At 36.6% G+C, this 135907-nt stretch overlaps 18 protein-coding genes and 2 non-coding genes across 37 annotated transcripts in view; 10 read left to right on the forward strand and 10 right to left on the reverse strand.

Annotated features, from left to right (window-relative positions):
- Positions 1-577: 577 nt before the first annotated feature.
- LOC111780017 (tRNA (adenine(58)-N(1))-methyltransferase catalytic subunit TRMT61A) lies at positions 578-5246 on the reverse strand. 4 transcript variants are annotated; one of them, XM_023660261.1, is made up of 5 exons: positions 5094-5246; positions 4261-4716; positions 3925-4169; positions 3604-3826; positions 578-661 (listed from the first exon to the last, which is right to left on the reverse strand). In XM_023660261.1, the coding sequence occupies exons 2-5, from the start codon at positions 4707-4709 to the stop codon at positions 610-612; spliced, it is 969 nt and encodes a 322-aa protein (XP_023516029.1). In that variant the 5' UTR covers positions 4710-4716; positions 5094-5246; the 3' UTR covers positions 578-609. The 4 variants fall into 4 exon arrangements, with proteins under 4 accessions (XP_023516029.1, XP_023516028.1, XP_023516030.1 ...); XM_023660260.1 differs by having other exon boundaries at positions 4261-4752; positions 5094-5245; XM_023660262.1 differs by lacking the exon at positions 578-661 and adding an exon at positions 1029-1359 and having other exon boundaries at positions 4261-4752; positions 5094-5245.
- On the forward strand, positions 1442-3391 carry LOC111780015. Of its 2 annotated transcripts, none has more exons than XM_023660259.1 (4): positions 1442-1642; positions 1726-2477; positions 2589-2800; positions 3021-3113. In XM_023660259.1, exons 1-4 carry the CDS (start codon positions 1614-1616, stop codon positions 3027-3029), a joined length of 1002 nt encoding a protein of 333 aa, XP_023516027.1. In that variant the 5' UTR covers positions 1442-1613; the 3' UTR covers positions 3030-3113. The 2 variants fall into 2 exon arrangements, with proteins under 2 accessions (XP_023516027.1, XP_023516026.1); XM_023660258.1 differs by having other exon boundaries at positions 1443-1642; positions 3011-3391.
- Positions 5247-25986: 20740 nt separating the features above from the next.
- On the forward strand, positions 25987-29242 carry LOC111780527 (aluminum-activated malate transporter 2-like). Its single transcript, XM_023660953.1, has 5 exons — positions 25987-26263; positions 26501-26641; positions 27068-27340; positions 28543-28652; positions 28739-29242. The coding sequence occupies exons 1-5, from the start codon at positions 25987-25989 to the stop codon at positions 29240-29242; spliced, it is 1305 nt and encodes a 434-aa protein (XP_023516721.1).
- Positions 29243-30481: 1239 nt separating this feature from the next.
- On the forward strand, positions 30482-32149 carry LOC111779640 (putative xyloglucan endotransglucosylase/hydrolase protein 1). Its single transcript, XM_023659733.1, has 4 exons — positions 30482-30698; positions 31036-31100; positions 31474-31676; positions 31783-32149. Exons 1-4 carry the CDS (start codon positions 30482-30484, stop codon positions 32147-32149), a joined length of 852 nt encoding a protein of 283 aa, XP_023515501.1.
- Positions 32150-33189: 1040 nt separating this feature from the next.
- On the reverse strand, positions 33190-41598 carry LOC111780301 (pumilio homolog 12-like). 9 transcript variants are annotated; one of them, XM_023660666.1, is made up of 7 exons: positions 41355-41598; positions 39833-40988; positions 36525-36998; positions 36291-36453; positions 35679-35842; positions 34973-35231; positions 33190-33772 (listed from the first exon to the last, which is right to left on the reverse strand). In XM_023660666.1, exons 2-7 carry the CDS (start codon positions 40843-40845, stop codon positions 33665-33667), a joined length of 2181 nt encoding a protein of 726 aa, XP_023516434.1. In that variant the 5' UTR covers positions 40846-40988; positions 41355-41598; the 3' UTR covers positions 33190-33664. The 9 variants fall into 9 exon arrangements, with proteins under 9 accessions (XP_023516434.1, XP_023516442.1, XP_023516440.1 ...); XM_023660674.1 differs by lacking the exons at positions 39833-40988; positions 41355-41598 and adding exons at positions 37499-38154; positions 38521-38763 and having other exon boundaries at positions 36525-37411; XM_023660672.1 differs by lacking the exons at positions 39833-40988; positions 41355-41598 and adding an exon at positions 38813-38888 and having other exon boundaries at positions 33665-33772; positions 36525-38083.
- Positions 41599-45386: 3788 nt separating this feature from the next.
- LOC111779775 (putative pumilio homolog 8, chloroplastic) lies at positions 45387-49062 on the reverse strand. Its single transcript, XM_023659913.1, has 6 exons — positions 48794-49062; positions 46903-48380; positions 46673-46835; positions 46436-46599; positions 46087-46366; positions 45387-45988 (listed from the first exon to the last, which is right to left on the reverse strand). Exons 2-6 carry the CDS (start codon positions 48351-48353, stop codon positions 45881-45883), a joined length of 2166 nt encoding a protein of 721 aa, XP_023515681.1. The 5' UTR covers positions 48354-48380; positions 48794-49062; the 3' UTR covers positions 45387-45880.
- A 1727-nt stretch (positions 49063-50789) lies between these two features.
- On the reverse strand, positions 50790-56367 carry LOC111779776 (ruBisCO large subunit-binding protein subunit beta, chloroplastic-like). Of its 2 annotated transcripts, none has more exons than XM_023659916.1 (14): positions 56216-56367; positions 55214-55468; positions 54990-55115; positions 54572-54709; positions 54400-54495; positions 54071-54313; positions 53747-53981; positions 53481-53650; positions 53297-53374; positions 53141-53212; positions 52893-52997; positions 52669-52761; positions 52482-52574; positions 50790-51148 (listed from the first exon to the last, which is right to left on the reverse strand). In XM_023659916.1, the coding sequence occupies exons 2-14, from the start codon at positions 55451-55453 to the stop codon at positions 51011-51013; spliced, it is 1827 nt and encodes a 608-aa protein (XP_023515684.1). In that variant the 5' UTR covers positions 55454-55468; positions 56216-56367; the 3' UTR covers positions 50790-51010. The 2 variants fall into 2 exon arrangements, with proteins under 2 accessions (XP_023515684.1, XP_023515683.1); XM_023659915.1 differs by having other exon boundaries at positions 55214-55458; positions 56216-56365.
- A 584-nt stretch (positions 56368-56951) lies between these two features.
- LOC111779617 (probable serine/threonine-protein kinase PBL16) lies at positions 56952-59875 on the reverse strand. Of its 2 annotated transcripts, none has more exons than XM_023659701.1 (6): positions 59185-59875; positions 58412-58719; positions 58183-58330; positions 57818-57954; positions 57581-57704; positions 56952-57478 (listed from the first exon to the last, which is right to left on the reverse strand). In XM_023659701.1, exons 1-6 carry the CDS (start codon positions 59246-59248, stop codon positions 57111-57113), a joined length of 1149 nt encoding a protein of 382 aa, XP_023515469.1. In that variant the 5' UTR covers positions 59249-59875; the 3' UTR covers positions 56952-57110. The 2 variants fall into 2 exon arrangements, with proteins under 2 accessions (XP_023515469.1, XP_023515470.1); XM_023659702.1 differs by having other exon boundaries at positions 58195-58330; positions 59185-59869.
- Positions 59876-65680: 5805 nt separating this feature from the next.
- LOC111779643 lies at positions 65681-69475 on the forward strand. Its single transcript, XM_023659735.1, has 9 exons — positions 65681-66007; positions 66566-66639; positions 66814-66964; positions 67070-67143; positions 67229-67828; positions 67914-68504; positions 68595-68807; positions 68886-69032; positions 69110-69475. Exons 1-9 carry the CDS (start codon positions 65974-65976, stop codon positions 69323-69325), a joined length of 2100 nt encoding a protein of 699 aa, XP_023515503.1. The 5' UTR covers positions 65681-65973; the 3' UTR covers positions 69326-69475.
- Positions 69476-71617: 2142 nt separating this feature from the next.
- Positions 71618-77071, forward strand: LOC111779935 (2-oxoisovalerate dehydrogenase subunit beta 1, mitochondrial). Of its 2 annotated transcripts, none has more exons than XM_023660137.1 (13): positions 71618-71984; positions 72656-72767; positions 72906-72941; positions 73040-73099; positions 73180-73237; positions 73335-73432; positions 74161-74250; positions 74331-74399; positions 74498-74584; positions 75262-75357; positions 75459-75536; positions 76652-76738; positions 76828-77071. In XM_023660137.1, the coding sequence occupies exons 1-13, from the start codon at positions 71821-71823 to the stop codon at positions 76861-76863; spliced, it is 1071 nt and encodes a 356-aa protein (XP_023515905.1). In that variant the 5' UTR covers positions 71618-71820; the 3' UTR covers positions 76864-77071. The 2 variants fall into 2 exon arrangements, with proteins under 2 accessions (XP_023515905.1, XP_023515907.1); XM_023660139.1 differs by having other exon boundaries at positions 71845-71984; positions 73048-73099.
- An 844-nt stretch (positions 77072-77915) lies between these two features.
- LOC111779936 (TATA-box-binding protein) lies at positions 77916-84088 on the reverse strand. Its single transcript, XM_023660140.1, has 10 exons — positions 83840-84088; positions 83258-83350; positions 81782-81869; positions 81529-81600; positions 80859-80909; positions 80179-80223; positions 79697-79789; positions 79260-79361; positions 78487-78560; positions 77916-78314 (listed from the first exon to the last, which is right to left on the reverse strand). Coding segments are annotated over exons 2-10 (603 nt in total). The 5' UTR covers positions 83335-83350; positions 83840-84088; the 3' UTR covers positions 77916-78313.
- Positions 84089-84917: 829 nt separating this feature from the next.
- On the forward strand, positions 84918-92151 carry LOC111780615. The gene is made up of 8 exons (XM_023661056.1): positions 84918-85249; positions 86417-86483; positions 87331-87408; positions 88982-89034; positions 89197-89333; positions 89413-89477; positions 91425-91483; positions 91789-92151. The coding sequence occupies exons 1-8, from the start codon at positions 85073-85075 to the stop codon at positions 91876-91878; spliced, it is 726 nt and encodes a 241-aa protein (XP_023516824.1). The 5' UTR covers positions 84918-85072; the 3' UTR covers positions 91879-92151.
- Positions 92152-93809: 1658 nt separating this feature from the next.
- Positions 93810-93894, reverse strand: LOC111780750. Its single transcript, XR_002812892.1, has one exon. It is a non-coding gene; the product is annotated as a small nucleolar RNA SNORD24 (small nucleolar RNA).
- A 105-nt stretch (positions 93895-93999) lies between these two features.
- Positions 94000-94074, reverse strand: LOC111780751. Its single transcript, XR_002812893.1, has one exon. It is a non-coding gene; the product is annotated as a small nucleolar RNA R12 (small nucleolar RNA).
- A 1579-nt stretch (positions 94075-95653) lies between these two features.
- On the reverse strand, positions 95654-97803 carry LOC111779727 (pentatricopeptide repeat-containing protein At5g56310). The gene has a single exon (XM_023659848.1). The coding sequence runs from the start codon at positions 97755-97757 to the stop codon at positions 96111-96113; it is 1647 nt and encodes a 548-aa protein (XP_023515616.1). The 5' UTR covers positions 97758-97803; the 3' UTR covers positions 95654-96110.
- Positions 97804-98882: 1079 nt separating this feature from the next.
- LOC111780198 (transcription factor Pur-alpha 1-like) lies at positions 98883-103038 on the forward strand. Its single transcript, XM_023660532.1, has 5 exons — positions 98883-99648; positions 99750-99797; positions 101944-102084; positions 102189-102431; positions 102565-103038. Exons 1-5 carry the CDS (start codon positions 99313-99315, stop codon positions 102715-102717), a joined length of 921 nt encoding a protein of 306 aa, XP_023516300.1. The 5' UTR covers positions 98883-99312; the 3' UTR covers positions 102718-103038.
- A 1467-nt stretch (positions 103039-104505) lies between these two features.
- Positions 104506-108410, forward strand: LOC111779608 (protein FATTY ACID EXPORT 2, chloroplastic-like). The gene is made up of 4 exons (XM_023659687.1): positions 104506-104682; positions 104833-105102; positions 105255-105389; positions 108040-108410. The coding sequence occupies exons 1-4, from the start codon at positions 104559-104561 to the stop codon at positions 108177-108179; spliced, it is 669 nt and encodes a 222-aa protein (XP_023515455.1). The 5' UTR covers positions 104506-104558; the 3' UTR covers positions 108180-108410.
- A 773-nt stretch (positions 108411-109183) lies between these two features.
- LOC111780717 (vacuolar protein sorting-associated protein 27-like) lies at positions 109184-112953 on the forward strand. 2 transcript variants are annotated; one of them, XM_023661194.1, is made up of 10 exons: positions 109184-109565; positions 109715-109771; positions 109870-109937; positions 110890-111106; positions 111184-111278; positions 111515-111563; positions 111654-111713; positions 112223-112273; positions 112373-112451; positions 112660-112953. In XM_023661194.1, exons 1-10 carry the CDS (start codon positions 109485-109487, stop codon positions 112728-112730), a joined length of 828 nt encoding a protein of 275 aa, XP_023516962.1. In that variant the 5' UTR covers positions 109184-109484; the 3' UTR covers positions 112731-112953. The 2 variants fall into 2 exon arrangements, with proteins under 2 accessions (XP_023516962.1, XP_023516961.1); XM_023661193.1 differs by having other exon boundaries at positions 109188-109565; positions 111181-111278.
- Positions 112954-115579: 2626 nt separating this feature from the next.
- On the forward strand, positions 115580-119467 carry LOC111780197. Its single transcript, XM_023660531.1, has 7 exons — positions 115580-116027; positions 116313-116763; positions 117169-117266; positions 117379-117403; positions 118623-118743; positions 118828-118962; positions 119042-119467. Exons 2-7 carry the CDS (start codon positions 116397-116399, stop codon positions 119247-119249), a joined length of 954 nt encoding a protein of 317 aa, XP_023516299.1. The 5' UTR covers positions 115580-116027; positions 116313-116396; the 3' UTR covers positions 119250-119467.
- Positions 119468-120921: 1454 nt separating this feature from the next.
- LOC111780162 (alpha-aminoadipic semialdehyde synthase-like) overlaps positions 120922-135907 on the reverse strand; it is a 15552-nt gene continuing 566 nt past the window's right edge. The window contains exons 3-26 of one of the 2 annotated variants that reach the window (XM_023660485.1): positions 135419-135675; positions 135227-135313; positions 135015-135144; positions 134394-134567; positions 133386-133468; positions 132373-132489; positions 131726-131801; positions 130533-130704; positions 130194-130290; positions 129792-129958; positions 129363-129417; positions 129121-129261; positions 128152-128496; positions 127869-127949; positions 127646-127711; positions 125963-126080; positions 125511-125640; positions 124260-124339; positions 123827-123985; positions 123290-123521; positions 123081-123189; positions 121885-122046; positions 121706-121775; positions 120922-121316 (exon numbers count right to left, since the gene is read on the reverse strand). In XM_023660485.1, coding sequence (XP_023516253.1) covers positions 121261-121316; positions 121706-121775; positions 121885-122046; positions 123081-123189; positions 123290-123521; positions 123827-123985; positions 124260-124339; positions 125511-125640; positions 125963-126080; positions 127646-127711; positions 127869-127949; positions 128152-128496; positions 129121-129261; positions 129363-129417; positions 129792-129958; positions 130194-130290; positions 130533-130704; positions 131726-131801; positions 132373-132489; positions 133386-133468; positions 134394-134567; positions 135015-135144; positions 135227-135313; positions 135419-135667 — 3156 coding nt within the window. In that variant the 5' untranslated portion in view covers positions 135668-135675 and the 3' untranslated portion in view covers positions 120922-121260. Of the gene's footprint in view, positions 121317-121705; positions 121776-121884; positions 122047-123080; positions 123190-123289; positions 123522-123826; positions 123986-124259; positions 124340-125510; positions 125641-125962; positions 126081-127645; positions 127712-127868; positions 127950-128151; positions 128497-129120; positions 129262-129362; positions 129418-129791; positions 129959-130193; positions 130291-130532; positions 130705-131725; positions 131802-132372; positions 132490-133374; positions 133469-134393; positions 134568-135014; positions 135145-135226; positions 135314-135418; positions 135676-135907 lie in introns of those variants that run through there. The other variant, XM_023660486.1, reaches the window with a different exon arrangement.

Here is a 135907-nt window from a genome sequence, read left to right on the forward strand (position 1 = left end):
ATCCACCACCTTTTTATTTCTTCTTTGCCTTCTACTTGCAGGCCTACAACTTTCAAGTAAGTCTTTCTCTCTCTCTCGTGGTTTGATCTCTTGAAATTATCGAGTTTGATACATAGAATCGAAAAATACATCTAAATTTTAAGTTTTGGTTAAACAATTCTTGAATATCGAACGGTTAGAGTTATAACGAGACTTACCGAATTTGATTCAGGTGTTAATCAGACATTCCCAACAGAAATGAACCATAGTTATAGTCAAAGCAACATCCAAAGAATTCGACTTGACAATCCGACCCTTGGCTTTCTCGTGGAAAAGAACTTGTCATTGCTACTCAATTTGTACCCTTACTTGAGTTATATCAACACCCATAACATGCCTCTCAATTATGCACTTTTACAAGGACGTCGGCTATTGTTCATGGCAAATTTGTTTACCAAAATATGTTCCATGACTTTTTGGATGCTGTTTATTCTGTGTTGGACGAGTCCAATGGCAAAGAGGACTTTGTATCGGATAGTCGTTAGTTGACCGACGTTGCGGTAGAACTGTTTCAGGCAAATTTTCAAGAAGTTACTCAACGTAGAACTATTCCAAGCAAAACACGCTTAACTATGAAGTTTTTGTATCGGATAGTCGTTGGCTGACTGACATTGCGGTAGAACTGTTTCAAGCAAATTTTTAAAAAGTTACTCAACTATTCCAAGCAAAACACGCTTCATTATGAAGTTTTTATGATTGAGCTACCAAAAAGAAGGTACATCTTATCTTATTAATGCATGTAATAACTTTCAATTCTTGTAAGTCTTTTTTAGTCATTCTATCCTCAAGATCTTTATCATTTGAAAATAGTATCGATTTACTCATGTATTCCGAGTGTCACAACTTGGTATTTGGACAATAGTTTGCAACAATCACATGATGAAAATACAATTTACTTTGTTAAGCTTGATCATAGTTTAAGCTCTCAAGTAAAGTTCACGTAACAAGATTTAGAAAGCTAAAGGAAAACGTGAGATCCTACATCGATTGGAGAGAAGAACGAGTGCCAGCAATGACGATGTACCTTAAACAGAGGTGGATTGTGAGAGCCCACATCAGTTAGAAGAAAGATGATGCATTTTTTACAAGGACGTGAAAACTTCTCCCTAGTAGACGCATTTTTAAAACTTTGAAAAAATCTATAAAAAAAGAGCTCAGAGAACAACATCTACCGGCAATGAGCTTGTGTTAGATAGGTGAGCATACCTCTCGCCTAGCTCACTAACCCATCATTTCAAGAATCTTCTCAAACGAATGCATAATATTAGGAGTTATGTGGGCTTATCCTTTAATAATCTCTCGACATAGACCAGGAGACATCTGTCAAGAGAGAATACGTGAGTTAGAAGGCAAGTGTTTTTGATATGTAGAAGAAGTAAGGAATGGGAAGAAAAGTGCTAAATTTAAAGAGAAGCGGTGGAGTAGAAACCCGCCACGTTTAACTTGGTGGCAGGCTTCTGCAGGCATTCCTTTTCCTCTGCACAATCCACCACCGCCTTCCCTTGCATTCTCTTCAACCGCCTATTCTCTCTCCCTCTCTCTCTATCCGCCATGGAAGAAGAGCTTGTTTGATTATGGCCGATGAACCACCTGGGTTCATCAGGTTTTGTTTATTTTTCTTCCTGTCTTAGCTTTAAGGATCTTTGATGTCAAGATTATGGATAAAAGTTTTCTTTGATTTGTCAGGATGGAGGGCTATCGCAGCATAGACTGGAATATGGAAGAACAACTGTCCTCCGGTGATGGCCTGAGCAGTGAAAAGATATGCTCCGCCGTGCAAAAGGGTTGCAGTCTGGGGAAGAAGCTTCTCCTCACTGGTTTAGCCATATCCTCTGTTCCTGTGGTTCTTCCTCCATTGGTTATCATGTCAGCCTTTGGAATTGCAGCCTCAATTCCCTATGGGGTTTTCCTCGCCTCTTATGCTTGTACTGAGACGATCATGAGTGTTTGGCTTCCGATTCCCCCGGCCTTGAAGCTCGACCGCGCTGACGAAGAGATTGTGGAGGAAGACATCTATGAAGATGAAGAAAAACATATGATGGAAACAGCTAAGAGAGGTGGGAATTTGGATGATTTCGATATCGATGTGGTAGTCATTCAGGGGGACGAAGAGGGCGAAACCAATATTGGAAGCAAAGGTCTGGCAGCAATTGAAGTGACCAATGTGGAATTTGAAGGAAATGGAGATATTGGAGATGAGGAAGAAGAGGAAGAAGAGTTGAAGGAAACTAGAGGTTTACTCGAAAGAATCAGGGATGAGGGGCAAAGAGACAATGGTTTTGTTGATGAAAATGGAGGTGTTGATGATGTTCGAGAGCTCGAGATTTCAATGGAGGACGAGAAACCAAGTGATTCTGTCGAAAAAAGTGTTCTAGGTTTGTTGAATGAAGTTGACTCTGCTGCTGTTTATCCTCATGCAGACTATAGAACTTCTGAAGGTAATTCATTTCTTTTGTTTATTATTCCAAGTTACGAATTTGCAAATAATGTACGATATCTCTTTTCGGGTTGAGGATTTGAAAATCTAACCTTTGTCATCGGAATTAAAGGGGTCGGGTCGGCGAAATCTAGTGATGAAACAAATGCAATAACGACATTGACAAACAAGGCAACCAAGTCTGAAGAAGCTGAGCAACTTCCTAAAGTAACAATGATTGATGTGATAGAATCTGATGAGGGTTTGTCTATATCAGCTATGACTATTGAACACAAAGTTGAGGCAAATTCTCCACATAAAGATCATAGGATGTCTTCCAATGAGGTCAGTACATAATATAAAGACGTCGATTCAATCCGAATACCATGGCCTTGTTTCCTTCGTTCTTCGTTTACCGATCGAGCTAATGAATATGACTAACAAGTACTGAGTTTTAATTGATATCTGTTCTTGCCATCAACTTTGGCATACTCACTTTCTTGGGTTTGGATTGAACGTTTGAAATTCCTGAGTTTTCCCTTTTCTTTCTGCAAGGAACTATCAGGAGAGGTAAAGATAAGAGAAAAGATTGCTTCGATGAAGAAGATCGTAGGATACAAGGCTACCCCCCTCGGAACATACTTAGACGAAGTGAACGCTCTATATGCCTTCATCGGAGTCGAGCCACCTTCCCCGATGAAAGATTCTGCTAATGATGATGATATCAATCTACTTAACCAGAAGTTGCAGTTTCTCATGTCCATAGTAGGGGTCAAGTAGAGGTGTTAAAAGTTTGGCATTGAATAAGTTGCCATCGGTGCACTTTTGTTTGCCAATGGCAATATTTCCTTATGTTTGAGCTATGCACAGTTTGGTTTTGAAATTATGTACCAAATTTTGAACAGTTTTGTCTACTTTTTTCCCTCTTTCTGTTCAGTTCTTTTCATCCACAAGGGTTCTTGAATCACTCATGGGTGTTAGGAAGTGAAAAATCCAAGAGATCTATGAAATTTAAGCTTAAACGATGAAGAGTGATCAGATAAAATTATAGAACATTCAATAATTGAAATGAATATCGAAGATTCAGAGTGATGAAAAAGAACACAAAACTTCAAATCATGAACTATTATTAGTGTTATGAGAGGCACCTGAGTCTTGCAAATGTTAGATAACCAGTGTGACCTCTGGCCTCACTACATGGCCTAACCATGACCGTACTCGAATCACCATTCGTGTTGTTAGCTTGCTTTGATCTCACCCGCTTCTTGCACGGTGGAAGCTCGACAGAACCACCTCCTTCAACCTGGCTGCTCTCTGTTTTACCTTCTCGAACCTCGTAAGTCCGAAGCAATACCTCAAATGTTCTTATATCTACACAAAAGGGACGACAACAACGACGACAATAGTGAATAATACATATCAACATATCTATAGGAATGAAGGTATATAAATGGGTCATTCAGAACAACCTGTAAACTTAGATCGTAGAGTTTCGGCCGACCGTTGAACTTGCTCGATACATGGAGAGAACGAGCATAATACGCCGTCTTGTTTCAGCATTCTCTCAGCTGAAGGAATGGCCAACCAAGGTTGAGGTAGATCCAAGAAAACTGAATCTGCCAATCCAACAAACTCTTCAGGGAAGCCCTGACCTTGAACATCTCTAACTCCCACAGTGACTAAGCTGGTCAAGCCAGTCTTCTCAAAATCCTCTCTGAAAAAAGAGGGAGACAAGCAAATCATCATAGAACACAATTACTCTGCAGGGTATAACTTGACAACATACAACAAATCCCGGTTCCTACCTCGCCGAGGCAGCTCTCTGTTCATGAAAATCAAACGTATAGACGTGTCCTGTAGGCGCTACAGCCCTAGCTAAAGACGTCGTCAAAGATCCACTGCCAGTCCCTGATTCTAGAATCAAACAACCAGGAACTATCTCTAAGAACATAATTACAAAACTAATGTCCGCAATGTATAGAATCTGTGTCCTGTGGCTTAGAACCAAAGTCCATAATTCAGGAGTTGGGGCTAACAAGTAAACAAAGCCACCTTTGTTACTCAACACCTTGGACCCAAATGGCTTTCCAATCCAATCAGAATGTTTAAACATACCAAACCTATTCTGAAATGTTGAATTTTCACATACTTTCACAGCCTTCATGACATCATGTCTCTCATAAACAATGACTAAATCTCCATCCCTTATAGAACGAGTGAAAGATATCTTCTTCAAGTCATCAGTTGGCAACATCCTTGATCTTCAAAAGTTCATAAAGAATCAAGAATACCAGATTCTGTCAAAATTTAGGGGAAAAACAGCAACCAAATAAAAAATAGATCCATAATAATCACATATAATTGAAAAATCGAAACAGTTTCAAGTTCTCTCTCGCTCTCTACACTCTTTCGAAGAATCATTGAAGAATCCCATAAAGATTTTGCAAGAACTATCATATAATTCAAGAAAAAGGTGAAACCGCTCGAAACTATATCAAATCGATGCAGAAAGTATCAGAGCGTTGCAAGTGTAAAATGATGCAGGGCCAATCGAAACACGGTAAGGAATCAGTCGGCGGAGAAATTAAACAATTACTGCAAAATTCTAGTGTGCTCCAACATTGAAATAAAGGAATACCTAAAGATTGAAAGTTTGGGGGAGCGGTTTGGCGTTTAGCTGCTACAGATGGAACGCAATCGTCGGAGGGGAGGAAGTCGGAAGCTGGCGGCGGCGGTTTACTGGTACTGGAAGAAAATAAAGCGGAGAAGACCTAAGCGAAGAAGAAGAAAGGCAAAGGTAAATTTCCCAACAAAATTAATTTTTTTTTTACAAAAAAAAAAAAAGAAAAAAAAAGGAAATAATGGATTTAAATTGGTATAATAAATTTCTAAAATTTTAATTTTGATGATTTTAAAATTATTTAAATTTATTTCTCGACCCCTATTTCAATTTCACTTTTGTAGCAACCATACAGCGATGATGCAACACTTGTTATAATCTAGCGAACAAGTTAATCCGTCTGAAATTTTCACTTTGCGGACAATAACGACGTATATTCGAGCCTCGAGTTACACTCGAGAGAAATGTTTTAGAAAACATAAGCGTTCTCCAACAACTCTTAAAAAAGAACTTTTTAAAATATATACCGAAATAAATGATAAATTTTAATTAAATGTGTAAAAATTAATAAAAAAAAATGTTTTACCGACTAACATTTTACTTTTATTATAATAAAAATTTGAATAAATGATCAAAATAATTCTAGAGTTGAGTTAAGTTCGTTATTTAATAAGAGTTCTGAAAAAATTTATAACTCAAACATTTGGGAATCTATAACGACCCATATCCACCGCGTAAATATTGTCCTCGCTGGCACTTTTCCTTCCTCCAATCAACGTGGGAACACTCCCAAATCCACCCCTCTTTGGGGTCCAGCGTCCTTACTGGCACTTCGTCCGAAACCTGACTCTGATACCATTTGTAACGACCCAGATCCACCGCTTGTAGATATTGTCCTCCTTGGACTTTCTCCTTCGAGTTTCCCCTCAAAGTTTTAAAACGCGTCTGCTAGAGGAAGGTTTCCACACCCATAAATCGTGGTTTGTTCTCCTCCTCAACCAATGTGGGACGTCACACAATCTAATCCGACCCAACCCACAAACACCTTAAGTCATAGTATTTCAACCGTAACGTATTACACATCTACTCAATATCTTATCATTAAAGAGTACGCGTCACAACATTTTTAAAATTCTCGTTATAAAGTGTATTTTTTTAACCCGAACAACAATAAGATCCATTATTTTCGATCAAGACTAAATTTTAGCACCCGTCTATTAAAATAATTTATGATCCGTCTCTAATTTATTTATCATGATTGGATTAATGTGTCAGCTATACTATAACTCACAAATTTTCCCAATATGGTTAAATTCACATATTTTAATTATTTATCTTATTTATGATACAACTCACGTACCATTTTCATTAAAATTTCAAATTGAATTTCACACCCAATTTACCAAAATTTGAATACGAAAGGATTCGAACGATAATATGATTTAATCGGTCGGGTTATATCGATGTAAAAGACACCGATTAATCATTTTTAAGAAAAATAAAATCATGTCATTTATGTCGGATGTTTTTTTTAAAATATTACTAGAGGTGTCTATTTAATCCGTGGAGTCGGGTAGAGAATCTCCATTTAAACAGAGAATATAAGAAGCGGGAGAGATTTTTTTCTCGTTAGCTAAACCGAATCGGAGATACAGATTATATTTCCTATCATTGTCTTGAACTTTTGAATAATTAATGATTAATGTATCGTGGAGCATCCGTTTAATGTTTGAATGACGCCATATTTTAGATCGACGAACTTGAAACAAGTACCGCATACCCAAAATTTCTTTAGGAACCCCGACTTTCGAGGTTAAAGCTCGATGTCCTACCCAACCCTTCAACAAACCCATCTTTAACCCTCTTGTCTACCCGTTACCCGTATCTTGCTTATATACCTCTTCTTGGCTTTCATGCACTCGGTCGTATCATGACACTCATCTATCTTAGCCTTCAAGTGGTTGAATAGGCACCACTTAAGGGTCACCGCTTTACTTGTCTCTACATGAGAGTCACAACCTACCCTTTCCACGATTGATTGATCTAACGGCTCACAATCCATTACAGATTTAGAATTATTAAAGAAGTCAAATATTTAACAGAAATAATAAATTTTATAATATTTATTAAATTAAATACATTGTATTATTGGATAAACTAAAACTAATTCACATCCATATTAATTACCAACCAAATATTAATGAAAATAAAATAATTATCTTGCTGTCCTAACCCAACTTCATCCTTTGCTGGGAATTTAATTTTTTTATTTTATTTTTTTAAAAAAAATAAAATATATTTCTTATATATTCTCATTTTCCTTTCAAGTTTTAAAAAATAATTGGAGAAAAAAAAAAAAAAAGCTTCAGAAACTGGTACGAATTTCTCTCTTCTTCTTTTATTATTATTATTATTATTATTATTTTTTTATTATTTTTAAAAAAGTTTATCCCTTAGGTTAAACATGATTAATTACTAATTACTATTTACTAATCATTCACTTTGCTCTATTTATTTATTTATTTTTAATAATAATTTAGGTATTATTCGTTATATTTAATAGAAGAAAAGTTGGATATTGTTTAAATAAATATTTTAAGTTATTATTATTTTTTTATTTTTAGTATTTTTAGCACCGGATGGCTCTGTCATTCTCCAGTGTCATGGTTACGTTGTGGAATTTGAATTTGGCCCCACAGAACAATACGAGTCTTTCCAGTATGTTTTGCTCTCACTCACATGAATTCTAAGAAAAATTTTATAATTGAGCCAACCGAGAAAGGAGGTGTATTTTGTTGATATAAACAGTTATCATATTCGTAGAGTCACTCCCGTTCGGATATAGTCTCAACTCCTTTTACTCGGGTGTCACATTAACACTCCATAAATACGAAGTAAATAAAAAGAATGGAAAATTCAAAATAGAACTAGAAAGAAATATAGACTAAATTAATAAAAATACCCGTCTAAAAAATATTCTTAAAGTTTCAATTAAAAATACATTTAATTTTTTTTAAAAAATATTTTTATTTAAATTTTAAAAATACTATATATGGTGTTAAAGTAGTTACCTATTATAGTTAATAAATAAATATTAAAATTTATTATTATTATTATTGGAAAACATTTCAGAAAATTAATTCCAAATTAAGAGCTGACATGGCAAATGAAGAAGGTGATCCTATGGTGAGATTCACTAGGGAGACTATGCAACATGAAGTGGTAATTATCTCTACACCCTTTATTTTTTTATATATTCTAAACGAGCCCGTCACGTTCATTATCACTTTCGACTCGTGGAAATTAATTATTATCAATATTTCGGTATTTTTATAACGGCTAATAGTTTAATGATATTGTTGTTTGAATTTGGAGGAGCATTTGGAGGAAGGAGAATCGTCTTCTACATCAGCTACTAATTTAGTTATCGATACGATAAAATCGAATGCATTTGAAACTGACCAAGCTGAAGCTCAATCGACAACTTTAGTACTTCCCTCGTAAGTGTATTTCTATCCCTACCTATCTCCAACTTAAAAACGCTATCAAATGAAATGATGAGTTACTGTTCGTGCATGCAATTAATACTTCATCTTTAACACACCATTATCAAAATGCTATCAAATGAAATGGTGAGTATCATTTATGCATGTAACTAATACTCAATCGTTAACACAATGTTATCAAAACTCTATCTAATGAATTGCTGAGTATCATTTATGCATGTAACTAATACTCCATCGTTAACACACTGTTATCAAAATGCTATTAAATGAAATGGTGAGTATCATTTATGCATGCAACTAATACTCCATCGTTAATACACTGTTATCAAAACGCTATCAAATGAAATGCTGAGTATCATTTATAATACTCAATCGTTAACACACTGCTATCAAATGAAATGGTGAGTATCATTTATGCATGTAAATAATACTCAATCGTTAACACACTGTTATCAAATGAAATGGTGAGTATCATTTATTCATGTAACCAATACTCAATCATTAACGCACTGTTATCAAATGAAATGGTGAGTATCATTTATGCATGTAACTAATACTCAATTGATAACACACTGTTATCAAAACCCTATCAACTGAAATGGTTGCGTCATTTATGCATGCGACTAATACTCCATTGTTTACACACTGTTATCAAAACGCTATCAAATGAAATGGTGAGTATCATTCATGCATGTAACTAATACTCCATCATTAACACACTATTATCAAAACGCTACCACATGCATGATATGTGTATCTCGATAGTGTGCATGAAATGTAAGGTTAATTAGGTTTATAGGTCTGAAGCAGGAAGGGGGAGTTTGATGAGTGAGGATAATGCATACAATAATGGGGGCCAACAGGCAGGACTCGGAGATGGGAGTTCATATTGGGGTATCAATGGGTATCAGTTTGCAGCAACCAATATGGGCTCTGAGCACTTCCCTTTGGCTGTGGCTGCTACTACTCCCACTGCCATCCACCTCTCCAACGCTCAGGTTAGTCCATGTTCCTTGTTCAACTCCTTTGTGTTCTTGATCTCTAGACTAAATGGATGTATGAACTCTGCAGGAGGGTATGGGTGGTGGGAACAATCAATACCCATCAGAGTTCTTACAAACGCCATCGAGTGAACAATGGTATCCACTCAACAAGATTGATGTCCAACAACAACCCTCCTCAAATCCATTTAGGTATGTTTCAATTTGAAAATGCATTTAGAATAAAATAATATTGTAAGATCTCGTATCGGTTAGAGAGAGGAACGAAACATTTTTTATAATGGTGTGAAACCTCTCCCTACTAGATGTGTTTTAAAAACCTTGAGGGGAAGCTCGAGAGGAAAAGTTCAAAGAGAACGATATCTCCTAGAGGTGGGCTTGGATTGTTACAAATAATACTAGAGCCAGACAATGGGCAGTGTGCTAGCAAGAACACTGGCCCCCAAGGGGGTGGATTGTGAGATGTCACGTCGGTTGGGAAGAGGAACCAAATATTTCTTATAAGGGTGTGGAAATCTCTCCCTAGTAGATGCGTGTTAAAAATCTTGAGAGGAAACTCGAAAGGAAAAATTCAAAGAGGACAATATCTTCTAGTGGTGGGCTTGAGTTGTTACAAATAGTATCAGAGTCAGACACCGGGCGGTGTGCCAACGAGAGGGTGGATTGTGAGATCTCACATCAGTTGGAAAGCGGAACGAAGCATTCCTTATAAGGGTGTGGAAACCTCTACCTAAAATATGCGTTTTAAAAACCTTGAGAGGAGAACAATATCTGTTAGCGGTGGGCTTGGGTTGTTACAAATGGTATCGGAGCCAGAAACCGAGCGGTGTGCCAGCGAAAACGCGGGCCCCCAAGGGGGTGGATTGTGTGATCTCACATCGATTGGAAAGGGGAACGAAACATTGCTTATAAGAGTGTGGAGATCTCTCTCTAGCAGACACGTTTTAAAAACCTTACAACTACTCTAATTTTATCATCTTTTTATCTTATCAATTGTTTCAGGTCGGAAGAAATACAATTTCAAGGACTACTAAACCAAGGACCATCAAATGGCACCTTTTACTCAAATGGTCTCTCAACCATCCAATTTCCTCAGGTTCGTCTCTCGATTAGCTTCATCGTTCAAGTCACGGACCAACACTTACTCATAGAATTCTACGAAACATTTTAGCTATGATTACTAGCTATGGTTCATGACCTTCAATTTTACTCGAAATCGAGTCATTCTCATAATAAAAGCTTCTTCGACAACGTAAAACAACTAATCGAATAAATCAAGATCGCTCGAACCACAACTTTCAAAAGGGTTTCTTAATTTTCTCTAGAACGATAACATTTTCTTTTGATATATATATCTATCTTCATTGCAGACAAGATTGAATCTGCAAGATGGGCTGCCATCACCTTCCAATCTTCACCTCTCAAGGAATTGGATTTCTGAAGGCAATGGCTTGAGCAATGCTACCACCCCTCCAACTTCAAGGTGCTTCCTTATCTTAATTTTAGTTCCGATCTTTAAACGTAAAGACACGATATCACTAAGAGCCCAAACCCACTACTAACATATATTGTCCGCTTTGGCTCGTTACGTATAGCCGTTCAGCTTCATGGTTTTAAAATGCGTCAGTTACAGGAAGGTTTCCAGACCCTTATATAAGTAATGATTTGTTTTCCTCTCGAACCAACGTGGAATCTCATATTTAGAGACTAAATTTGTAATTTAACTATTTTGATAGTCTTAATTTGATAAAATTGAAGTTTCGAAACAGATCACCACAGAATAGAAATGCAGTTTATGACCCAACATATGAGTCGATGGGACTACCTGTAGATCCTCATTTACGCATGTTTCTGGCGAGACGTGATCCAACAGGTAATATCAATGTACCTGTTATTTTCTTACTACTTGGAATGTTTCGATTCGGTTTTATCTTTTATGTATCGAACGCCTTTTTATTCAAATTTAATGTGGATGCATTCTCCTTTCTTAAATTTGATTTTCAGGCGATGAGATATGAGAAGTGAGAAGCATCAACCCGCCACATTTTCCTTCACAAGTTGAGTCCGTCATTGGTATGAGTCAATAAGCTCGACTAATTTAGAGCGGAACATTAAGCATTAGAAATAATTACGTGTATACTATAAGTGCATTGTTAACACATGATTTAGTCTTTGCACAATTTATTAATCATGGAGCATTTGTAGTAGAAGTTATTAATCGTTAAGCATTTCTAAGAGAAATTATTGACCGTTAAGCATTTTTAGAAGAAGAATTGTTAGTATTTTTCTCTTCACACAGCTATCAGTTGTACGTTTCGTTTCGAAGTCATTGTGATCAAAGTATTTTTTTTAATACAAAGTGTTTTTTTTTTTTGTAAGTGAATATGTGAGATCTCATATTTATTGAAGAGGGGAATGAAGTATTTCTTATAAGGTTGTGGAAACATCTTCCTAATAGACGGGTTTTAAAACCGTAAGGCTGACAACAATATGTAACGAGCTAAAGCAGACAATATCTATTAGCAGTAGGCTCGGGCTGTTACAGTTGATATCAGAGTCTGACACCAAGTAGTGGGACAGTGAAGACGCTGGCCTCGAAGAGAGGTGAATTGTGAGGTCCCATATGAGTTGGAGAGAGAAACGAAACATTCCTTATAAGAGGGTTGAAACATCTCCCTAATAGATGCATTTTAAAACTGTGAGGATAACACTGATACGTCGAAGAATACATTTCACCTTTGTTTTGATGGTTGAAGTGTGGCACCTACTTGTCGACAAAGAAAGTAGCTTGTTCTTGATTTGGACACCACAAAAACAAACACCAATATATCAAGATCGATCGCACTCACACATCCACAAACAGAAATTACACAGAGACAGATTTATGTGGTTCGGAGAGAAGAAATTTTCCTACATCCACGAGTGGTGGCCAATCACTATAACCAAAGTGTTTACAGGTGTATTTCTCACACTCTCATACTATAAAGTCTCTCCTACAAACTAAACGAGAGTTAATAATCAAAATAAATAAGAATATTAATCAAAATGATTATAAACTAAATGGGGTTTAATAACCAAAATGAATGAGAATTATGACAATTTATCTTCATAACAATTTACAACACTATTAAGTCACACATCTCTAACCAGCCTCAGGCCTAGCTCAACGGTAAGGTATTGAAGTGGAAAGGAAAGTGGAAGCTCTATAGACATTGTACAAGCTATTATAGGCATATGAGGCTACCTTTGTCATCCAGGGTTGTCGTGGTGGTCTTCTAAGTCTCAAGGATGGTTTGACAGTCATGGAATGGATTCACGTCTCTAGGTTTCTCAATTTCGACTTTCTAAGTCTGTATCGATTAGGAGCACTAGAGCCACACCCTTTGATTGTCACTCACGATTCTATTGCGCTCGAACTACTGCAGGCGTCCCATCCTAGGTCACAGTATTGCTAAACTAACGCTTTCACCCTAGTTTTAATTTGTTTCTACTACTTATTCTCTACAGGGAGAAGTCACACAGTCACGCATGCTCAACAGGGTGATAACATCCATCAAACACCCAGATACACAATTTTCCATCCACCGTTTCAACATAATTATGTATAAGTAGTAGAAAAACAGTCCATCTCAACACGCATGAAAAAATTCAGTTATGCCAACTGAGACTAATCTCATATTTATCCAATCGTCCTAGGTTTATATCATATCGAATCTATCAACCTAGGGTTTAGTCATACTAGCATGCATACATATCCAGATGATCCCTACAATACTTCCTAGAATCCGTGTAGTTACTTACTTGGATGACGCATGCCTTCCCGAGCTAGCTTTTTCGCGTGTTAGAAGCTATTAAAATTTCGGAAATTTCTCTAGTAGGACCTAATTCAAGAAAAGAAAAATTAGGGTTTGTATTGAAATTGAGACAAAAAACTGACAAACAGAAGTCGAATGAAGCAAAAAGGAGTCACTCACATACTGTTATGTGTCCACATACACAAGGAGGCTTCCCACGAGCGAATAAGCCACGCGCATAAGGGAGGTAAACTCGTGCTAGCCTTGAGACATGTGGCGGCCATCGGTTGGTGAAAATGACCTCGGCGGCATGGATTCAAATTCGAAGGATATAAGAGTGTTTGATACATAAAAGATAAAATTGAAACTCTTAAAAGATCAAAAATGCGAAAGGGGTGTGGAGGCTCCTCGACACCTATCGTCTGCTACCGGCATACGTAATACCTTAATTTCTTTCGAAGTTGTTGTGGTGTTCATCTAGATCTCTAGGGCTGTTTGATGGTCTTCACAAAGGTTTACATCTTCAGTTATCGTGATTCTAACATTTAAGTCCGGTTTGGTCAAGAGCACGGGATCTCACCCTTTGTTCGTCACTCACGGATCCATATTGCTCATCCTAAGTCATAGACTAGCCAAACTATTCCACACACCCATAGTCTAAGGTTGTTCTTACCCTTTTTTTTTAAAAAAGTATTTTCTTCTCTAGTTCGATCGGGGCATCCCAATCACTTTCTCCTTCTCTACAACAATTGGAGCTTCATCTTTAAGGCTCTAATAATCCCGAAATCTCAAAATTATAAACACACAATAAAGTGAGATTTTCTATTCCTATTGAACTCGAGTGTTACACAAAGTTGCGGTCCCACTAAATAATATTGAATTTTCACAAAGTATGCATCAAAGCTTTAACTTCATTGTATGTAGCTTATTTTTTTTTGTGGGGTCTTCGTAGAATCTTCAAAAGAAGAACGGAGAAATGAATGGTGATATGTCAAATTGATTGGAAGAAAGTGAGTTGTTTCAGTAGGATAGAGACCTAAGAAGATAGAAAAAACAAACACGTCGATGTTTTATCTTTGTTGAATTGTCTATCATTTACAAAGGTACTCTAGCTTTCTTTGGACGTGGCACTATCTATTGACCCTTTCTTTTTTCAAAAAATTGTAGCTTCCTCGACCCCAAAATCCCTGGAAATGGGTCCGATGCTCATATTTGATTGTAGCATGTACACAAATGCAAAGTTGTAATCATTTTGTTCCTATACTTCATTCAAATTTATGATAAGTTATACCATAAACTTTAGTAAACAATGATTTAGGATAGAAAATTTTGACTAAATTCGACTAAATTGAATCAAATTTGGAAGTACAAAAACAAATATGAGCAACTAGTCAAGTCAATGGCGTACATAATTAGTTATATATAATAGAAGTTAATACTACGAGTGGTGATAGTTATGAAACAATAGCCAATCATGTTTTTTATGGCTTCACCAGCTGTTCTATGTTGAGAAGCCTTAACCCCAACCATTCTATTGATATCAATGCTTCCTCAACCGAAGGAATTAGTGTTGAAGTTCGGTTGCGATGCGCTTGTCCTACCAAGGATCAGAAGAATTCTGGGATTCACTCATTGGCTGTGTATATGGTACAACCAAATGAGAGCATTACATCAATAGCCAGGGATTTGTTGGTTGACAAAGACACCATTTTGGATGCAAACATGCTTTCCAATACAACCCAACTCTACCCATTTACGCCTCTTTTGGTTCCGTTGAACACATACGAGACTTGCAAACTCGACCCATCTAACTCAGACGCCTGTGTATCTCCGTATTTGGAGTCGTATCTCAAATATGCTGCTACTATTGGTGGCATCATCTTCATTGCATTTGGTCCGTCTCTTTCTCTTGCCTTGTTTACAATTTTTGTATGATTATTACTATTTTGTTTTTTATCATCTTTTATCATCCATCAAATATTCCTTATCCAAATCGTCTTTGGAGTGCTAGCCCTCCACAATGTTATAATATTGTCCAGGTGGGATGACTAAACTAAGGGCATGACTCATGTTAGGAACAACGACCCTCCACAATAGTATGATATTGCTCTTCTGCCTTTACTTTTGGGAACTTTTGGTTTCCCCAAAACGCCTCACAATAATATGGTATTGCTCTTCTGCCTTTACTCTTGGTTTCCCAAAAGGCCTCGGATGTAGATAGATTCCCTTAATTATAAACCTATGATCTTCTCGTTAAAGATGGTAATACTAGACCATTTCTTTAGGGTTAAATAGCTAGCTTTACAGTATATTTAGGATGTCATTTCTTTAGGAAGTTGAGAACCACTAAATTATTTAACGGGTTGCTTTTTTTTTAAGAGGGAGCTCAAAGAGATTTAAAATATAGTAGCTGAAACCAATATCGTTCAACTGTCAATTCCTAAGTTTGATGGCCATTATGATCATTGGTCTATACTTCCGGAAAATTTTCTTCGCTCAAAGGAATATTGGTCTTTGGTGGAGACCGAAAGTCCTACCGCAGCAGAAGGAGTGTAGAGTACCGAAGCACAACAAAGACAATATCATACTAGAAGCTGAAAGATTTGAAGGTTAAGAATTATTTATTCAAAGTCATTGATCGAACTATTATGGAAACGATCCTTAGTATAGATACTGTCAAACAACTTTGGGACTCTATGATGAAGCAAAAGTACTAGGGTTCACAAGAGTCAAAAGAGCACAACTCGAAGCTCTTAGGAAAGAGTTTGAAGTCTTACAAATGAAGGAGGGTGAGAGTGTTGGTGCATATTTTGCTCGAACTCTCACCATTACAAACAAGATGAAAATTCATAGCGAAAACATGAAACAAGTGGTGATTATTGAAAAAATCTTGAGATCAATGACGTCAAGATTTGACTATGATATATATTCGATTGAAGAGTTGAATAACTTAGACACTTTAACCATCAATGAATTACAAAGCAGCTTGTTGGTACATGAGCAAAGACTTAATGGACGTGTAGGTAATGAACAAGCATTAAAGGTGACATACAATACTAGACTCGGTGGAAGAGGAGGTGATCGAGCTCGTGAAGCTTTTCGAGGTAGAGGTAGAGAAAGAGGAAGAGGAAGAGGTAGACATTCATTCAACAAAACTACAGTTGAGTGTTATAAGTGTCATCAATTAGGACACTCTAGATATGAGTGTCCTCAGTGGGAGAAGGGAGCAAATTATGCTGAGCTTGAGGAGGAAGAAGAAATGTTGTTGATGTCATATGCGGGGCTCAATCAATCAAGGAGGGAAGATGTTTGGTTCCTTGATTCGGGGTGTACTAATCATATGTGTGCAAATAAGAAATGGTTCTCAGATCTTGATGAGAAATTTCGACAATTTGTGAAGCTTGGAAATAATTTCAAGATGGCGGTGCTGGGGAGAGGTAACATTAGGTTGCAAGTTGCTGGAGTCACTCAGGTAATCACTAATGTTTTCTATATACCTGAGTTGAAAAACAACCTATTAAGTCTTGGAAAATTGTACGAAAGAAGTGTATCAATCTTGGAGAATGCAAAATTTATCATCTCATTGTGCAAACAACAATATCTGCAAATAGGATGTTCATATTACTTGCAAGAATCATGCCACAAACCGCCATTTGTTTCCAAAAAATTACAGAAGATAACACTCATCTTTGGCAGTGCAAATATGGACATCTAGGCTTCAAAGATTTGAGAACATTGCAACATAAGCAAATGGTGAGAGGGTTACCCCAATTGAAAGCATCGGCTAAAATATGCACTGATTGCATAGTGGGAAAGCAACGTAGGGATGTATTTCCTAAGAGAAGTTTATGGAGAGCAACACAAAGGATGCAACTGGTACATGTGTCTTCTGTGAACCCATCAAACCTCTTTCCAACGTTAAGAAGAGATATTTTATAAGTTTTATTAATGATTACAGCCGCAAGGTATAGATATATTTTCTACTGAAAAATCTGAAGCCTTTACTATCTTCAAGAATTTCAACAATCTTGTTGAAAAAGAGAGATAGGGGTAGACAACTTAGCAGCCTACACTCCCCAACAAAATGGTGTAGCTGAGCGCAAAAACAAAACAATCATGAACATGGTTAGAAGTGTATTATCAGAGAAGCAAGTTCCAAAGAATTTCTGGCCAGATCTAGTAAATTGGACAGTGCACGTGTTCAACAGAAGTCCTACCGTGGTAGTGAAAGATATGACTGCTGAGGAGGCTTGGAGTGGTGTAAAACCTAGTGTGGATTATTTTCGAGTTTTTGGATGCATTGGCCATGTTCATGCATCAGACAGTAAGAGAAAGAAGTTAGATGGTAAAAATTTCCAGTGTATGCTGCTAGAGATGAGTAAAGAGTCTAAAGCATATAGATTATGTGACCTAGTGTCCAAGAATATAGTTGTAAGTAGAGATGTGATTTTTGAAAAAAATAAGTGTTGGAATTGGGGGACAAGTAATGAAGAAGCTAGACTTGATACGCTTGAACGGGAAGATAGTGATATAGAAGGAAGCAAACATGACCAAAGTGAGGAAGAATATGAAGAGGAGGTGGTAGCAGAAGAAGAAGGGGAAGTTAGTATATCGTTCAGTGAGTCATCTGAATCAAATTCTTCAACATCTGAAGAAAGCACATCCGAAGTGAGGAACAAGATAGCACCGTTATGGATGGAAGATTATGTGAACGGGGAAGAATTTTTTGAAGTAGTTGAGCACAACAATTCAATTCTATTAACCTCAACTACAGATCCGACTATTTTTGAAGAAGCTGTACAAAGTTCAAAATGGAGAGTTGTAATGGACTTGGAGATAGTGACCATCTAACAAAATGAGACTCGGGAGTTGATAGATTTGTCTAAAGGAATGAAGAAGATTGAAGTAAGCTAATTGATTACTCTTCGTCTTCATCCTTTTGGCCTCAAAATCATCCTTCACAGGCTCCTTTGCCAACATAGTCTCTTTCATTTTCTTCCCAATCAACCCTTCATCCTTCACAGATTCCCTAACCTCAGGATCCTCATCAACGTTCTCATTGGAAATATTTAGAATCTCGACAAGCCCATTGACTTTTTGCAGAGATTTACCTTCAGAATTCGGACGCCGCATTGGCCTCTTCGCCAACCAAGTCGCCACTGGCTTCCTTGCCAAAATCGGCTCCTTAGCCCACTATGGTGACTCTTCCGGTAGACGTGGCTTCCTCTCTGTCTATTGGAACTTCACCACCTACTATGGCGCCGACTACTTCTCCACTGGCTCCGCCTACTGCTCCTTCGAAGTCACCAGCGCAAACTCTAATTACAAAATATGCTCAAGATATTCTTACTCGTACTCATTTCTCGATAGCAAACCAGTCCACAAGGCTCATAACTCATTCCGTCTCCGCCCCTCTCTTCATTTCTTCGTCAAAAATACACCCAAAGTCCGCATTCTCAGTTTTTGCCCTCTTCTTCCTCTCTTCTTTATAGCCACCATTGAACCTGCTCTCTTTGCCTCTTGCCATTTTCTCAAAATAGGGTCATTGCCCTAATTCTGAGCCTCTACCTTGCCTCTCTAAAGTCCACACCCTATGGTTGTTTCTCAACACCTGATTGCCGATGGTTTTTCTTTCTCCGTTTCCATACTCTCTCTCTCTCGTTTCATTCCCATTCCATTTTCAACAGCAATTTTTATACCTTCCAATTTTGGATTTGCACGAATTCTTATGGGAATTTTCCATTCTCTGTCTGCCTTTTTGTTCCATTCCCGGCTTGACCAAGGCCCTTCCAATGAAATTTTTGTCTCAATTTCGATACTAACCCTAATTTTTCTTTTCTTGAATTGGGTCCTACCAATGAAATTTCAGAAATTTTAATAGCTTCTAACACACGAAAAAGCTAGGTTGGGAAGGCATGTGTCATCCAAGTAAGTAACCACACGGATTCTAGGAAGTATTACTAGGGATTGTATGGATATGTATGCATGCTAGTATGACTAAGCCGTAGGTTGATAGATTTGATATGATATAAACCTAGGACGATTGGATAAACATGAGATTAGTCTCACTAGTTGTTGGCATAACTGAATTTTTTCATGCGTGTTGAGATGAACTGTTTTTCTACTACTTGTACATAATTATGTTGAAACGGTGGATGAGAAATTGTCTATGCACACTCTGGGTGCTTGATAGATGTTATCACCCTGTTGAACATGCATGACTATATATTAATTTCAGGTGATTGAATATGTGACTTCTCCCTGAAGAGAATAAGTAATAGAAACAATTTAAAACTAGGGCATATTGTGGCCTAGGATGAGACGCCTCCTCCAGTAGTTTGAGCGGAATAGAATCATGAGTGACAATCAAAGAGTGTGACTCTAGTGCTCCAAATCGATCCAAACTTGGGGAGTCGAAACTGAGAAACCTAGAGACATGAATCCATGTCAATACGGTCAAACCATCCTAGAAACTTAGAAGACCACCACGACAACCCTAGATGATAAAGGTAGCCTCCTATGCCTACAACAACTAGTACAATGTCTATAAAACTTCCACTTTCCTTTCCACTCTACGGTTGAGTTAGGCCTGAGGTTGGTTAGAGACGTGTGACTTGATAGTTTGTAGGATTACTCTGTATGAAAGATCCATCTTGCTGGAGGGCGTTGATCATGCAGGTAGCCGGTGGTTATCCTACACGATGGATCCGTTTTGTGGGAGAGCGTTAATCATGTGGGTAGCCAATGGTTACCGTACACAGTAGATTCGTCTTGTGAGAGGACGTCGGAACCTCAAAAATCGAGTCGTAACATCAAATGATAGCTACAAAATATGACGCCCAATGCATATGTCGTTTCCTCTCCCTTTTCCATCATGGCATACTCTATAAACTAAAAGATCGCGGTCTTGATTGTATCTTCATTGTTATCGAACTTGAGAGTGGGAAATATTTTATCAAACTCATACCTTTTCAAATCAACTCCATCGTCGTTTAAAGAAAAGGCTTTGAGCCATTTAGTGACATTAGTCTTCACATCCATACTCTCATGCCTTAAGTCAAAACTCTTTGAAACCAGAGCCAAAGCAAAGTCAAGAAATCTTAGGCTCAAAGTGGACAATATCATACCATTATGTAGAGTCGTGTTCATCTAACATGAAATCAGAGTCATGTTCTATCAAATGTCGAACAAAAGTTTGTGAGCCTCGAAGGCATAGTAAAAAATGACTAAGACTCCAAAATAAAAGGAGTCGAGCCTCGATTAAGGGGAGACATACTTTGTTTGAGGGGAAGTGTTCGAAATAATGACATGTTATATCCTTGTTTTAACTTCTTCCCAATAGACTGGTTTTAAAACTGTGAGATTGACAGCGATACATAACGAGCTAAGGCGGACAATATCTGCTAGCGGTGAGTTTAGGCTGTATACAGTTGGTATCAGAGCTAGGCACCGAGCAGTGTGCCAATGAGAACGTTGAGCTTTCAAAGAGGTGTCTTGTGAGATCACAAATCAATTAGAGAGTGGAATGAAACATTTTTTATAAGGATGTGGAAACTTTTCCCTAATAGACTCATTTTAAAACTTTGAGGTTGACAATGATACGTCTTGAGCTGTTACAATTTCATTTGGCTTCAATTACTCGCTTCGGTGTGCTTCGATCGAGTCGTATCCAAGCAAGAGAGCAGAGATAGATGACAAGAGGCAGAAGTAGTCTGAGGAGGCCTAAGAATACATTTCACCTTTGGTTGAATGATCAAATGTGGCACCCACTTGTTTCCAACGAAAGCTGCTTGACGTTTAACATATATATTATATTTGATATTTTATTATAAGGAAAATATCTAATATTTGCCTTATTACCGTAGGTATCTTTCCATTTATTGTTATTTCTATTTATTACTATTTCCATATCCTTGTAATTTATTTGATTATAAATAAGATAACTTTCACGCCATTTAGGTGTGGTGGTTTCAGCAAACATTTATATGGTATCAGAGCCCTCTCGGTTTAACAACCCCGAATCCTTTCTTTTCAATGGCTTTTGAAATCTTCTACTATTCTTCTCCACCACCACTGCTGGCTTTGACACCGCAGGGGCAGTCGTCATGGTTGCCACATGCAAAGCCGATTGATTACTCTTCGGCTCCACCCTTTTGACCTCCAAATCATCCTTCGCCATACTCTGTACATACAACCTCACCCTTTCCAAACATAGCCTCTTTCATTTTCTTCCCAATTTTCCCTTCATCCTTCACAGAAACCCTAATCTTAGGATCTTCATCAGCGTTCTCTTCGGAAATATACAGAATCTCAATAAGCCCATCGACCTTTGCAGAGATTTACCTTTGAAATCTAGGCGTCGCACTGGCATCTTCGCCAACCAAGTTGCCGCCGCCCTTCTCGCCAAAATTGGCTCCTTCGCCCCAATGTGGCGACTCTTCCAGCTGCCCTTCTCGCCAAAATTGGCTCCTTCGCCCTAATGTGGCGACTCTTCCGGCTTCAACATTGTCTTTGTCCCTTGCTCTAGGTTTCCCCTTCTACTTCTTGGGGTTAGACATATTCTCACCAGAGCCAAGGCAGCATCGTCGCTAAGCGACAATCCCTCTTTATGGGTTAGACATATTCTCGCCGAAGCCAAGGCAGCATTGCCGTTGAGCGGTGATCCCTTTGCAATTTTCAATGGCCAAGAAAGTGTTTCTCTACGCCTCCTCTCTGAACCAGGTTGTTGACATATTCACGAAAAGTGTTTCTCAATCTCTTTTCGAATTTTTCAGATCCAAGCTTCACGTTCATTCAAATCCGACACTCAACTTGCGGTGGGGTGTTAAGGATATTTAGTAATAAAATATAGTTTACCATATATATTATATTTTATATTTTATTATAAGGCAAATATCTAATATTTGTCTTATTACCATATGTATCTTTCCATTTATTGTTATTTCCATTTATTACTATTTCCATATCCTTGTAATTTATTTGATTATAAATAAGATAAGTTTCACACCATCTAGGTGTGGTGGTTTCAGCAAACATTTATAGACTTGATTTGGACACCATAAAACAAACACAACATCCAGAAAATTCAACTATATATAGTTTAAAACATGTTGGAATCATGTTGGAATAAGTTAGGTTTTATTTTCGTTTTAAATTTTGATATGAAAGGGTTTGTACGGTCCGGGACAAACATTCTTGATCGTTTACCCAATCTAGTCGTGTTGATTGGTTGGGTTTTTCTCTCAATTAATAAAACAACAAACATGCAAAACACAAACACAAGTTACCTATGAAACCATTTGTATGCAAATTGTCTTTTAAGGAAAATAATATATGTTATATAATAGGAATAAAGTCGTATATCTTGAAATTAATTCGTCAAATTGATGATAAAATAAACGGATGTTCCAGTGAACATTATACACCTATTACACAACAACTCTTTAGAGAAAGGCCAAGCAAAGTAGACAACGGGTGAGAGAAATTATTAGTTTTTTAACGGCACAAGCCCACTGCTAGTAGATACTGTTCGCTTAGGCTAGTTACATATCGCCGTCAGCCACACAATTTTTAAAACACATGTTTTAGGGAGAGATTTTCACCTTCTTATAAGGAATGTTTCGTTCCTCTCTCCAACCGACCTAGATCTTACCAGTTTTTTCTCAACAAATAAGTGATTGGGCCAATAAAACTCCACCTAATAGCGATATAGTTAGAGAGGTAACAAAACAAAGATGAAAGTCGTCACATTTTTCTAAAAGGTACGATCCAAAGAAGCTAAAGCTCCATCTCTTTAATGTTCGATCCCGAAAATTTTGACGACGAACATAAGCTATAGTAACATAAAATTTAGGTAAAAGACAATAGTGGAAGTAATGGCGACTGATGGAATTGACACTCTCCTTAAATTATGCTAAAAATCTACACCAACCAAGTCTTGGTTTGGTCGTTGATTGTTAATAGTGGACGACAAATTTGAAAATAGAATTTAATTTCCCTATGATTGCTATATATATTATATTATAAATTTAGTCTATAAATTTTAATTATTATATTTCTTTAGAGAATTATGTTCGAGATTCTACGAAATAAGTACTTTTTTAAATCATATTTATTTTTCGATGATTAATAATTCATTTAGTTAAGTCACAGATGATAAAAAATGGTTCTTTCGAGAATTTAATGTGTTTGGTCTTTTCCTCGAGTACTTTCGAGAATTTAATGTGTAAGTACTTTCGATGATTAATAATTCAAAGCCCAATCTAAGTCTACCGCTAGCATCCCTTTTGGTCTTTTTCTCAAGGTTTAAAACACGTTCTCTAAGGACAGGTTTTCATACTCTTATAAGAAATGTTTCGTTTCTCTCCAACCGATGTGAGATCTCACTATCCACCTCTCTTGGGGACTCAACGTCCTCGCTGGCTCAAATCCATATGAGATCTTACATTCCACCTCCTTTAGGGACCCAACGTCCTTGTTGGCTCCAACCAATGTGGGATCTCACATTCCACTTCCGTTGAGGACCTAACGTTCTCGCCAGCACACTGCCCAATGTCTGCCTCTTGGGATCCCAACGTTCTCACTAACACACTGCCTAGTGGTCCTCGCTGGCTCCAACCGATATGAGATCTCACATTCCATCTCCCTTGGGGGACCAACATCCTCGCTGGCACATTGCTCTATGTCTGTCTCTAATACCATTTGTAATAGTTCAAGCCCATCGCTAGTAAATATTGTTCTCTCTGAGTTTTCTCTTTCAAGATTCCCTCAAACTTTTATAAAACGCACCTCTAAAAAAAGTTTTCACACCCTTATAAGTAACTTTTCGTTCCCTTCTCCAACTAATGGAGGATCTCACAAATACAATGTCATTCATTCATATTCTCGAGTTTTGATTTTGTGAAATAAATCGCTCGTTTATATCGTTAATTACATCATTAAACTTAAATTAATGATTATTTTTCAAAATTTCGAGGGCAACGAACTCTTAGTTTCTTCTATGATCTGCTTTCAACTCAACCGATAATACATCAATTACTATTCTAAAGAACGATGTTCCATTTTAACTCGTTTAATTCTTGTACAAAAAAAAAAAAAAAAAAAAAAAAAAAAAAAAAAAAAAAAAAAAAAAAAAAAAAAAAAAAAAAAAAANCTCTACGTCATCCACGTGGACTCCAATGATAAAAAAAAAAAATTATAAGTATTTAATTTGTAACCATTTAATCTCTAAATTTTAATATATATATAACTTATTTTTAGTCAAAAATATTATTATCTTTTATTAATATATTCAATATTTTCTCTTTTTTATTTTTCATATTTTGTGTGACAAATTTTCTTTTAACCATATAATATATTTATCAAATTATTTGTGTATTTTAATTATTATAACTATTGTCAACGATTTAGAATTAATATATCAACTACCGTCCACTTATTTTCCATGCTGATATTTGAAATTTATCAAACAATAATTTATTTCACATGACCATTTTGACTTTTCATAAGCCGACGTTGTCGTCCAGCTGTTCAATGACACCTTCTAAGTATCTATTACCCACAAAATTAAAAATTTCAAATATCAATTAATAAACGGAATATGTTTCTGAAAGTTTAATGATATATTATATATTTTTTTTAAGTTTACGAGACATTTTTAAAAATAAGATTAAAAGTTTATACTTGTAATTCAATTTAAATATTTTTAGCTATTTTCGTGTCTTCATAACGATCTCTATTTATTTTTTGTTCTTCCATAAAAGGCACGGTGAAGATGGAGAAGCCTTTTCCATCCACATCTCCGTGGGACGTTCATTTTTATTTTTTTTTTTTAAATAATTCTTCGAAAGAACTTTCTAATGCATAATCTTCGTTTTTATAATATAATTTCTATTAAAAATTTTAAATAAAAATATAATATAATATAATATTCTACTCACGTAATTTCCCTAAAAAGAAATTAATTTTTAATATTATAGCATAGTCTTCAATAAATAAAAAGTAAAAATAATAAAAATAAAATTAACATAGTTTTAACTTAAATATTATAATTATAGGCTCAAAACATTGGACGTTACTGGTTTTTTTCTCTCAAATTTCGTAACTTTATACTTAAGAAATAAAGTATAGCGGGTTGAAACAAAACTAATCGTGACGGGAATTGAAAGACAAAAATAAATAAACTTTATTTGTTATTATGTGTAAAAAATTAGAAATGAGACCGGGCGGGTAGGTAATTGGTCAAGATAGGGAATACAATTCTCGTCTCCTGCCCTATACTCGGTTTATCTGAAGGGAGAAATCTCACCCACTTTTCATTGAAACAGAATTTCTTGTTTCCATTTTAGGATCGATGATTAATTTTAAAGTTTTCGGTTTCATACATGCGCATGCATGCACGTTTTAAATTCTAATGAAACAAAAACGTTTTCTAGAACCCGTTTTTAAGATTTCACATTCAAATGAATTTCTAGCATTGGTGGGTCCACAGAAAATGAAAATCTTCTTGATGGTCTTATAATTTCTTCATGAAACTTTTTCCTATAAAAAGAACTCGTTTTCGTAACCCGAAAATTACAGCCTCTCCCGCTCGATCTTTGTTTGTGTGGTTATGGCGGCTGAGGGATACGAAGGAGTATTGGTTTATTTTGGGTGTGCAGGGTGGCTGAAGAGGGTTTATAACAAGGTTGAACATGAAATGATCGAAACGGTGAAAATGACGAAGAGCGTTGGGCGAGATTCGAGACGAATTATTCACTCAATCAAAGTTGCTTTGGCCATCACTTTGGCTTCGTTTTTCTACTACTTTAAGCCTCTTTATGATAGCTTCGGTGCCTCGGCAATTTGGGCTATTATTACCGTTATTGTCGTCTTTGAATTCTCAGTCGGTGCGTTTTATATCTATTTGATCACTAAATTTAATTTATCGAGCAAGATGATTTTATGAATTTAGCTTCAACTATATACTTTTCTTCAAAAATGTTATATCACGTGGAGTTGGGAATTTAACATAAAACCCGTCAAAAAAAGTAGAGATTATCACGACCGAGCTACACGTATATTGACCTAAAAAACAAATATTATATCGCCCTAATTTGGTGGATGTTTGGCTTGTTTTGTGACAGGTGCAACCATTGGCAAGGGTTTGAATAGAATGATAGCAACTATATTAGGAGGAGCCCTAGGGTTTGGAACTCATTACTTAGCCAACTTATGTGGAGATAAGGGCCAGCCTCTCATTCTTGGTGCCCTCGTCTTTGTAGTAGGTACACGAAATATACCCTTAGTCTTGAATTACGGCTTACCATAAGTATCATATTTGCTCTTGTATTATAGTCAAATATCTTGTATCCATTTATTACTCTTTTTATGATTATAAATAGACAACTTTCACGACCGTTTAGGTAGGTGGTTTCAGTAAATATTCTCATGATATCAAAGCCCGTTCGGTTTAGCAACCTCGATACTTTCTTCTCTATGGCTTCCGAATCCTGGTCTCATATTCTTTCTTTCAACACTCTAATCCATCTGATTACTAGCAAACTTTTTTTCCTACAGTTTCTCATCGTCCAAATCTAAACGTTCTTGAGCTAAACTTAGTTAAGTACATAAACCCGTCGCGGTTCGGATCGATACAATTCTTTAGTTCTAAGTTCTAAAGTGATTGTTTTTTATGATCTTGATTAAAACAGCTGCAATAGCAACTTTCATGAGGTTCTTCCCAAGTATGAAGGCAAGATATGACTATGGGCTTTTGATATTCATCTTGACGTTTTCAATGGTGGCTGTGTCAAGTTATAGAGATGATGAAGTTCTAAAGCTTGCTTCTGATAGGTTTCTAACCATTGTCATTGGGAGCTTCATTGCTGTCTCCATTTGCATTTTTGTTTGCCCTATTTGGATTGGTAATGATCTTCATGACCAGCTTGTTAACAACGTTGAAAACCTTGCCACCTTCTTACAAGGTACAATTGTTTAAGCTTAGCTACTTTGTTTCATAATCTTCTTACAAAATATTTGCACAAACGTATGATTGTAGGATAGTAATCGAAAATATGGATTTTAACTAGTGTAGTAGCTCGATCGTTAAGATGTTTTGTAACAGTCTAAGCTCATTGCTAGTAAATATTGTCCGCTTGTTAAAATCGTGAATCTGACGGCGATATGTAATGGGTCAAAGTAGACAATATCTGCTAACGGTGGACTTGAGCTGTTATAAATGGTATTAGAGCCATGTTATTGTGAGGAACAAAGTCTTTCTTATAAGTGTGTGGAAACCTCTCCGTAACAGATATGTTTTAAAATTGTGAGGCTGACGGCGATATGTAACGAACCAAAACGGACAATATCTGTTAGTGATGGGTTTAGGCTGTTATAAATAGTATCAAAGCCAGACATCGGGCGGTGTGCTAGAGAGAACACTGGCCTCCAAGGGGTGGATTGTGAGATCTCACATCGATTGGAGAGTGAAACGAAACATTTCTTATAAGGATGTGAAAACTTCTCCTTAGTAAACGCGTTTTAAAACTGTGAGACTGACGGGAACGAAACATTTCTTATAAGGGTGTGGAAACTTCTCCCTAGCAGTCTCGTTTTAAAACCGTGAGACTGACGGGAACGAAGCATTCCTTATAAGAGTGTGGAAACCTCTCCCTAGCAGTCACGTTTTAAAACCGTGAGGTTGACGGCGATACGTAACGGGCCAAAGCGGACAATATCCACTATCGATGGGCTTGGGCTATTACAAATAGTATCAAAGCCAGACACCAGGCAATGTGCCAGCGAGAACGATAGCCTCCAAGGGGGTGAATTGTGAGATCTCACATCAGTTGGAGACAGAAACGAAGCATTCTTTATAAGAGTGTGGAAACCCTTGTGGGCGGATTGTGAGATCCTATATTGATTGGAGTGGGGAACGAAGCATTCCTTAGAAAAGTGTGGAAACCTCTCCCTAGCAGACGTGTTGTAAAACCGTGGGGCTAACGGCGTAAGTAACGGACTAAAACGGACAATATTTGCTAGCCATGTTTGGGTTGTTACACGTTTATTCATTCTAACACTATAACCTGGGCTTGGGTTGTTACACGTTTATTCATTCTAACACGATAACCAACCTTTACACACCTTTCGAACCCTAGGGTTTAACTAAAAACATGATGACATGCAGAGTTTGGAGCTCAATATTTTAGATCATCACAAGGAGTTGAGCAAGTGAACAAAGCAAGCATGCACAAATACAAAACCATTCTAACTTCAAAACAAAGTGAAGAATCCATGGTGAGTTAAGCAAACACATGAAATCAACTCAAAATCTCTTCCTTCTTTTCCCTCCAAACCTCAACTAAATACAATCATACACTTAGGCTAACCTAGCAAGATGGGAGCCAGGGCCTCGCAAGTTCGGATTTCGCCATCCATGGAAACAGTACCTAAACATCAGTAGCTCGACTCGAGAGTGCGCATATCGCGTTCGAGTGCTCGATGTCTACCTCGAAAATAACGATCAAATTCAAATTGAGAGCCAATTCAAAGAGGAGTTTCTAAGAATGTGCAATGAATCAGCAAAGGCTCTAAAAGAAGTAGCAATGGCAATCAAGAAAATGGCACCACCAGCCTTGGCAAGTGCTCATATTGAAAGGGCAAAGGCCACAACGGAGCATCTGAGCTCCCTTTTGGCTAACCATCGGTTTGTGGGTTTGGAGATGATCCCAACAGCCACATTGGTTTCATTGCTAATTGATTTGCTTTGTTGCATTGAAAAGGTGGCAGATTGTACTCGAGAATTGGGTTGTGTAGCCAATCTTAGAAGGGGTGAGTCGCTGGGTGCGGTGGTGCCAGCGGCTGATCAAGATTTGATTCATGTATGAACAATGTTTTGTTGCCATACTAGATAGTTTAAGCTTTCTTGTAAGGGAAGGCTTCCATTTTCGATGATCGACAACTTTAGGTTTCGCTCGTTCGGTAAGGAAGGAAGGCATCCCGATATTGGGATAAACACTATTTTCTAAAGATCAATTTCGGGTATGAACCTAATGGGGAATATAGCAAGTAGAACGGTGAAAAACAAGCACACCGTCAATTTTAACATGAAAAAACTTCCTCACGATTAGAGATGTTCATGGGGCGGGGCTGGGATGGGAAGCATTTTCCGTCCCTATCCCTACCACCTATTTCATTATTATCCTCGCGAAATTTACCATTTACTTTTTGTCTGGATTGAGGGGGCTTAACTCGTGGGGATTTGTGATATCCTATATTGGTTGGGGAAGAGAACAAAACACCCCTTATAAGGGTGTGAAAACATTTCCCTAGCGTATTTTAAGCCGGAAGTCCGAAAGAGAGAGGACAACATCGGCTAGCGATGGATCTGGGTTGTTACAGGATCAAATTCTTAACAGGTAATTTTTATCCGTTTATTATTTTATAGAGTCTTTAACCATAACTATTACCATCAAAATTTCAAAATTAACTCTTTTGTAATTTTTTTTTTTTTTAATATTATTGAAAATATATTTATATTAGATGAAATGGGACGGAAAATTGGGTGGGAATGAGGATGGGAAATATAATCCCGTCCCCAGCCTCTTTTATCTAAAGGAGAAAAAATGTTCCTCACTTCCTCATGTAAATGGGGAATCTCCTCCTCGTTCGAGAGGGATAAAATAAACATCTCTACTCACGATAGGAAGAAAAACTACGGATCGAAGCCACAATTTATGATCAAGAATGGGTTATAATGGGTTCTCTGAAGTCACAAACTAAGGCATACAACAACTAATATCTCGAGATAATAAATTTTGGTAAGAAATATGTAAAAACAAGGACATACAATACGAGTAGCTGGAGTTGTTTGTCGAACATGTCGTAAGATCAAGTCAGTATAGTTTTGGCGTTCATGTTCTTAAACAATATGTTACCAATTAATTTAAAGATCTTTTGATATGTTGTTTGGAATCCAAATTTTTATACTCATGCATCTAAATTTATGGTGAACAATGAAAATAAATTGAGTCATAAATATGTTCTATGTTATAAATAGCTGCAAGGGAAGATTTGTATTTTGTATATCAATTTCTTTAACTTTGATATCAGCTGAGACAAGAATTATGGGACTGTTGGGTATCATCACCTTCTTCCCTCCCCTTCTTCTTGTTCTTATGATTATGAACGGTGTGAAGAATCGTGTCGTTGGCGAAGAACTTACGTTTGATGAGAACTACTTTGTCATCTATAGTCAAGATCATTTCGTACGGTTACGAGGTGGATTAGAAGTTCAACTCTCTCTTGATCATGATTCAGGTCTCTATCGAAAGAAAATCTTTCGTTTTTCTTATAATTTAGTTTAATCTCTCACAAAATATGTCAATAATGGATAATAGTGAACACGATTTTGTTGGATATTGACATCGGTTTTAAAAGTTTCGATTAGGTTAACTTTGATTTGTGCACATATAATGATGCCCGAGTATATAAGTGATACATGAGTTAACCTAGATCTATCCTACATATATGAAATTACGGTTAAAATATACTTTAAATTTGATCGTTACGACGACAAGAAATAACTTTTTCTATAAATATGTTATAAGAGAATAACGTGTAATTTTGATTGAACAAAATAAAGGAACTTGTTTCAAGTCGAAGCTCGAGTACGGTTCAGGATATTTTCAGATGAAATTAAAGCTACCATCAAGAGCCTCTCCGGGAGTAGTCACAACTTTTTACGTAAGATTTTAGTTTTTTTTAGTCCATTCATTATCTTCTTAATCTATGGAACTTTTTTTACGTAAGATTTTAGTTTTTTTTAGTCCATTCATTATCTTCTTAATCTATGGAACTTGTTTCGAAAGAGTTCATTTTGTGTTGTATTTTTCGAGATAATGTTATTAGTGGGGTGAAAAATAAGGGAGTGGATAGAGAATTCTTCCCGTAAGCAAAACGGGGTCAGGGATGGAGATTATATTCCTCGTTCTCGTCCCGACCGGTCTCACTTTCTATATATAAATATATCTATATCTATTCAAAAGCTTCCCTACTTCCATGTTTCCACCTTGCTAGTGAACATCTATGTAAATAATTATGATACGATGAAATACAGCTACATTCAAATCTAGACAACGATTCAGGAGCTCACGATGAGATTGATTTCGAGTTCTTGGGCACAGAAGGACCCGAACATATCCTACAAACTAACATTTTTGCCAACGACACTGGAGGAAGAGAGCAAAGACTTCGTTTATGGTTCGATCCAACCTTAACTTTTCATAGCTATTCAATCCTTTGGAACTCCCATCAAATTGTGTAAGTTCCCTCAAAACCCATCAACTATGAACACAAATTTAACAAAACCAATCATTAATTATGCAAAAACCCTCCAACTATTGAGTATTTATGATGAAAATTTCAGGTTGTTCATAGATGAAATCCCCATAAGAGTGTTTAAAAACCACACATCCATTGGGGGCAGATACCCATCGCAAGCAATGGTTGTGATGGGAAGCATTTGGAATGGCGAGGCGTGGGCATCAGGAGGCAAGAAAGTGGATTGGTCTCAGGCACCTTTTCAAGCAAATTATAAAGGCTTTGTCATTCTTGGCTGCCCATTTGGAAACCGCTGTGATTCGGAGGCCTTGGAATGGAACAGTGGTCGACAATGGCAGCTAAATCCTAGACAACAAGAACTGTACGAGGATGTGAAGAGAACATATGTGTATTATGATTATTGTTCTAATCCGACAGGACGTGAGCTGTATAAAGAGTGCCAGTTTGAATGATATAAGCTGGAAGAATGAAACTACTCTGTAGTTTATAAGATAAAAATCATGGAAGAATGTTGTTTGATTTGTGTTTTGATGTTTAAGGGGTCGGTTTGTGAGTTTTTCTAGTTCAAGATGAACGTTCTGGTGAGTTACGTATGTTTTCATCTTTGGAAGGATCGACGTATTCTTTTCAAATGTTTCTACAAAAAAACACAAACCCTTTTATCGGCTTTGGTCGTACAATGAAGATAACAACTTACAAGTGGATAAGAAGTCGAAATAGGCTGAATTTGGCACGTTTTCTCGCTCGTTTCAACTTGTGGATAAGGATTGGATGATTTTATATAGGAGAAAATTTTTAAGGATTATCTAAGATATTGAAGGTATAGCAGACGATACGATTGTGGAGGATTTGAACGACTGAACTTAGTCAGCATCAGATTAAGAAAAACCAACTTGGATTACCAAACCCGACTCCTGAGACTCTGCGCTCAACGAAGTTCGAAGATGGGTCGAGTAACATCAAGCTTCTAATGCTGAAAAGTGGCATCAATGCCTGCAACGGATCCTAAAAGCAAGAGAGTAAAGATCGAGACAGACAACCATCCTCGAGCGAGAATCAGGAGAAGAGTGGACAACTCTTTCCCAATGGCAGCAATCCAAAGTCGAGTTCTAAGAGTCCAAAGAGGAGAAGAGAGGGATGGAGCTATTCGAAAAAGTTATAGTACAGAGAAGGGAGGCTTTGAAGACGAGCCGTATCCGCTAATAGCTAGCCTATTCACTCAACCCTCTTTAAAGAGCTTTCCTTTTTTCGTTTCCTTGAACGGTAGTCGTCCTAGAGACCGTCTTAGTGAATAGTGTGGATGTTCCTTATGCAGCTAGTTACTTAGTGGTTTGTTGATCGTACACAACAAAATACGAGGGAGGAAGAAGAACACTACGAAACGGGCAGGGACAGCAGAAATTCAATCCCTAAACTCCGCTAAATGTATCTATTTGGTCCTCAAACTTTTAAATACGTCTAATAGATCTCTAAACGTTCGAAAAAAGCAAGAGACAGAACAATAAACAGAGCCCAAATTGCAATAAATTCACAGGAGAGATAATTACACAGCCCAACCAAAAAAGATAGCAGCAGAAGCAGCAGTAGCATGATACAAAGCAAGCCCCTCTCATATCTCACACATATACTCTTCTTCTACATGCAATGAGCTTCAGAAACAGAATCCCAACAAATGTACAACACTGCATATACCCTCTTCTATACCTTCACCGATTTATTTACTATGCCGAATAAACGAGAGAAAAAAGCAAGAAAAACAACACGGCCAATGAACGAGCCAAACGACCAACCTAAACTCTTATCCAAAACGACGATTAGGGAAGATATGGATATGTCTTCACCCATGATAAGTTTGTTTCCAGATAGACCTGGCCTAAATTCTTTACTAAAAGAAAGTACTGAAGGAAAATAATTGTTATGCTTTCTTACCAAGATGATACGATGACTAGAAGCGCTCGAGTAAACGGTTAGTTGCATTTTCCAAATACTGCAAGGACTTTCTTTCCGTATGGACTCGTCCTGAGTACAGGAATATGTGGCCTTATCGCTTCGACCAATTTAGTATGGAGATTACCCTGCATGGCAGACAAACAGACATTCATCTAATTACATTACAAATCAGTTTTCCAAAAGCCTTCCTTTGCATTAGAAAAGTGCGAAAACAGTTGGACGATATAATATAAAAGAAATTTCGACATTTTATGTTCGAGTTTCCATAGCACCGAAGCGTTAGGATCTTTGACTAGAAAGGTTGTTCAGGGTCAATGAGTCAGTCAGTAAAAGAAAGCGTATCTTCTAAGAAAATTTTGCTAGTGTGATTCGAAAATGGGACAACGCAAAGAGTAATCCTTCCATGGTCTCCAACCATTTTAAGTTAAACGACACGTGGGGTTAGGAGAATTGAATCTTTAACCTCTTCACGGAAGGTATAGACCCCTTCACACCATTTTAAACTAAATAACACGTGGGGTCAGGAGAATTGAATCTTTAACCTCTTCACTGAAGGTATAGACCCCCTCATACCATTTTAAACTAAACGACACGTGGGGTTAGGAGAATTGAATCTTTAACCTCTTCACTGAAGGTATGGACCCCCTCACACCATTTTAAGCTAAACGACACGTGGGGTTAGGAGAATTGAATCTTTAACCTCTTCACTGAAGGTATAGACCCCCTCACACCATTTTAAACTAAATAACACGTGGGGTCAGGAGAATTGAATCTTTAACCTCTTCACTGAAGGTATAGACCCCCTCATACCATTTTAAACTAAACGACACGTGGGGTTAGGAGAATTGAATCTTTAACCTCTTCACTGAAGGTATGGACCCCCTCACACCATTTTAAGCTAAACGACACGTGGGGTTAGGAGAATTGAATCTTTAACCTCTTCACTGAAGGTATAGACGCCCTCACACCATTTTAAGCTAAACGACACGTGGGGTTAGGAGAATTGAATCTTTAACCACTTCACCGAAGGTATAGGTCCCCTCACACCATTTTAAGCTAAACCACACATGGGGTTAGGAGAATTGAATCTTTAACCTCTTCACTGAAGGCATATGCTTGAACCAATTGAACTATGCTAACCTAATCAGCAAAATTGTCATGACGTTGAAACGAGGGATGCATAGTTTTTATTTCATTAAGATGACTTTTATAGTAACGTTTCCAAATTTGAAAAGTTACGAGCACCGTTTGACAATAGAAGGCGTCACACATTCTTCATATATGAACACAATTACCAAAAAGAAAAGGGAAATCTTGGCCCTAACCTCTGTATTACCCAATGCCGTTTGAATTACATAATTGCCATATGGGTCCTGCATGATTTTACCAAATTGTGGATCATTGATCAACTCATGCATAATTTTAGGAAGTTGTCCTCCATATGCAAATAGCAGGCACTTTTCGACGACGTTGCTACTATATTTCTGCATGGACAAGTCCCCATAATTACCCTCTAGCTGTTTGTGTATAGCTTCCATAGCCCATCGCTGATTAAGCTTGAGGATGAATTGCACAACATAGTTCCTGCATATAATTTAATTTAGTCAGTTCACGTTCTTAGTTCCAAATCAACTCCAACATTCGTACTTTAGTTGAATATGAGTCAGAAAACAAAGCTAACATGATCCTATGGCTACAAAGAGAATAATTCTTAATATTCATACTTATTTTAGACCAATCCAAAACTTTTTCTTGATCTGTTTCCAAAATAAATAAAAGACACACTACTTTGATCCTCCTAGTTTCAGTTTCGGTTCACTTAGCCTCTATACTTGCAAAATGTTCGTTCTTATCTCATCCATGTACGTTCGATTTTGGTTAATTGTGGTCCTAAAAGGATCACTATTTAAGCGTTCTGAAAGTATAGAGACCATAATGAACCAAAATCGAAAGTACAGGACCAAAGTAGTACTTAAACCAAAGAACATGAGATAGAGAGAGAAAAATGAAAGGGAGAGAGCATAGAATTACCCGTATTGATCTTGGGAAATAATCAGCGCATTTTGAGTGATCTCGCTTATTAAATTATCTCGTTCTAAGCTATTGGAACAACTGAGGCATTTTTGAAGAACACAACAACCGTGGCGATCAGTTGCAAGATCAACACAACTATTTCTTGCAGCATCAAATAGTAACTGCAGCGAAAACAGTAACAGATGAGAACACAAGCAGCAACAACATTAACATTGAAATCTACGAAAAGAAAAGAAAGAAAGAAATTCCCATCCCGCGTGCGATCGTTCGTTCTTATTACCACAAATTTTCTAGAATAGATTGTAGTTCAGATCATAAATTAGGTTCTAACACATCAGTTCAAAGAGCTATCAAAGACTACTACTTGAAGACTATGCTTTTTCTTGAGTGGGAAATAACCAAAGGAACAATTTGAATGAAAATAGCAAAAATCTCAAGAAAGATGCAAATAAAAACGATTACTCCGTTGCATCACGTATGGAATTTATTTTATAGTTTCCTATGATCAAACAGATACTGATGGCCTTCGTGTTGTTCTAAACGACGAAACTACAGATGAAAAGGTGAGTATCTTCACACTTGAAACAGATCGGGAAATATAATCCTCACCTCGCGGCAACTAGGCATTAAATAATCAAGGCAATGTTGTGCCACATGGTTTCCATTTATGTTCTTCATCAAAGTAACTATACCAGGCTTTAAAGCCGAGATAATCATGTCGACTTGCTCTTGTGTTTTAAGAGTCTCAATAACCTTCTGAATAGCACGAGTCCTGTGGTAAAGATAGAAGAATTTAGGATATACGACCCGTGAGGTATCGAAAAGGACAGGAAAAGAGCGTACCCATGCATGTCACATGAAATTATAACAAGTTCGCCGTGGTTCTGTGTAATTCTATGTAGAATTTGCATCCGTTGATTTTCGTTACAAACTTCAAGCAGCTTCTGTACTAGATAATTTCCAAATGCATCTACCATGAGGTCAACAACATGATCGATGATTTCATCGAAAATCTTCTCAATATCTTCATCTGTACCCTCCACAAATTTTCGTTGCAAGAAACGACAACCATGTTGGTCTTTAGCCATGAGAAATATTCTACCCCTGACTTCATCAACAGAGTTAAATCTTTCAGGAAACAACTTAAGACTTGCTGATTTCGAGTACATGGCAGATGAGTGATCACGATAAATGCATTCAGTCAAATTGTTGCGTCGAACACAGCTATTTGAGCGAATTATTCTACTTTGGTTGACATGATTGGCTGATTTATCAGCACCAATAGACATAAACCTCATAGAATCAACTGTGTTCAATCTAGGACTCCTTGCAAGGATCTTTCTAGGAAAGGAAAATTTCTCCATACCTTGAATTGTGTCCATATAGTGTGATGGAAATACAGGACTAAACTGATTTGAACCCCTATGAAACGCATACGTCTTCCAAGATGGTTCATAATTAGACTGTTCGAGATGGTGAGCTATTGGAACCTCGTAATATGGCTGCTTACGATTCTGACATGAAATCCTACTTGCAATGTTCTCATGGGATTGAATTTGCTGCTCATGAAGATGCTGCAGGTATGGGTACTGCTCATGCATCCTATACAACTTATCCTCCTCGGCGTAATTCCAACCAATTTGACAGTGATTTATCTGTTGCGGATGTATGTAACGAACCGGAGGCCGCCCATTATGGAAAATTTGCTGCATTTGAGGTGTGATAGGGAACTGCAAATTTGGAGAAGACACATTAGACATCTCATGGGTTAACGGCATCGCAGGGGAGGACGTCTCGAAAGACTGTAGCTGACCAACCTGCCACTTATTGTACTGTTCAGGTATATGTCTGGAAGGAGAGTTTTGATGGCTAAATTTTGTCATATGAGGGCTATGAACACCATTACTCAAGTGATTCGAAGAAACCCAAGAAGCTAACACTGATGGATCCATAATGTGTAATTGTTTGTTCAAATTCTCTGAGTAATGATCTTCCAACAGAACGGCATGACCCTGCTGCAACGACTTCCAAGCACGCCCCTTCGCCTCATCGCCAAAGTTCAACTTCTCAAACGCAAGCGTCAAGGACGAGTCCCCTGGCATGGAATTTTGCCTAGATAATTGCTGGAGTTTACTCATAGAGATATTTCCATCCATCAAATTCCCATTGCTATCGAAATTTCGAACCGAAGGCCCTTCATAGGAGCTCACCGGTACCGAAAACAAGCCTTGTTCTTCATTATGTGCATTACCAGATGCAACATTTGGAAACTCATCACCAATAAGCCTCGCTAGATCAGCAAATTCCAGTTCATTACCCATCTCCTCCATTGTTGTATCTCACAAGCAAACCCCTCACCTAAAGAACAAATGAAACAGTACCACAAACGTTCCTACTTCAGCCTATAAAGCAGCAAAAGGCAAACAGTTCTTCAGTTTCAACGATCAGTTCATAATTCGAACAAATTCCCAATCTACATTGCAAAGAACAGCAATCAAATCACTATAATCCCACAACCCAGATAAGAACAACAAATTTAGAACAAAACCCAATAATCAGAATCCGATCAAAAATCACCAAACCCATAAAACTTATCACGATCGCTCACTAATAGAGTGTACCCTTCTTCATTACAATGAAAAAACAACATTCATGTAGATCAAAAACCCAAAAGTCTTCTAAGAACACACACACAAATAGACAAAGAAAACTCCCAAAAACATGCTCGATCATCAAAATCAAAAACAGGGTCATCACCTCACAGAACTCGATCAAACAAAATCAGAATCGCAAGAGCTCCAAGAACACAAAAAATGCAAAAGGATCAATCAAGACTAACCCAGTAAACGATGAGCAAAAGGCGAAAAGGGGGAATGTGGAGGAAAAAGGGAAAGTTTTTTATGAAAGAAGTTGGAAAAGAAAATGTGGGTTTTCCATGAATGATCGAATGGAATAGAAGGGGGATCGAAAGGGAAGGCAAAGCGGTGTAGGAGAAGAAGAAGAAGAAGAAGCAGAAGAGGAAGAAGAGAGGCGGCGTGAAGAAGAAGAGAAGGATTAAAGGAGGAGAAATTATAGGAAAAATAAAGAGAGATTTGTAAATATCAATCAAAAAGAGATAGAAATCAAGTAACCTGCATGGATTTGGAGTGTTACGTTTTCCATTGTTTCTTCCCCTTTTTTTTTTTTTTTTTTTTTTTTTTTTCTTCTTCTTTCACTCTGTGTGTGTGAGGCTTACACTGATGGGTTTTGTTTGTTTTGGGGGAATTGTTGGAGATATCAAAATCAAAACAAATTCTTTATTTATTTATTTTTTTTTTTTTTTAATTTCTCTCTCTCTCTCTCTACCTTTCCTTAAAATAATGTCTTTTTCAAATATTTTATATGAACAAAGATTTCATATTATTCTAATGTTTGACCAAACTTTATAACAATATATATTTGTACTTTTTTGTTTTATAATATGGTTTGTTTGAATGTCCATTTTTTAATATTTTTTTTTTTCAAATTGAGAATTTGCTATATTACTTGATATATATATAATATTTGCACTTTAAATTATTATTATTTATTATTATATTTGCCATTTTCTTCCTATACTATGTTTGAGCTTTGTAGAGTCTTGAGAGCAGAAGAAAGAAAGTTTCAATAGCAATTTTTTTCGATTCATTCTTCTTTTACAATTAAAGAGATGGTGAAGAAAGAATCGTCCTATTTTCCAAATGTTAACAGATCAGATTCAGTGGAGACGGGGTGAGGCCTATAGCTCAGAGGATTAGAGCACGTGGCTACGAACCACGATGTCAGGGGTTTGAATCCCTCCTTGCCCACAACCGACAAAAAAGGGAAGGACCATTGTGATGTCCCATGTTGAGGAGAAAAACAAACCACCATCTATAAAGGTATGGAAACCTTCCCCTATAGCACGCGTTTTAATAAAGCCTGAAGGTAAGTCCAAAGATAACAATATATGCTCGCAGTGGATCTGGGTCGTTACAAATGGTATCACACGATGTCAAGGGTTCAAATCCCTCCTTACCCACAACTGGCCAAAAAAGGGAGGACTTTTCCCTCTAGGTAGAAAAATCATGATCGGGATAACAGAATAATAATAATGTTTTAAAATGGGCCAACAANAATCAACTGTGTTCAATCTAGGACTCCTTGCAAGGATCTTTCTAGGAAAGGAAAATTTCTCCATACCTTGAATTGTGTCCATATAGTGTGATGGAAATACAGGACTAAACTGATTTGAACCCCTATGAAACGCATACGTCTTCCAAGATGGTTCATAATTAGACTGTTCGAGATGGTGAGCTATTGGAACCTCGTAATATGGCTGCTTACGATTCTGACATGAAATCCTACTTGCAATGTTCTCATGGGATTGAATTTGCTGCTCATGAAGATGCTGCAGGTATGGGTACTGCTCATGCATCCTATACAACTTATCCTCCTCGGCGTAATTCCAACCAATTTGACAGTGATTTATCTGTTGCGGATGTATGTAACGAACCGGAGGCCGCCCATTATGGAAAATTTGCTGCATTTGAGGTGTGATAGGGAACTGCAAATTTGGAGAAGACACATTAGACATCTCATGGGTTAACGGCATCGCAGGGGAGGACGTCTCGAAAGACTGTAGCTGACCAACCTGCCACTTATTGTACTGTTCAGGTATATGTCTGGAAGGAGAGTTTTGATGGCTAAATTTTGTCATATGAGGGCTATGAACACCATTACTCAAGTGATTCGAAGAAACCCAAGAAGCTAACACTGATGGATCCATAATGTGTAATTGTTTGTTCAAATTCTCTGAGTAATGATCTTCCAACAGAACGGCATGACCCTGCTGCAACGACTTCCAAGCACGCCCCTTCGCCTCATCGCCAAAGTTCAACTTCTCAAACGCAAGCGTCAAGGACGAGTCCCCTGGCATGGAATTTTGCCTAGATAATTGCTGGAGTTTACTCATAGAGATATTTCCATCCATCAAATTCCCATTGCTATCGAAATTTCGAACCGAAGGCCCTTCATAGGAGCTCACCGGTACCGAAAACAAGCCTTGTTCTTCATTATGTGCATTACCAGATGCAACATTTGGAAACTCATCACCAATAAGCCTCGCTAGATCAGCAAATTCCAGTTCATTACCCATCTCCTCCATTGTTGTATCTCACAAGCAAACCCCTCACCTAAAGAACAAATGAAACAGTACCACAAACGTTCCTACTTCAGCCTATAAAGCAGCAAAAGGCAAACAGTTCTTCAGTTTCAACGATCAGTTCATAATTCGAACAAATTCCCAATCTACATTGCAAAGAACAGCAATCAAATCACTATAATCCCACAACCCAGATAAGAACAACAAATTTAGAACAAAACCCAATAATCAGAATCCGATCAAAAATCACCAAACCCATAAAACTTATCACGATCGCTCACTAATAGAGTGTACCCTTCTTCATTACAATGAAAAAACAACATTCATGTAGATCAAAAACCCAAAAGTCTTCTAAGAACACACACACAAATAGACAAAGAAAACTCCCAAAAACATGCTCGATCATCAAAATCAAAAACAGGGTCATCACCTCACAGAACTCGATCAAACAAAATCAGAATCGCAAGAGCTCCAAGAACACAAAAAATGCAAAAGGATCAATCAAGACTAACCCAGTAAACGATGAGCAAAAGGCGAAAAGGGGGAATGTGGAGGAAAAAGGGAAAGTTTTTTATGAAAGAAGTTGGAAAAGAAAATGTGGGTTTTCCATGAATGATCGAATGGAATAGAAGGGGGATCGAAAGGGAAGGCAAAGCGGTGTAGGAGAAGAAGAAGAAGAAGAAGCAGAAGAGGAAGAAGAGAGGCGGCGTGAAGAAGAAGAGAAGGATTAAAGGAGGAGAAATTATAGGAAAAATAAAGAGAGATTTGTAAATATCAATCAAAAAGAGATAGAAATCAAGTAACCTGCATGGATTTGGAGTGTTACGTTTTCCATTGTTTCTTCCCCTTTTTTTTTTTTTTTTTTTTTTTTTTTTCTTCTTCTTTCACTCTGTGTGTGTGAGGCTTACACTGATGGGTTTTGTTTGTTTTGGGGGAATTGTTGGAGATATCAAAATCAAAACAAATTCTTTATTTATTTATTTTTTTTTTTTTTTAATTTCTCTCTCTCTCTCTCTACCTTTCCTTAAAATAATGTCTTTTTCAAATATTTTATATGAACAAAGATTTCATATTATTCTAATGTTTGACCAAACTTTATAACAATATATATTTGTACTTTTTTGTTTTATAATATGGTTTGTTTGAATGTCCATTTTTTAATATTTTTTTTTTTCAAATTGAGAATTTGCTATATTACTTGATATATATATAATATTTGCACTTTAAATTATTATTATTTATTATTATATTTGCCATTTTCTTCCTATACTATGTTTGAGCTTTGTAGAGTCTTGAGAGCAGAAGAAAGAAAGTTTCAATAGCAATTTTTTTCGATTCATTCTTCTTTTACAATTAAAGAGATGGTGAAGAAAGAATCGTCCTATTTTCCAAATGTTAACAGATCAGATTCAGTGGAGACGGGGTGAGGCCTATAGCTCAGAGGATTAGAGCACGTGGCTACGAACCACGATGTCAGGGGTTTGAATCCCTCCTTGCCCACAACCGACAAAAAAGGGAAGGACCATTGTGATGTCCCATGTTGAGGAGAAAAACAAACCACCATCTATAAAGGTATGGAAACCTTCCCCTATAGCACGCGTTTTAATAAAGCCTGAAGGTAAGTCCAAAGATAACAATATATGCTCGCAGTGGATCTGGGTCGTTACAAATGGTATCACACGATGTCAAGGGTTCAAATCCCTCCTTACCCACAACTGGCCAAAAAAGGGAGGACTTTTCCCTCTAGGTAGAAAAATCATGATCGGGATAACAGAATAATAATAATGTTTTAAAATGGGCCAACAAAATAATCTTTTAAATTCTTTTTTATATAAAAAATAAATTTTTAAAAAAAAAATTAAAAAAAAAAAAAACACACATTTTTCGCATCTTTCAAAAATGATCTTTTGTTTCACATTCTTCGTTTTATTATTTTTATTCTAATTTATTTTTTGCTGAGTTATTGTTATTATTTTAATTCCCTTTTCCGACATGTCGTATTCCTACACTGACAAAGCTAAAAAAACGACGTCGCTTAGACCTCCAACTTCACCTTTCTTATTCATNGGAATTTTGCCTAGATAATTGCTGGAGTTTACTCATAGAGATATTTCCATCCATCAAATTCCCATTGCTATCGAAATTTCGAACCGAAGGCCCTTCATAGGAGCTCACCGGTACCGAAAACAAGCCTTGTTCTTCATTATGTGCATTACCAGATGCAACATTTGGAAACTCATCACCAATAAGCCTCGCTAGATCAGCAAATTCCAGTTCATTACCCATCTCCTCCATTGTTGTATCTCACAAGCAAACCCCTCACCTAAAGAACAAATGAAACAGTACCACAAACGTTCCTACTTCAGCCTATAAAGCAGCAAAAGGCAAACAGTTCTTCAGTTTCAACGATCAGTTCATAATTCGAACAAATTCCCAATCTACATTGCAAAGAACAGCAATCAAATCACTATAATCCCACAACCCAGATAAGAACAACAAATTTAGAACAAAACCCAATAATCAGAATCCGATCAAAAATCACCAAACCCATAAAACTTATCACGATCGCTCACTAATAGAGTGTACCCTTCTTCATTACAATGAAAAAACAACATTCATGTAGATCAAAAACCCAAAAGTCTTCTAAGAACACACACACAAATAGACAAAGAAAACTCCCAAAAACATGCTCGATCATCAAAATCAAAAACAGGGTCATCACCTCACAGAACTCGATCAAACAAAATCAGAATCGCAAGAGCTCCAAGAACACAAAAAATGCAAAAGGATCAATCAAGACTAACCCAGTAAACGATGAGCAAAAGGCGAAAAGGGGGAATGTGGAGGAAAAAGGGAAAGTTTTTTATGAAAGAAGTTGGAAAAGAAAATGTGGGTTTTCCATGAATGATCGAATGGAATAGAAGGGGGATCGAAAGGGAAGGCAAAGCGGTGTAGGAGAAGAAGAAGAAGAAGAAGCAGAAGAGGAAGAAGAGAGGCGGCGTGAAGAAGAAGAGAAGGATTAAAGGAGGAGAAATTATAGGAAAAATAAAGAGAGATTTGTAAATATCAATCAAAAAGAGATAGAAATCAAGTAACCTGCATGGATTTGGAGTGTTACGTTTTCCATTGTTTCTTCCCCTTTTTTTTTTTTTTTTTTTTTTTTTTTTCTTCTTCTTTCACTCTGTGTGTGTGAGGCTTACACTGATGGGTTTTGTTTGTTTTGGGGGAATTGTTGGAGATATCAAAATCAAAACAAATTCTTTATTTATTTATTTTTTTTTTTTTTTAATTTCTCTCTCTCTCTCTCTACCTTTCCTTAAAATAATGTCTTTTTCAAATATTTTATATGAACAAAGATTTCATATTATTCTAATGTTTGACCAAACTTTATAACAATATATATTTGTACTTTTTTGTTTTATAATATGGTTTGTTTGAATGTCCATTTTTTAATATTTTTTTTTTTCAAATTGAGAATTTGCTATATTACTTGATATATATATAATATTTGCACTTTAAATTATTATTATTTATTATTATATTTGCCATTTTCTTCCTATACTATGTTTGAGCTTTGTAGAGTCTTGAGAGCAGAAGAAAGAAAGTTTCAATAGCAATTTTTTTCGATTCATTCTTCTTTTACAATTAAAGAGATGGTGAAGAAAGAATCGTCCTATTTTCCAAATGTTAACAGATCAGATTCAGTGGAGACGGGGTGAGGCCTATAGCTCAGAGGATTAGAGCACGTGGCTACGAACCACGATGTCAGGGGTTTGAATCCCTCCTTGCCCACAACCGACAAAAAAGGGAAGGACCATTGTGATGTCCCATGTTGAGGAGAAAAACAAACCACCATCTATAAAGGTATGGAAACCTTCCCCTATAGCACGCGTTTTAATAAAGCCTGAAGGTAAGTCCAAAGATAACAATATATGCTCGCAGTGGATCTGGGTCGTTACAAATGGTATCACACGATGTCAAGGGTTCAAATCCCTCCTTACCCACAACTGGCCAAAAAAGGGAGGACTTTTCCCTCTAGGTAGAAAAATCATGATCGGGATAACAGAATAATAATAATGTTTTAAAATGGGCCAACAAAATAATCTTTTAAATTCTTTTTTATATAAAAAATAAATTTTTAAAAAAAAAATTAAAAAAAAAAAAAACACACATTTTTCGCATCTTTCAAAAATGATCTTTTGTTTCACATTCTTCGTTTTATTATTTTTATTCTAATTTATTTTTTGCTGAGTTATTGTTATTATTTTAATTCCCTTTTCCGACATGTCGTATTCCTACACTGACAAAGCTAAAAAAACGACGTCGCTTAGACCTCCAACTTCACCTTTCTTATTCATTATTAAAGCAAACAACAAATTAGCCATTTATTTCTTAGACAAAAACACACTCCATTAAAGTTACCATTTTGACCTCCAACACCATCATTACTACCTTTCATCTCCTCCTTTTTCTCTGCCCTTTATAGGAAACATAGACTTTATTTTCATTTTCATGCATATTCGAGGAGAGAACAAATCACGAGCTTTCTAAACAACTCAATCGAGCTAGTTAAGTATATAAAAGATTGATGGTTCGATTCTCCAACTACACATTTATTGAACTAAAAAGCAAAAAAAGCTCTCGAACAAAGACGAGTAGTAGAATATGACTCCTCCTCCACAGACCCGATGATTTCAATCATATTTTGCGGTCTATACATTACCCTCGAAAAGAGCCGAAGCTTACCATCGTCATCTCGGTCGCCAGTACAACAGCGAATCTACAAAGGAAAATACAGACATGTTACCATTTGTTGGAACGGATTGAGATGGATGATCGTCTTCTCAACTCCGATTGGTTTTCTTTCGAGATATGGAGACGAACCATGTTGCACAGTTGCAGCCATGGTTAATGGCCTAAGCTCCCTTAACAAACAAAAGAACAAAGAGAAAGACAAAACTAGTCATGTCCTTTTAACAAACAACAAGAAATGCAGGTTAGAAGGCAGGCGATCTTCGTCGATGATAGCAGCAGCCGTTTAGCTCGCTTTTGTTAGCACGGCGAGGACTTTCTTCCCATACATGTTCGTCCTGAGCAACGGGACGTGCGGTCTGATAGCAGCCACAAGTTTAGCATGAACAGGACTCTGTTCATAGTTCAATGCAGTAGAGATTGTATAAATCAAACAGTTCAACAACCAGTGAGTACTAACTTCATAGGAGCCAAAGGGGGAGTGATACTCACTTTGAAATTCCAAGAACGAGCAAGAACAGCTTGAACTGCATAGTTTCCATATGGGTTCAGCATAATTTGGCTGAATCGTTCGTCGTTGATCAACTCGTCGATAATCTTAAAGAGATAATCTTCTCCAGTATAAGCACATTTTTCAACAACATTACTGCTATATTTCTGGATAGACAAGTCTGCAAAATGGCCCTCTAGTCGTTTGAAGATACCAGGCGTCACCCAAGGAATGCTCGTTGGACAGCGCCCAAGCTCGAGGGAGAATTGCACGACATAGTTCCTGCATCATTGCAACGTAAAGTCGAGCACTTATCGACAATGTAGAGTGCAGAGAACAAAAGTAAATTACCCGTACTGATCTTGGGAAAGGACCAAAGCATTACGTACGACCTCACTTAGCAAACGGTCTCGGTATCGAGCATCAGAAACAGAAAGGCACTTTTGAAGCACGCAACAACCGTGGCGATCGGTTGCAACCTCGACACAAGATTTTATTGCAGCATCAAAAAGAAACTGCAGAAGAATCCATTTTATTGCAAGATGGCAAGCTAAAATTGAGAGCAAAGTTTCAAGAAACAAATCTTACACCAATATAATCAGGCATCAAATACTGCAGGCAATGCTGTGCTACATGGTTACCATTAACATTCTTCATGAGTATCACTATACCAGTCTTCAATAAAGAGACAACCATGGAAAACTGCTCCGGCGTTTTGAGAGTCTCGATGAGCTTCTGAACGGCACGAGTCCTGTAGTTTCGAAACATGAATATTAAAGAAGAGAACTAGATCAAAGACAGACAGAGATAGAGCATACCCATGCATATTACACGAGATTCGAATCAGTTCACCGGGTCGGTTAATCTTATAAAGAATTTGAAGGCGTTGATCCTCGTCACAAACTCCAAGGAGTTTCTGTATCAAATAGTTTCCAAAAGGGTCAATCATGAGCTCAGAAACATGATGAATGATCTCACCGAAAATCATCTCGATATCTTCTTTAGTACCCTCAGTGAACATCCGTTGTAAGAAGCGACAACCATGTTGATCTTTAGCCATGAGATATATTTTACCCGTGGCTTCGTCAAGAGAGTTACATTTTGAAGGCGGTATCTCTATCGGATGATTTTTGTAACTCGATAACGTAGAAGATGCCCTTAAGTTGTCATGACAGATGCAATCTTTAGTTGTTGAAGGTAAACCATTCTGCCTAACAATACAACTTGGACAACCAAATCCATTGCTGATATAATACTTAAGTTTCTCAGCATCAACTCCGATCGGAGCCTTCATACAATCAACTCCGATCGGTCCATGTGTCCTCATGGGGACCTTCCTAGGAGAACATTGATTGAAACTCTTTTCCTGGGAATCTAATGTATCTACGTTCGGTTTTGTAAATACAAGATTTGGTACGCCCGAACCCGCATAATGTGCAGTCCTATTGCAGAATCCTTCATGTTTAAACTGCCCAAGATAGGGAGAAAATGGAACCTCAATAAAACATTCCTGATTCGGACTCCGAAACCGCAACGACCCAAATGGTTTACCACAAGATTCAAATAGATTCGAATATTCCCGTTGCTGATTATGAAGATCATACAGGTATTGGTGCTGTCCTTGCATCCTGCAGCTCAGGAGCTGCTGTTCTTTTGTACAATTTGAACCTATTTCACCATGATTCATTTGTTGTGGGCGCATAAAATGAATTGGGGATAACCCACTGTGCAACATTTGTTCATGATGAGTGAATGGCATAGCAGAAGGAGTCTTCAATGGCGGAACGTGACCCGCCTCCCCATTCTTGTGGACATCAGAAACAGGTCTCGCTTCGACCGAGATCTGAGGGGGAAGACCCGGCATACGAATCTCATAATAGCCATTGTTCACACAATGTGAAGGTCTCAAAGGAGGATCACTCACCATTGATGGTTCAGTTTTGAGTGAATGTTTATTCAAATAGCTTTCAAATTGATCATCCATCAAATTGGGGTGATTCATCCAAGTCTTCCCTGTCCCCTCCCCGCCCAAACTTAGTTTCTCGACTGCAGATGTCAACGATCGGTCTCCAAATTGACCGATCGAGACCTTTCCATTCTCCAAACTCCCATTATTGTGGAGTTCATCCAAGGACAACCCATTACAAGAATCTGCAACCATCGAAGACATTCCTTTATGAACAGATTCTTCAGCATGTTCATTGTCACAAGCAACTATCAGATCCTCACTGAAAAGCTTCTCAAGTTCAAGCTTCAGTTTACTGCCCATTTTTCTATTGTGTAAGCCTTAAATGACCTATATCAGAACACTAACAAGCCTTAGATGAAGAACACAAATAGAAACAAGCCATTCTAAACCTTAAATTCTACAAAAAAAGAAACCAACAAGAACTATATGGCAACACCCTTTAATCAACAATGACAAACCCATCAAGAACAATCTCATCGTCGAGACGATTTCCCAGGAAACAAGCAATTCCATAAACGAAACATTCAAACCCAAGAACACGATTATACAAAAATAATGCTTAGAAAATTGCAAGAAACTCAAGAAAAATATTAAAAAATTATGTNCCAACACAAGAAATCCCCCAAAAACATGGGTCATAAAAGATTACACAAACATAAGCAAACAAAATCCAAGAATCACACGGATTTCCAACGCCGGATGATGAAAAAGAAAATGAAAAACAGAGGATCGAGACTAACCCAGTTGATGATATGAAAAGAAAACGACACCCACGTGAGAAAAACGAGGAATCAATGGAAGAAACGACAATATACACGAAAATGAACGAAGAACAGTACGTTTGAGTGAGAAGAAGAGAATGTGGGGAATTGGGTTTATGATACAACAAAGAACAATGCAAAAGAAGAGTGACAGAGCGCTCTAGGTAAGGTGAGAAAGAGAGGCGGCGTGAAGAAGAAGAAGAAGAAGATGGAGATATAGAAATAGAAACAGAAATAGAGAGAGAGAGAGAGAGATTACAGGAAAGATCAAGAACCGAAAATCAAAATCAAAATCAAAATCAAAATCAAAATCAAAATCAAAAAGTGGTTCAAAAATTTAAACAAGAAAATCAAAAATGAAAAAAAAAAAAAAAAAAAAAAAAAAAAATTAGCGATTTAGTAACATGCATGGATTTGGAGTGTTACGTTTTTCATTCATTCTTCCTCTTTTTCACACTCTTTCTGTATGCTTACTTTTTTCCATTTTTTTTCTTTAATATATATTTTTGGGTTTTATTTGTTCTTTAGGCATTCAATTCACCTACTTCCAATCCTATAATATATCAATTTAATCAAATCATATAATAATATAAACCCGTTCAACCCGTTCAACGTTTTAGAGCCTAAAAGATCGTAGGTATCACGAGCTCAAATTCTTTAAAGACAGTATATGAAAACTATATAAATTTTAAACGAGACAGACAGTAAATAATATATTAATTTAAAATAAATTTATAAGAAAATAAAATCTGTAATATTTTTATTTTTAAAAAAAAAAAAAAGAGAGAAAAGGATGGGAAACGGTTAAAGAAAATGGAAAATAAAAATAAAAAATAGAGAAAAGAGGGACGCGCTTTTCGCAACGATCGAAACTGATGGTTGTTTGGTTATTCCGTGTACCTTTTCTTCTGCTGCTGCTATATATATATATATTTTTTTTTTAAATAAATAAATTTATTTATTTATTTATTTATTTATTTATTTATTTCTCATATATAATTTTTATTCTTACAATTTTTTTTTTTTTTTTTTTTTTTTTATTTTTTAAACAAATTTTAAAGTTGAGAAACATTTACAATTTAAACAAATATTGATGGTAGACAAAATGTAAATTTTAATTTTTATTGAAGGCGTTCTATTAATTTTTATTTTAAATTTTAATGTTCTTAAATTATACCTAGAACGAAAGATGCAATAGCATACCTTCATAATTATAAGAACTTCATGATTAATCGTAACCATGTTGCATGAGATGTAAAAAAATATTGGAGTTATTAGGGGTCGAATTCTGAGCACATATATGCACGTGACGTTGATAGATCTGTTACGCCTTTAGTTGCCACATGTAACTTTATATATAAAGTCCAGTGTCTGCCTCTGATATCAACTGTAACAACTTTATATATATAAGGTCCTGGCTCTGATATCAACATTAACCACTTTATACCAACTGTAACAACTTTATATATATAAGGTCCAGGCAACTTTATATATATATATAAGATGTAACAACTTGATATATATATATATATATATAAAAGATCCAGTGTTTGACTCTGATACCAACTATAACAACTTTATATATATAAGATCCAATGTATGGCTTTGATATCAACTGCATATATATATACATATATATAAAAGGTCCAACGTCTGACTCTTATACCAACTATATACATATATAAAGTCTAGTGTCTGACTCTGATACCAACTTTATATATCTGTAACAACTTTATTTATATATATATATATAAGGTCCAACGTCCCGTGTCTAGCTATGATACCAACTATATATATATATATATAAGGTCTAAGGTCTTTTTGGCCTTGATACCAACTGTAACAACGGGATTTCAGGTTTTTAAAATGCATATGGGTTGCCGAACCCTCCAGAGACAAACGTTTGCACCAAAAGTCACCATTTTTTGAAAGCAAATGATAGTTTTGAACATGGGAGAAGAGAGAGAGAAAGAAGTTAAAGAGAAGAATAATATGGTCTGAATCATTAAAATTCCACAAAAGAAGGTTCTAATGTTGTTTCAATGCTTTCATATTTTCTTCTAAGGACTCTCTCTTTAGGGCAAAGAAATGGCTGAATCTACAAAAATAAACATGAAAAATGGCCTCTCTTTTTAACACCATTCATCGCTGCCTCCCTTCATTATTACTCTCTTCCTCTTTTGACTGCTACTCTCATCAGTACCCATACCCTGAATTGTCCATGGGATTGCCGGCAGCAACTGGCTCAGGCTCCTTGATCTCCACCACCACACAGTCCGACATCAAGAATGTCTTCGCCACTGAAGCTGCATGTTCTAAGCAGCATCTAACCACCTGAACAAACATAAACACACATCCCCCACTTCACACATACATACACCATACTACTCTATTAATAAGATTTTTAAACACGTGATGCAGTCCGATGAGGTTTGGGAGGTCAGAAATGGTAACCGCCCAAGCCCACCACTAACAAATGTTGTCCGCTTTGGCCCATTTCCCTCTCCAACCGATGTGGGATCTCACAATCCACACTGCCCAATGTCTGGCTCTGATACCATTTGTAACCGCCAGTGTCTGGCGGCCCTGATACCATTTGTAACAGCCCAAACTCACTCCTAACAAATATTTTCTACTATGGCCCATTGCCATCAACCTCACGGTTTTAAAATACTTCCACTGGGGAGAGGTTTTCACAATCCACACCGCCCGGTGTCTGGCTCTGATACTATTTGTAACAGCCCAAACCCACTACTAACAGATGTTATCTGCTTTCGCCCATCGCCATCAACCTCACGGTTTTAAAACACTTCTGTACTAGGGAGAGGTTTTCACACCCTTGTAATGTTTCATTTCTCTCTCCAACCGATGTGAGATCTTACAATTCACCCCCTTTCGAGGCCCAGCATCTTTGCTGGAAAACTGTCTGGTGTTCGGCTCTAATACCATTTGTAACAGTCCAAATCTTACAATTCACCCCCTTTCGAGGCCCAGCATCTTTGCTGGAAAACTGTCTGGTGTTCGGCTCTAATACCATTTGTAACAGTCCAAATCTTACAATTCACCCCCTTTCGAGGCCCAGCATCTTTGCTGGAAAACTGTCTGGTGTTCGGCTCTAATACCATTTGTAACAGTCCAAATCTTACAATTCACCCCCTTTCGAGGCCCAGCATCTTTGCTGGAAAACTGTCTGGTGTTCGGCTCTAATACCATTTGTAACAGTCCAAATCTTACAATTCACCCCCTTTCGAGGCCCAGCATCTTTGCTGGAAAACTGTCTGGTGTTCGGCTCTAATACCATTTGTAACAGTCCAAATCTTACAATTCACCCCCTTTCGAGGCCCAGCATCTTTGCTGGAAAACTGTCCGGTGTTCGACTCTAATACCATTTGTAACAGTCCAAGCTCACAACTAGTAAATATTGTCCGCTTTAACCTGTTATGTATCAGCATCAGCCTCACTAGGGAGAGGTTTTCACACCCTTATAAGGAATGGCTCATGGGATCTCACAACAAGGCATTGTTGCAACTATGAGCTTAGTTTGCTTTGTTGGATTGAGGTCCCCTTTCTGTAGCTAGCCTCGGTCTCGGGCTCGTTTTTTCACCCAATAAAAACAAACATTATCCTATTTTAACGTGTCCAATGAAAAGGATCGGTCGATGCTCACCTTGGTTGGATCGATGATTCCAGCAGCCATAAGGTCTTCATAATTCCCAGTTGCTGCATTGTATCCATATCTAAAGTTGTCACTGGACAACACCTGATAAAGAAACAAAAACCTCAACAATTTCGTACAACCACGACAACGAACGACAGAGAGATAGAACGAACAGTTGCACTGTAATCATATATACCTTCTCGCTAACAACGCTACCGTTGACACCGGCGTTCTTCGCTATCAGCTTGAGGGGATAAGCTAATGCTCTCTTGACAATGTCGGCTCCGACCTGCCATCGAACCAGACATTTAAAAAGAACCAACAGTACATGGTAAAGAACAGACATGACAAACTTATCAAGTACCACCCATCGTATAGTGTGGCCTAGTTAATGGAACACAATTTCACTAGACAGGTTACCTTCTCTTCATCATTTTCAAAGGATAACTTGATCGCGTCGACCTTCGATGCGAGTCTAAGGAGGGTGCAACCACCGCCAACAACAATACCTTCCTCAACAGCTGCCTGCAAATCGTTTCAAATTTTCGACATTAACCCAAATCCATTCAACCATGAAAAGTAATAATCGTTCCATGGTCGAAGCCGTTACTTCGTCGATTCTTAGCTAATACAGCCATTTTAGAAAGACACAGCATATTAAACAGTACCTTCGTAGCGTTAAGAGCGTCTTCAACTCTCAGTTTCTTTTCCTTGAGTTCGGTCTCGGTTTGTGCTCCAACCTTCATGAATTGGCAAAACGTCACAAACATGTATAGACGCATAGTTCGTAGAACAAGCTGATACACTACGGAAACTAAATTTACCTGTATAACTGCTACACCACCAGAAAGTTTGGCAATTCTCTCGTTAAGTTTCTCTTTCTCGTAGTCCTGGTCTGCAGCCTACATAATTACGACAAAACCAGTATCCAGTTCAGTCGGCTCGAGCGTGACGTGAAAAACTTCGAGCAAAAACAATAAAATAAACTTAAAATATCACTATGTCTACCTCAATCAGAGTTTTAATCTGTGCAACACGCTTAGAAACTGCGTCTTGGGTGCTACCGTCGCCAACAATTGTCGTGGTATCTTTGGTAAGCACGACCTTGGATGCAGTTCCAAGTACCTCCTTTCCAGCTTTGTCTAAGGAAAGCCCGACCTCCTCTCTGATAACCGTGGCTGTATAACCCGAAAAAGAAAATCAATAACAACCCAGAAAAACATCGATAACTTACGCTTCCTTCATTAAGGGAATGAATGAAGAAGAGAGAAGACCTCCAGTAAGAATAGCAATGTCGTCAAGGTACTGGCTCTTGCGCTCGCCAAACCCTGGAGCTTTAAGTGCAGCGATCTTCAAAGATCCTCTCAGTTTGTTTACTACAAGAGTTGCCAGAGCTTCTTGCTCGATATCCTCGGCCATTATCAAAACGGGATAGCCACCTCTGATGGCCTCTTCCAGTATGTTAATAAGATCCCTTGCATTAGTGATCTTTTTGTCAACAAGAAGCAGCTGTTCACATAGTACAGAAGGTTAGAAGACACGAAAACACGAAGACTTACGGCCAATCATGAAATGATTCAATGGAATATCGCATATACCTTGCAATTATCGAATTCCACGGCCATTTTCTCGCTATCGGTGACAAAATAAGGAGAGATATAACCCCTGTCAAACTGCATTCCTTCGACGACATAGAGACTGTTATCGGCACTCCTTCCCTCTTCAAGAGTCACCACACCCTTTCGTCCTACCTTGCTCATGGCTTCAGCTATCATGTTACCCACTTCGTAGTTATTTCCAGCACTAACTGCAGCCACATCGGCCAATTCGCTGTCTTCAACCTAACCATTCACGAATATAATTGCTTGTTAAGAAACATTTCATCCAACCGTCAAATGATGGGAGTCGTTAAACCATGCACTTTTACCTCTTTCGACATTTTTTTGAGTTCAGAGACCAGCGCTTTGGCCGTTTTTTCAATGCCTCTTGTGATAAGAACAGGGTTTGCTCCAGCTGCCACGACCTAAAATATGTTCCGATCAGTTAGTAAAAATCCATGAGGGAATGCTTAAACATAGCACTACTCTGAATCTGAATACCTTGACACCTTCAGCAATAAGACCCTGAGCCAAAACAACTGAAGTTGTCGTTCCATCTCCAGCTAAGTCGTTGGTCTTCGCAGCAGCTTGTCTGACTAGCTTAGCACCAATGTTCTCAACTGGATCCTCCAACTCAACCTAGCCAGCGCATGTAAATACCGTGAAGTCAAGTTTTCGATCGGTAGCAACAAAATGTTCAAAAAACACAATGAAACAAGTATAAATTTGAAAGTTGGAGTGTAACGGCCCAAGCCCACCGCTAGCAGATATTGTCCTCTTTGGGGCTTTCCCTCGAGGTTTTTAAAACACGTCTGCTAGGGAGAGATTTCCACACCCTTATAAAGAATGCTTCGTTCTCCTGTTCTCCTCCTCAACCGATGTGGGATCTCATATGGAGTCTAAATGCAGAGTTGGATACCTCTTTTGCAACAGTTACACCATCATTGACAATTTTCGGGGAGCCATACTTGCTCTCAAGAACCACATTTCTTCCTTTAGGACCAAGAGTAACTCCGACCAAGTCTGCAAGTTTGTTCACACCATTCTGAAACAACGAGGCGTCTCGTTACAAGAACGATAAAAGAAACTCAAATAGCTTCATTGCAAGTAGATTTGAATAAACGAGCAACAACTAGAGCTCACCTGTAATTTCTTAATAGCCGAACCATCCTGGTTGAAGTGCAACTCCTTCGCCATGGCAGAGATCTTGGAAGAACGGTTTCTTCTAAGAACTACGCTCTGTCTTTTCGGGAGCGCAAATGAAGAAATGGACGTGCGAGAAGTCAACTTATCAGAAGACGATAGAAGCTTTTTATCCACAACACGGCTTCCAGGTGCAGCAAGAGTACCAACTGAAGACATGGCTGTGAAAGTAGAAGCCATCTCCCCTATTTAAAACCGAAAACAGAAAGTAATCGGCATCGTTAACTAGTTCAAATCGAAACAACTTCATAACATCAATTGCAAACAAATAGAACAAGGGTTGAAAACCCGAGTAGACAAATTACAAAACAAAATCATCAACACAGGAATTGACACACAATTCTCAAACAGCATTTAGAAACCAAAAAAAGTACGAAAATCACAGAGATAATGCAGAATTAAATCAGCAAGCATGAACGAAGAACAGCTTTAATTACACATAATTCTCAAACAGCATTCAAAAACCAAAGAAAGTACGAAAATCACAGAGATAATGCAGAATTAAATCAGCAAGCATGAACAAAGAACAGCCTTAATTACACACAGGAGAGTGAAGCAAACCCAAAACCCATGTAGGGAAGATTGGATAGATTAACACCCAGAAACAAAATGACATGAACAAACACAAGAACATCAAAATTCTTAAACAATCATGAAACCCAAAAGAAATTAGAAGATGAAACAAAATAGAAATGAATCAGCAAGCATACACAAAAACAAGCTCTAAAGATACATGCAACAAAGGGGAAGAACATCCAAAACCCAGAAATGAAATGAAAAATACAAATGAATTGAACAATTGGCACACAAATCTGTAAGAACAATTGAAACCCAGAAAGCTCAAGACACATCAAAAACAAAATCCAGCTAGAAATGCAGGCATGAACTAACGTGTAAAGGGTAAGAAAATCCAAGAGAATGAAAAGAGATAAGGAAGCTTACAAGAAAACGGCGGAGGCGAAAAGGGGTTTTAGGGTTTAGAGGGAGAAGGGATTGGTTTGGATAAGAGGGTGAGAGGCGAGCGCTGTGAGTGAGGCGAAACTGCGTTAATACACACAGTAAGTGGATTTCGAGGCAACAAGAGAAGTAGGTTTCTTTATAGCAAATTCCAAAAGGATGGATAGGAAAATGAGAGCAAAACGAACCCAACAATCTTGTAGCCTCCTGAACTTTCCACCCATTGTTAGCCGTTGGATTTGGCTTCCTCCATTGTCCTATTTTGGAACACTCTAGAACCTTTCTTTTTTTTTTTTTTTTAAATTATCAACGATTGAGATGCGAACGGACGTTTTTATCTACTAAATTATATGATATAATGAGAATCTCGAATGGGGCATCTAAAACTCTCGAGATACCCACCCTCTCTCGTAGGGATATACTATGATTTCCCAACATCTCCAACTGGTTGTATCCTTCAGTGCTCCTCTTTGCACCCTTCAGTGCTCCTCTTTGCACGTTTTTGTAGTCAAGCCAATCAAGGAATGATCATTGATAAAACCGACGCTTTAACTTGGTGGTTGTGTCCATTAATGTTCTCCTTCTTATAAAAGCAAGGTTTCGAAGAAAGTAGCAAAGACGTAAGACAAGCGAAGCTAAACCCAACCTTCAAAACTTGGACTTAGACTCGAACTCGAGAGGTTCAAACTTGAGCTCGAGGTGTGTTAAACGAGGGAAGAGCGGTTTGAACTCGGGGCTCGAGCGAGGTAACATTTACAAATACATTTTGTATTACAAGCAGTGAGAATGTATTAGCAAGGTTAAAAGTTAAAACATAATTTGATCATAAAACAAAACTTCCACATCTAAAGGTAGCTGAAGCTCCCATGTCTTGTCTTAGTCAAGTAGTCTCATTGGCAACAGGTAAGGAGGTTGTTTCAGATGATATTACGGCCTCATCACTTACTTCCTGTAACGGCTCCAACGAGTCGACGATGTCTCGCATCAACGGCCTTGCTTTCGGGTTCTTGTTCAGGCAATGGTAAGCCAGCATTGCTGCCTTCTGAAATCCTTTGACGGGATATTCTCCTCCGAGTCTCGGATCGACGATGGTCATCAGCTTTTTCTTCTCTTTTAGGAGAGGAAGAGCCCAATCTGTAAGGTTTTGCTCTCGAGCTGGTCGTAGTTTGTCCAGTGACTTTCTTCCCGTGAGTAGTTCGAGAAGAACAACTCCATAGCTATAAACATCGCTTCGAGGGGTCAAGTGTCCTGAGCAGAAAAGAGAAATGCATAATACGTTGCCACCAGAGTAACTCGACCATTCGACAAAACATTCGACCAGAAAACAAAATAAAGGCCAAGAACTCGTACCTGTCAATATGTATTCCGGTGCAGCATATCCATACGTTCCCATTATACGAGTAGAGACATGAGATTTGTCGCCCACTGGTCCATCTTTTGCGAGACCAAAGTCCGAAAGCTTCGGATTATAGTCCTGTCGTTGAACTAAACCAATCAGAACCAAACCATTGATGTACACGTGAACGACTACTCGAAAAATCTATATGTTTCGACTTCAGTAAACAGAGAAACAAGAACAAAACGAACCGAATCAAGCAGAATATTCGACGTCTTAAAATCACGATAGATAACAGGCTTTTCTGCGTCGTGAAGAAACGCTAGTCCTTTTGCAGCACCAAAGGCAATCTTCATTCTAATGGACCAAGGCAAAGGAAGCAACACTCCTGCAGTCATGGAATGTCAACATAGCATACCACGACGATTCTTCGAAAGATAGAACGAGTTCAGACAGTACAAAATTCTATAATAGTAAAACCGAGTTCTTATGACGAATCGAAAGGGTTTGAAACCGATACATGAAGTGTTCGTTCGATAATATGCAACGTTCGAAACTAAAAACCACAATCCTAACAAAGAAGCTAAGAGTCGACAAAGAAAAACTCGGAGTTTACTTGGCTGCTTACTTGAAAACAAATTGTTTTCGACGCTCCCCCGAGCCATGTACTCGTAAATAAGTACTCGATGCTCGTCTTCGCAGCAATATCCGATCAACTTAACCAAATTTGGATGAGAAAGCTGCCCCAGAAATATGACTTCTGCCTAGAAAACAATAGCTATCTTGATTAGAGATAGCACATGGAATCAAATATGAGCAACAAAATAGGAAGAACAGATAGCTACCAGCCATTCCCTGTGGCCTTGATAGCTATTAAACCCATCATGAACCTTAACAGCCACTGGAAGTGGAACAATTCCTTCTCTCAAATCCTCAGTAATGAACCCTTTATAAACACTTCCGAACCCGCCTCCGCCCAGCACACGGTCCTGTCGAAAATTTTCGGTGATTAACTTCAGCTCGTCGAAGGTAAATGCAATGAGCGGATTAGTGGCCGAGTCACGACGTAAATCTTCTACTTCTTTCGGGTTAGAAGGCAAATTGTGTTCATTGTTCCTTTGATAAGGTGATGTGATATCAACTTTTGGAGACTCTGAAGAACATGATATCATTTCTCAGAAACCAAACACCAAAAAGTATGATTTGAATGAACAAAAGGTGATATTACAAAGCAAAAGCCAATAGAAACTAAGATTAAGAGACAATAGGTTAAGAAATTCTAACATAAAAGTGAAATTTGACTATGAACCATTAAGCAGTGATAAGAACAAACCCACTATGTCCACTCCCACTGTTGCACAACATTATCTCCACTTTCTGAGTGGATAAACAGATTTTTCCTCTCATTACATCTTTTTTTCAGATCAAAGCAAATAAACGAGCAGATTTCTTCACAAATCTCTTGAGATTTTGCTAAGAACAAATGGTTTTCATGGTAAATGAAGAACAGAGAGAACAAAAACCAGAAGAACCATGGATAATCAAAAGAACAAAACAGAGTTTCATCATTATAACCAATAAGAGTATCAAAATCCATAAGTTCATATCAGAGTGTTACCTGATTTAGCATTAGACGAGACCCTATTAACCGTGGGTACCCATCGATACCAGCAGTTCCCCATTGAAGCAGCTCAAAAAGAGGGAAAAAAAAAAAAGGGCTAACGCGCTCACAACCTCAGCGACCCACCATCGCCAAAACAAGAACCAACCCAAATCATCAAACAAAGAGAGGAAATCAGAAACCAATAAACCAAAAGGGTAAAGAAGAAAATGACAGAAATGGCTTGAAAAGGAAGAAATGGCGGATTGTTGTTGTTGTTGTTGTTCTTGATGTGGGGTTGTTGGGTTTTTGGCTATGGCGGAAAATGGAAAGAACCCATCAAAATTTCAAAGGAATTCTTCCATTTTGTACTGTTTTTGATTCAGAAAAGCTTTATTGTTAGTGCGCATGAACATAGTGTTCCCACCATTCTTCCTCTCCCCATCGCTGTCTCTTTCGCTTATGCTTCCTCCATTTGATTATTAAATATATTTTTTCTGGATTCAAGTACTACCTTACCAACTATCCAAGTGTTGAATTGGTTGAAAATTGATATCAATAACAAGAACATTCAAAATTTAATCCAAACAAAGGGAGAAAAACACTAAAAACGTTGGAATTAGAATCAAATCCTTGGAGAAAGAAGAAATTAAATGTTGAGTTCTTGAAAATATGAATAGAAATGGAGAGAACATTAGTGATGAATGAAGAGAAGATGAATGTGCAAGGTTAGAGCTAAAGAATATGGGTTTTCATTGTTGTTTTGTTGGATTTTTGTTGGATTTTTGTACATTAATGAAAGGAGGCTAAGCGGTGTAATTTTAATATTCTTTTTTATTATTATTAAACAAAAGGTTCGAGTCTCGTCTCGATCTCAACTTTAATTTGTTATTAGTTTTTAGTTTCGTAATTTTTATCGAGTTTGTTTATTTTGTTATCGCAGGTTTTGTCTTGGTCTCGATCTCGATTAGGGGTGTACATTCAACCCGACAACCCAAACCAACTCAACCCGAACTATAAGGGTTGGGTTGGATTAGCTTTTTGGGTTGGTTTGGGTTCATTTTTTTGAACTCGAACTGACTCAATTCGGTTTCGAGTTCATGGGACAAGACTCTCGGATTAACTCGAGCCAAATAAAAATATATAAAATATATTAAGAAGTTTACATAAATGATGAAAATTTTTATTTTTTAAAAAAACTTTTAGAGGTCAAACTCAGTGTGAGCACTAAGAGTTAGGATAAGTACCACTTTGACAAACTCACATTAATATAAATTTCTTAGTATATTTTATATATTTTTATTTTGTCCGGGTCAGAGTTTTGTCCTATGAACCCGAAATTGCGAGTCAGGTTCAGAAAAATGAACCCAAACCAACCCGAAAAGCTAATCCANTATGTAGCTTATACTCAAAGGGGAGGCGAGGAGTCTCCCCTCGATTAAGGGAAGACATACATACTTTGTTCGAGGGAAGGTGTTGGATGATGGAAGTTCCAGCGACTAATTTATGGAATGATCATATGGGGTTTATAAATTAAGAATATTCTCTCAATTGGGGTGAGGCCNTCTTATAGTTCGGGTTGTTGGATTGAATGTACATCCCTACTCTCACAGTTGAAAAATAGACACGAGGGCTTTAAATATAGTGTCTATTTAGTTTTTTTTTTTTTTTTTTTAATATNCCTTTATCATACCATTGTGGATAATCATGTTCGTCTAACAGGGATAAATAAAAATAAACGCCAACGAAAACAATGAAACACAAAAAGAAAGAGAGCTTATGCTCAAAGTGGAGGACAATCGTGTCCGTCTAATAGGGATAGATTTGACAGAACAGTATGTCGATTATAAGTTACACAAACACTAGTAGTGTGCATATGACTCGAGAATTTGACTGAAAAAATCGAGTAAATTTTAGTTTTTTTAGAACTTGAAAATGAGATTTCAACCAATTTTGTTCTATTTTTAACATTATGAAAATTAATAATAGTTTCGCGTTTGTTTTCTATCGGTGAAACATTGTAATTTGTGAATATGACTCTGCTACGTAATGTCGATATAATTAGAAGTTATGACAACGTAAGGAGTGTTTATATGATTCGAGAATTTGACTGATTTGGACAACCCGGTCCAACTATTAATTTTTTTTATTTTTTTTGTTCTGAGGATTCGAAAATAGGGTTACGATTCAATTTTGCTCTATTTTTAATATTANAAATTTAATAAATTTATTTAAAGTTGAATAAAACAATATATTTTAGACATTAAAAAATGTGACATTTTTAATTAAACTCAATTTAAAATTTTTTATTAACTAAATCTTTAAAATATTCATTAAATTTGTTCTTAATTTTAATAAATTTTAAAAAATTTAATGTCTCTATAAAATATTATTTCATTAAAACAATAACTTAATTATACATTAAATCAAGCCAAAAATCAATAAATTTATTATAATTTTGTCTAAATAATTAAATAATTAAAAAAATATATTTATTCAGCCCTACATAATAAAAATTATTATTCACCTAAAACCATGCTATTAAAGTTATATTAGATACCAAATTTTTAAATTTAAATAATAAAAAATTATAAAAATGAATTAATTAATTATAGATTTTAAATTTTGTGTGTGAATTTAAAAAATTGAAAAGAAAAGTAGAGGTGGGTCAATGGTATGAGTAGTTGTATTCATTTTGCAACGTTGTTTGTTTCTTGAGAAAATACAAGAGAGTGAGAGTGGGAATGACCACGTCTTTGACTTTGACGTTTAACCATCATTTTATTAATTTTATTTTTTTAAGCGTCGGGATTGTTGGATGATGGAAGTCCCACATCGACTAATTTAGGGAATGATCATGCGTTTATAAACAAAGAATACTCTCTCCATTGGGTGAGGCCTTTTGTGGAAGCCCAAAACACAGCCATGAGAGCTTATACTCAAAGTAGACAATATCATACAATTATGGAGAGTCGTGTTCGTCTAACATAGTATTAGAGTCATGCCTTAAACTTAGTTGAAGAGTCGTGTTCGTCTAACATAGTATTAGAGTCATGCCTTAAACTTAGTTGAAGAGTCGTGTTCGTCTAATATGTAGCTTATACTCAAAGGGGAGGCGAGGAGTCTCCCCTCGATTAAGGGAAGACATACATACTTTGTTCGAGGGAAGGTGTTGGATGATGGAAGTTCCAGCGACTAATTTATGGAATGATCATATGGGGTTTATAAATTAAGAATATTCTCTCAATTGGGGTGAGGCCTTTATCATACCATTGTGGATAATCATGTTCGTCTAACAGGGATAAATAAAAATAAACGCCAACGAAAACAATGAAACACAAAAAGAAAGAGAGCTTATGCTCAAAGTGGAGGACAATCGTGTCCGTCTAATAGGGATAGATTTGACAGAACAGTATGTCGATTATAAGTTACACAAACACTAGTAGTGTGCATATGACTCGAGAATTTGACTGAAAAAATCGAGTAAATTTTAGTTTTTTTAGAACTTGAAAATGAGATTTCAACCAATTTTGTTCTATTTTTAACATTATGAAAATTAATAATAGTTTCGCGTTTGTTTTCTATCGGTGAAACATTGTAATTTGTGAATATGACTCTGCTACGTAATGTCGATATAATTAGAAGTTATGACAACGTAAGGAGTGTTTATATGATTCGAGAATTTGACTGATTTGGACAACCCGGTCCAACTATTAATTTTTTTTATTTTTTTTGTTCTGAGGATTCGAAAATAGGGTTACGATTCAATTTTGCTCTATTTTTAATATTATTATGAAAATTAATAGTAGTTTGACGGTTGTTACCTATCACTGAATGTTTGATATAAACAAAACAAAACAACCCGACAACCCAAAAATAGAAGGTAGATTATGAATTATATTCAGATTGTTCGGGTCACCAATTCAACCTACGGAAAAATTTAGGTTGGTCCAATAGATTTCACGGCCCAAACCCACCATTCCACAGACTAATTTATTTATTGTTGTTTGAATAGTTACGTTTATTTTCCACAAATTGATTCAGATCACGAATAAACTTAATCGTAACGACTTTTTGTTAATAAGCATTGCTTTCCTCTATTTTTATTTAGATATTAATAAATGGACGAATGTATTTTTTTTTTTTTGAATTAATTTGTTAATATGTGACGTGGAATATAATTACTGTCTATTTAATGTATAAATTTGTATTTTTTTAAATTTTAATAAATTAATGTTTTTTTAGTTCAATCTTAATAACTCGAAAATTGAAAATATAGGAATTAAAATAAATAAAATATAATATTTATATAAAAAAAAAAATAGATTAAAACATAATTATGATATAACATATGAAAAAAGAAAATCTAGCTACAGACAGTCAAACACTTGCGAAAAAAAAAGTCAAATTTAAAGACATATTTTATTTTGTCAATTTGTTTAAAAAAAAAAAAACANAAACATTTGTCGTACCCGAGTTTTTAGGTATGGACGTAAGCTTTTTTAAGAGAACGATAAGGTTTCAACACGAAAAAACACGAACCGTGAAGAACCCAGTTGATGAAAAACTATTTTACAAGTGAATTGCTCTAAACGCAACACGAAAGTGTAATGTTCACCACAGGTTTGAAAATTCAACTCGGACTTCACTTAGGTAAGGTAGAGGTGGATTGGAGAGGCTTAATGGCTAAGGTTCGAAATCCAGGATAGGGAAAACCCTATCCGGGATAAGGACAGCCTGTCCTTTATTGGAACACGTTTTTGGCTTCCAGAATTGGGATTAGTGGGAGATCCTATCCCAGATAGGGACATCCCTGTCCTTTCCCAATTAGGTTTTCCTCCGCTAAGTGGCAACAACTCCACCACGTTCTCCTTTTCCATCCCGACCCTTATTCTCACCCGTTCTCACATCACCCACCAATCAAACCCTCGCTTGACTTCCTCTAGTCTTCCACTTTGTATTCCTATACCACTAAGAACCCGCCACGTGGGGAATCCATCCAATGGAAAGCCAAGAGAAAATCACCCGCGGGTGAGGGTTTAGGTTCGGAAGAACTGAAGCCATGGTGTGTGCTATTTGAATCACCGTTTTGGACATTCAAAACCCTCTTTTTTTCTTCCCGAAACCCAGAAGAAACCCTCTGGCGGCTGCGAGACCCGTTGGTTCCTCTTCGCCCCCATCTCTATCCTTTTTACTCATATCTCTCTCTTTATTTAGGGTTTTTTTTCCCTTTGATTTTCATCTCTTTAAACCCTTAAATCCCCTCCATACCCAGTTCTTCGTTCTGGGATTTTAGGGTTGTTTTCTGTTCATTTTGATATCAGTTCATCACCCACTTTCGTTTATTTAAAAAAAAAAAAACAGTTGTAAAATTAGAGTTTGCTTCTAAAAATATCTGTCTTTTTTAATAAATAAATAATTGCAAATGTGGGAATTATTTTTATTATTATCTTAAATAGAAATCTCCGAGCTTTTTCGTTATGAAATGTTAAAAAGTTAAATTATACATTTGGACGGAGATGAACTGTCGTGCTCTTTCAATGTTATTTGTTTAGAAATATTTGTCGTGCTCGGATTCTTAGGCGTAGACACAGACTTCTCTAAGAGAGTGATAAGTTTTCAATACAAGAAAACACAAACCGTGCAAAACCCTACTAACGAAAGACTATTTTACAAGTGAATTGCTCCAAACGCAACACGAAAGTGTACTGTTCCGCACGATTTTGGAAATTCAAATCTCTATCTCCCTTCTCGAGTATGAACAAGTTTTACATTAAATTGAAATAAGTGTTGTACGAAGACTTCGAGATCAAATAGAGTATATTTCTTTCAGGTCCTTACGGGCTTCTTTCAATGTTATTTGTTTACAAACATTTGTCGTACCCGAGTTTTTAGGTATGGACGTAAGCTTTTTTAAGAGAACGATAAGGTTTCAACACGAAAAAACACGAACCGTGAAGAACCCAGTTGATGAAAAACTATTTTACAAGTGAATTGCTCTAAACGCAACACGAAAGTGTAATGTTCACCACAGGTTTGAAAATTCAACTCGGACTTCACTTAGGTAAGGTAGAGGTGGATTGGAGAGGCTTAATGGCTAAGGTTCGAAATCCAGGATAGGGAAAACCCTATCCGGGATAAGGACAGCCTGTCCTTTATTGGAACACGTTTTTGGCTTCCAGAATTGGGATTAGTGGGAGATCCTATCCCAGATAGGGACATCCCTGTCCTTTCCCAATTAGGTTTTCCTCCGCTAAGTGGCAACAACTCCACCACGTTCTCCTTTTCCATCCCGACCCTTATTCTCACCCGTTCTCACATCACCCACCAATCAAACCCTCGCTTGACTTCCTCTAGTCTTCCACTTTGTATTCCTATACCACTAAGAACCCGCCACGTGGGGAATCCATCCAATGGAAAGCCAAGAGAAAATCACCCGCGGGTGAGGGTTTAGGTTCGGAAGAACTGAAGCCATGGTGTGTGCTATTTGAATCACCGTTTTGGACATTCAAAACCCTCTTTTTTTCTTCCCGAAACCCAGAAGAAACCCTCTGGCGGCTGCGAGACCCGTTGGTTCCTCTTCGCCCCCATCTCTATCCTTTTTACTCATATCTCTCTCTTTATTTAGGGTTTTTTTTCCCTTTGATTTTCATCTCTTTAAACCCTTAAATCCCCTCCATACCCAGTTCTTCGTTCTGGGATTTTAGGGTTGTTTTCTGTTCATTTTGATATCAGTTCATCACCCACTTTCGTTTGCTCTATATCCCCTTCGTTTGCTTTTGTCTCAGCTCACCGAGATCTACTTCCATGGCTACCGTTGCTTCACCTCCTTCTACGGATCGTATCCTTACTCTCGTATTTCATATGGGTTTTCTGTTTTGTAACTTTTTGTGACTACCCTTTTTCTTCTTTACTCGAATTGGATCTCTGTTTTTGGTTCTTGTTGGTTTTGATTTGTAGATCTGTGGTGGGATTTTGTTCTTCTGTTGATTATGGATGTGCTTGTGTGGATTTGCAGTCGTGGTGGTTTTCTTTTACTGGGTTTGTGTTTTTTTGTCTGTTGGGATTAGAGATTATTGGGGAGTTAATTTTTGTTAGGAAGGTTTTGTATTTGGGTCTGTTTGATCTATTCTGTATTTGCTGAAAGTATGCTATGCGTTTGCTTTTTTGTTGATTCAATCTTCGTTTACGCTTGAATGATGGAGGTTTTTGTGTTGTTTTATGATTGGATCTGATAGCTTTTCGTATATTTCTCGATGATTTCTTTCTCGCGTGTGGTAGTATCGAATTTAATATCGGATTTGAACGTTAAAATTATGTTTTTCTTGAGATTCTGGACTGTGTATTGATTTTGTGGCGACAAAGTTTGTGTATCCTTTACTCTTGATCTCTACAAAAGCTGCAGATTTGCTGCAGAAGTTATCATTGGATGCTCAGGCCAAGCCTGTTGAGATTCCAGAGCCAACGAAAAAGGTACTTCTTCCTAGATTTGGAGCTGAAGTTCTGTGTTCTTGTAGATGTCTTGCAAGAAAATTGTAGTGTTCATAGAAATTTCCTGTTTCAAATTGTTTTTCGTGTCTAATCTATCAACATAGGTGGAGTTGGTGAGATTTAATGAGCTGATTCTTGAAAACTTTGTTTGTGCAGCAATCCGCTAATCAATATGGCTCCATTGATTCTGGCAATTCTGCTATTAGTCAGATTCCAAATGAACGGTCTGTGACTCCATTTTTACAGGACTTCATGGATCCAAGCATGTGCTATCTTCCTAATGGATATCCATCTTATTACTATGGAGGTATATTGATATGTATGCTAGAATTTGAGTACTCGAGCGGGTTTCGAATGATATCCATCTGTTTTTTGCTTTGTGATATCTAACTTTTTGAAGGTTGTATTGTAGGTTTTGATGGGACTGGTAATGACTGGGATGATTATTCAAGATATACGAATTCAGATGGGGTTGAAATGACTTCTGTAAGTTTTTTGCTGTTACTACGACAATGAATTTCCTCGACAATGTCTTTTGTTATCAAATTGTGACTTCTGCTATGTTCTTCAGGGAGTTTATGGGGATAATGGATCTCTTATGTATCACCACGGGTATGGATATGGACCCTACGGTCCTTATTCACCTGCGGCGTCTCCGGTTCCCTCTATGGGGAACGACGGTCAGCTGTATGGACCTCAGCACTATCAATATCCTCCATATTTTCAGCCTCTTACTCCAACCAGTGGGCCTTATAATCCTAGTCCTACAGTTCCTCCAACCCAGGGAGACATTTCTACCTCTGCAGCCACTGAGCAGAAGCCGGTTCCAGTTGAAACGGCTAATCCGAATGGTAATAGCTTGACAAATGGTGGGGGAACAAAGGGAAACAATGTTGCAGCTCCCTTAAAATCTACTTATCAAAATTCAACATTTGGTTCGAATGCGTATGCAAGGAGTGCTATGCCAGGACATATTCCTACTTCGGGTTATCAGGATCCCAGATATGGTTTTGACGGGTTGAGGTCTCCTTTCCCATGGTCGGACGGTCCACTGTACTCAGATGGACAGTCCAGGCTTGTCAACAACTCTAATATCACCTCTTCTATCTCAAATGCGAACAACATACCGTCTTCAAGGAATCCAAGTTTCCGTCCTGGCTCTCACTATGTAGTAAGCATTCCGAGCATTATATTTCTACTTTTATATCGCTTTTTCATTATTAAATGCTCATCATATGATATATTTCTTTCTTCAGGGTTATCCTGATCCTAGACCCATGTCAGGAATGAATACCACCCAGGGTTACTTGAATAGGATGTACCCGAATAAGTTGTACGGTCAATTTGGAAACACGGTCAGATCTGGTGTTGGGTTCGCCTCACATGGTTATGATTCTCGATCTAATGGACGTGTGTGGCTTGCAGTGGATAACAAATACAAGCCCAGGGGACGAAATGGTGGTTATTATGGATATGGAAATGAGAACATGGATGGTTTGAATGAGCTGAATAGGGGACCCAGAGCCAAGGGTAGCAAGAACCAGAAGGGATTCGTGCCTGTTCTAGCGGTGAAGGGACAGCTTTTACCGCCTATGAATGCTACAGAAGAGGAAGAAAAAGATAAGGTGTCGACTCCAGACCGAGACCAATACAACAAAACAGATTTTCCCGAGGAATATGTTGAGGCCAAATTCTTTGTTATTAAGTCGTACAGCGAAGATGACGTGCATAAAAGCATCAAGTATAATGTTTGGGCTAGCACACCTAATGGAAACAAGAAACTCGATGCTGCTTACCAGGAAGCTCAAGAGAAGGCTGGCGGTTGCCCCGTTTTTCTTTTCTTTTCGGTGTGTATTTGTCCGAGATAGTCAATCGTTACTTCCTTTTCGGGTTTTTTTTTTTCCCTTGCATTTGATATCGTGTTTGTCTTTTGATAGGTCAATACCAGTGGGCAATTTGTTGGCCTTGCTGAGATGGTAGGACCGGTGGACTTTCAGAAGAACTTGGAGTACTGGCAACAAGACAAATGGAACGGCTGCTTCCCTGTTAAGTGGCATATAGTGAAGGATGTTCCCAACAGTCTATTAAAACACATTATTCTTGAGAACAATGAGAACAAGCCTGTTACCAACAGCAGAGACACACAGGAGGTAGCTATTCTCGTGAACTCAATTCGATTCGTTGTTAATCTTATTCGTTACGGTACTGAAAAACACGTTTGTTTGTAGATCAAGCTGGAGCCTGGACTTAAGATGGTAAAAATCTTCAAGGAGCACGCTAGCAAAACATGTATTTTGGACGATTTCGGTTTCTACGAAACCCGACAAAAGACAATCCAAGAGAAGAAAGCCAAGCAACAGCAGTTCAAGAAACAGGTAAGAACATGTCTCAACTGAGTGTCGAGAAACCCTTTCGCTTCTGTTCATGGCGTTTAACAGTTCTAGCAATGCAGGTTTGGGAAGGGAAGCCTATCGATGAGAAGAAGGAAGTTTCCGACGTAGTAGTGGACGTGAAAACACCAAAGCCAGTTGAAGCCTCAGACGATTTAGTAAAGGAGGAGACAAAGATCTCTGAGAATGGATCAGTTACAACGACAACAAAACCAGTGACGACGACAACAACAACAACAGCATCAGAGAAGAGAAGTGGTGTAGCAAATGGATACTAAGTGCACGGGGTCAGTCGAGCCGAGCCAAGCCGAGCCCTCTTCTTCTTCCTTCCTCCCCCTGCAGTTTATAATCGAGCTTCTTGTCGTCGGAACAAGGAGCTTTGTCAGAAGTTTTGCTGCTTTGGATATATAAAAAAAAAAAAAAAAAAAGGAANTCTCCATACTTATTTTGGCTACAATTAAGGAATATGTGTTCTTGCTTTGCTAGTCTCCAGAATGAATCCACAATACTGATGATGATGATGATGATGCTTTTTAGAATTTTAGAAAAATCAATGGTGGTGAGAGCTGAGTTGTTATGATGATGACGACGACGACGATGAACGATGCTGTCTCGTTTCGTTACACATCTGGTCTTCTTTTTCGAGTCTGTTGTGGCGTTTTAACAGGGTTTTGGTTTCTAGAGGATCTTTAGCTTTTTTCTTCCCTTCTTTAGTCTTTTTTTTCCCCATATCTATTAAGATCTATCAAGTTCTTCCCTTCCTTTCCTCCTTTGTTCTAAGCTGGTTTTTGTTCTTCACCGTTCTTAGTTTTTTACTTCTGGGTTTGTCAATTTCCTGTCTTGTAAATCTCTAGATCTGACAAAGTTGTTTGGTTTGCTGCTGCTGCTGCTGTTTGCTGCTGTTGCGGCGGCTGCCTTCTGTATCAGTAAAAGAGCTAGATGGAAGCAAGTTTGGAAATAGTTCCATATAAATCCCTTCCTTTCTTCAATCAAATCAGATCAAATCCCTTTTTCTTGATTTTTATTTTCATGTTCTTTCTCCTTTTCTGTCTGGTTTGGCTTTGATCTATGAACATGGCTGCAGCTGCTGTGCTCGACTTCAACAATGTAGCACCTAACTAGTACTCGTATTTTATGTAGTTGAATTATGAATTTTAAAGAACTCAAAATTACTGTACTTCCAAGTTTCAATTAGATCAATTTGAAATAAATAAATATAAAAAATATTCAATTCTTTTTATAATTAAATATTTTCTTAGTCTCTTCCGACTTCTTAATTAAAATATATATTTTAACGAGTTGAATTATATTTATATTTATTATTGAATATTGATTTATAAATATTTATGTCCTTTATTACTTAATAAAGATTATTTAAAGTAGTTTCATTTTAATTGAATATACCTAATACAAGCTTAAATGTTAGGTTAGTTATAATAAATTTTAATTATTTAATTGTATTAAATAATTTATGATTTTTTTTTAATATTTTGTATAGTTTAAAGAAAAGGAGAGATGAGAGGAGGGGTGGGTTGTACATTCAACCAGACAACTTAGACCAACTTAACCCAAACTGTAAGGGTTGAGTTGGGTTGGATTAGCCTTTCGGATTGGGTTGGATTAGCCTTTCGGATTGGGTTGGGTTCATTTTTTTTTAATTCGAACTGACTCGGTTCGATTTCGGGTTCATGGGATAAAACTCTCAAGTCGAGCCAACTAAAAATATATAAAATAGAAGTTAACGGTAATGGTAGGTTAACCGTAATAGTATCTCTAAACTAATATTTTTTTTTTATTAAGAAGTTAACCTAATGGTAGGTTAACCGTACTAGTATCTTTAAACTAATAATTTTTTTATTGTTTTTTTTTTTAATTTCACCATCTATCCTTTTATTTTTCTTACTTTAACCGGTTCTCAACAAATGTCGATATTTAATTGTTTTTAGTTTTATGATAATGTTTAACTATGTTAATATGTTATCCCTCTTTATTTTTTATTGATTTTTTTTAATAAATATAGATGGATCTGTAAACTTTTAATTATCTTTTTATTCTTAGGTGAGATTGTATCCGAATAATTATAAATTGGAATAAATAAATTTTTTTTAAAATGACAACCCAACCCGAACCCAATCGAAAATAGAGGGTTGGGTTGTGAAAATTTTCAGGTTGGGTTGAGTTACCAATCCAACCAATTCGAGTCAAACAAATCCCTCAACCCAACCCAACGAACATGTACACCGAGAAAGAGAAAAAGGGATATTTTGGGCATTTATGTGTAATAAGCACATTTTACCACTAATTTTTTTTTAAATATTTTGTATTTTGTATTAGTTTCAACAAATTTCTAATTTATTCATACCATTAATGAAAAGGACAAAATAGACATTTGACTATGTGGGACCCACAATAATAATAATAATAATAATAATAATGAGTGAATTTTGGAAATTAAGAGAGTAAAAAAAAAAAAAATATATATTATTATTACATTTTTAATTTTTTTAGTAATTTGTTCATCTTTTTATTGATTATTTAATCTTCAACGGCTTTTCTAAGTTAATAATTATGAATTTCAAAGACGCAAGTGACAGAGTTTCGTCGTGTCAGCAGCTGTTTCATTGGATAATCTCGTGATTTTTTTTTTAATTTTTTCGTATAAATTTTTTTTGTTGAGTGTTCGATTCGGTATTATCTGTTTGAAGCTTTTCCAGTTCTTTGTTAGGCATAAAAACGTGTGAAATCAAGTCACAATTCGTTCATCTCTTCCGAAATGGTATCGATTTTGAGGAGATCGCCGAAACTGTTGAACTCCATTTGTAGGAGGCGATTTTCTGCTTCCTCTGATGGAAATCTTACGAGTCATGGAGGAAAATCTATGAATCTGTATTCTGCTATCAATCAAGCGCTTCATATTGCCCTTGAAACTGATCCTCGGTGTGTTTCTTTATTACGCTTTTTTGTTTTTTGGTTTGTGATCCCTGTGGTTTTGATAAAATCTTCTGTGATTCTGTGTTGCTTTTTTCGCAAATGGTTGTGGTTTTTTCTTTAATGAGTTTGCTGTGTTTTTCGACTTTCTGCTGTTTGGTTGCTGTTTTGCTTGAGATTTTTGAGTTGTTAGCTAGTGAGAGCTTGCATGGAAATGAAAGTGAAGGAAATTTGATGAAATCTTAAGAGCTTTATTTGGATTTGATCGGACGATTCCTCCACAGATTGATGAATCTTGTGGAACTGTTAATTTCTGAGCGTGTTCTTTCTGTTCTTCATGTGATTAAATCTTGGGGCAACAGTGACCTATCAGTTTTTTGGGCTAATTAAACTTGTTAGAGTCATCCTTTCAAGCACAAAGCTAAAGAGTTCTAGGAATAAGCTACCGAAGGCTTTGTTTTGGTAAGTTTTTGGTAGGAAGAAACCAAAGATATTTCAGAGGAGATCGAGAGGTTTCAGATATTGTTCTTCATTCTAGGGCGTCCTGTTTGAGTTCTTCTATATAAACATATATCTTTTTGATGAATGGGAATTGAGCTGTTTTCTTATCACCCTTTGTTAACTGTTTAATGTTCTGGTAGCAATTTTGTTGTTTAAGAACAATATACTTCCACATTCAGTTCTTATGTGTTTGGAGAAGACGTGGGCTTCGGTGGGGTCTTCCGTTGCACAACTGGATTGGCGGATCGATATGGAAAAGACCGAGTTTTCAATACCCCTCTTTGTGAGCAGGTAGCTTACTCGTCGACTTTGAGATTTTGGAGGTCGATATGAGAGTACAGCCATTGTTCTTCCTAGTAATATCATGTGATCAATATTCTATTATCGAGTATATGTGAAAAGCTTCATTTTAACTCATTTTTAATACAGGGAATTGTTGGCTTTGGCATTGGTCTTGCAGCAATGGTAATTTTGAGGAATTTGCATACTTAGCCATGTGATGGAATTTCTTTGTTTCTCACATGTTTTCCCTTTTCTAACACGTAAGTCGTTTCACGTGGTAGGGAAATAGGGCCATAGCAGAAATTCAGTTTGCGGATTACATTTATCCAGCTTTTGATCAGGTAAGCTTTCGTCTTCGTTGAAATTCTTCCTCCTGCCTTCTTGTTTGGCATTATCTTGAGAAATTTTTTGCCCTTCGTAGATAGTTAATGAAGCTGCAAAGTTCAGATATCGTAGCGGAAATCAGTTCAATTGTGGTGGTAGATTTCCTCCTCTCTTTGCATACAGCCAACTTCTTTCATGTTTACTTCCTCGTTATTGACCCTTCATGTCACGCTTATTTACGAATCCTCTCAGGTTTAACAATTAGAGCCCCATATGGAGCTGTTGGTCATGGTGGTCATTATCACTCACAATCACCTGAAGCTTTCTTCTGTCATGTTCCTGGTATCAAAGTATGTTTCCGTCTTCTGCTAATTTGTCTTGATAAGTTTTAGGTATTTTCAGTACTTTGTGACAAATATGTAACAATCCAAGCTCACCGCTAGCAGATATTGTCCTCTTTGGCCCGTTACATATCGCCGTCAGCCTCATGGTTTCAAAACACGTCTACTAGGAAGAGGTTTCCACACCCTTATAAGGAATGTTTCGGTCCCTTCTCCAACCGATGTGAGATCTCACGATCCACCCCCTTGGAGGCCCAGTGTCCTCGCTGGACACTGCCCGGTGTCTGGCTATGATACCATTTGTAACAGTTCAAGCTCATAGCTTGCAGATATCATCTGCTTTAGCCCGTTATGTATCGGCGTTAGCGTTATTTATAGATTAAGGAGCCTTCATTTATGACCCATATGTTGGCAGCCAATGTATTGTCAGAGGGTTTTCTGACGAGCAAAGGATAGAGTTTTTATGATCCAAAAGTTAGCATCCCTATCTGACCGTAAAACCAGCAGTCATCTTGAAGAAGTTCAGAACTGGAGGAAAGGGGGACAGAATTTCACCTCTCTTACCTCTAGTGTGTAGACCATGCCATCTTTTCTTGCTGCCGTGTAGTCTCAATCATTTCTTGTAGAATAAACTTAACTTAGGACGTGTCTCAGTTATTTTGCTATTATATTAACTTCATTGCATGAATTATTACTTTTTTGGAAAACCATAATTTTATCGTTTTCATGCTAAACAGGTTGTCATCCCTCGAAGTCCATACCAAGCCAAGGGATTGCTACTTTCATGCATCCGTGATCAAAACCCTGTTGTATTTTTTGAGCCCAAGGTATGAAAACTTTTCTAAGTTGTTTGGATCGATGTTTGTCCAGAAGTTGGGATGAAAATATTTTGAGCGTTCGTCTTCAGTGGCTTTACCGTTTGGCTGTTGAAGAAGTTCCTGAGCATGACTTCATGTTGCCTCTATCAGAAGCAGAGGTTTGATCTCATCTCTTTTCATGTTCTAATTATTTATGAATAATTCCATAGTGCATTAATAACGCAATGTTTGATAAACCTGAAAACGAGATATTCAGGTGATCCGAGAAGGCAGTGATATTACATTGGTTGGTTGGGGAGCGCAGCTTTCTGTTATGGAACAGGCCTGTATTGATGCTGAAAAAGTAAATCTCTTTACTTATTTTCTGGTATCTTTATTGTATGACAATGGAATTTTATATGCATCTGAATGCAGGCTGAATTTCTTTCACTATTTTACTTACTGGTGTAAAGGGAAACCTTTCCATCTCGCTCTCCTTGGCTTTCAACTTATGTTCTCCTATCTGTTCATGTGTCGTTATTTTCTGCTTTTATTTAGTAATCGGGTTGGGTCTCTTTCCCTTGCATTATGTACCCTTGGCCCACTCTACTAATTTCTCGGGAGGCTTCATGTAACAGCCACAGCTCACCGCTAGCAGATATTGTCCTGTTTGGGCTTTTCCTTTTAGGCTTCCCTTCAAGGTTTTTATAACGTGTTTGCTAGGGAGAGGTTTCCATACCCCTACAAAGCGTTCTCCTCCCAACCGATGTAGGATCTCACAATTCACTCCCCTTCGGGACCCAGCGTCCTCGCTGGCACTCGTTCAGCTCCCTAATAGAAGTGGCCAAGTTCATAAATAATTAAAATGATATTACAATGGTGAAACTTAATTACTGTAGGATGAAAGCTTTTCAACATTCAATCTGAAACTTTGAAGAATATGTGTAAACTGTTTAATTTTTGACATTTCAGTCTGTGAAGTCGCTAGGATCCAAGAAAATAATCAACTAATGATCTCGATTTGCTCGATATATATTGCAGGATGGAATCTCCTGTGAACTGATTGACCTGAGAACTCTAATACCATGGGATAAGGAAACGGTGGAGGCCTCAGTTAAGAAGACTGGGAGACTTCTTGTAAGTAATATTTTCGTTTCTTTATAACAAGCTTCCTGAGAAATGAGAACTTTAAGTGAAACAGATATAGATTTATAACTAATCTCCATTTCGCTCTGTAGATTAGCCATGAAGCTCCGGTTACCGGAGGCTTTGGTGCTGAAATATCCGCTTCCATTGTTGAACGCTGCTTCTTACGGGTGAGTGCGGATTTTCAGCATATTTCTATTGGTAAAAGTACATTTTTAAAAAGATTAGGAATCACAAACAGAGAGATGAATTTACTCCCTCGCTGATTAGAGAGGGGGCAGGTAAACTCTCCCTTCCCCTCCAACTTTCCTGAACAGACAAAGCATGGAATATACTCTCTCCTTCCCCTATGTAAATACTCCAACATTCCCTTGGTGGCCCTCCTGTTGCTTATTCCCCCTCGGTAAGTGTAACAGTCCAAGCCCATTGCTAGCAGATATTATCCTTTTTGGACTTTCCCTTTTAGGCTCCTCCTTAAGGTTTTTAAAATGCGTTTATTAGAGAGAGGTTTCCACACCCTTATAAAGAATGCTTCGTTCCCCTCTCCAACCAATGTGGGATCTGACAATTCACCCTCCTTCAAGGATCAACGTCCTCGCTGGCATTCGTTTCTCTCTCCAATCGATGTGTGATCTCATTATCCACCCCTTCAAGGCCTAGTGTCCTCGTTGGTGCACCGTCCGGTGTCCACCCCCTTTGGGGCTAGCATCCTCACTGGCACACTACTTGATGTCTGCGCTGATACCTCTGATACCATTTGTAACAGTTCAAGCCCACCACTAGCATATATTGTTTTCTTTGGGTTTTTCGTTTCAGACTTCTCCTCAAAGATTTAAAACTCGTATGCTAGGAAGAGGTTTTCGCACCTTATAAAGAAGTTTTGTTTCTCTCTTCAACCGATGTGGAATCTCACAATCCAATCCCCTTTGAGACCCAATGTCCTTGCTGGCACTCGTTCCTCTCTCTAATCGTTGTGAAATCTCACAGTAACTAACCTGTCGAGTGTGAATTTTCCTTCGTACTCGTCCTAGCGTACTGGATAGTAATGGGTGGCCTTACATCACATTTCTCTTTTTAGTAGGCTAAGACCTTTTATCTCACACCCCCAATCCAAGGAACCTTAAACTCTAGTTTGAAATTTGGAAGGTGGAGGCTTGTCCAAAGAACATGAACAATGGCTTGTAGAAAGCAACTAGTTTTACGGATATACTTCGATGTTCTTACTTTTGTTTTGAGTACTCAATACAAGTAGAGTAGATAAAATGAGTATCTCTTTCTCTTGTAGTTGGAGGCCCCTGTTTCCAGAGTTTGTGGATTGGACACTCCATTCCCTCTTGTGTTTGAACCTTTCTACATGCCTACTAAGAACAAAGTAAGAGACTACCTTCCATCTTCTTGCAAAAGATTTGGCATAATGTTCATTCCTAACCAATATATTACCTTTCTCTCTGGCTGGTGTAGATATTGGACGCCATCAAAGCAACTGTAAAGTATTAGATCAAAAAATGGCTGCTTTCAAGCAGACAACAAGAAATGTTCTTCATTCCATCAGTCTCTATCGATGAACTAGATGATGTAGCCTTGATGATGTCCCATTGTTGGTGGCTGTAAGGGCCTTCTCATGTTGAATAACATAGTTTGAGTCAATGATGTCTGGATATCAAGATCCTTGGCAATAAAAAGTTATTATATTTATGAGAGTATATATTTACCTTTAGAAATAAATAAATGCTTCAAGAGAATGCTGACTTACTCGTTTTTTTTTTTTAACCTATCCATGTACCCATCTGTTACTTATTCATTGAAATGATTAATTAATTAACTAACAATTAGAATCAGTTAAATTTAGTGCCAAAAAATTCATTTATCATTTGTTAATCCCAATAAAAATATTTTTCCACCTCCTCCTTATAATTTTAATCCATTTAATTCACTAGTCGGGAACGTAATTAACCCTAAATGGACTAGTCGTGAACACGTGGATCCATTTAGGCCCGACTAGAAACACGTGGATCGAGAAAGAAAACCTGGCTCGGAAACAATTTCTTAATAGTAGGGAAAGAGAGTCCAATCTCTAAAATAGAGCTTAGTCTCTCCATAGTAATATATACTAGAGTTGGTTTAATCCAATAGAGTCGGAACACTTTGAGAGAGAAGAAAATGATGCTCGATATCTTGTGTGGGCTGGAGAGAGAAGCTCTGCAAAGCTGCACACAAGGAACACGTGGATCCGCCTTGAGAACAATTTTTTAATAGTAGGAAAAGAGAGTCCAATCTCTAAAATAGAGCTTAGTCTCTCCATAGTAATATATACTAGACTCAGGCATGGGTTGGCTTAATCCAATAGAGTCGGAACACTTTGAGAGAAGAAAATGATGCTCGATATGTTGTGTGGGCTGGAGAGAGAGCTCTGCAAAGCTGGGCACGACATCAACAATTACAAACAAACAAATCTTCGTTGTAATGGACGAGGACAACCCATCTCGAATCGTTTCTAATAACTTCTTATAATTTATAATTTATGAAGTAGAACTAGTTTACAGTTTACATGACCTTGTGTAAAGCATATTATAAATTGCATAATTGTCTGGTGTGAGTTAATGGAGAAAAACATTCTTCTATACACAATCCCCCACTATGATCACACAATATCAAAACTTTAAGGAAAAAAAATGAGGAAAAAAAAAGAAAGTTCAACAACTTCCCTCCACAATCACACAGATGAACAGGACACTAAAAGAAAAGACATGCATGAAATGCTCATCACTAGACCCTTCCATTTTATGCCAAAAACCAAAGGTCTTCTTCCATATCCTCAAACAGGAAGCAATCTCTCCATAAATACACTTTCTTTCCGGCTAGCTAGCTTCTGTCTGTGTGCCAGTCCGTTTGTTCTCCAAGCATGAAGGAAAATTGACTTCCCGGATGGCTAGTCCGAAGCCAAGAATCTGCAAGTAGATGTTCGGTAAGACGAAATGACAACCAGAAAAGCTGCAAACATATGTTCGTAAAGACGAAACGACGAGCAATAAGCTTGCTTGTTTTATTTTAGAGTGAGTTCAGGTTATTCAGGCTCAGATCATAAATGTGAAGAAATTCAGTCCAAGAGAAGCATCTTACCATTGCTGGTTTTTCCTGAACTCTGTAAGCACTGGGTATATGTTCTCAAATGCTGTGTATGTCTCCTCTCTCACCTGAAGGAATCAAAATATAGATATTCACAGATCAAAGATGACTGGTCGAGTGACAGTCACTATCCACAGAGGGTAATGCTGTTCATCTAATCCTTGTCTCAAGATTGGTCAAAAGTGACCATAAGTCATACTAAAATCATTTTGACTGCTAATTGAATCTTTGATAATTGATGCATATAATAAAGCACTTTATTGAAATCAGAGGACCAGTAACATATCCGAGTCAAGGAACTTGGAGACCTCCCTACTGAATAACTCACGCCCGAACTCAAATAACTAAACCATCACGTGTTCACCCTCCATTACTCCTCTATTCACGACCATCTCCGGCTAACAAACTCCTTAGCTGATTACTAATATATCATCGGTAATCTAATAGTATTTCTGACATCTACGTTGACATAAATTTCTATACAATCGACGATTTTTTATCATCTTACCAAGAATTTAATTATTGGTAAGCTTCAATCTATTTGGAAGTACATTTTTGCTGAATTTAGTGTTCAGACTAGAAAATACGAATATAAGATAACAGGGGCCGATCAAAGAGTTTCTCCGTAAGATGGGGCTTGAGCTATTTTGTGGAGTCTTTGAGGGGGGAAACAATGGAACTTGGTTCTTTGTTATAAAATTATATTTAAAAAAAAAAAATACAACACTGATTTTAACAAGAACGGGAAATGGCAGTTGAATTTTTACCTTAGCCCCAGTGAGAACTATTTTTCCAGAAACGAAAATGAGAAGCACAATCTTTGGTTGTTTCATCCGATAAATCAATCCAGGAAATAACTCTGGTTCGTACTGAAAAGAAACGGAGGGCGAAGTTTTAATAACGAAGTTACATCTGACATATCTAAGTTCAACATCAAAATATAATGGTTAACCTGATAAAACATATAGTACAATTTCAACATTGTTGATACATGAAAAATCATAATGGACTAGTTCCCCACAAAAAGTCCATATCACAGAATCACTCAAAATATTGGACAAACCATAGTCAAGCACAAAAATATACATACATTCAGGTCATGCCCCCAAAAGAATATATCAGAAGAGGTAAAGATTTCTAGCAGAAAAATGCTTGCAAACTGTGGACCTTACGAATCTGATAAAGATAAAGATCTAAAGCTTACACTTGAAAAGGCACCGTGTGAATATGCAAGACCCTCGAGTCTTATGGGGAACTTAACATCACATGAGCCAACAATATTCTGAATCTTAAAATCCTGCACCAGATAAAAAAAGCATAAGCATATATTACAGCAAGAACAAACACTAAATAAATGAGAAAAGCAATAGAAAAGGCCATCAGCTAAAAGTATCATGAGGTAAAGCTAATTCATTGTTCAATTTGAACGCGAATGAGATCATGGATCTAAGAGTCTGCCTGACGGCATTTGCAGTTCCATGCACGCAAAAGAATTGGTCAGATGAAGAATTTGTATGAAAATGTGATACATAATTTTAGTTTCCTTCTCTAAATTGTGCATATCTTATTTTCCCTCTCTTTTGTCTTCTTTCGTTCTTACTGAAAGATATTTTCTATTTGTTAAAAAAAGAGATCTGAAAGAGTTTCCGGTGGACCATACACATGAGGGGAAGAGAAGCACGTTACCTTAAACTTGGCAGGAAATCCAAGTTTTTGGATTATACGGGCGTACTGGAAAGAGGAAACAAGGTCCAATATCAGATGAAGAATAGCTTCATATTAAATAGAAGGACGTTGTTTCATAAGATGGAAAGATTTTAGATTAATAAGAAAATCAATAAACTGAACATCAACTGATCGTGATTAGTGGTTCCCTATGATGATTTAATCTCAGATAACATATCAACGCCTAAATATGTAAATATTCACACATATTTCTTGTTACAATAAGATGTAAACTAAAAATTACTTTTAACTATCAACTATTCTCCACACCTAAAACCTAACAACTAACCATATCTCAGCTCATATCTCTAATTTTTTGCCCATATTTTGAGGTTTTCAGTGAAAATATTTCCTAAATTAAAAACATTATTTCTGGAATACTTATAAAATGAAATCTGTGAGATTTAAACTTCAAAATTCAATTTAAATCACTGAATCAGGGGAGGGGGACTGACGAGTGATGTTAAACAACTAGTCAGACCTTTGAAAAATCAATGAACAAAATGATAATATTTTAAGATAAAAATCGAGTAGACCTTCTCAAGCAGTGTGATTCTATCATCGATATCCCAACAGCCAATGAGTAGAGAGGTGATTTCACAACCTCTACACACTAAGAATACTGGAAAGAAATTAAGTACCTTTCTTGCAGCTAATTTTGATTGTTGTTCGCTCTTAGCTCCAGTACAGACCTACACCACATCATACATCCGAATAGCTAAAACAAGATACTCTTCAAGTGCAACAGCCAATTTACAAGAAAAAACATTCATCCTTATAACTGTACTGGCCTGTTTAATAGGGATTCACGCAAAGAATATCGACAGGATAAATTATAAATATTGGTTTGGGTTTTTTTTTTTCTTTTGAGTCGGGTTGAGGTTTGAATTTTTGACCTTTTGATCAAGGTCATAATGCCTTAATAGTATGTGAGTTTTAAGTTATTATTATATTATGTAATAAAATATTGATCATGATATGGATTCCCCCCTATGATTTCTTTCAGATGGGTTTTTACAATTATTCTTAATAAGACAAGTAATGGGTTGTCCATGAGTCATGTTAACTTTTTTTCTTTTTTATTTTCTCGTCGACATTTTATCAGGTCAACTTGTCTTTCGGATGTGACCCAACATGCCTATCTTTTTTATATAAAAAATAAAAAAATAGGATACCATTTTTGTGTGTTTGACACAAACAAGGTCAAACGTTTCTTCATGACAAACATAGAAATAAAGTAAATCACTGGAAGCTACTGGAATATGGCAGACAAGCTCCCGCTGTTTGTAAATTAGATAGACAATAACTTACCATCTTTCCAGATGCAAATATCAGTGCTGTGGTTTTTGGCTCCCTTATTCTCATGATAACAGCAGCAAAACGCTGTTTCATAGAAACAACAATTGAAAATCTTAAAAATTCAGATTCAAATGTAAGAGGAAACAACAAAGCTCCACCCTGAAAATGGGATTCTTGATGTCCATGATGAATTGCGAAATATCTGCGATGGTATATTTTTTTTCTTTTACGAAGTCTGCATAGGCTTACAATAAACATCACTTGCCTTGGGATTGTATTCAGCATTGCGAGCTTGCAGAGCAATGGCCTTCAGATCCAACTTGCAGTCCAGATTGACTGTTGACACAATGTTCCTAGAAACAGTATAATACAATATACGTGCATTAAGAAACATAAACTATATATACATACCTGGAGTTCCTAAACATGTAAAGCCAGAACAAATAGACATTGATGCCTACATCTTACTTCACAAAAGGCAGTATGAACCAGTAAATAAAGAACCCAGAGTTGTTTCTGTTAAAATCTTCTTCAAGAGGTTGTCTACTTCAGTTTAAGTTTCATTTTAAAACTGATTTCTATTCGGTAGAAGTTTCAGTTCGAAACTAGAAAGGATGGCTGAGAAGGGAATGAAACTCGAGCAATAGTCCTTTAAAATATTTCCAATTTTTAAAACGTTTTGTACATTGAGAATAAATCTCAAGGTATCTTAGGAAAAAGTGAGAATATGCATACACAATACACACACATATTTATGATACAATAACAATACTTTATGTAAAATTATTATCCAATCCAACTTATCAATGTCCTAAATGATTTTACATATTAATATAGAAAATGAAAACAAACTTAAAGTTAATAATGCATATGCAAAGCATTTACAATGTATTTCACTCTCAAAGTATTCAAATTGTACCAAGCATGTTTATAACTTTAAACTGATACGTGACATATTTCAACTATGATTAACAAGTGCACAAATGTCAGAATGTCTAACAGGGACACATTGCCCAAACCAAAATGTTAACGCACCCTAGCTTACACGAGTCTTTACCAAAATAATTTATTCAGCAAGAATAATGCTTTTACTTGGTTATCAGTCATCACATCTTAGAGTTATATATGAATTTTTGTCAAGAAAGGAGAAGCTTATCCGAATAATTCTATGCAAGATGACAAAGACCATGCAAAGACCATTTTAGACCATAAATCTTGACAAATCCTTAGCTGTCAGTCTATATATATATCAGAACTGACTTTCTCTGTTTATGTATAGACGAAATTTTGATGTTCCCGAGTCTCAATAAATTTTTGGTGGATGTAACTGATCCTTAGAACTTCGATTCAACTCTCTTATTACCAAATCTACAGCTGTGTTCCCTGTGTGTGTGTGTGTGTGTGTGCACGCAAGAGAAAGAAGGAGACATGGGGGGAGAAGGAGATTGGGTGTATTTTCGTCCCATTCAATATTGATTATTTCAAAGCTCGAGAGTTGAAAAAATCACACCTACGTAAAAATTAAAGGCTCATTTGTAGCTTAGGCCGAAAAGTAAACTATTCTCTTTTCCAGAGTAACCCAATTTCTGGATGTGAATCACTAAACTCGTCCATGATACCAAGTTATCGTAAAGGAAAAAACCCAACACTTAATACTAATGAAGCGCTTTAATTTAGCCTACAAAAAAGAGCTATCATACAAAATCAGAAGGCACAAGTGGTTGGAAAAGTTAGAACTCACTGAAGAGTAGGTACAATCCCAGAAGGATGCTTTTTAAGATCAACGGGTTGGGCTCCTTCCAAGCCTTGATCTGCCATTCCTTATAAGAAATCTCTGCACAATGAAACTCTACTCTTTAAATTCTTGCTCCAAAATAATTATTCGAAAAAAAAATTACGAAACCACCGCTCTTCACACTTCTTCAATGCCCCAAGCCCAAAATCAGGAGAAGATACCCATGAATTATAAATAAAACCAAGACTCCATGCCCATTAATGAACTGAAAATAGTAATCCATACATCATGTACAGAAATCACGGACCCACTTCTCAAATTGACGATAAATGTCAAACGAAATACGGGGATCATAGAAAACCACTCCATTCTGATCAATCATTAAGGGGTATACACAAACCCTCCTCTCGCAAGCAAATCTAAGAAAAACATGCCCTAGGTGCCAGCTGAGGAAGGCAAGACACAAACCCAACAAAAAGCTAAATCAAAACCCAAAAGCTAACCCATCAACACACCCGATCTGTTGATCACAAGACCAAACAAACAAACAAACAAACAAATTAAAAAGAACACAAACAAAAACCAGACCTCTTGCAAATGGGAAACCCTAGAATTGAGCAAAGAATTTCCAGTCGATCGGACCAGAAATTTAGTGGGAAAATTGCAAATTGATTGAGGAAGCGGGAAGAGTTTGAAAGGCGAGGTGTTTTATATCTGGGTATGTATGTGAGAGAGACGATGGAGAAAGCTTTATAAATGGAGAGAGTTTTTGAGTTTTGGTTTCCAAAGAAGAGAACGAGAGGAGAGGGAATGCGTTTATGCGATGGGAATCGGAGCTTTGTGCGCTTCTGGGATTTATCTCTTGAGGCGCCTTTTTTTATCTCCTTCCGCTTTTGCCCTTTGGAGTTTGCGAGATTGTGACCTCGACTTGGGGGTGGTTTTGGAATTTCGATGGTTCGATTGCTGCTCTCACCGGACGGTTTTGTTTGGCGCGTCAATGCCCAATAGCACTTCCCCACGTGTCCCTCCATATTTTTTATTTAACATATAATTTATAATTGGATCCAGTTATATATTTATATATAATATTCTCTTTCTTTTTTTCTTTTTTTCAAAATGCAAAACACAAATAATAATAATAATAATAATAATAAATAATATATATATATATATATATATATATATATATATATATATATAGCATAAAAGTAATCGGTAATTCACACACGTTTAGTGTGGTCAGCTAACCGAACCGAGGTGAATCTTTATCTTCGAGCACGGAATGTACGAAGGACTCGAGCTAGTTGGCATTATGAGTAGGTCCAACGAAGAGATGCCAAAAGATATTTGAATCTATCTCGACTCAAAGTAGAAATTTAGATAAACTAAGTCTAAACTATATAAAACATCTTTTTTTTACTTAAAAAAATTTACCATAAAAAAAATTATAAATATTAATGAATTTTTTAAAGGCGGGATAATATTTTTTAGATCGTTTTAAAAATTTAAAAGTATTTTTAAAACAAAATATAATTGGGTTTCATTTAAAATTAATGAAAAAATATCATTTATTTATTTAAAAAAAAATTAAAAAAATTATTGATTTTTTTTTTTTTTTTTTTTTTTTTTTTNTAATTTAAGCTAGATTTAATTTTTATAGAATAATGTATTTGATCAGATTTACTTGGGGGAGAAAAATAGGCCAAGCAACGAACTGAGAACCCTTTCAATCGCAATTCATAAACTGGTCGGAGTTTCCACGGCGGTGCTGGTGGAGGAGAGAGTTGAAGGCGAAACACCGTTCGTCGAGATCGGAGAAAAATGGGCGCCGGAGACGAGAAGCAACCGGAGCCATCGCTCGAGAATGTAAGCGCAGTATCTTCCATATCGGCGATTGCAGAGGACCTGCAGCGTTCGGTTGTTCAATCGAAGGATTCTGCTATTCGCTCTGCTCGTTCTCTCCAAGAGGCCTCTTCGTCACATATCCGTTCGTTTCAGGTTGCGTCCTTAGTCAACTTTTATAATCCGTTGTCATTTCGTATACTGACATTTATTTCTGTTATTTACTTTCATTAGATATCTGTAGAGTTTAGAGTTTATGTTCTGCCTGGCTTGAGATGGATAGAAATCAATTCTGTTGTGAAATGTTCGTCCTACTGAAAACCCGTTATCTTTCGTAAGAAGACTTTATTTCAGCTGGCATTAATGGAAGTTTCAGGAGAATATCTCGTTTGATCATAATTCTGTGGAAGTTTACACTTTATGTGGGAGTTGTGAGAAAGGGACGTTTGATTAATCTATTAGAGAGACTGATCGATAACTACATGGAATTGGATAAATCGTTGAAACAAAATTAAGATGGAATGGAGAAGCAAATTATTGTACTAATTGATTGGTTGTGTAATGAGAGCTGAAAGGCTTTGAGATTATAAATTAGCTTAGACGTTTTTTCCCCTAAACTTCAACAGTCCCGCTTACTTTCTCACCGAATTTATGGTAAGTGATAAGGGGACAATGAAAAACATTGAAGTGCTGTTTTGAAATATGGACTCTGAAGATACCTATTTATTTCTGAGGCTATTGTTAAATCAAAATTTAGTAGGGAAAAAAACATTCCTCGCTTTTCTGTGCTTCTGATCCTGATCTTAGTCCTACCCTTTTTGTTTCTGCTGAAATCTGATTATAGTTGCATTAGTTTGCTGCTTTCTCTGCAATGCGCGTGATATTCACCCTACAACACACTCCCCGTCACTTTGATCGAAGAATTTTGGTGCTTACAATTGGAAGGTCGAAAATTCCTAGTGGAAAATATTGGTTGATGCAATTATGAGATCAAATGAATTATTGCATTTTTGAAGACCAACGAGAACCAAGATGTTCATCAAATTAAATAATTTTTACAGATTCAATTTGAGGAATGAAGTTGATGTCCTATCAAGATAAGAAGTGCACCGGTGAATGAAGGAGTAACAAAAATCTAACAGTTAATTCATGGTGTTTTGGTACTTATAAGAGTTTGGATGATCAATTTTTTACTCAGTTCTGTATTTTGCAATTAACGTTATCAATACTGATTGTGCAAATGTTAAATTTATATTTTTTAGTATTTGTCGGTTTCTTCTCATCGTATAATACATTTTTGAGGTGAATATAATCATCTTTCAGGATTTTGTACCCCAAGCAGCATCACAGTTTAAAACTCACGAGGATGCTTTTTTCCGCAAAGTTAAAGGTCTCTTTTTATGTTTCTTGTTCTACCATTATCTGCATGCTTTAGAACTTCAGCTAAGTCAATATTAGCTTGACAGGAGTACTGCCCTCGTCCTTCTTGTTAAAATTATTTAGGAAGTGAATTAGAACTGTGTACTATAACAATAAGATCCTTAGAGGAGTGGAGCAATTTGCGAGTGAGGTGTGGTCCTTTATTAGCTTTTATACCTCGTTTTGGGTTTCCATCTGTAAAGAGTTTTGCGATCATCGCTTAGGTCTCATTTTGTTTAACTGGAGCCCTTTCATGAGGCAGTTGCGCTTTTCTTGGGGTTTTCTTTATTCCCCGTGTATTCTTTAATTTATTCTCAATGAAAGCTTGGTTTTTATAATTTAAAAAAAAAAAAAATTGTGTGATGTTTATAACTTTGTGACCTAGCTAGGTTTTGATTTTCTTCACTGTGTTCTTTATCTGATTCTTTTTGTAATTATTTTATCTCTGAGATTAATACGAATAGGTGCAACTTGTTGTAAGACTAATATAGTTTGTGGATTATTTTGTAAACTTTTCATGAAACTGATAAAATTTTTGTTTCCTTTATCCCCCAAAAGTTTTCTGAGATAATGTCGAGGCATGGATATCCCGAGAAGATAAATTTATTCTTATTCTTCCAGTGTCACAGTAGGAGTTTTTATTTTGGTTTTTGTAATTAACTCAGCTTGCGTTGATCTTTCATTAGCTCCTAATGGGAGGGCCTTTTTTATATTATTTTACTTTTAATAAGAAAATAAATCTTTTCATAGAAAGTAAGGAGAAGTTTTTATTTTACTTTCACAATCCTATTTATTTATGTTATGTTATCACTGTGTAGATGAGTTTATGATAGCAAGGGAACACCCAGCTGCTTCTATTGGAGTTGCTCTTACAGCTGCCCTTCTCGTTATGCGAGGTATGGAGTAATATTTCCCTCAACACCAAAGCTGGTTATTAGTTTATTTTAAGTCAGATTTCAATGATCTCACTTCTGATCCTCCGGTTCTAATTTGTCTAGTTTTAGTAGGTAGTATTAGGCCTTGACCCTGTTGTGTTTTGGGATTTTTCTATTCTTTGGAGACGTGCAAGCTTCTTCCACATCAATTCTTATTTATCTATCAAGGAAGTTCTTTAGTCTCATGTCATTTTTTTCATGTTTCAAACTGCGTAGATTATTCTATTCAGCATCAATTGGATAAATACGTTTAGATGAGTTTGTTGAAATTAACTCATCAAAATGATATCAGATTGAACTTGTTTGTTTGCATAATCAGAAGAGAGTTACGTAATATAGGCTTGAACAGGGGAATATGGTGATAAAAAAGAACCACGGGAACTTAGCTTACTTGCTAAGCTTGTGGTGTCCCATATGGTTTGGGATCAAGTTCTCAAGAATTTTGTGCATGTGTGACAACCTGGTCAAGAGCTTCCCTATTACCAACAGGACTCAGAGATCATTCAGGATGGTGTAGTGCTGTTTGTTGTTTTAGTTCATTTAGAAGCCCATGGTTCTTCATTGCTACCTAAACGCTGTTTTTTCTCTCTCTTTTTCCTCCTCTAAAATCAAATTTGTTATTGGTGAATGATCTATTCTCTTTGGGAAGATGCATGAGCTACTACTATGAGGGGGTATTTCCTTCTTCCCTAATCTTTACACCTGTCTCTCACTAAAATGCCCACTGTTGGAATATTGGAATATTAAGAATTCTTGGATCTGAATTTTGGAAGGATTTTAATGATTCTCCATATGGTTACACATCCATGCGTGAAGGTTGCCTCCCCCTTATATTTGAAAAATCGGATCTTGGAAAGGCCAGGGTTGTCCACTTGGAAACGCCTCCTCTTGGAGAGCACTGACTTGAACCAAACTTTTTCCGGGGTTCACTATGGTGTTTTACTTGTCCAAACTTTCTCCTTTTTTGTAATTTTTCTCTCTTCTATCAATGCCGAATGATCAAATCAAACACATACACCACCACTATTATTGCCAATTGAAGAGCCTTCATGTAATTTTCTTGGTTTTGTTTGAGAGCTAGCTGTTTTATTCTCCCTTCTATTCTTTTCATCATAACCAATTAATTTGGTTTTTTTGAAATGAAAACAAAAATTTCCCTTTTGGGTGTGAAAAGTTTGAACTGCAGAACTCCCTTTAGAAGTATCCAAAGATCTCCCATACGATCAAGAAAATCTAGAATTATAAAGTCTTTTGGAAAATACAAGGAAGCACCCCACTTAGAAAAAAAAGACTTACCATCTATCTCATTCTCCACAAACAAGGAAAGAAAGAAAGAAAGAAAGAAAGTGTAATCAAGTTTTTCTTTTTACTAGTATCTGCCTTGGGGAGAATTTTCCTAGATATTATTGTTAGTTGCCTGCCTGGAATTGCGTTGATTATCCTTATGTTCTACCCTCTCCTTTGTTTTGTTTTTCCTTCCTTTTTTGTGTATGTAAAGTTAGCCTTGATTTTTAAGGATTGCTCTTTTCTGTAGGGCCAAGAAGATTTCTGTTTCGTCATACGTTGGGTCGATTTCAAACTGAGGAGGTTCTTACCTTATTTATTTTCTTAACTATTCCATCTTGGTTTATGATTGAATTGTTGATGAATCCATTCTCATTGTATGTATGCTAATTGGAATTTGGAACAACCGGAGTTTTGACGTTGATTATTGCTGATTGTTTTATTATTTTTTCCCCCTTTGAGCAGGCAATTTTTTCAAAGGCTGAGAAGCACGTGAAGGAGTTGAACCTTTCAGTGGACTTGATGAAGAAGGAGAGCAAAAAACTACTTGAGAGGGCTGCTCTAGCTGAAAAGGATATGAAATACGGCTACAACGAGCTGATGTATAAGCATTGTAGTAGTCAAAACATAGAAAAGTTTAGAACTACTAGATTCTCTCCATCTGACTATTTTAATATACAGGAATGCTGGAAGTCAAATTCAACATCTTTCAAGGTCAATTTACAAGGCTGAAGCCCAAGCTGCAGGTATGTTTATTGATTTATGAAACTCTATAGTTGTCTTAGTTTCTACGTTATAGTGATGCTTAAGAGACTTTATTTGGTTATGAACATTTTCTTTCTTATTACGTTTTTGTTAATTTGATAGTCTGACCATCTTACATTGTAGACATAAGTCACATAACATTGAATTAGATATTGAGATACTTCCCTATCGTTATAAATATCTTGACGGATTTGAGCAGAGGGGGCAATGGAATTATAGTTCTTCTGAGATAATATTCTAGATCTCATGATGCTGCAGCTTATTGATATACCATTGGTATTGATTTTTGGAACTAAATAGCATCTTTCTTATATATTCATCTATTGCACGAAAAGTCTCTTTTGCAGTAGTTGTACTGTTCATGGGGTGGACAGCAACCGCATCAATCACTCCTTCATCAGTAGGGTTTGGAATGTAAAAGTTCTGGAGAATGGGAGGTTTGTTGGCTTGTTGTTTTTGGAGGTTCATTGGCTTGTCTTTAGGAGAACAAGTAGGCATTGATTTCAGCCAAAGGTCCTATATTCTCGTGAATGACCTTCAAAGGTGTTTCCCTTGGGGAGGAAAGCATATTTCGATTTCCATTTCTGGAGTGTGTTTGTAATGCGCTCAATAATAGGTGCCAACAAAGGAAGCCTTCTTGGCTTGCCATCAAGAGGTAGCCCAAGGCAAGAGCTTGGCCAAGTACCCTTGTGACACTCAAGATCTGGCAGTACTGCAAGGAACTTCCTTTTCCCTATCTGTGAGCTTTGTCTCCAGTTATCCAAAATTAGGGAAAGGCTATGCCTCTCTGAGGTTTTCAAATCCCTCACCAGTGAGATCTCAGAAATCCCTTTTATCCATATGTGAGCTTGGCCATTAAACACAAAGTCACAACAACAAAGAATATGATCTAGATCTTTAGTCACACTCTCACAAAGAATGCAAAAATGTGGCCTGACCACAAAGGTTGAAAACCTCAAGATGTGATCTAGAGTTCCAAGTAGAAACTGTCAAACAAAGATCTCAATCTTCTTTAAAATTTTAACCTTCTACGACGAGGAGAAAGAAGATATCAACAGCATACCCATGAGAGATATTCCCTAAAACTATGAGAAAGCCCAGTTCTACATCAGATTCATATCCCATTTTGCTTTCAATTGTTTATACTTCTCGAGAACAATGACTTTTAAATTTCAAAATTACTGGTTGCAGCACCCTTTCATCATACTTGATTCTAAAGCTTGATGGAATAAGTTTTTGGGCTATTAACTTCTTTTAAAGAAGAGTCTAATGGAAGACTTGTAGATCCTTGTGATAAATAAGTGTGTTTAGGGATGTTTTCTCGAGAAAAAGATTGAAGGAAACCTTTGAAATTCAAGCTTGCAACCTACGAGAAAGAGGAGTTATTCAAGCTTTTTTTGTTATTTGGAGAGCTTCGTATTGATAAACATAGTTTCTTTTTTCAGTTTTTGACCACCTTAAATTGATCTTCAATTCAAAAGGAGGGTTCTTAACCAAAACCTTTCAATGGGACTGAGAGCAATGATGTACTGTTGTATGATACCAAAATCTGTACTCTACTTAATTCATCAATCTTCAACAGCAATATTTTGTTCTTAATACTATAACTTGTACTGTTGGGGCATCTGCTTGGTAGCTGCATGACTAGTTCCAGTTATTTTGTTCCTGATTACTCTGTTTAGTTAGTTCTGTCAAGTGGAAAAGAATAATATAAATATTATCAAATAGTATTTAATTGTAAATTATTTCTAACATTGTATGATGACATTCACAACTAATAGTATCATGTGGACGAAAATAAATATTTATATTTCCATTCTGTTTCCGTATGGCATCTGTAATGGTTGAGACTTGAGAATAAGAGTACACGTTAAACATCATGATTGCATATAATTTCTGAAGTCTTTATATTTTTTTGATTTCTGCAGATTTGATGGATGGGCTGCGGGAAATTTCTGGGAGGGACGCATTAAAACTTCGAGCAGAGGTCAGCCTGCCATACTATTCATTCCCCTTCAATTGATAATTGAATTTTATGTTTCGTTTTAAGTTAAATTACAAGTTTAGTTGGGACGTGCCATTAGGTTGCTAACCAATTTAACATTATCTGATGAGTTCTATAGATTTGAATTTTTTGAACTTGTCTAAATTTTGTAAATTTGATAACCAATACATTCCTTAATGAACTTATTTGACACAAAATAAAAATTTAGGAACATATTTGACACAAGCTTAGGTAGGTACTTATAATATGCACAATCACGAAATTTTGGAGTCTATCTGTACTTGTAGGTGGCTTCGATGGCAACTTTTTTGAAGCGCCATAGGAGTTCGCTCGAAAACAGGGCGATGAAGGTCTCTGAATTGGGTATTCCTCTGTGATTGACTGGAGATTGAGGTATGAATTATGTTTAGTTGTCTAATGTCTACGACAATTTTGATATTGAATAATTTCCAAAATTGGGGGCGTTACTTCCATCTGGACTAAGTTTTATTAGTGAAAATAGAGTGATGAAATCTTGTTGGAATTTTTCACTCGGAAAAATTTAACATTGACATTTTTCATTTTATCTGAGTATGAACTTGTACTGAATATGATTTGGTCATGTAACCAAACACACCCTTTGCTATGGTTAATCATTCATTTTTACCTATTATTAGCTTTTCTTTATAAAATTTTGACCATATGTTACCCATCTTTGTCTTTTAGTAACAATAAAGAGTACTTAGTATTTTGTAAGTACTTCAAAAGGCATTTTTCTTAATTCAAAAAATCGTTTTTTCACTAAATTCTTCTAGATTTTTCACTCTATCGCCTTTCATACAGCAAACAAATACTTAAAAAAGAGGGTTAGGTTTAGTAGCTAAATTTTGGTTGTGAATTTTCATAGATTTGGTATTGAATATGATGAATTACACCTAAAATTTTAATGGTGTCAAATGGATCCACAAAAAAAAAAAATATATATATATGGCAAGTGATAGTTCAATAGTTCTTCATATAAAATTATTGACTTTAGAGATAGAACTAGAAGCGTTTCAAAGAGAGGACAACGGGTTATTCACATTTCATTTGATGGTCAGAGGCATGTTGAAAGCCAAACAGTGGTAATTCTAAGGATTTTCGAAGAGAAAAATAGAGATGTCTCCTACGTTATCGTAAATGGAAGTATCGACGTAATTTTATAGTCATTCGGTCTGAAGGTTACATGAAAAACGTAAGCCAAATGAAGGAACAGAAAGACCTAAGACGTAGAAGATCGTGGGAATCAAACAAACACTATTCAATACAAAATTGAAAAATGAAAGTTTTAGCCAAATTTTTTGTTAAAAAAATTACAGAGACTACGGATTAGAAACTGCCTACCTACTCACGCTAATAAGGTTGCTAATAAGGTTGAAAGAAAGGATGAGTCGAGCAAGCGACGGTTCTACTTAACTAAGCCCCGTTCTTGTACAAGGAGGAAGCCAATCCCACCAACTTGAATGCACTTCTCATACCATTTCTCCTTTAGAACTTCCAATTACAAATTTAAAGAATTAGATGAATGCCATAGTCAAATCCATGGCACTGATAAATTTAGTTTATTGTTCGAGTTAGTTATATTCATAACCTGAACAGTAGAGAGATTTTGTTTGTTTTTTCAAGAACAAACGGAATGAATCAACGTTTAGTTTATAAAATGGTTACTGGCTGAATGTTGTACACGATTGATATCTGCTATATACCCCATCCATGGCACGTAACTTAATTTAAATCATCAAATAAACACCATCCTTTTGTTGACATGGGTTAAATCTTTTAGTGTATTAATTTAGAAAGGGTCCTCTTCTACAGTTCGTACATGTTGAGTTTTACTTCAAAAATAAAAATTCGATCAATTTCTCAAGATTTTGTTGTTTCTCTTCTCTGCAGCCTCAAAACTTTTTATTCAGTTTGTTCATATTTAGTTTGTTCAAAACTTTATTTTCAGTTTGTTTATATTTATCCACAATTTCTGATAAAAATTATGAATTTTTAATCATGTTTGATTTTTATTAGTTAAAAAGTGGTATTTTGGTAGAAGTGAAATGGGGTAAAGGCAAATCCATATGTTCATTTGATTATTAATTATCGTGTTTATGTTTTTAAACTAATGAATTATTTGTTTTTTGTAGATGATTTGTTTTTTACATCTAATTTTGGACGGAAAAAGGAGAAAACTAAAAGAATTGAAGAAACATAAGATTAAAAAAAAAAAAACAAAATTAAGATCAGTTCTAAAATTTTTTTAAAAAGTTTGTAGTTGGTGATAGCTTGAGTCTGCAAAAATGGCCTCAGAGATCTTGGTGGTTAGTATCATCAAATGGGATAATATCCCATCAAGAGTAGCAAATATTATAATCACATCACCGGCCCCGTTAATTGAAAAAACATACAAAGCAGAAAAAGAAATTTAAAAAAAGTTGGTGATTCGTACGTTTAAATGATAATCAGGAGAAAAAGGAAGTAGGCAGTTTTGATGTGATCAGAAGTAGCTGGTTGTAATATCATGTATTATCATTGGGAATCCGAATGATTTTTTTCATCCCTTCACATCAAAAACCTCCGGTTTAAAATTAACGTCAATAGGAAGAAAGAAACATCGAGATTTGAACGCAGATTTCAGAAGCAATAGTCGAAAACATCTACCTCATCAACGAGATCAGTTTTAAAAATCCTCAGAAAATGAGCAAAATCAGAATTCGTACGAAGAAATCAGAAGGATTACTAGAATGTATCTACCTTGTCACCGAAAAATCCTATCGTTCCAATAACAGGAACGAGGAAACTCGGAGATAAAGGGAGAAATACGCATAATTATCTATGCATACCGACCTTCCGTATTGCCTAACGATAGATTTTGACTGATTACGATTTTTCCAAATGCAATAGTTGAAAACACCAAACTCATCAACGAAATCAGTTTTAAAAATCCTCAGAAAATGAGCAAAATCAGAATTCAAACGAAGAAATCAGAAGGATTACTAGAATGTATCTACCTTGTCACCGAAAAATCCTATCGTTCCAAGAACAGGAACGAGGAAACTCGGAGCTAAAGGGAGAAATACGCATAATTATCTATGCATACCGACCTTCCGTATTGCCTAACGATAGATTCTCTGACTGATTACGATTTCTCCATATGAAGATAAGGCAGATCAGAGAATTTGCAATATCAGGCTTCTTCTTTCTCCGTTGCTAATTCAACTAACAAGAAATCAAACTTATGAACACATTTCAAAGAAGATTCAGAGATCTATTCTAACAGAGATTGAAAAATGGAGACGATGAACGAGAGGAGCTCGGTAGAGTCTGCGGAAGTTTGCTCTGAAGAACAATAGGTGCAGCTATTTATAGAGCGATGAGATGAAACCCTAACCCTAAAAAGAGGAAGAAAGAGACGGAGCAGGCCCATTAAGAAATAACAAATGTTTTTCGAAAAATAAAAAATAAAAATAAAAATATAATTATAAGTTGAGAAATTTATATTTTTATCATTAATTTATATTTTATTTTATTTAAAATGTTTAATTTTATTTTTATTTAACACCGACCCTTTTTGCCCACCTCTTTAATCTTAAGAATGTTGGTTTTAATAACGAGTGATTGCACTCATCTAACTCTTACTGTCCAATCATAACAGCTAATGCGTTCTACTTATTGAACGAGGTTCTATGGTGATCCACGACCCCTGGTTATTGAAGGCGTCCTTTGGATAATCTTGTAGTTCCTACGAGGTGGAGACGATGGGGTCGATCCATGGATCTTCCTTCATTTTGCCGTTCTCCACTTTTCCATGTATTCGTATCTTACTTCAATATATGACTTAACATTTTTCTATTTTTCCTCTCATTCAATAATACATTTGCATAAAAATGTAGTTTAATACAAACTTCATCGATCACTCCAAGTTTAATACAAAGATCAAATAAATATAAAGTGAAAACCCTCGTGCCTAAAAATGTAGTTTCCCAATATCTCAACACTCGAGTTTAATATGAACTTCAACAATCAAATAGATACAAAGTGAAAATTCTCGTCTTTCGCCTAAAAATGTAGTTTTCCAATATCTCGACACTCAAGTTTAATACAAACTTCAACGATCACAAAGATACACGATCAAAACTCGTCTTCACCTAAGAATGTAGTTTTTCAATATCTTAACACTCAAGTTTAATACAAACTTCAACGATCAAATAGATACAGAATCAAAACTCTTGTATTCACCTAAAAATGTAGTTTTTCAAGATCTCTGACACTCAAGTTTAATACAAACTTCAACGATCAAATAGATACAAACTCAAAACTCTCGTCTTCGCCTAAAAATGTAGTTTTTCAATATCTCAACACTCAAGTTTAATACCAACTCCAACGATCAAATAGATACAGAATCAAAACTCTCGTCTTCGCCTAAAAATATAGTTTTCCAATATCTCAACACTCAAGTTTAATTCCAACTTCAACGATCAAATAGATACAGAATCAAAACTCTCGTCTTCACCTAAAAATGTAGTTTTTTAATACCTTAACGCTCGAGTTTAATACGAACTTCAACAATCAAATAGATAACTCTTGTCGAAGCCTATTCATATCACTCATCGTAGTTAAGAAACTTACTCCATTCCTCTGGGTATGACCCGGCCATTTTGAGCTGCACAATTATGTTGCACAAAACTGGATAAATCCCATGTAACTGAGACTCTGACCGATCTCCAGCCAGGAACTCGTGCACTCTGTTATTAATTTCAATAAAGCTTCCACCAGGAGCCTTCTTTACCCCTGCATTTCTCATCACCTTCCTCACCATCCCAGATTCATTCCACCTGCCAAGAGCAGCATATGTGTTGGATAAAAGCGTATAATTCCCACTGTTTTCAGGCTCTAGCTTAGCTAGATGCCTCAAAGCCTGCTCTGCGAGTTCGGCATCCCTATGTGTATTGGAAGCAGCAAGAAGCGACCCCCATATCGCTGCATTTGCTTCATATGGCATGTCCTGAAACAGCTCCTGTGCCTCTTGAAGATAGCCAGCACGAGCCAGCAGATCGATCATGCAGCCATAGTGCTCAATTCTTGGCTGAATTTTGTATACTGACTGCATTCTGTTGAAATAATAACGACCCACATCCACCATTCCAACATGGCTGCAAGCAGATAGGATTGCTATGAATGTTACTTCATTTGGCCTGACTCTTGCCTTCTCCATTCGAAGGAACATGTCGATAGCTTGTCCTCCGAGGCCGTGAAGAGCCATGGCAGCAATCATGGTGGACCAGGTTATGACACTCTTATGCTTCATGTTCTCAAAAACTTCCAGTGCTCTTCCTATGTTGCCTGATTTTGCATACATGTCTATAAGGGCGTTGTACAATGGAACAATCCTGCACAAACTATGCTTTTCAATGTAGTTATGGATCCACTCCCCAAGTTCAAGAGCACCCAGATCAGCACAAGCGGAGAGCACAGCCAACATTGCAATTTCATCAGGCTCCACTTTCTCAAGCTGCATCTTCCTGAAGAGCTCAATCGCTGCATCAGGCCTATTGGTTTGGGCATACCCAGCAATCAAGGCAGTCCATGATATCACATTTCTTTGAGGCATTTTGTCGAACACCTTACGCGCACTGTTAAGCTCTGCAACTTTAACATAACCAGCAACCATGGCGTTCCACAAAGCTACATCCTTAAAATCAACTAAATCAAACAGCTTACGAGCGTCAGAAACACACCCACAAAAGGAATACATTTGAATCAACGAAGTAGCAACATTCACATCCGTATCCAAACCCGAAGAAACCGTCTGGGTATGAATCTGCCGCCCCACTTCAACGGCGGACAACTGAACGACGGCCTTCAAAACAAAGGGAATAGTGTACGAATCAGGCCGCAACCCCTCAATCAAAATCCTGGAGTAAAGCGAAATGGCGTTAATGGGTGAGGAGGTCTGCGATAGCGCTTTAACGGCGGTGTTGTAGAGACGAAGATCGGGGTGGGTTTTGTTTGAGAAGACGGAAAAAGCATATAAATAGAGACCAAGAGATGAACAAGCATCGATGAATCGGCTGAGGAGGAGATTGTCCTGATCGAGAGCTCTGTGCAACATGAAGCCATGGATTTGATAAATGTGGCGAGAGTCGCGGCAGTTGCTGAGAAGGGAAGTTAACGCGAAAGGGGCTGTGAAAATGGTGGATTCGACGAAGGAAGAAGACGATTTGCAGAGGCGGGAGAGGGACCAACGCATTTCAAAGCCTTCATTGGAGAATCGACGCCATTAGAGTGTTAAAAAGCATGCTTTTTGACCGGGAGAGCTTACACTCAAACGGGACAATATTATAATGAAGGGTCGTGTTAGTCTAACATAGTATCAGAGTCATGCCCTAAACTTAGTCGTCTAACACTTACGTCTTTTCATATTTTGGGTATTTGTCTTGTTGCGGGCAATACGACTTGCAAGTGTGAGGCCTCGTTAGGCCACGACTTGTCAAGGTGAACGAGCAACGTCGAGGTCACTTCTGACCTTATCCAAAATCTTTGACAAATATAACCCGCCACACTTCAACAATTAACCCGACATTAATGCGAGCTAAAAGTAAGAGAATTCATCTTTCCTTAGGAAGTCGAGAGGAAATTAAATGTGTCACCAAGCAGGTTAGACGCTCCTCGAGCGTACGAAGAAACACCTGGTCGAGCTCTTATTATGGAAACGTGACATTTAAACTCGACACGTCCAACCAATTAATCTGACAAATTAACGTGAGCTAAAAGTAGGAGAATATTCCTTTCCTCGAGAAGTCGATATGAAATTAAATATACCTTCGAGCAGCTAGGACGATCATCACGCATATGAAATATTTAGACAATTTTAACCTATACATACATTAAGATACGTTCTTTTGAATAATAAAAGAGTTTACAATGATTATTACACCGAACAAAGCAACGATATCTAAATGTTAAATTCTAAGTGTAACAAAATAAATTTATATATTTTATTAACCATTTGATTAAAATGTTAGAATAAAAGCTTAATTATAACAAAATAAATCTTAAATTATAACTATATTAACGAACTTCCACGGTGTTCTTGACGCTCAAATTCCATGAAAGAAAGGTAAAAATATAAATCATAAATAAATAAATAAAAATTATTGTGGTTCTTCTTCTTCTTTCAGGCGGGTGGAGAGATTTGAGTATCAATCCATTCATAGGATGCTGCCATTGGCCACTGTAATCAGAAGAGAAGAGCTCAGTCTTTGACCGAAGTTGACTTCGAAGATTGTCAATATCACTGAACAGTGGAATCACAGGTATACGGCTCTGTGAAAAATCATCTTCGAAATTTGTTGTTGTTGTTGTTGTTGTTCATCTTCGTTTAGTTTCATCACTTAAAAGCCCAAAAATCCCATCACAAATTTTTGATGTAACGTTTTTTTTTTAAATTTTTTTACCTAACCCTAATTTTGCAGAACCCTTTTGCCGAAATCTTCATTCTCTCTCTATCTTTATCTAATGGGGCTCACTTCATAGATTTATCATTTCTAGGTTTCTGAGGTATTTTATGGTATCTTGTTTGTATTGAAGCCATTTGGGGGGGTTTTTGCATCGATTTCTGTTGGAATCGGGGCTCGTTCGTTTGAATCTCTGTGTATTGAATCGAAATTGTGGTATAAATTTTTGATAATTACCTGCAAATATTTACGATTTTGGATGAGTTTGTATATCTACATTTGTTGTGTTTTTACACGCAGTCGCGGGGAATTATTAGTAGAAATTGAGTCGGAGCTGGGGGGTGGGAGATGGAGGGGAATTCCGGCGGAGGGGGAGCGGGAATTGGGGGAACGACAGCCGGCGGCGTGGCGGCGGGAGGAGTATCGGGCGGCGGTGGCGGCGGCGGAGGGAACGACGTGGAGCTGATGTGCAAAACGCTGCAGGTGGAACACAAGCTTTTCTACTTCGATCTGAAGGAGAATCCCAGAGGCCGATATTTGAAGATATCAGAGAAAACATCGGCTACAAGGTCAACGATCATTGTTCCCTTCTCTGGGATTCCATGGTTCTTAGATCTCTTCAATTACTATATCAATTCCGATGATCCGGAGGTTTTTAGCAAGGAATTGCAGCTCGACACAAAGGCAATCTTTGTTTCTCTTCTTCATTTCTTCTGTTTTTTGATTCATCTCTCTGTTCTAGTGGTCGATTTTTACCTTTTTTGTGTACTCATCCTGCCTTTCAGGTGTTTTATTTCGACATCGGCGAGAATCGGAGGGGTCGTTTCTTGAAGGTAAATTGCTTTTCTTGCTGTTTGATTCTGTCAAATCATTGTTGGATGAATCTGCAAAGATTGGAGAATGGGATTAGTCTTGTTGGTCTGGAATTTCCCTTAAAATTTGCAACTGTTCTTCAGAAAAATCTGACATTGCTGCATATCTTTTCTCCTGATTATATTGTCCTGATGTTTTTGTTTGGTTGAAGTTCTACTTCTGCCCTGTTCTTCAGCTTACAGCTTTTGTATTTACGGTTTTTAGCGCCCGAGAAATGAACACTGACGAGAGAAGGAAAAGAATGAAATTAATTGAACTATGTGTTCATTAAGCGGTCACATTGAACATAACTCTTGGTAGGAAACACTCGCACTTTTTATTAACACCAATCAAGAAGAGATTAGATGACACTGTAGCAACTACTGTACTCTATGTTTTGTATTTCTTTTGTCTGTGCTTTGTATTTTTTTTTGGGATAAAAATAGTGGTAGGGTGGAAGGGTATTTATAGCCGAGACTATACAATTTATTCCTAAAATACCTAAATAATTTTCCTGAAATAATTAGGTATCTTTATTCCTAAAATACTTAAGCCATTTTCCTAAAATGCATAGACAGTTGGCTCATACGATTATTGGGCTTGACCTTAGTGATGACACAGTAACATCATATTCCATTTGACAAAATTTCCAAATGCGTTTTTCCAAATATGAACTGTACAATGATTAATAGAGATTCCTGAACAGTTTGATTTCACTTTTTCTTTTTCTTTCTTTGGTTCTTCTTCCTTTTTTCAAAAATTCTTTTCGTTTATCTGTTTCGATTACTTATTCATCTGTTTCGGTCATTGGCGTAGTTATGAGAAGCCAAAGGTTATTAGCAAAATGTATAGGCTTATGAAAGTCTAGGAAACAAAAAGGCATGAGCATGTTGGCGCCTGACTGTTCAAATCATTGGCATGGCCATGTTAAGGACATGGAATATAGAAAATGTTTTCTTAGTATATATAATTTTATGTAACATATAATGATATTAATGCAGTTGTGCATTTTGTTTTATTTTTTTTAAAAAAAGTTTTATGGAAATTGATAACGAAGACACTTTCTCAGCAACATGAGTACATAATCGAGGTTCATGTTAAACGTGAAACTCGAGTACTTACATGCAATTATATGCTTGTATAATGAGTTCGCACAAACTAGAAAGTTCCTTTTCGAACATTATTTACTGAAATCTCCAGATTTTATCGTCTGCGACGAATTTAAAAAAGGTTCTCCATTCATTAGTTTTACTTCACTTCAATCACAGCCTTGTCTAATTTTATTACTTCTTATACATGTGTGATTCCCATCTTGATGTTGGATGTATAAAAGGTTATAACATGTAAATGTGCACATATTACCCAAGAAGTGTGTCATCCATGCTTCATATGCTTCCACTAGAGCCAACTCCGTGAGATCCCATCTCGGTTGGGGAGGAGAACGAAACATTCTTTATAAGGGTGTGAAAACCTCTCTCTAACAGACGTGTTTTAAAAACGTTGAAGGGAAGCCCGAAAGGGAAAGCCCAAAGCCCAAAGAGGACAATATCTACTAGCGGTGGACTTGGGTCGGTACAAACTTTGTGCCACTAATACATTATAACTGATTCATACAGTCGTGCGTGACTCGATTTAATTTATATTTGAAGCATGGTTTGTAACTAGTGTGTACACCCTGATTACTTGGTAACTAGCTTTTCATCCTGAATCTGCTGATAAATCTATTTTCCATTATTTTTTGTATAGAGCTGCAAGCATTTCCTGTACACTTTAAGTTCCCTCTTGCACATAACTCCTTAATTTTTGTTTTTGATTATTGTTCTCGGAATGGATTACTTGACCACAGTAATGTGATCAGGCACCGAAACTAATGACGTGGCTGACATTTTATTTGGCCCTTGTTATCAAAATTAGGATTTAGATTGTAAAGCTTAAGATGAGGATTTTAAGAATTGGGGAACTTCTCCAGTTACTCTTATTGTTATCCTTGTTTAACAGATATTGGTGTTTTGGCTGAACTCCTTTCCCTTCTTCTTTTGGTGCCTAAAAAAGAGATTTTTCAAATCTGGTTTGTGGGGTTGTAAATAGAGGTGGCTATTGGAATTTCAAATTGTGTCAACTGGGCAGGTATCTGAAGCTTCTGTTAGTCGAAACCGCAGCACCATTATCGTTCCTGCTGGAAGCAACCGGGACGAGGGATGGTCTGCATTTAGGAACATTTTGGCAGAAATCAATGAAGCATCTAGGCTTTTCATGCTGCCCAATCAGGTTTCTGCTGCTCATGGCTAGCTTCTCATCGCGCCATTCATGGGCTTACTTCCTTTGTTTCTCGGTTAACGTAATTTCGCGCTGTTTTCTTTTGCCTAAACCAGGAAAATTCTGAACATTCAGAACATCTTGTCGGACTTTCAGACGATGTCGGTGCAGGCTTCATATCAGGTCATAGTAGTCAACCTGCTCCAACCTCTGACTTGAATGTAGATAGACAAGTAGACTTGTCAGCTCAAGATGACATGGGCAATCTGGGTGTTTCAAAAGTTATCCGAGCTGATCAGAAAAGATTCTTTTTCGATCTCGGAAGTAACAACCGGGGTCATTTCTTGAGGATATCTGAGGTAATGATCTACAAAACTGAGCTCAACAGCCTGAATTTGATGTCTAGTTGATCTGTTTCTGTCTGTTTTGAACCCCATGGTTCACTTCTTCGTTTTCTTGGTATGTAATTCATCGAACCAACATCGGTTACAGGTTGCAGGGGCGGATCGTTCTTCAATCATTCTCCCATTGTCAGGTCTTAAGCAGTTCTATGAAATAGTGGGACATTTTGTGGAGATCACCAAGGATAGGATTGAAGGAATGACAGGCGTGAACGTTAGGACCGTGGATCCGCCTCACAGGTAAAAGTATATACACGGCCCCCCGGGGCTCGTGGTGAACTATTCGTTTTAGTGTTTGTGTAGATCTACACGCACGCATGTGTTCGAGTAGAGTTCAAATTATGGTCGGTGTGGTTTGGTATGTTCTTGTCTTGATTTTCTGGTTCAAGTCTGAATAATCCATCCTGCTAGATTAGCAGAGGCTATGGAAAATGCTTGAGAAGCTTAATTCTTCTTCTTCTTCTTCTTCTTCTTCTTCCATGAATAACATAAGGTAGAGAGGGGAAAGAGATATGTTTGTAATTGTCACTCTATAATAATGGTGAGTTCAGGTGTGTTTTGTTCATTTCAGTTGCAATTACCATTCTCTCCTCTATTAGATTGTTTGCTCACGGGCCACACTGTTAGTAGATATTGTCGCAGACACCAAACGAGTGCCAGTGAGGACGCTGGGCCCGAAGAAGGGTGGATTGTAGGATCCCACATCAGTTGGATAGGAAAACGGAGTATTCTTTACAAGGGTGTGGAAAGCTCTCCCTAGCAGACACGTTTTAAAAACCTTGAGGGAAAGTCTGAAAGGAAAAGCAAAAAAAAAAAAAACAATATCTGCTAGCGGTGGGCTTGGGCTGTTACACTAGTTGTTAGTATAACTTTTGGAGCAGACACGTTTTAAAAACCTTGAGGGAAAGCCGGAAAGGAAAGTCAAAAAAAAAAAAACAATATGGTGGGCTTGATCGAGTACTATGGTTGTTAGTATAACTCTGGGAGAAAGTTATTCAATATCATGATTTGAACCTCTAACTTTTTGCTTAATGATATACGTCTTGACTAGTTAAGCTAGTTTTAAATTGATATACCTATCTCGGGATATTTGTAAGTAGGGTGTTTTTTTTATATACTTCTTTTTAAGGATTTTCAAGTGTTTTTTGATTGATGGAGTGAGCTTCAAAAGTTATTGATTGCATGTTGACGAGCGTTTTCAAATTCTCACTCCCAAATGTTAATGAATTAAACAAAAAACGATACTATCCTCGTCTAAATTTGTTTGACGATTAAAATATGAATCTACTAAGAACGATGAAGAAAAATAAAATAAATCTACTGAGAATGCTGTATGTTCATAAATTTATTAATTAACTGCTTATTAAGCACAAAATTGAAATATTAGATCGGGTTATATACAAATTTTAATATTACATTGAATAAGTGAACTAATTTTTTTTAATATTTCATAAATTTATTACACAAAATAAAAAAATAAAAAATAAAATAAAATTCAGAAATATATTAAATATTTCTTAAAAGTTAAATACAAAATTACTAGGATATTATAAATTATTATTTTAAAATTCATTTATTGCGTTTTTTCCCATTACTTTTAATATTTAGTGTTAATAAATTATGAGATTGAAACCAAGGAAAATTGGCGCTAATATTTATTTATTTATTTTATAGTAAAAAATTAATTTAAATTCGATGACTTAAAATTCTAAATTAATGATCGTTTCAATTTACACCATTCATTAAATAAAAATTATTAAAATATAAAAATTAATATAAAATTCAAAAGAAAGGTTGAAATAAATAAATAAATATATTTTTATAATTATATTTTATTTAGAAAAAAAATTATTAATATTTTTTCTAATTTAATAATAGGTGGAATTGGGAGAATTCAATAATCTACAACTGCTCGAAATGATTCAGACAAAATTATATATATATATATGTATGTATGTATGTATGTATGTATGTATGTATGTGTATATATATATATATATATATATATATATTTGACTTCCACAGTCTTCGCTCGAAAATCAAAACCCACTTGGAGGTTTACGGGATTCTTTCGGAAGAAGGAAAATGGCGGAGGTTTTAGCCGGAGTGTCTCAGGCGTCATTAGTTTTCCGGCCGCGAGTCGGTGGAGCTCTGAGGAGCAATAATTTTTCAATTAGACGCCTGCAATTTCAATCTACAATCGGTAGAGGTAAGCAATCGTGTTTTTACGGCATCATTTGATACTCTTTGTAGATTTGCGCTGTTTATCCGTTTCGGATCGTCATCTAGATTTAATGTTAGTTAATTACTTAATTAATGCGATGATTGAAACACATTCTGAATTTCATGTTTTCCGTAGGGATTTCCTTTGATTGTAAGAAAGTAGTATCTGCTATCCGTGCGACCGACTCTGAAAATGACATCGAGATTTATCCAGACGCCACTGGCGGTGATTCTTCTGATAAAGGGATTCACGGCGATGGAGGAGGTGGTAGCGGCGGAGGTAAAGGTGGTAGAGGCGATAATGATGGCAATAGCGGGGAGGGAGAGGAATCTAATGACAGCAGCCGGAAGAAAGCTTTGTCAATGTCGCAGAAATTAACTCTTGGATATGCAGCACTAGTAGGAGGTTCTATTTTCCATTACTTATTTCCTTTTTTTTTTTTTTTTTTTTTGTTGTTGTAAATTTGAAGCGAAGGTGTCAATTATGTTCATACGGAATGTATTATAATTGTTCTTGGTTGCAATATTAATTCAGTCCTTCTCCTTTTCACTTCGCAGTTGGCGGCTTAATGGGATATTTGAAAAGTGGCAGCCAAAAGTCGCTCATGGCAGGGGGAGTCTCAGCCTCACTGTTACTTGTCGTTTATAAACTGCTCCCCAGCAACCCTGTTCTTGCATCGTCTCTGGGTCTTGGTAAGGATTGGTTATATCTCTTAACTAGCTCCCGTTTGATTACTTGTTTAGCTTTTGAAAATTAAGTTTATAAATACTGTTTTCACTTATGAGTCCTATTGTTTTGTTAGCAATGTTTTCAAGATCCATGACAAGTTTTAGAAACTAAAAAATAAGTACCTTTTAGAAATTTGTGTTTATTTTTTAAACCTGGCTAGAAACTCAATTGTTAGATGAAGACCAATGCAAAGAGGTTGCAAGAAAACAAGCACAAGTTTCAAAAACAAAAAAAACTAACAATCAAATGATTATTAAATGGACCTCGATTGTCATACGTTTTTCCTTATCACATAGCTGATATAAACTGTCCTATTGGGAACTTCCAGTTCTTGAATCCTTATTAGAAACAATGAGCAGATACACTTCGTTTTGGGATGTATATGCAATTTCTAGCTATGAATAACAAGTTCTCCCCTCTTCTTTACATTAAATTTGGTTTAATGGAAAGGAACGAACTCGAGTGTGTCCATAATTAAGTTTTCTACGCCAAAGTAGATTGGTTGCTAGTCTTTCATAGGAAACGACGAAATTAGTTATGGAAACACTATTAAGCGTCCCGGTTAATTCGTTCAAAGATTAGTTATATGGATTTGCCAGAGTTTTCAGAGTGTTTGTTGTGGAGTTTGTTAGTGGCAGTGGCAGTTGAATACAAAGGAAAGCGTGGTAAGTGAAACATGAGGAGAATATTGAGAGTTCTATGTTAATCTTCCCTTAGGTCGTGGTCCAGTTTCCTTGAGTCGCCTCTGATCTTATTGACAATTTGTATCTTCTTATTTTGGTCATTCTATATAAGGCCTGGTTTCTTGAAAACTAGTAGCGGAGCATTCATTCTTTAAAATGGAGTCAGAATTTAGAAAAGAATTCTTGAGCGGAAATGATAGTGTTTTGGCATCAATTTGTTGCCAAGTGGGATTGGGATGCAATCAAAGCTGGATATGAGTCTACATTACAGATACGTGGTCCAAATTATTTCTAGATTATGAGATTTTGAGTATAACCTTCGATGTTGGTCGTGTTCTCAGTTCATCTCAGTTCACCTTTCTTATCTGTAGTTTTATAGCAAAAGTTGTGCTGTCGGGATTCTTTGTTGGGGAAACTCAATTGCTTAGCTCTCACATTGGGAATACCAAAAAGAAAGAAAACACAAGTATCAGAAAGATAGAAGGAAATGTATTGCAATATCAAGAGAAATCACAATATCAATAGCCTTTTGAGAGGACTATATCTCTCCATCGCGTCCCATAGTCGGACAATTCACCACAATGATCCTTTTTTTCCCTTAGATCCTGAACTCTCCCTATTTAGAATCAAGTTACCCTGCAATAATGTTCTGTTGGTCAAATGGTTGTGGTGGTTTCATCTAGAATCCAATTCCTTGTGGCAAAAGGTTATAGTGAGTAAATATGGGTCTCCTTTTGAGTGGAGCTCAAGTCAAAGGCACATCCAGAAATCCTTGAAAAAGTATTGTTGAGGATCTTCCGTTCTGTTCTCTTGCTGTTTGTAACTTAGTTGGAGATGGCAGAAACGTTTTTTTTGGGAGGATAGATGGTTGGAGGATAAACATTGCTGCTATTTATTCTCTCGGTTATTTCATTTGTCCTTGATGAGAAATAGTTTGGTGGCAGCTGTTTTGGCTCAGTCCACATCCTCTCCTTCGTTGGGGTCTAGTTGAGCTTTGTTCAATAGCGAAACACAAGATATTATTGATTGTCTATTGATATTTGGTGTAACAGCTCAAGCCCACCGCTAGCAGATATATGCTTCGTTCTCCTCTCCAATCGATGTGGGATCTCACAATCCACCCCCCTTCGAGGCCCAACATCCTCGTTGGCACTCGTTCCCCTCTCCAATCAATGTGGGACCCCCCAATCCACCCCCTTCGGGCCTAGTGTCCTCGCTGACACATCGCCCTGTGTTTGGCTTTGATACCATTTGTAATAGCTAAAGCCCACCACTAGCAAATATTGTCCTCTTTGGGCTTTTCCTTCCGGGCTCCCCCTCAAAGTTTTAAACGGGTCTGCTTGGGAGAAGTTTCCACACTCTTATAAATAATGTTTCGTTCCCCTCTCCACTCTATTGATACTGTACGTTGTGTTGAGATGACCTTCCATACTGAGGACAAAAATCAGCCTTGATAAAGAATGGGGATGGACCACGTTCATCATCTCGAGGACAAGGCGATACTTTATTTATGAGTAGTGTAGGCATCTAGGATAGTTGGTTCATTAGCTATATGGGTATCTGGAGTTTCCTTCCGTGTTAGTTGTGGGACTCGATAGTGCTTAGCGGTTTTAAACTAGGGAATAGGATAGCGAATGAAATGTAAGGTGAAGATTGAGAATCTTGTAATGAGCTTGGCTCATGGAAGGCTTTCAGATTCTTAAGTTACCTGCAGCTATCCCGTTTGCTTGCTTTTCGGCTTTTAGCCATTTTATACGAGTTTGGACTGTTTCGATTCAGTCGAAACTTTGCAAAATAGTGCTTAGTTTCATTTCAATATTTCCTCTTCCACACGAGTAGCTTAGAATGATTATACATAAGGTCATTGTTTTAACTTAATCTCCTCGTTTCATCAAACCCGTCTCAACTTGCTTTTATTCTTAATCTACAGGCCTGTCTGCTTCGCTACTGGTAGTAATGGGATCTCGTTTCAAGAATTCGGGGAAGATATTTCCAGCCGGTATCGTATCTCTCGTGTCGTTTGTAATGACTGGAGGTTACATGCATGGAATTTTACGTAGCGCGCATTGAATGTATGGCGTTTGATGAAAAACTGGTGAGGATAGTCATAAACTGTAATCGGCAGATGTGGTTGTTGCTGTAGAATCCTTTTTTCTGTGGATTGGAGTCTTAGATCTGTGGAATTGATTTTGATGTGCCTTCAACTTTGTTCTTCAAGTACCTTTATGCAACCATATGAACAATGGTAATAATACTAGACTTTCAATGTTCAAAGGTTAATGAACAGGCTTGTTCTTGTTCTTGTTCTTTCCAGATTTGGAAGCTGCTTTTGAATGGAATGGTGTAAAAATTTGTCTGTTCAACCGTTTTAGCACAAATTTTATTTTTCAATGGAAGATTTCACAATCTTTTAAGCTTATAAACACTATTTCGACTTTTTTTTTGTTTTTTTTTTATGGTTGAGTGCTCTCCCCTCGTCAGAAACTAATCGAACTTAGATTATGTGTGGGATGCAATCCTTAATAGTCCATGGTTGGTGAAAGTCCGTCAATGTCGCAGGGACTCATTCTGACTGAAACAAGAGATGGATCTTAACCAACTTTCAGATATTCGTGATTTGAGAGAAGCCAAAAGATGGGAGCGGAAGGAGCGAGCCTTATTAAAGAAAAAAAAAGCCCCTCTCGAACAAAGTAAGGGATTGAGTAGCGTGAAAGCCACGACTTCTGTTCGATGTACCATTTGAACTCTCCTTTGTTGCATGATTTCTTCCTTCCACCTCTCTTCTACAAATGGGTGGAGACTAAGGGATATGGACGTTAGAGCTGTCTAAAGCATTATTTTTTACGCATAATCCATTTGCTCAACATCATTTGTCGTAATTTCATTTTTATTTATGATAGATTTGATATTTATTATTCATACCTATCTCTTGGAAATCAACTATAGGATCTAAATTAATGACATCTAGCTAAACAAAAATGGTAAAATTATAATAATGAAAAGAATGATTTTAAGAGGAAGAAAATCACATTTTGAAAAACCTTCATAATCAAAATTCAAGGAATTGATGATTTTAGTCTAAAAAAAAGAAGAAGAAAATTGATGATTTTATTATTTATTTGGAATAATTGTTAATTTGGATAAGACATTTGATTTATTTATTGTAATAAGTTGCGAGGAATTCAGAGGCGATCCGCTACCAGTTTCTTTCTGAGCTCTGCAAAACGGAGCATTTGACTGAGTTCTGAGGTCGGAGGATCACTACACTCCGGCGGACATGACGGTGGTTGCTCACCGTCAAATTTGATCGAAAGCATCAATACAAGAATCGGAGAATCGAGCAATTGAGAGGATCGATCGGCGGAGATCCTAAAAATGTCGGTGGAGCCTCCTCCTTTCCAGGAAGCAGCGCGCTGCGATGTCTGCAAATGCAGTTTCAACACCTTCCGGCGAAGGGTACCAAATTCTATTTCCCCTATAATTTAATCGACTTTGATGACATCGTTCAGATTGAGCTATTGCATAGATGACTGATTCCGATTCTTTTTCGAGCTGAGATTAAACGATTGTTCTGTGTTTTTTTCTCTTCAAATCATTATTTGCAGCATCATTGCCGATGCTGTGGAAGGACGTTGTGCCACGAACATTCTTCTTTTCAAATGGTATTATTCGTTCCTCTTCCTAGTTGATGGCTTGCTTCAATGAGGAACTTATTGCGATCTGATTGGTATATTTACGTTCTTGTTTGTGGGAAATTCAGGCCTTGCCGCAGTTCGGTATTCAATCCTCTGTTAGAGTTTGTGGTGACTGTTTCAATGTCTCCTCTCAGTAAGTCATGTATAAATTTGATCATACGCTTTGTCATACTTTCTTTTCCTTGAGCATTTATTCAAGAAAGGATGTATTTCTTAACGTCTGCTTGATAATTCATTTCATCCTGCATAAATAATAAGCTCAGAATTAAAGTGCGCTTAGTACAAACTGAAATGGAATGATTCCATGCGTTATTAACTGTTTCTTGCAGCTTCTTGAACTTGAAATTTCTTGTTAGAGGATTCAAGTTCTATATTATTATTTTTCCTATAAATATACTTGAAAACTGAAGATTAGAAGCTTAAAAATCCCAACTGGAATCAGGCGTTCTTGTACCAAGGACTTTGGTTTGTACGAGAATCCCGAAATTTTGAACTTTTCGAACCTGTTTATGGATGATATTCAGGACGTAGAATCTCTGGTCATTGTTTCTGTTGAAGACGGTGCCTACATCAATGCATGTTGTTCATGGAGTTTGCACTTTTACCATATTCTATTTCTTATTTTTTAGCTTTCATGTGAAGGCACCATTAAAATTTTCAGTGGGTTTCCAATTTCATCGACGATGAAATTTTCCGCTCCTGATCATCTTATCCTCTATGAATGAGTGAAATTGAAACCTACGTTCTAAAACATTCTTTGAACGCTCTTTAAAGGCTCAAAAGTAATTCAAATCACCAATGATGAGGTAGTTGGATATTTGTGTGATATGAAGGCTGTTGCTTGTGGGATGAAGCATAAAAGCTCTTAGATCAGTCATCAGCTCGTTCCTTTTGGATTTAGATATAAAAAATTGTATACAGATTTGGAAAGTCCTTGTCTTCCCTCGTTTCCCCCTAAATTCTTGTTCTCATCTCAGAGGTATCCTTTGAGCGCTCAATTTTATGCAGTGATTGAACCTAGCATTTAGCACCGGTCAGTCCTTTTATGATTCAATGTATAGATTGAACCTAGCGCCATATTACAGATCCAGAGAAGTTGGTCAACCACCATCGTTAGCTGTAGTCGATCAAGTTGCAGACACAGTTTCCAAACTAAACCTTGATGGGGATGTAAATTCTGAGCCTAAACCAGCTGTGGAGCATCAACCTGCGTTCGGCATTTCAGATTGCAAGTGTGGAATGCCATTATGTATTTGTGAAACACCAGTCCAGTCTATGGAAACAGAAGCAGTTCCTTCGCAGGTTTTAATATTAGTAATTTCTAGTACTCATGTATGAGCTGTGCCCCTCATGGAATTTGATAATTCTTGTGGCAGAAGAAAACAGCTTCCACCTCTACTCAGTACAATTCAAAACCAAAGAAGAGTGATTCCAATCTAAGGAATAGAGGATCCACCTCCAACAGCAAGCTTCGGTATGTTAGCAATCTGTTTTATTCTAATAGGTTTGTGTCTGTCTTCTCTTCCATGCCCTGTACATGGGAAAAGTTAAGTTTATCACACTCCTTGATGAGTTCGTATGACTTGGGTCAAGTAGCATATTTTCTCATTGCTATCATTCTTTGGTATATACTCGCTTTATCGCTCGTATTATTGATTTTGAGGATAAGTCCGATCTTAATCTGCAGTTGTAATTTATATTATTAAACAGGAATCTTGCAGCAGATGAATCGAGGATTAATTATGAAGCAAGTGGCGAGGTATATAGTCTGTATCGTCTTAATATTCCTTTCGTGTCTGTGAAAGGGTTTAAAGTTCTGCTTCATCTATAGAATTTCACTTTCTTACAGGGGTTAAGGGAAGCTATCAAGAATGGTGACACTATTGCTGTCAAGAAACTTTTGAGCGAGGTACCAAATGCCTTCATAAAAAATCAAAGTATGTAATTGTGATGTCCCCTTGCAGACGCGTTTTAAAGCCTTGAGGGGAAGCCCGAAAGGGAAAGCCCAAAGAGGACAATATCTGCTAACGGTAGATCTGGGTCGTTACAAATGGTATCAGAGCCAGACACCGGACGATGTGTCAGCCTTCTTGCTGTTTCCCGAATGGGGGTAGACACGAGGCAATGTGCCAGTAAGGACGCTAGCTCCAAAGGGGAGTGGATTTGGAGGGGGTTCCACATCGATTGGAGAAAGGAATGAGTGCTGGGCACCAAAGAGAGGTGGATTATGATATCCCACATTCGTTGGGGAGGAGAACAAAACACCCTTTATAAGGGTGTGGAAACCTTCCCCTAGCAGACGCGTTTTAAAGCCTTGAGGGGAAGCCCGAAAGGGAAAGCCCAAAGAGGACAATATCTGCTAGCGGTGGATCTGGATCGTTACAATAATAGAATTATTTACTCTTCTCATGTTGGCAGGGCGTAGATGCAAATTACCATGACAAACAAGGACTGTCTTTGCTGCATGTGGTATAAAATCTCTCTTTCTTCCCCCCCCACCCCAGCAGAACATAGCATTCATGCTGGTTTAGAGGTATAATATTCCGATCAATTTTCATTTGGATGTAGGCGGCGGTCTTTAATCAGACTGATATTGTTTTTGCCCTCATTGAAAGCGGGGCTAGCCTGGACTACAAAAATGCTCAAGGTAACTAACTACTTGTCAACGTTTCTTAAAAAGGGATACGAAAAGAAAAGGTCACTGGATCTTGCGAGATGAATGGCTCTTATTTAGCGCGTTATGGTTTGTCGGTGTATAGTACAAGATAGGACCGAATAACATGTTACACTATTTGATAATTACCTAAGAGAAAGCTGAGATATTGCATAATGATTCATTGTTGCCACTGCCACAGGAGAAACGCCATTGGATTGTGCTCCAGCTTCTTTGCAATATAAGATACGAGAGAAGATGGGAGGGCAGTGAAGAAGGAGGAAGCAACTATCCACATAACCAGGGAGATGACATCCCATATTTTTCTAGTAAATACTTCTATAATCTCTGCACCAGACTGCTTTACTTTTCTTTTTTTTGTTCCCTTCTTTTTGATGTCTCATACTCTCGTAATGGCAGATTATTGGGCTGTCTCTGTAGAATCTCTCTTTCAACATAACTTTTAAGCAATTATAGACCATAAATCGTTACATTAGATTATCCTTTTAGATATCCTCCGTAGTTAGTGTTGTTCCTAACTCGGATAGTCTTTGGTGTTTAATTTAGAGGCAGTTCGGGAGCTTAGTCGAAAAACTGTCGAAATAGGTAGAAGTAAATTTAGGTATCTCTCTCTTTCTCCACAGTAAGATCTTAGTTTGTTCTTATGCTTCATTTGAGAACCCACGTTAGTTCGAGAGAAGAACGAAACATTCTTTATAAGAGTGTAGAAACCTCTCCCTATAGACGCGTTTTAAAAACCTAGAGGGGAAGCCCGAAAGAGAAAGCCCAAAAGAGGATAATATCTGCTAGCGATGAACTTGAACTGTTACAACTGATCTGATGTAATGGAGTATCTCAATTTTTACTTTGGCTGGTGTAGGGGAGGATCGAGTTACAAAATTTTATTTGTGGGTCTGTGGTTTGTAAAGGGTGTTGGGGGTGGGAGCTGAGTTAGTGGTCATTGGAGCAAGTGAAAATTTGAAAGGACTTTGAGAATCAGTTAGACCCAAGGATATTAAAATTTTACGAGTTTTCTTACAACTACCGAGTATTATAGGCTTAGACCCAAGGATATTAAGATTTTACGAGTTTTCTTACGACTACCGAGTATTATAGGCTTAGACCCAAGGATATTAAGATTTTACGAGTTTTCTTACAACTACCGAGTATTATAGGCTTAGACCCAAGGATATTAAGATTTTACGAGTTTTCTTACAACTACCGAGTATTATAGGCTTAGACCCAAGGATATTAAGATTTTACGAGTTTTCTTACAACTACCGAGTATTATAGGCTTAGACCCAAGGATATTAAGATTTTACGAGTTTTCTTACAACTACCGAGTATTATAGGCTTAGACCCAAGGATATTAAGATTTTATGAGTTTTCTTACAACTACCGAGTATTATAGGCTTAGATCAAAGGATATTAAGATTTTATGAGTTTTCTTACAACTACCGAGTATTATAGGCTTAGGCAATTGTTACATAAAACTAGTCGAAGTATTGCCCAGAGTTGATCAGATCTCAGGAATTAAAGCAAAAATTTTGGTCCATGCCCCCATGACTTTGGGATATTAACTCTTATCTGACACAGAATTTGCCAATTGGGTTTATTGGGATGCTCCTCCTAAGCTTTTTGTGCTTTTTTGATTCTATAGGAAGATGCTGGTTGGTATGACCCTTTTTCAAATATTTGTCAATTTGACAAGATGCTCGATTTTTCTATCTACCGAAATACTTTGATGAGAAGTTATTTGTATATTGAAATATTCGTTAGGTAGAAAAAGGAAAATGGATTTGAAGTTAGGTTTATCGAGTTCTTCAAGTCACTAAATCTTTTAAAAACTCCTAATTTGATTTGAATACTGTCGAAGATGAAAGTTGCTCCTAGTTTGAATGGTGTCGAGGATCGAGGACTCGATTGAAATTATGTGGTCAAATTGTTATATATATATATATATATATATATATATATATATTTGTCCTCTACTTTTATCTTCCCCTCACTACTTTTTCTCTCATCCATCATCATTCATCCATTAAAATAGAATAAAGTTGGAAACAAAAGCATTTGTAAATGGTTGGTGCTAAATTATATATTTATCTCTTGCTTTAAAGTTTTAAAGTTTATTTTATTTTTCATATTTTGTTAAATATTGTAAAAATTTCCTGATTTATTTTTAGTAGAAAGAGGAGTGTGAAAATTGGAACCTCCGACATTACAGAGAAATTTACGACAATTACGACAATTACTATGAAGTTATGTTCATTTTCATAATATTGCATGACTATGTCATAATTGCACTCAATTAAGACTTGCAATTCTATTGCGCGGCACTTGCTCTTATCCTCGAGTAAGTTATCCAATTAGAGTTTGTGTCGCCGTTGTCACGAGCGATGTGTGCTCAAACTTCTTGTCATATTCCTAAAAAAAAAAGAAAAAAAAAGAAAATATTGAAAAATCGATTTTGTGAAAGTGATGTTATAGGCTAAAAGCAAATAAGTGTGAAAGTGATGTTATAGGCTAAAAGCAAATAAGTAACAACTATGACTTTGATTACTTATAACCTCGATAGAAAAAATTGACAACTAGTCCCATTCTTCAATGAAAAATTTTGAAGCATTTTAACCTTAGTGGATGTATATATGACTCTGACTAACGGTTATAAACTTGTATTTACATAACAATAACAGTAAAGACCTAACTAACATGAAAGTAAAAACGAGTTTTGAACATATATATGGTCATAGGCAACACGGTTAAAGGCATATCTTGAACAAGCATGACAGTAAAAACTATCGTGGTTAAAGGCATATCTTGAACAAGCATGACAGTAAAAACTAGCATATCAATACGTCTATATCTTGCTAACTTAAACACAGTTCAACCGAGTAAAACATATATCATCGACCAATGAATCAGAAGTTCAAATATCGAACTCCACAAGTTGTTTAGACGCAAATCGGAATCAATAGTAATTAGAGAAGAGTTTTATACCAATAAGTTTTCTCATTGCACACAAAAATTCCCTTTCTGTTTTTGGAAAAATCCATGTTTAATTATTTTCTTTCTTTCTTTCTTTCTTTCAAAGTTCAAGCTCCAATTTTCATTTTTGGTTGCTGTTCTTGTCACGAGACAAAAATAAAATAAAATCCGGAGCCAAGATTGAGCAATTTGCAGGAAAATTGATATATTTATGCCCTTTTTCACCATTTCTTGATGAAGATGGGATTCCTAAAAGTTGAAGAAAGCACTTAGGATCGAAATCTCTCACTTTGCGAATGGAAAATTCAACAAATTCATCTACTTTTTGGTTGTGGGGACTGCACCGACGCCTCGATTTTGAATTTCAACAAACTCCATTCATTTTATTCTTCTTCTTCAATTTGTTCATTTCTGTTCACGAAAGATGTTTATATAAGGGAAGAATCAACTGCTTCAGCATAAGAACGAGACGCGCGGTTTTTCCCAATTTGAGTTGAGCAAATCTTCGTTATGCATTTACAACATTGCGAAATTAGGGTTCCGAGTTTTGATTTTCTTTCTCGAGGTTGATACTCGATTCAGGTTCGCTTTTGGCTTTTGCATGGATTCTTTCACGAATCATTTCCTTAGTTGAGATTTTTTTTTTTTTTTTTTTCCTGCTTTATATTCTCAAATTTGATTGAAATGTGTTTGGATTTGTGTGCGTGATTTCCAGGCTGAGTGATCGAACTATTTCTTTCCGTCGTTTTGTTTCATTAGGGATTTGTCGTTTTTTTTTCTCGATGTCTTTTTAATTCCGCCGCGTTTATCCGTTGTTTTAGGGTTTAAATACGCGACTAATTGTTTATTGTTGTTGTGGCGGTGGAGGAATGTGAGTGCCCTTTGAAGAAATTTATGTTACATCGTCGAGGCTCCTTCCACAGAGTACTGTACTATGCTTGATTTCCATTAATGGCTGCTCATTCCTTGACGCGGAATCTTCGATCGTCGGATCTTCATATGCAATCCCTCCGTCCTTCTCAGCCACCGCTGTTCGATCGAAGCTTTCGAGGAAACAGATGCACTCGATTTGGTCTCAAAGCTTGCGGTCAATCCCCCAAAGATAATTGCAGTAGCAGCTCGTTAGGGATCAATGCTAAGGGCCCGACACTTGTTCGTCGTCCACTGGTGCTTAACAACGTCGAGGTTGATTTAGTAGATGGAATTGATCGCAGATATTCTACCACTGTTCATGGGGAGACCCAATGGGGAAATCCTTTAACGTTCCATGACCTCTCTTCCAGGGACAAACTTGTTGTTGCTGTTGACATCGATGAGGGTTTGTATTTTCTTTCATCTCCTTCCCTGGATTTTAATTTTGTTTCTCGGACTTTCTCTTGTTATTGTTCTTATTCTTCTTCTGAATTCTCTGTTTACTAGTGGGTTTGGTGTCATGTGACTGTGACAGGAAAACTCCAATTGAGATATTGTATGTTCATATAATCTAAAGGACTAAATCTATGGAGTTGTTGACTTAGATTAATTAATTAATTTACTTGTTGACGACTTGCATAATTAAATTTGATCTACACTGCATTAGCTAATGATTTTGCATGATCATGGCTCTACTTATTCTAGCCTGTTCTTGATTTGAGCTGAGAATTTGGGTATGCTAATCAGTTATTGCGCATGATTATTCTCGTAGTTCTCTGTCGAATACTTGTTTCTTTTTGTTGTTGTGTAGTTTTGGGAAACTTTGTCTCAGCTCTTAACAAGTTCGTTGCTGATCGTTATTCTTCTAATCATTCGGTTTCGGAGTATCACGTCTATGAATTCTTCAGGGTATGACTATTTGTTGGGGTTTCCTTATGATTATTAGTATAATAGTCCTGAAGCTGTCCTGGGGAATGTCTAATATGAACCAGTCTGATTTAGGCTTTCGTTTCTGTTTCAGATATGGAATTGCTCTCGTGATGAAGGTACAGCTTTCTGGGATTGACTTTTAGTGACTTGTCGTCTGTATCAAGATGGCTTTATTAATTATATATTGCTTATTGTTTTTCCTGATTGGAATCATACATTTGACTGATTGATGGTTGCATGTGGTTCTGAGATCTTGATTTATTTAATCTCTTTAAAAATATTCTTGACTATTTCCAAGCTTTCCATGTTGAATGAGTCCGAAATTGTAGGTTCACTGACACCATGTTATGTATTAAGCAGCATAAACATCAATTGGTTGGTTTCATAACCTTTTCTTAGTTGAATAGATGGACCTTCCAGCATTATGTCCTTTAATATTTGTGAGTATTCGGGCCGATTTGCGCACACTTCAACTATTCTATTCTGATTGGGAAACCCCCTAATTTTACCTTCGTGTTAGAGCATACGTGATACAAAATAGTATATCTGTGATGTCCCACATTGGTTGGGGAGGAGAACAAACCACCATTTATAAGGGTGTGGAAACCTTCCCCTAGCAGACGCGTTTTAAAGCCTTGAGGGGAAGCCCGAAAGGGAAAGCCCAAAGAGGGCAATATCTGCTAGCGGTGGATCTAGGTCGTTACAATATTCTAATTTGTTTATCTTGAAAAAATATTGTTAGGATCCTTAAGTATGATCCTCTTTTGGGTTACATAATTGGCTTTGACATAAAGGTTTAAATTTTAGCATTGAAAAGGTATTTGTATACCAATGGCTTTAAGAAGGTATTTTTGGAATTCATTCTTTGCTTTAACACTTTTTTGTCTAATCTTTGATATTGAATTTGGTCTTCGCACCTTGTGCTTTTAGAAGACAGTTCAGTTTACTAGTTTGAGAGATTTCTGTGTAACAGTCTTAAAACTTCTTTACAATTGCAATTGTGGAAACTGTCGAACGGAACCTGAAACTAGTTAATCGTACGCTTTCGAAGGTTCGTGGAAACGTGTTTTATTTGCTCTGGGGAGTATAAGACTGTCGTATGGCACTTCTTCTGTTAATATTTCCCAGTTTGTACTTCCTTTGTAGATTTGCACTTCTTTGAGAGAACTTTGCAGTCTTTAATGGAATTCGATGTGATTTTTACGCATGGAGAACTCTGGATCGATTTTTTCTTTACGCCCTTGAAGCTGTTCATGAGATAATTTCTGTCCATGGAAATATGTTTCTTAACTTGGTTGGTTGATTGGTTCTGACACTTGTTTCCCTGCTTTACAGCTAATATTCGAGTTCACGAGTTCTTCAAGACACCATATTTCCAGTCTGGAATCTGGCCTATTCCCGGTGCACAGAGTACGCTTCTCAAGTTATCGACATTCTGTCATCTTTCAGTCGTAACGTATGTATAGCTACATTGGATCATTTCGATACGGTATTGATTCCTAAATCGACGATGAACTGATCTCATTTGAACCAAGTTTAGGTCTCGGCAAAACGCAATCAAAGAGCACACGCTTAAGTGGATCGATAGGCACTATCCGGGACTGTTTCAGGAGATTCACTTCGGAAACCACTTTGCTCTGGATGGAGAGTCGAGATCAAAGGCGGAAATATGCAAGTATGTCAACAAATCTTCACTCTCTTTTATCATTTATTTTCCCATCCCTGGTAGAACAACATTCCCTATGGTGCAATAGGTCTTTGGGAGCAAGCGTGCTAATTGACGATAACCCAAGATACGCAATCGAATGCGCTGAAGCGGGGATTCGAGTTCTACTTTTCGACTACGAGAACTCATATCCATGGTGCAAGACTGGGTATGAGGATCTGCCTGCCTTGGTCACCAAAGTTCACAACTGGGAGGACGTGGAGCAGCAGTTAACCTCATGGGTTCGTTGTTCTTAGGCTTTTAGAACATATTGTTATTTAACAACACTAGTGTGAGTGATTGAGTTGGTAGCCAAATAGGAGAGGAATATGCTGTTTTATTTGCTCGATTCTGGCAAATATGAGTCCAGTAGTAAGTAGTAGGAACCTTAACCCCAACTTCCATTATCCCATAATTTAATTTCTTTTTAAATGTTAATCTTCTCTTTCAATGAACAATTATTTTATTTTGTTAAGGATGGTACACCCATTAATAGTAATAGAAGAACTCTGGGCAAGGTAAAATAAAAGTAGAGGTTGAATATAGATCAATTTGAATATAGATGAATCTACCATATATATATCTTTCTATTTCTATATAGATATCATATCAATTACATATATATATCTTTCTATTTCTATAGAGATATCATATCAATTACATATTTCTATATCAATTACATATATGTAATGTTAATATAATATACATCGTGGCCCAATTCCCTTTCTTTGCTTCATAATGCATGTTGATTCCAATGAATCTGAAATGAAATAGTCGAAAGGTCACTAATCATTTTCTTAGCATTCAAAAGAAGTAATTGATTTGTAATTGATTGAGCAATTGACAGATGATCTAGGGGTTCAGTTCCGTAGGAACTTTTTATCTTCGGATTTCGAAAAGAATTAGTAAACCCTATATTTAACGTTTGAATCATGATATGAAATGAGTTGGATAAAACATACTAAGAATAATAGTAATAGAACTCTGCGCAAAGTTTCCTCCCATAATATGAGTTACTACCCCTTGATCACTCACACTACCCCTATGTTTTCAACAAAAAAATTTTAGAAAATGATCGTACATTTCTTTTTTTTTTTAATATCTTTAAAAGATTTTTCGGAGATTCTAATATATCACTTTTTTTGTTAGGTAAACATCTGACTGTATTTAGGTAAACATCTGCATTTTTCAACGGAATATTACTACCCCAAACTTCTGACTGCATTTTCTAGAATATTACTACAGAAATTGAATTGTACATCCAAAATAGCCCTAAGAGGACATGACTATAGATTTCCATCTGAAATGGAATATTACTACAGAAGTTGAATTGTACATCCAAAGTAACCCTAAGAAGACATGATAATTGAATTGTACATCCAAAGTAACCCAAAGAAGACATGATAATTGAATTGTACATCCAAAGTAGCCTTAAGAAGACATGATCCCAAGCGGATACTTGACTTGTACTTCCTCTTCCCGGTCCATCACAAGAGAAACGAAAACCAAGATTTGCTTTATCCGGTATTAAACACGACTTTCTGGAAAATAAGGTTTAGGGTTAAATTGTCAATAAAATAGTTACAAATTTAAAAGTATACAGATTAAATTGTCGATAAAATAAATATATGGTAATAGCTCGTCTTCAATTTGAATATTAGAAATATATCTAAAGGATCAATCGGAACTAGTTCACAATTTGATTCTCCCTCTTGTAATTGTTAAATTATTTGTTGTATCATCAAGCTGTTCAACCTCTCAAATAATTTATCCAAATTATAGAGTATGCTTCTCTGCCATAAATTAAGTAAAAATTGATAACCCACATCACAATTTCATCTATATATATGTTGATTGCAACCTTAATGAAGTTGAACCTTTATAGGTCTATTTATATATCAAAATAAAATAGGAAATAAGAATCAAATCTTCATGATTGAAAGAAATAATAATAACAATAATGATATTACAGGATAGGTATTAATATGAACTTCAACCACGAAGGATCATTACAGGATATCATATCACGATATATTACAATATAGCTGGACATCAAAATTTACCCATGAAGTTTGGATGTGGTTTTGTTCATACTGTTCATGAGACTTTATCTTAACACCCACATATAATTTTTCTTTTGAGGGGTTGTTGAGTTTTAGATCAAGATGTTTTTATATTAACAGGTTGCCATAACAAATCTTTAAACTATATATATATATTACTTCCCCAGTGCATTATCCCTTTTCTCTAGTAGTGTTAGAAGCCAAGCTAGGATTCAATCTTCTCTGTTAGTTTGAAACCATATGCTTGTAAGAGATCCAAGGCTGCAACATGAAAAAAAAAACAATATGTTAGCAAGTTTGATGATTGTATGGATAGTAGGTTGTTAAAGTAATTGTTAAGGGAAACTTGACTTGAGCAAATAGACACACTTCCACAGAGGTCGAGTCCGCTCGATCTACAAAATGTCAATTTCTAGCCTACTTCATTGACTGATTGGTCGATTTGTTCTATCAGCCTTTTTATTTCAATGGTTTTACTTATCTTTAAATCGCAGCATGGCTGTTGAGTTATGTTCGAGTCAGATGATGAATAACCAAACCGAACTTTTTATTGTTAAAGACTCAATCGGCTTGTTTTCCAGGCATTTCATGGTAACGATCTAAGAAATGTAAACTGAAACTAGAAGGAAATGGTTCGGGTTTGAACTTACCTGGAATATAAACTTCAGATTCAATGGGCCTTAAAACACCTCGTGTCTTGATTTTGTTTGTCAGTAAAAGCTGCATTGACATATATATATATATATATATATATATATTGTTGTAACATTAAACCAAAGCTTGAAGCTTTAAGCAAGATTATGGTAAGAAAACATGTATAGGTCGTTACCAAAGCCCCAATAGCTATTGGAATACCAACAGTACGAGCCATTGCACTCGTGATCTTTCCATTCTCGATCCTCCCAAATTCAAGAAACGTGGCCTTGCGACACTCTTTACGTTGACCGTCTGGCGATTCTACTTGTATTTCATGATGTAGAAGTACCATATCCTGATCATCATAAGAAATGAACTTGTTATAAAGTATTGACAAACAGTTGAAGTATGATAAATATACAGCTTTTTGTAGATGAAATTTTAAGAACATATGGATGATTTAGAGTTTAAGAAAAAAAAAGGCCTCTGATCGAAATTCTCCTATGTCTTTTAAACCAAATATCTACTCACAAGTAACCTTGACAATACAAACTTCTATCTCGCACTAGAAGATCATTCATTCTTTTAATCCTACGCCAATTTAATTGAAAGCTATCATAAACTTAACCCCAAGCTTTCAAGTAGATATCATTTATTTTCAAAATCTTTCCAACAAAGGCTACATCAGTTGGGAGTGATCATCAAAGATGGGAATGGGGAAATCTTCTCTTTATGCGATCAGAGTTGAGTTGACGAAAAGAGAACAAGAACAGAAAGAGGCTAGATTGCATTCTCTATAAACAGAAAGGTGAATTGCAAAGAGTTCCAGAGTTTCAGAGCTCTACCTACTCTCCCATAAAAGCAATCAGTTAAGAGTAGACCAATAATTTAACCAACTAGATTGTCACTCACACTCTTTATGTAACTTGTCCTAGTCTCTCACTCGATAAATGGAACTCACCCTTATAAATTTCTTATCCTTATTCCTTCATACATATGATTAAGCTTGAGAAGGCTTAAGCTTAACGATATCTTCTCTAAGACTGGTCATCCTCCAAGCCCATTGTGTGTATATGTGAGGTTTCAATATCCTATTTACAGCCACAATGCGATCTTATAGTATTTTTTTTAATAAGATTGAATAAAATAATGTATTAAATGGTAAAACTTTATTACATCTCACAATTTTGAAACTAGATTATTAAAGATTTTTTTCTCCACTCTCTTTCCTTAATTGTAACCTGAAATCTGACAAAAAAAAGAACTGAAACCCCTTTGCCTTTTTTGACATCAAGATACAGAAGACAAACCATGTAGCGTAATAAAAAATTTAGATGGTAAAGCATTCTAGAATATGAATGAACATTAACAGGGGAAACGAAAGAGTACCTGCTCATTTTTTAAGTAGGCTAACCGTTCTTCCATTCTGTGACAGGTAACGTCAAATGCACTTTGGCAAGATGAAGGAATCTCTGTTGGCTCATGAAATCCTAAAAATCTGATTCATGAAAAGTGTAGATCCATTGTCATTGTTAGCCTCTCAAGCAGAATATAGAATTAATCTTTTGAACAGAAAAGGAATGGGAAGAGCTGCATACACAATTGTTTTGGCTACTCTTACAGCAGTTTCTTGCTCCTTACAGAGTCCACTAGAAATAATGCTCTCCCTGATGTCCTTCTCTCTAATCGTGGAGTCATTCGATTCTACTTTAATTTTGAGAAGCTCAAGCAAGAAATCTCGAAACAGTGGCTTCTTATTCCTAAGAAAGGAATGAACTTCAGTGTCTAGGAATCCAATTCTTGCCAGGGTTCCCATCACTTTGCTAAATCCTATACATGTTAACAGTAAATGAGTTACAAAAACACAATTTCTTAAGTTGAAATCAGAAAACCTAGGTGCCACTTGCTGATAAAGAGCTTATAATACAAAACTAAGCAAAGGCTGCTGACTGCAACTTTCTCCAAACGAATGGAAAATGTAACAGTTACTTTTTTCATATAGACCTGTTGTCTTGTCTTCAGTTACAAGATCTATGTATCAAGAAAGAGAAGAAAAAAAAAACCATAATATTTAAGTTTATACTCATCTTAGAACTCATAATTAAAACATGTTTAAAAGCCAAAAGAGAACATGCCTTCATATCGTAGGGTTCCACGAAATATGGTCGATGCCTCGTGCCCAATGCCGTATACATCTCCATAAATTAAGGAATTGCGATTTGGAATACATTCCAAAGCAAAAGCTGGAAGGTCAGGTAAGCGTAGTCTCACAGCAGAGTCGTAAAGATCCTTTCCTGCAAGTTGCACTGCTTGAGTAAATTTTCTCATCAAGAAGTATTAATAAAAAAAAATTTAAAAAATAGGTTTAATGTCTAATATATCATAACATCATAACTTTGAAACAAAATAAAATAAATGGTAATTATCTAAACTAAAGACTTATAAGCTCTATAAGTTTTGTACTCAATAAGCATAAGGCATATCTTGTGTGCAAGAAATAATAAATTAAGTGCAGAGTGCAACACATTCTTGTCATCTGAACCTTTTCCCATAGTGTTAACAGATTACCTTCAACTTTCACCGTTTCTCCTTCATATCTATATGTAGCCGGATTGCTTCCAGCTCGAATAGCTCCAGCAGGATTCCAACTAATATATTTCATAAAATAAGAAATGTTATTGAATCTCTATAAAACTAGAAGATGCATTTAGTAAGTATAAAATATTTAACATTGACAAATGGTACATCTTCACAAGGTTTAGTAATGGAATGGTACAGGGGAACTTGGATATTTTCGTGCATAACTCAACGTTTTCAAGAGAATCTGACTTAAAACAGTATAAATCAAAGCAACAGAAGTTTGCCAGGATTATCTTTGAAACTTCCACTGCGAACAGCAATATTATGAACACTGAATGCACGTTTGCATTTTTTTTATAAACAGAGCCTTCTTGGCCTCGTTGAAAATAAATCTATGGAAAATAGGCCGGACATGTAAGTGGCTTAATATGATTACAGGGTCCAAACATTTATTTACACAGAAGACATTTCTTTCATTCTAAATTTTTGGTATACTCATCTATCCACTCACTCATGTTTCGTTCATTCAAGTGAATCCAATCTTCCATCAATGTATATGGCACAGGATGACTTTCTTGCCCCATCATGTCTGTAAGCATGCCCGCTCACGTACGACATGAAATTAATCCTGAGCGTTAAACTTACAGCCTCCTCACCAAAAATGACTAAAAACCTATCATTAAATTTCCCTACTTCCAAGTATCACTTTCTATTTTATCAAGCTTGAAGCACAAGTCAACGTACTGTTCCTCTCCAGACAATTTTGACTACTGTATTTATATCTTGAAGTTCTCTCTATGCATGTATTGTAAGATTTTACCTGTTTTATAATTAGATAATTAAATATTATTTTCAATCAATTGCTATTTTAAAAATTTTACTTTTGTACATAAACTCATTGACATCTTATTTCAGTTTCCCAATCCCAACACAATTTTATTTTGTTAGATATCTGAAAATTGTAAATACTAGATTTTGTTTCTGTTTCTTAAAAATATCATCAACGTTGTTCAAAATTTACCAAGGAAAAATGTAGGTACAAACTTCAAATTTTTTTTGGGTATTGAGTGAGAGTATACAAGTTTCTGTACTATTACCATTACATGCTTAAGGTGATGTCATTTATCCATCCTCCAAGCATTTTTGTTCATGATTCGCCTTATATTTTTTTTATTAAAAAAAAAAACAAAAGTAGTCGGAAGTTCATAAATCATTAGGAAAAGTCGTTCTAACGAGTACCTGAATTTATATGCTAATGGATTGTTTGCTGAATCTGGAGACGGAATTCCCCCACAATATGATACAAAGGATTTCACTATCCTCTTTTGAAGATGTGACTCATTGATCATCCTCATTGCTAACATATGATCTGAAGCACGGTCCATCAAAGCACAAATTGTGAGGGAAATATAAATAAATAAATAAAGATCCATAAAATTATGATAAGAATGCAGTTAGGGATAGTATAAGGGTAAGGGTATATTAGTAATTAGTTAGGGGAGGTGGTTATGTAGTTTTCAAAATGGACGAAATTATATCAGAATTCTCTCTACAAGCACTAACCTTTCTAAAACCTTAGAGGTACGTAATTTTCAACTCTAGACTAGTCGGCAAAACTTAGTTTGGATTAAAAGAATTCAATAGAATACATGACGAGCCATTAACAAACTAGAAAAAAAGGTTGAGAATACCTATGCCAGGATCCAGACCCATTTCCCCAAGAATTGTTATACCAGCATTCCTTGCCTGTTCATCTAGCAATGTCATGGAATCATCAATGTAGCTAGCAGTGACTAGATGCTTTTTAAGCTGCAATCAAAAGAAATGATGTCTGAATGAGAAGAGAGCGGAAGAAAAAATCTACATTGCACGGTTTCGTCATTTTTAAATATTTAGTTTCTCCAATACTTTGATGTCTAAGGATTGGAAAGAAAAAAAAAAAGCACAATTCTACCATACAAGACAAGATCAAAATTTTCAAATAAGAAAAAAAAAAAAGAAACAACAACAACTAGCAACTATCCTCTCAAATAAAACTCTCTTGACTGCAATACCCCATTAGATCCTTTGATTCTAAAGCACGAGAAAACAACAGACTGCCAATTATGATTAGTGTGAAATCTCTCCCTCCTTCCTTACCCAAAAGCCTATATCCATCTCCATAAAAATAAGTCTAGTAAAGACGCCAATCAATACAAAATTAAACGGATTGAAGAGAGGGATTGTTTGCCTGACCAACACTACTCATCGTAAAAAATTTCCCCTCAGGCTTCCCATTGAATAAAATGGAGAAGTTTGCAAATCCCGGACAATTCCTCAACCATGTTCCCCACTTATAACTAGAGCATTCAATTCATGACACTTATTCCAATAAACCCAAATTCCACATGATTATGCCTCTTTCAAAACTTTTACCCTATGCAAATGAATCCACGCATGCTCTCAACTACACTCACCCAAGGCTAGGAATAGAAAGGATTGCCAGAAGGTCGCATACCATCTCACTCTCACATTCATCAAAACTTCCTCTTTTTTTCTTTTTTCTTTCTTCTATCTAAAAACCGAACTTTCATGGAGAAAAAATGAAATGCAAGGGCATACATAAAAGAGGACCTATAAAAGGAGACAAGCTAACAAATAATTACCAAAAAAAAACTCTCTGAAACCACCAAAGCCCACAAAACTTCCTCTTTTAGAGGCCACTTCTTGTTCTCTTTCACCAGTCGCTCCTTAGTAAATTGTTGTTGCATGTATTACACTTTCAGGTAGTTTCTTATCACATAAACTCTCCATTCTTCGGGTTCAACTTCTTACTGCCAGATCCTCATAAAGGATATATTCTTTCCTTACTGAGGTCTTGCAGATACATCTTTAACTAACTTTTTGTTTTTATTTTTCTTAATCCGCTTGGTGCAAACTTCAAAGGTACATAGATTTAAACTTATTATCCACAAAAATAGATGAAACATCTTCTACCACAAGTTTCTTGATTTAATTGGGAACCAAAATAATAAGATAAATATTCAAAAAGAATTTTTCTAGGTTCATTTACATAATGTAACTCTATAACTCCTTAACTTCTGTAGCATAGCTCAGCATATTAAAACATATACTCTTGATCAAGAGGTGAGAGGTTCGAATCCCTCATCTCACATGATCTCACATGATATTGTTGAACTCAAACTTCTTCTTCCCATGCCATCAGTTTTAATAAATTGTTGAACTCAAACTTCTTTCCATGCCATCAGATATAATAAATTCCAAGATATCAGGTGAAAATTATATTGTTTAACACTAGATGGTAAAAAGGTTCCTGGATGATAAGGATGAGGAACCTTATATAAAAAGTATAACTATTTAACACTACACATTACCTCAATGCATGCTTTTGCTACAGTAAGATGGCAACTAGGTGGCAGCAGACTTATAACAACTTCAACCTGAAAACAAGTAAGACAACACAAACTGATAAATGACTCGTTGCTGCAACTCAATGCCGTACAAAAGCATAAAGCAACGTGTATGTAACTTCTCTTGTTGCAAATATTATTTAGTCACAGTAAACAGGCTTTTAAGAGAAAATGTCAAATTATGTACCTGTGAGATATACATAAAAAGTTTCTCAGAATCCGTAATATCGAGCTGCACAGCTGTCGCATTAGCAATGTCTTCCGTTATCTAGAATGGCATACAAAGACAAAAAAATGCCCGTAAGCGAAACAGTACTATATGCACAAACCGTCAACCTTATCAAAGTAGGGAACGCACACACTTTTCACAAAGTGCATTCAAGTCCTATCCTCTTGCTATTACCAAGCAGTGTCAAACAATAATATTCTAGCAGCATTTTTTTGGCATATGCAATCATAGAAGTTTTTACCTCCTCTGCATCCTTCAGGTAGAGTGAAGCAACGATAACTTCAACATCATTCCAGTCTTCAGCATAGTTCTCAAGAAAAGTTTTCCAGAACTGACGATGTGAACTCCCTCCGCTTGATGCTAGGAGGTCAGCAGCTGGATAACAAACCCGACCTGCTCCAAGAAGCAGAACAGCAGTATTCCTTTTTGTATCTTCCCTTTTAGAGCTACTCTCTTGAATCTTACCAACCTTAAGAAAAATCTTATTTGTCTCTTTATTTACGAGATCAAGATTTTCTTCTGGATTAGCCATCAGATTTAGAGAGTAAATTATTTTATCCAAAATCACTGTATCATCAGCACCAATCTGCCAAAAGTAGGATAGTCACTTAAGGAAAACATGAATCTAATTAATGTCTGCTTAGGCATGGAGGAAACTTGTCTGACTGATTACAATATCAAAGGGAAAAAAATGGTTTATCAGACTGGAAGAATCACACAAAATAATGAATTTGAATGGTAAACGAGGGCTCTAAAAGCAAGCAAGCATAATTGGTAGATGAAATGCAATAGTATACTTTCAAAACAGTGTTCTGCCCATTGGGCCTGAGAAAATTATTTTTAAACTAACGGATAGACCAATTTAAATAAAATGTAAGCAGCAACTAGTAATCATTAGAATTCTAGTAAAATTTTATTTATGAGACATCTAACAAGAACCATCAATTAGTTCGCATGTGTAGAATATGTTGGATCTATAATCAATACATTCTTTACGAGAATTTGATTCCATTAAGTATATGCATCTTTTTATCTAAATAAAGGGGAAAAAACATCCAGTCAATTCAATCTATGAATTATAAGAAAAGAGATACAGACATCGGTACTGCATTACCTCAAATAGATATTGAAGGAAAGTAATTAGATAAGATAAGTTTTTACAATACATCAATTAACTCTTGTATATAAACTGGATTGGGAGTATGCTTACTTCAAGGTCTGAGTGTGACATAGCATTTGCATTCTGGCCCACTTGACAGTTAACCAAGTGAAATGAGCCACCAGCTGCTTCAATAATATCTAAGGCCTCATTTATTAGAAATTGATCGAACAAATGGCCACTCAAAGACACCTGGCAGAGGAAATATAGTTAGAATCTACTTCAATCATAAAATTTGTGGATTATGGACAAACCGAAGAAACGATATCTAACATACGCCTTCAGCAACCTACCTGTATATTGAACTTTTTGTTGGTGTGGCCATTAGCAATATCCACAGATAATTCTCTGAAAGTTAAGAATAATAGTTTAAATTATTCAAGGAAAAGATAAAGCAAAGCATAAGCCATTAAAACATTACTTTAGAAAAAAGTAGTTTTACTTTTAATAGCAAAATATAATGTTTAAATATTGATTATAAATAACAAAAAAAAACACAAGTGCTCAACGACGCACTATTATACATCAAAAGCATTCTCGGGTTCTTAGACAAGTTTTTGGGAGAAATTTAAGGTCAAGTTTATTAAATTTTGAGTTTTGACATCAACTTCCAGAAACTCCACTTGCATTCATCTGAGAACCACACAATCATAGAATGGACTGAAGATGAGCACACACTAAAATCAAAATGAAATGCCAAGGTGGTGAATACAGAAGCTTACTCAGTTTCTGACTTCCGCATACGTGGAATATATTCATACAAAGAGGTTAGTGCCCCTCTATGGGCTATGCAGGCTCTCCTCAAATGCATGGGCAACTCTAAAATGTCGACTACAGAGGCCAGACTGCCAACAAGTGTCGATAGGATGTCTCCAAAATGCTGGGAGGCCTTCAAAAAAATAAAAGGATAATGTTAAGCAGAGAGACTAAAATGTATATAAAAATAAATGTCATCTAGACTGAAAAAAATCTAAAAGAGAAATGCATATAGAAAAAACTTTAAAGGTGGAGTAAAATGGAACGAATACAAAGGGGGACAAAAGGTGGGGTTACTTTTTGACAGAGAAACAGAACAGCACGCCTAGTTAACAGAAATCCCAGCAAAAGAGAAATATTCCAATCACCTCTTTGGCAAACTCTGTTGGAAGAATGTCCACAGCGGAACATATCACTCCACTGCCTTCCAAATCACCGTGGTATGAATCATTAAAAGGATCATATCTGAAAAGTGCACATTGCTTTACTCATTCAATAACTTAAAAAAATTCTAATCAATAATGATAGTATCCACAGACAATTCCACACAAAACCAATCAAATTTCTAAGACCCTCAAGAAATGAGGCAAGTTGATTGGTTTTGTGTGGAATTTCTAAGACCCTCACGAAACCAATCATAGTAAGAGGGGATAGAGAGGGAGTGACTGTAAACAGATTCTACACCCATGAACATTAATCTTATGTACCGGAAGAAAGGAGAGTCAATTGACGTTGTCTGGTTAATGAATTCTATTGAACCCCCTACATCACAAGTTATATCTGAAATACCAACAAGAGGGCATCCACTTCTCATTAGATCTTGAAACTGCATGGTGTTCAGCAACCGTGGAAATCTTCTCTCCCAATACATGCAATTTACTACAAAACAGCAAGGAAATTGTCAACATGTAGCAGATAAGTATCCAGTTGTTGTATCCAACCAAAATAATCCTCCGTCTCATTCTTGAATGAGTATCCAGTTAAATAGCTAACAATTAAATCCCATTGCACCTCTGCCCAAGATGTAGCGTTCATCTTTAATTAAACACATGACAATATTTTTCACAGATATGTACTAAAAAGAGTTGGATGTCAAGCACTGACTCATATAGATTGCATTCCTTGCTATGAAGAATGAAATCATTAAGAGCCAGACCATAGACAGCTATTACAATGCATGTGTCGTAGTTACTAGATTTCTATTTATTGTTTTTCCTGGACCAAAAGCTCCCTTTGAAATGGAAAACGCTCTGGGTGTGCTATCCTAAATAAAGGTTTTTAACTTTGTGCTAAGAATATAAAATATGATTTTTTTAGCATTATGTTCGTATAGATATTAGAAGTGCATTGAATATATGCACTGATAGCTGTATTCTCCAAAACATTATCAACAACGAAACAACGTTATTGGCTTTTGCTCTTTAACCCTCAATTGGGTATAATTGTTGACTGAAAGTCTATTTTCATCAATATATGTGAGAATATTTCCATCATTTATATGCCGTCAAGTTTCTTACCTAGGGCTGCACAGTGAATGAACGATCTACACTTAATATGGGAATAAAAACATGGACGCATACATGTCTGCGCATGTACACATATCCAAAAAAACACCACACCACATGAGGACTAGAAATATTATAGAACAAAATAAATGGAGATCTTGTCCACAAATTCAAATGCAAAATGCGCCCCTTTCAATTAAGCTTGCAGCTACGGTGAACCAATTGTCTCCGTAACAAAGATTGATAGTGAATGGGGTATGTATTCGTATAAGATCGAGAAAGTGGAAAATGAGAACGTAAAGAAATCTGACATTCACTATGCTAGTTAAAACAAACAATGTGAGTAAATGTGTCCCAGACAAAGTTAACAAGGAACCAAGCAAAAGAAAGCATACCAATAACAGAAGCATATGGAGCTATCTTTTCATGGAAAATAGGTTGATATTGGTCTGGATGAGCATAGTAATCAACCTGCAAAACAAGATAAGAACTGGTAATTTAGGTTCTTTTTTTCTCCCAGAAATTACATACCAAGCCAAAAGCATATATAGACATTGAAACACTTAATTGCAGATAAAGAAAAGTGAAGAACTTTATGGAAGATCTGAACATTCACAAATGAACTTAGATACAGGAATAAAATGAGGTCGGAAATTAAAGCAATGTAGTCGTCTGGCGAAAGGACATTCCAAAAGGCTGTTTAAGAGGAAAAATATCATGGGACTACCAAACACACATAAAAAATATGGGTCATATCATGACTGATTTACATAAACTTATTTTGTGTTTTCCTTATTAATACCACATTTATGTTCTAATGTTTAAATAATGATGTGTATGTATCCGAGTGGTGTCTATGCACATGATTTTCGTGCTGCAACTTTATCAGGAAACTACAAAACAAGAAACCCTTCCTTGATCAATTCATCCACTCTCTAATCAATTGATATTGCCATGCAAAGCAACTGGCAGTTTTGTATACATAACCAGAATCCCAATCAAAATTTGACTCAAGGGAAAGAAAAGGTGAATAAAAACTTACTCGATCAAATTTTTTTGTTGAATCTTTGTGTTCAACCATGTGTTGGCAACCCACAACACAACCATATATTTGGAAGACCCTCTTTCTTGTTGTTCCATGTTGGCGAAGTTCCACATTCTAAAAACAGTTGGAGGAAAACTGCTCAGCATAATAAAGCATCTAAAAGTAGCTCAAAAAACTAAATCCTCCTGCAGACTGAACAAGAAAATGCTACAGCTCTCGTATGGAATACAATGCAAGAAAATGCTAAATAACTAAAAAATCAATTAATCTATCCATTCTTAATTATTTGATGTTTGGTTCTTGAAGACACTAAAAATGAGGTAGCATCGTCCCAAGAAAATTCATATTCACATTTTTCTAATGATTTTTTAACTTCTATTTTAGGTAGCTTGTGGTTTCTAAAACTTACAAATATGTATCAAACAAGAAGACCATAAAGTCATTGTTATTTTTACAATAAATAAAACTATTCTCTACTTTATTTGAGAATTTATTCATTAAATCCATTTCTCATTATCGTAAGGTGTTGCACAGGTTATATCGAAGACAAGTAGAGAAAGGAAGGAATTGTGAGCTATCAATGTTTTAGGAAATTTTTTTAATTTATCGACAATCACAGCATTTCACAATTCCACTAAAGAAAAGTCAACATGTTGGTTAACCAATGTCTCTAACATGAACGTGACAGAGGAGGAGAGTCCACCTTTCCCAATATCAGACATTCATAATACTGCCAACACCATCACTTAATGATGCATACCCATCATCAACTTTGAACTTTCAACTAGCTTGACACCAGTCAATTGGTTCATTATTGAAATGGGCAACTACGTTAATCAGATTATAGTATTGGAGTCCAAGAGTGAATTATGTTAACAGTGGAGTGAATTGTGTTAACAGTATTGGAGTCCAAAAGTGAATTATGTTAACAGTATTGGAGTCCAAGAGTGAATTATGCGCCAAAGTAATAATTTGTGAATAGGACATATGAAGGGGTACCTTGAACCCACCTTCCCACATATTTCTGGAAGTTTACTTGGGTCCACAAAAGTGTGAGGAAGAAGCTTGAAGATTTCTTGCGCTCCATGAGAAACTGCACAATAAATCAAAGGGATATCCAATTTGTTGAGGATGTAGGCAAGCCAATGTAACGTTCACTTTCTTTAACAGAATTACATGAGGAACTTGAAAGTTAATCTGTCAGTAACTCAATAGTTCAAATACAAATTCATTTGCATATCGGGATATATTTCCTTTTATTTTTTCAGTTTAATAACATATGGGTAAGGGAGAATCGAATTCTAAACTCTTGGGTCGATGGTATATGCCTAAACTAGTTGAATTATGCCCAATTTGACCAGATCGGGATATCTTTTTGGGATCTGTCTTTATTCAATCTGTTGCTCCTCTTAATCGTTTTGGCATGTAAAGTCACAAGATTATTCTTACAAAGTCAATCAAGCATGGTTCAATGGATGAGATACCAATTATCATTCTAAAGGTCAATTATTTGATTCTCCAGCAAACAATCTAACTATATATATTCTTACAAAAATTCTATACAAAAAAAAAATTATTCTTGGATTCTAACATTTCACCAAGATTAGCTTCTTTGACTGGTTCTAGCATGGGTAAATGCCTTTAAAATATTGCTGACCACCATTGATATATATAAATCAATTTTTCAAAAAGAATCTCGAAACAAATTCATAATGGAAAATGATCTAGAAACGAATTTTATTTATCACTTTTTGTTGATCCAAACTGTAAACATTTAAATTTTGGAACCATTCTTACATCTCAGTATTCTAGATGCTTGATTTTTCTAATATTTCTTCCTTGCATATTTTAATTAATACAATTTCACTTTCTATAACCAAAAATTCAATAAATATGATTAATCATGCATATATAAGATTAGATCGTGATTGTAGGGAGAAAACAATCGCGAGCTTGTGGATTTGTAGCTCTAAATACTATGAATTATAAAAAGGACAATCAATTAAAAGATGAAATACCATTTCCCGAGCCAGTAAACACAATGACCAAAGGACAAATATCTGGTGGTAAGCCCTGTGTTGCAATCTCTTCACCCACAGATATTACTGCAGCCTTAGCAGCAGCCAGGGATGGATACATGTATGACAAACCCAGCGAGAGGAAAGGAGTGGAAATTCCAAGGCTCAAATATCCTGCACAGTAACATTTGTGGGAATATTATCATTATTTATTATACCAGAGCATCCAACCGTCTCCATGTTTTGAGTATAAAAGGAAAAAAAACATCGAGCTTAAGAATTCTGAATGTTTTGAATGTCAGATTTAAAAGATTTGTAAGAGGGCAATAAGAAGGCAGAAACTGCAGAAACAAGTTGAATTTTAGTTGATAACCACTCTAATGCAGAACCAAATTAATAAAGTGAATTTGAAGCATAGATAGATTCTTTTGGTTTCTAGAAGACAAACTTCATAGATAACAAAGCCTAGCCAGACAAATTAAGATCAAGTTATTATCCCAAACTACTCAAAAACACTAACCCCCTCCTATCTTCACCTCTAAACATATTTTGATAGAATTGACAAGACAGGAAAACATCATAAATAAAAAGTTAAAAGTATATTCCAGGAATTTAGCATACTCTGTCCTAATCCATGCAAAATGTCAATAAATCCAGCTCTGCCAGCATAGTTTCCAAATGCAAGTAGCCTTTTTCCGTGAGTTCCAACTATAAGCTCGTAATCATATAATGATGCCCTTACTGATAAGATCTGAATTCCAAATAGAAGATTAGAAGAATATTTGTCGAAAGGAATTTATAGTTGTGGAGTAAAGATGCAACAGTTGTGTTACTTTGTCTAGTAAAGGCATGTTTTCCTTTTGCGCTTTGTGCGTGTGGGAGAAGAAGGCATAAGCTCTATCGGGAAGAATCATCTCCAGCTGCAAAAAAAAAAAAAAAAAAAAAAAAAAAAAAAAAAAAANTATCTGTGTTTTCAATATGAACAAACAAACTAGGCAAAGGTAATTACAAAGAACTTTTCTCACCTTGGGTTGTTTGATACCAAGAATTAGACCGCATTCTGACAAATCATCAGAAATTTCACAGCCTACATCCTCGTATTGTGCATCGTGATAAATTCGTTTGGTCGATGGCTGAATAATTATACGAGATATTCCAGTTTTCTGCCTTCCTCCGTGCAGAAGTCGAGCGCAGTGTGCTGGGGCTAGAGGCACCCTTCTTTCCCACTTGTTAGAAGACTCGGACAGAATCCCAACCACTCCGTTCCCGAGCATGGTATCAACTGCAGTGGGCATAATCAAACAATGAACATCGCTTTCGAAGGCATAAGCCACTGAATAGCTACAAAACTCTACACGTACAGAACATAACAATCTATAAAACAGCAGTTGATTAGAAACCTCGTAAAATTGATGCTATTGCAGGTTTTTATTTTCTTCGCCAACAATGCAGAACGTTACTAAAATAAAATTTCGTTCAGATTCAAATGTACACGCAACATTCAATCCACTTGC

The sequence above is a fragment of the Cucurbita pepo genome, chromosome LG18, assembly GCF_002806865.2.
Source record: "Cucurbita pepo subsp. pepo cultivar mu-cu-16 chromosome LG18, ASM280686v2, whole genome shotgun sequence".
NCBI classification, from domain to species: domain Eukaryota; kingdom Viridiplantae; phylum Streptophyta; class Magnoliopsida; order Cucurbitales; family Cucurbitaceae; genus Cucurbita; species Cucurbita pepo.

Coding starts and splice junctions, on each gene's coding strand:
- LOC111779608 (XM_023659687.1), top strand. CDS start 104,559: ATGGCGGAGGTTTTAGCCGGAGTGTCTCAGGCGTCATTAGTTTTCCGG. Junction 104,683..104,832: donor TCAATCTACAATCGGTAGAG/GTAAGCAATCGT, acceptor TGTTTTCCGTAG/GGATTTCCTTTGATTGTAAG. Junction 105,390..108,039: donor TGCATCGTCTCTGGGTCTTG/GTAAGGATTGGT, acceptor CTTAATCTACAG/GCCTGTCTGCTTCGCTACTG.
- LOC111779643 (XM_023659735.1), top strand. CDS start 65,974: ATGGCTACCGTTGCTTCACCTCCTTCTACGGATC. Junction 66,640..66,813: donor TTCCAGAGCCAACGAAAAAG/GTACTTCTTCCT, acceptor TTGTTTGTGCAG/CAATCCGCTAATCAATATGG. Junction 68,808..68,885: donor ACAGCAGAGACACACAGGAG/GTAGCTATTCTC, acceptor GTTTGTTTGTAG/ATCAAGCTGGAGCCTGGACT.
- LOC111780615 (XM_023661056.1), top strand. CDS start 85,073: ATGGGCGCCGGAGACGAGAAGCAACCGGAGCCATCGCTCGAGAATGTA. Junction 85,250..86,416: donor CACATATCCGTTCGTTTCAG/GTTGCGTCCTTA, acceptor ATCATCTTTCAG/GATTTTGTACCCCAAGCAGC. Junction 87,409..88,981: donor TGCCCTTCTCGTTATGCGAG/GTATGGAGTAAT, acceptor TCTTTTCTGTAG/GGCCAAGAAGATTTCTGTTT.
- LOC111780301 (XM_023660666.1), bottom strand. CDS start 40,845: ATGGAGGAGATGGGTAATGAACTGGAATTTGCTGATCTAGCGAGGCTT. Junction 36,999..39,832: donor ATCCTTGCAAGGAGTCCTAG/ATTGAACACAGT, acceptor AAGGAGTCCTAG/ATTGAACACAGTTGATTCTA. Junction 33,773..34,972: donor CGGCATTGGGTAATACAGAG/GTTAGGGCCAAG, acceptor TCTGCCATGCAG/GGTAATCTCCATACTAAATT.
- LOC111779935 (XM_023660137.1), top strand. CDS start 71,821: ATGGTATCGATTTTGAGGAGATCGCCGAAACTGTTGAACTCCATTTGT. Junction 72,768..72,905: donor ATACCCCTCTTTGTGAGCAG/GTAGCTTACTCG, acceptor TTTTTAATACAG/GGAATTGTTGGCTTTGGCAT. Junction 73,238..73,334: donor AAATCAGTTCAATTGTGGTG/GTAGATTTCCTC, acceptor GAATCCTCTCAG/GTTTAACAATTAGAGCCCCA.
- LOC111779775 (XM_023659913.1), bottom strand. CDS start 48,353: ATGGGCAGTAAACTGAAGCTTGAACTTGAGAAGCTTTTCAGTGAGGAT. Junction 46,600..46,672: donor TGATGCCTGATTATATTGGT/GTAAGATTTGTT, acceptor ATTCTTCTGCAG/TTTCTTTTTGATGCTGCAAT. Junction 46,367..46,435: donor CTTTCCCAAGATCAGTACGG/GTAATTTACTTT, acceptor GCAATGATGCAG/GAACTATGTCGTGCAATTCT.
- LOC111779776 (XM_023659916.1), bottom strand. CDS start 55,453: ATGGCTTCTACTTTCACAGCCATGTCTTCAGTTGGTACTCTTGCTGCA. Junction 55,116..55,213: donor CGGCTATTAAGAAATTACAG/GTGAGCTCTAGT, acceptor TCGTTGTTTCAG/AATGGTGTGAACAAACTTGC. Junction 53,982..54,070: donor TGGAATTCGATAATTGCAAG/GTATATGCGATA, acceptor CTATGTGAACAG/CTGCTTCTTGTTGACAAAAA.
- LOC111779617 (XM_023659701.1), bottom strand. CDS start 59,248: ATGGGGAACTGCTGGTATCGATGGGTACCCACGGTTAATAGGGTCTCG. Junction 58,720..59,184: donor CTCGTCTAATGCTAAATCAG/GTAACACTCTGA, acceptor CATGTTCTTCAG/AGTCTCCAAAAGTTGATATC. Junction 57,479..57,580: donor ACCGGAATACATATTGACAG/GTACGAGTTCTT, acceptor TTTTCTGCTCAG/GACACTTGACCCCTCGAAGC.
- LOC111780527 (XM_023660953.1), top strand. CDS start 25,987: ATGGCGGCTGAGGGATACGAAGGAGTATTGGTTTATTTTGGGTGTGCA. Junction 26,642..27,067: donor TGCCCTCGTCTTTGTAGTAG/GTACACGAAATA, acceptor TGATTAAAACAG/CTGCAATAGCAACTTTCATG. Junction 28,653..28,738: donor AACAAAGTGAAGAATCCATG/GTGAGTTAAGCA, acceptor TCATACACTTAG/GCTAACCTAGCAAGATGGGA.
- LOC111780015 (XM_023660258.1), top strand. CDS start 1,614: ATGGCCGATGAACCACCTGGGTTCATCAG. Junction 1,643..1,725: donor GAACCACCTGGGTTCATCAG/GTTTTGTTTATT, acceptor TTGATTTGTCAG/GATGGAGGGCTATCGCAGCA. Junction 2,478..2,588: donor AGACTATAGAACTTCTGAAG/GTAATTCATTTC, acceptor TCGGAATTAAAG/GGGTCGGGTCGGCGAAATCT.
- LOC111780017 (XM_023660261.1), bottom strand. CDS start 4,709: ATGTTGCCAACTGATGACTTGAAGAAGATATCTTTCACTCGTTCTATA. Junction 4,170..4,260: donor CAGAGAGCTGCCTCGGCGAG/GTAGGAACCGGG, acceptor CTCTTTTTTCAG/AGAGGATTTTGAGAAGACTG. Junction 3,827..3,924: donor TCTACGATCTAAGTTTACAG/GTTGTTCTGAAT, acceptor CCTTTTGTGTAG/ATATAAGAACATTTGAGGTA.
- LOC111779727 (XM_023659848.1), bottom strand. CDS start 97,757: ATGCGTTGGTCCCTCTCCCGCCTCTGCAAATCGTCTTCTTCCTTCGTC.
- LOC111780717 (XM_023661193.1), top strand. CDS start 109,485: ATGTCGGTGGAGCCTCCTCCTTTCCAGGAAGCAGCGCGCTGCGATGTC. Junction 109,566..109,714: donor TCAACACCTTCCGGCGAAGG/GTACCAAATTCT, acceptor CATTATTTGCAG/CATCATTGCCGATGCTGTGG. Junction 111,107..111,180: donor CAGAAGCAGTTCCTTCGCAG/GTTTTAATATTA, acceptor TTCTTGTGGCAG/AAGAAAACAGCTTCCACCTC.
- LOC111779640 (XM_023659733.1), top strand. CDS start 30,482: ATGGGACTGTTGGGTATCATCACCTTCTTCCCTCCCCTTCTTCTTGTT. Junction 31,101..31,473: donor GAGTAGTCACAACTTTTTAC/GTAAGATTTTAG, acceptor GATGAAATACAG/CTACATTCAAATCTAGACAA. Junction 31,677..31,782: donor TGGAACTCCCATCAAATTGT/GTAAGTTCCCTC, acceptor TGAAAATTTCAG/GTTGTTCATAGATGAAATCC.
- LOC111780197 (XM_023660531.1), top strand. CDS start 116,397: ATGGCTGCTCATTCCTTGACGCGGAATCTTCGATCGTCGGATCTTCAT. Junction 116,764..117,168: donor TGCTGTTGACATCGATGAGG/GTTTGTATTTTC, acceptor GTTGTTGTGTAG/TTTTGGGAAACTTTGTCTCA. Junction 117,267..117,378: donor ACGTCTATGAATTCTTCAGG/GTATGACTATTT, acceptor TTTCTGTTTCAG/ATATGGAATTGCTCTCGTGA.
- LOC111779936 (XM_023660140.1), bottom strand. CDS start 83,334: ATGGCAGATCAAGGCTTGGAAGGAGCCCAACCCGTTGATCTTAAAAAG. Junction 81,870..83,257: donor GGGATTGTACCTACTCTTCA/GTGAGTTCTAAC, acceptor TACTGTTTCTAG/GAACATTGTGTCAACAGTCA. Junction 80,224..80,858: donor CAAAATTAGCTGCAAGAAAG/GTACTTAATTTC, acceptor TCCTCTTTCCAG/TACGCCCGTATAATCCAAAA.
- LOC111780198 (XM_023660532.1), top strand. CDS start 99,313: ATGGAGGGGAATTCCGGCGGAGGGGGAGCGGGAATTGGGGGAACGACA. Junction 99,649..99,749: donor AATTGCAGCTCGACACAAAG/GCAATCTTTGTT, acceptor CCTGCCTTTCAG/GTGTTTTATTTCGACATCGG. Junction 102,085..102,188: donor TTTTCATGCTGCCCAATCAG/GTTTCTGCTGCT, acceptor TGCCTAAACCAG/GAAAATTCTGAACATTCAGA.